The sequence below is a fragment of the Lynx rufus genome, unplaced genomic scaffold, assembly GCF_022079265.1.
Source record: "Lynx rufus isolate CCGP_SWC_20201006 ecotype Redwood Valley unplaced genomic scaffold, mLynRuf1.p SCAF_21, whole genome shotgun sequence".
NCBI classification, from domain to species: Eukaryota; Metazoa; Chordata; class Mammalia; order Carnivora; family Felidae; genus Lynx; species Lynx rufus.
In genome coordinates, this window is record NW_025814836.1 from 150,348 (window position 1) to 272,243 (window position 121,896).

Below are 121,896 nucleotides of genomic sequence, written 5' to 3' on the forward strand. Positions count from 1 at the left end.
ACTTGTTAGACTCAGGAAGAGTCTGGGATCAGGTGAACTGTGTCCAGAAAACCAGTGAGTAAGAGGGCAGAGGAATGAGCAACCTAATTGTTGTTAATAAAGACATTTTAAAATCAGAAAAAAAAGAATTTAAGAAACAAAACAAATGACCAAAGAGAGAAAGAGACATTCAAAAATGCTCAAACTCTTAAATACACAGTACAAACTGTGCTGACAGATACTTAATCTCTTCGTTTTTATTTTTTCAATTCTTAAATTTTATTTATTTATGTTTTTTTTAAATTTAAATCCAAGTTAGTTAACAGATAGTGTAATAATGGTTTCAAGAGTAGAATTTAATGGTTCATCACTTACATAAAAACACCCAGTGCTCCATTCCAACAAGTGCCCTCCTTAGTGCCCATCACCCATTTAGCCCATCCCCAACCCAACACCCCTCCAGCAAACCTCAGTTTCCTCTCTGCATTTGAGTCTCTTATGGTTTGCCTCTCTGATTTTATCTTATTTTTCCTTTCCTCCCCATGTTCATCTGTTGTGTTTCTCAAATTCCCTGTGAGTGAAATCATATGATATCATGATAATAGTTTTAAACTGAAAGCAGTTGTTAGTATTTTTTAAATCATCATTGTGTTTTGATCTTCTAAAACTGATCCATTATTTTATTATTATATTCTTATATATTTGGTAGTGGTCTGGATTTGTTGTTGTTTTTAAATAATACTACACTTAACAATACTAGTCACATGAAGTCCTGCAAAGATACTTAATGAGTTGATAGTAAAAATATCTAAGATTGTCACTATATTATGAGAAAATGTCAAACACACAAAATAGTCTCTTTTGAAAACAAGAAGTGTATTTTAAATACAGATAATTTGTCTTCATTTAAAGCCAAGAAAGTAAAATAATAAATTCTGATTTTGACATACTTGAAATATTGTATCATAAAGCGATGTCTTTTTTTGATGTGTTTTAATACACCTACTACTTACTTTTTCAATGTTATTTAAATACCTTCACGTTATAGGAAAAATTAACCATTAAAAATTAATGAAAGTAGGTGTATAAGTTTACACTTTTACCCTTAGGCCTGTGGATTCCGTATGTCTCTAACAGGTACATCCCATGTCCCCCAGTTCATTGGACTGGAAGGTCCTTATATCCTGTATATTCTTTTCATCATCATCCATGTGTTTATCTCTCTCTGAACTGTGCAGGGATTTCTTCCCATGAAACAACCCTGAGTCTGTAAACAACCCCAGAGCGTTATTTTGACCCACCAAGTCCTTTAAAGAACAGGTCCTGTTGTAAAGTAAGTAGTGTTAAAGCAGAGAATAATCCAAATATCCACATGGGAATAGTCCAAAAAAAAAAAAAAACAACAACAACAACAAGGCTCTGTGCCTCTGGGACAAGCTGCAGCACAGCCCCTTGCTGAGCCCTTGTGGCACCAAAAGGGAGTGTTTTCCTCACACTGACACCACCTATCCAGTCCTGAAGCCATGAACCTTGTTGGAAGTTCCTAAGGAAATTATCTCACCAAGGACATGCTGATGTACTCTAAAGGAACACTCACTCACGTGTTGCAAGATACTCAGGAAGGGTGACTTCTCGCTCCCCCTGCTGGCTATTGGGTGCAGTGCAGGATGCTGAGGACCCGCTTTGGGACGGCCACGCATGCTCTTTCTGCTGTCCAGGGCAGTGCAGGATGTTCTGGGATCACAAGGAGATGTGTACCTCCTCCCAGTGGGGATGCTAAATCATTTAAAAGCTCAATGTCCCAGTCTTTTTTGCTGATTGCACCATGAGTGATGCTTTGCTCTAGCCATGCTCTAGTCATGCTCTAGCCACACTCTTGCCTGGAACATGCCTCATTGCTTGAAGCCACGACCTGGAGAGAAAGCGAGTCATCAGGCTTTTGAGTCATCTCAAAAAAATTGCCTCTGTGCCATGACAAAATGGCAGTAATAATTTCAGCTCTCTGCAAAGAGCCAGCCATTTCCACCATCAGATTCTCCACTGGATTTTTAACCTATTAGACACAAAGAATTGCAGCTCTCCTTGGGAGCAAGGTCTTCCTTGATGAACACAATATGTAGACTTGATCATAATCACAAATAACTGAAGCAGAAGAAAGTGGAAAATCTTCGGCTTGTCCTAATTTTGAAATTGTGGTCTAGAGATACTTCCAAAAACTCAGTAGTTATCTAAGCAGTGGAACACAGTTGGTATACTTTGCAGCTTGTCAAGGAAGGAATAAAACTGTTTGTTTTTTTTTCTCATTTAGCAATTCCTCTGAAAAACTAATGAATAAGGTGGAATATTATACTCATGACCCTTTCTATTATGTTTTTATGCACAAGAAAGTAATCTGCACTCATACTATGTGAAATATATCTGAAAATGTAATAATGGTAAGATATTTAAAATGACACATCTTGGATAACCAAAAAATGATTAAGAGAGAACAGGATCTATGCTTTTTTTTTTTAACTTTTTTTTTTTTTTTTACTTTTGAGAGAGACAAAGACAGAGTGGGAGTGGGGAAGGGGCATAGAGAGAGGAAGACACAGAATCTGAAGCAGGCTCCAGACTCCAAGCTATCAGCACAGAGCCAGATGCGGGGCTCGAACTCACAAACCACAAGATCATGACCTGAGCCGAAATCAGACACTTAACCAACGGAGCCACCCAGGTGCCCCTGGGATCTATGCTTCTTAAATAAAGAACCTTATGAGTTATATTTTAAATTTATCCTTTCAAAATTCTGAGTGTTAAAACTCCTTGGGACTTTCTGGTAAGCTCAGAACAGCATCTGTTTTTCCCTCAGATTGTAAGCAAGTCAATATTTAAATTGGTAATTCTGTGTCCATGCATGTCCACAAATCAGCCTGGTGGCATTCCCATGATAGAATTCCCTACATCCGCCCCTCTCATGCCTCATCTTTCCAAGAAGAAAGGTTCCCACCCTCCCCCCATCCCGCCCACGAACTAACCAAAGCATTCAACAATGGCAAAGAATACAGCCATTCATGGGCTTGGGCCTAGCTACCCTAGCTACAAATCAGTAACAATAAAACTGTTTGTGCACACTTGTGACTGTCTGAGACCATGGACTTCAGAACCACATGGACCCAGAAGTCGTCTTGGCCAGCAAAGGAGAATGTGGGGGTTCTCACTGGCCATTTATATGGACCTTGATCTTGGCAAATAAGAAACCACCACAGATCCAAGTCCCAGCCAAGAAGGAGTGGGAGTGATGCAGGGAATTTTTGCCTTAAAAAGAATTGTATAAGGAAGTGTAGGAATGCTGAAAATCTTATTCATGAATGTTTACGGAAGGAGGCCCAGCTAGAGCTTTAAAACATGCATCACACTCTTTCCCCTGGATATAAGACAAGCAGAAAAAGGAATTTAAAGTACACGGATGAAGATCTTAGGTAGAGGGTGATCATGGAACCCCTATAGGGATACAGGATAGAAAGTTCTTACTGCACTTAGGCCATTCACAAATTATCTTTTCTCTTCATGCTTTACACATGCACAGTTTGATCTCTTTACGTTTTTTCCCTACTTAGTGCTGATGCAATTTCAGACATTGAACTAGAGAACTTAAAGTTTTTAATACTTTATTGCAATAAACCTCAACAAGAGAAGCCAAAAAATGTTTCCTTTCCTCCAAAGTGTGAAAACCACTGTCCTGGGGCAGGAAGTGGTCCTGGCAAGTGTTAGACTCCCAATTTCAGTGATGGTTGCTATGTCTGTGAAATTAGCTTCAACTTCTACATCCTGGTAGATTTGAGGACTCTTCTGCTTCTTACAAGAGAGCCACACTGAAGTGAACATATCCTCTGAGGAAGGGGAATTTGGGGCCCCTTCACTAGGAAGAGTGTGGCATGGACATTCTCCTTTCTCTCACATACAATAAGCTTGTAACTCCAAGATTTCTTTATTCAAGAGGAAATGTGAGCATCTCGTCATCATTTAAATTAGCATAGGAAGTAAAAGAACCAAATAACAACTCCTAGGCTGTAAAAGAAACATGACTTTAATGTAATATTTAAACTAAACTAGCACTTACTAAATATCACCCCTCCAAATAGGTAAATAGGCCTCAGAGAACTGAAGTCAGGGAGATGGATGGGATCATTTCTTCTTCCCCTGGCTTTCAAGAGACCCCAAGAAGAAGCTCCCAGTGTTCTCCTTCACCTCAGAGCAGGGGTACTGGTGCCCCCAAGCATCTCAGCTGTGTCTCCACAGCCGAGGAAGAGGTTACACTGCCAGCTTGGACACTCACTCACACCTGAACTTGATGATGGCCATTTCTTCTTGGCCTTGACAGATCTGCTGGCTCACTAAGATCAGGGCTCCAGCTGACAGGACAGGATGTAGCTATAAGACAGAGTGACACCTATGAGCCTATCAGGAATCACACTTAAGGAGTCCTTTCCAGTGTCTGACCAACAGCTAAAGTCCAGGTACTCCAAAGGTCACAATGCACCAAGGTCTAGGGCTGACCCAGGGAGCTATGGACACAGATTCTCTGGACTGGCCACCAGGGAGAGTCCAAGCTGCTCTCCACCATCTCCTGCTTGAGCTCATCTCACCTCTCATTCTCACTGAGTCTCTCTGTGTCTTGGAACCAGGCCCCAAATTCCTCCTTAGGGTTGAGGTTGTAATTATTTGCAGCCATCTGAAGCAGCAGGATCTCCCTCATTGCTTTGTATTCCTGGAGCCAGAAGAGAGAAAGACAGGATACAGACAGGACCTCATGGGGGATGCTATAAAGTCTTGTGGGGTGTGAAGAATGGGACAGTGGATAGGTCCTGGGTCTTTGCATACATGGGAACCCTCCTTTCCTCAATTCCATCTAGGCCATACCTATTCTCAGAGATAGGTGTAAATAGCGCCTCCTCAAGGAAGTTTGCCTTGATCCCACCCCTTCTCCCTTAACCCCAAATTTCAGTTGGATGGGTCTCTTCTGAATACACATAAAATATGGGATGGAGTCAGGGAGTAATCTGTTTGGGGTGGGGCCATGTCTCTGATTTCCACTCCCCAAACTCTCCCACAGGAAGTATCACAGCTGTTCACCTCATTCCTTTTCTTGAGGTTGATCTTTCCTCCCTGGAAAGCAGACAATCAAAACCCATCAGAAAGAGCCCAGTAGCCATTCTGAGCCCCCTATGCCAAATGCTTCTCATGTTGCACTACCACCAGGTCCCACAATGGGGCCAGGCACACACAGAAAACAGAACAAGGACTTAGGCCAGGTGCTGGGTCCAAAGAAGGGGGAACATGGGGACAGAGGCTCAGGGACCTTATAACCCAGCCCTTTCTGATGGTATACAAAGAGGCTGAGGCCTCAGGCAAGAAAAGACTGCTCATTCACTTAGGTGCTTCCTGACATGGATGGGCCAGATTTCAGTCTCCCCCAAGGTGCCTCATATGAGGAAGAGACTGACCCCAGCTCTGTCAAAAGCTTGTGCACTTTGCAGTCAGGCAGGTCTGCTGATTTACCAGCCTGGGGAACCCAAACCAATGTCTTATGCAGAGTCTCCCTTCACATCATTTAAGATGGGCATGATTTACCAGCTCACAGGAGTGGCTGTGAGGCTCTCAGGAGAGGAGCTTTGCCAAATTATGAGCTCAGGGCTCTCTGCTTCCAAGCTTCATTAATGGTTCCCTGCTTAGTCCCCAGGCTCACCCACCTCCAGATAATCCTCCATTGTCAGGGGCAGCATCACCAGGCTGATGAGGGATATTCGAAGGAAGGAGACAACACCCTGTGCCATTGTGGTAAGGGTGGGATGAGCCCCTGCCCTCAGGAAACCCCACAAACTTCCAAAGAAAAATCCTTACCCTCAGCCTCTTCACCTACCCCAGGGTTCCCACATGGACCAGACTTTGTCCCTTAGCAGCTGCCCCCCAACTCCCTTTCCCTCACCCTCCAAGAACACCAGACTCCTAGTCACAGGATATGTGGTCCTAGGCCCCTCCTTACCCCCAAATCCATCCTGCACCCAGCTTTACAGACCATCTTCCAGTTACTTCTAAAAGAGGATTTCAGGAACTGTGACAAAAGGAGTCAGAACTAAAGTGAGAAGCTGCTCCTCTCTTGATTTGCAGTCCTCCTGCTGGGAGGGGGAGCCCCTCCTCTCACCCTGAAGCCCCTGCCCCATGCTCCATGAGCACACTTACTTCCTGCTGCTGATTCCTCTCTTGGGCTTTCTGGGTGTTTATCTCTTGGGTGACAAGCCTGGAGGGTGCCTCCTGCCAGGGTTGAGGACAAGGTTAGTGAGGCCACACTTCCCCCTCACCCAAATTCTCCTCAGTACTGCTGTATTTGGCCACTTGACATGTGACCTGAGTCATCCGGTGCCAATGCTACTTTAACATCCCAGTGTGCCCTGATTCTAGATCAATCCCAGAACAAACACTCATTCTGTGTGTGAAGTATGGCCTGTGGCTGGGCCTCCCTGAACTTGCTTCTTCATCTGAAAAGTGTGAGAATTCCACCTACCTCACAAGGCCTACTGAGGACCCAATGCCATATTTTTTATCATCACTGGTCTTGCTCTTACACATCAGATGGAGCAGGACAGAAAGATCCATACATTCCTTTCCTCCCTTGAACCTCATCACCACTTGGTGAGGCCTGCACCACAGAATTGGCATCCCTCCATTTCCCAAATGAGGAAACAGAAGTCCAAATAGGGGAAATAAATTTTTCAGGGGTTCACAGATGAAAGGCCACTCTCTCCTTTTAGTCAGAGACCCTGTCTCAGCTGCTCTTCCCCAGTCTAAGACCACCACTGACCAGAAATCCTTTCTTCTGGGCTTTTGAAGTATGTCCAGGCCCCTGACTGGGCCAAGCCATTGATGGAGAAGAATAGGGTGTCTTGAAAGTCTGATTAAGCAGTAGCTGCCTGCCTTATCCCATTTGGAGTCTCTGTACCCAGATCAAAGCCAAAGTTTGATCCTCTCCAAGCAACAAGTCCTCAGGACATTCCTCAGCTGAGCAGTCTTCATTCACTCAGGAAGGAAACCCTTAAAGTGCTAACCTCTCATTGACAGAGAAGAGGATGACAAGACACTTTACTACCTTATTTACATGAAACTTCTCATACCCATTCAGGAAGGATCCACTGTGAATCCATCATTTCCCCAGACATTTCTCATTAGCCACTGAGGGCATATGTCAGTGTCAACTAAGCACTTAGGTGAGAATCCTATGATTGGATAGCAGTGACTGCTGTAGGGGTTTAGTGTGGCGTCAGAGAATGCATACATATCTGTCTCTGTCCAGCCATTTGAACACAAGCCTGGAAAGGCTTTTTTTCCACTGGATCCATGGGAATCCCCTTAGAGACGCCCTCTCCTTGGAGATGTGCAAACAGAAGAAAAAGCAGAGTCCAGCTTTCCTGAGAGCAGACTGGGCTGGTTTAGGAAAGAAAGGAATCCCTAGCTGTCTCATCCACTCAAGAGCCTAGAGGAAGATTAGTGCCAGCAGGATAGACCCTCATGGAAGCAAGAGACTAGCTAATGTTGCCAGCTAGACAGTCCTGTCAACACCATTATATCCTATGACCAGGGACTCCCGAACCTCAAACTGTCCCCCATTTGTCCATAGACCACACAGGTCCCTCCTCCTGTTAATTCAGAAAAAATATATAATTAAACAACAACAAAAACAAACATTAAATGAGAAACTAACGAAACCACATTGCACCCATTCCCCTTTCCCTCTCAGTCCTCCCTCTGTTTCCAGACTCCCAACTTCCACTCTACCTTGGTCATCATTTCCCTGCTCAGTGACTTGTCTTGACTACACAGCTCCTTAAATTTTTTGTAGCTCTCCCTGAGAGGAGAAAAAAGAAAAATTTAGGAATAGCATGGAGTATATGAGTGCCAATCCCTTTTATTTAAGAACCAAAAGCTTCAGCTGAGTGAGTGTTTTCACTAGGTTCCTCTGAGCACTAAGGTGTGTGTGATTGGGGAGGGGAGCTTTCCTGGTGGTCACCTGGGGCCTCAATTTCCATTTCTATTGAGCTTCTCTGTGTTGCCTAGTTTTTGGTTTTAATGGGCTTATAGTTCTGCTGCTACAAACACTGGAAAATCTCCAACTTAAATCAACCCAGTATCTGACCTGTAAGAGAACTGATTCCTGAAGCAGAACTGGTGGACTGAGGACCCAGAGAGTCTAAAGACCCCACATATCAGCCCAGTCTCTGCCCCCAGGGTTTGCTGCCTCCCAGGAGTTCCCAGATGACTGAGGGAACAATGGTAGAAATAGGAGGTCCCTAATCCATCCTGGTCCTCTTGTGGAGAGAGGTAGATACCTGGAAACCTTCCCCCATGTGTTCTTCGGAATGCAAATCAAGGTGCTCTGCAGAGCAGAGAGGATGGCATGCAATGAGTAGTTCCTCAGAATTTGGCACTCCTGGAGAGGAAAGAGGATATGCTGTGAGGTGGGGAGCTGGAGCCCTATTTCCTCTAGCTTTAGTCGCCTCAGTTTAAATCTCCCCTCCTGGATGAGACAGATGCTTGGGGAGTCCTGGAAATGCATATTTAAGGCCAAAAGAGTAACACTCATAGGGAGGACGATTTTGTTCCATTCAAGGAAGAAACCAGGTAGGAAGTCCACCACTGGGACATAGGAGTCAAATCCGGTGTGCTTCTGGCAGGAAAGGCCTAGGGACTGTGGAGGGGCTCAGACCATGGCAATGAAAAAGTGAAGAGGCAATTCCCAAGATTCCAGAGTAGGACTCCACTGGAACTCCCCCAGCATACCTGGGCCACCTGGATCCAATGCTCTGTCCTGAGCAGTCAAGCGTGGGTCCCTGAGGCAGGTGGTGATGACACAGTTGGTCACACTTTTGAATGGGTGATGGTGTCACAGACCATGGTTGCCAGATGCTCATTGCCAGGTTTATCCCTCTCGGACCAAGTGGAGCCCAGGCAATGACTGGGCACCACCTTCTTGAACAGCTCCTGGGGAGCAAGGAGAGTGTCATTGGGCACTGCCACAGCCTAGATCAGTGCCCGCAGTCCCAGGAAGTATTCACTGGTCAAACCTGGAGCTCAGACCTATTGGGAGTTCCTAGGTTTTGTTCTCTGATCACTGAGGGCATACAGCATGGAATGACTCATGACCCAGTACTGGTGGTGAAAAAGGGTTCTTTTGCATCCAGCCCCTCCTCACTAACTCTGAGATTCCAGAAAGTAGCTTAAGTTTGTTCTTCCCAAGGGGACATCTTCCAGCCATCCTGATCACCCTCTGCTCTTTCTATTGAGATGCACATCCTTCTGTGACAACTACAACCATGGCCTTCTTTGTCTTGCTTGTAATTTAGTACACACCAGGTGCCTAATAAGTGCTGAGGCTGCTGAGTTTCCTGGGCATGTGGGTGGCAACCCATGGACCTGGCTGCACACAGGGAGTGTTCCTCCCTCACCAATTGGGCTAGGCCTTACCCAACTTTCTATCTGTTCTACCACATTTAATCTGCACAGTCAATTTTTGCAGCAAGGTGCTATTAGTGTCCATCTCTACTGACCAAGGTGGACAGTAAAGGCTCAGACGTTTAAAAAGTTACACAAATCACACAAATGGCAAGCGGTGGAGCTGGGACTTGGACCCAGATAATGAGTCCAGATCAGGAAAAGGCAGGTCTGAGGCAGCTGATGGCAGAGGGAAGTCCTCCCTTGACAAAAAGAACCCAGCTGCTCACCACATCTATTACTGTTAATTGCTTGGCCACCAGCTGGGGAGGGAAGACCATGAGGTCAGACTTTTCCTCAACTGGACTGTTCTTACTTGTTATATGCCAGGAGCAGGAGGCCTCTGAAGCTGGAGGTGGCTCTGTATTTATTTTCATAGGTGGAGATGAAATTCTGAATATAGCTGAAGGTCCAGCTGACTCCAGTTCAGGACTTGGCACCTAGAGCTGATGTTTGCTCTTGCTCCAGCACTAGAGCTGTTGATGGTGTTGATGGTGGCTCCATCACTAAATGTGGTAGTAAAAATAAATCTGGAACAATCTCTAAATCCAGGGTTGGCTCTTGTTCTGACTTTGCAGTAGGCTGGGGAACTAGAGTTAGCAGTGGAGAGGATGAAGAGAAAAGTTCAACAATATAACAGACTTTCCATGTGTCTTTCCCAAAACAGGAAGGATCCCACTGTCTTTAAGGGAGTACCTAGCACATGAACCCTACCCTAGAATTTTGTCCCGGACTGAAGTCCCTCTTACCCTCTTGCTCTGCCTCAAAAGGCACTAGATGTTCCAAATGGACCATGAAAAGTGGGTCATGGCACTTCAGGTCTAAGCCAAATTGGCCTATATGTATGCCATCTTTAAGTTTAACCATAGCAGGGTCTGCCAGTCATCTGTAAGTATTTATCTGGCCAGGTGCCTGAGATGGGAGAGAGGCCGCTGGAGGAAGCATGTGTGGAACAGAGTCAGAGGCCTAGCCTTTTGCTCCACACCATGCTTCCACAACCTGCTTCTTTGGGGCTGAGGTCAGACTCCCAACCACTCTATGGCTCTTTTTAGCAATGGAAGTCATGGTCAAAAAGCAAATCTAAAAGAGATCCCGTGTGCACCTCATCTTCCCACTGACACTTGTCTCCCAAAGAGTCTGAGCATACTCCTATGCACATGAGCATCAGAACTGAGGTTTATGACATATTTGTGGGCAGGCTGTTCACCAAATCTACTATTCTGGACCCCAGCTGTAATGGCCAAGAGAGGTAGGTATGGACAGGCAGGGAGTGTAAGATGGAACTGTGGAAACGATGAGTCCTTCATGGGCTGATTCAACCCAGCCTCCCCTCTGATCCCAGGGGGCTTGAGGCCCCATCCAGAGTTCCCTAACTCATTTTCTCATGCCATGGAAGCCCTGAGATGCCAGCCCTCCATGGGAATCAAACATGTGTGAGATCAGGGTACTACCAGTCCCTCCCCAGGGGCTCCCTTACAATCCCATTTTGTTGTGTGCAGACAGTAGATCCTCTTTCTAAGCCCAAGACTATTCACAGTTTTAGTTGTTCTTGTGTTCCTTCATCAAAGTCTGAATATGGGAAGACGCATCTGTGTCTACAGAAGGTCAGGAGAGAGTCAACAGCTAATGTACTGAGAACATGACTGATTATAATATCTAGTATGACACTCTGATTCTCAGAATAGAATTGAGGTCCAAGGATTGAGTCTGCTTCATTGAGTTATCTAGTGTCTACAAAAATGCCTGCATTTAGTAGGTGTTTAATATATACTATTTAATGGATGGAGCCCAACCAGAACCTTCCCAGATATATGAGTGTGACTGGGGCTCCTCTGCCTGCCCCCAGAGAGGTCCAATCTGGCTACACCAAAGGCAAGTACCAGGAATAGTTAGAATCTCAAAACTTCTTTGCAATTGGGAAACCAGTTTGTTTTCCATGTTCCTTTCCAAACTTACAGAGGCCACAGGCCAGGGAGGGACAAGGCAGTGAGCTCCTTCACTGGGGACAGAGAAATAACAGACATGAAGATACCCAACATGTCTAGCAGCTCTTTGTGTAGCGTAGGGTACTAGGTAATCACCTGCCATGAGTTTATCCCATGATGTCCTACAATGATATTTATTCTTTTACCAACCTACTTTTCAGGAGAGCAAAGTGAAGTTGAGAGAAATACATTGACATTCCACAGACACATGATTCTATGGGGGGGGGGCAGGCACTCACCTATTAAATAGATGGTCCAGGATCTTTTGGGAGCTGGTGAAGACCTCATAGGGGTTGAGGAATGTGGTGATGTAAGTGATGTTTCCACTTGGGCGTGCTGGTACCAGAGACGTGCCTTCCATGAGTGTTTACATTGTGCAGGCCTCATCCAGGCACAATGTGGACTCTTTTTCACACTGGTGGACAAGAGGAAAATATAATCAGCAGCATCACCATGAGACACCAGGAAGATCAAGGACTGGAGCTCAGACCAGAAACTCCCATCACCTCATGAACTTGTGCAAGATGCAGGACCTGAGTGCCCACACCATAAACTGTTCTAAGCTTTAAAAGTACATCTTGATTTGAGGGGAATGATAAATAATTGATACCTTCAAGGCATTTTGTTAGGTGAAAACAGTAAAACCTCTATGTGTTAATATCCTGTTGTAAGAGAATTATCCCAGGGAGTCTTCAACAATATTGAAGGAGGATTAGGGATTTCCTGTGGTTTCTCAAGATTATGCACACCAGAACTGAGAAGCATCTAAAGAATAGGCTGCATGACATTCCCAATAAATAATCTGAGGCTTGGTCAGCTCCTGACAGGGATGGGAAGGATATGGAATAATCATATTCCTGGAAAGGCCTCAGGAGTTGCCAGATTTGAGTCAAGGATCTGGGCCCACCCCAGTTATCCTGGGGTCCTGGCTGTGGTGACCTCCTCTGTGCCTATACTTAAAGAAGACCAATTTTGGCCTTTGTTGCTGGCCTGATGCATCTGTCCCTTGTCTAGGGAGATGGAGTAGTTGAACCCATTTTCCAGCTCCTAAACAACTTCCTGGGTGGAGATCTGTAGAGACAGAGCCTATTACCAGGCCAGTAGGCGTTAGAGGACTTTCACCCACACTGCGGTTGTATATTATGGCACACCTAGCAAATCAATACAGACTATTAGGACACTGAAGATGTAACCTGTAGAATTGCTAAAGTGGCAATAAAATCGACACTTTTCAAGGTCCAAGAACATGGAAAATCTAAATCGGTGACAAATTATTTTCCTTATTATTATGAGATATTATGAAGATGCATAAGGCCAAAGTTTCTGACCTGGTGGGCCTATAATGATTTTACATGTTCTGTCACATAAATTGCAAAGAAATATACATACCGCATTAATCCACCCCTACCCTATCTTGTAGAAACCACCATACCAAGAGTGATAATTTATAAGACTTGGAAAAAGTCTGCAAGGACATTTGAGCTGACTGATACACTGGATATCTGGACAGGTAGTTAAAACAATCAAAGCAATAATAAAATGCAAAAACAATATACATTTTTTAACTCTTCTAACATGTATGTGAAGAGTGCATTTCTACTCTACCATGTGGCTGGTGGTTTACATGGGGAAGTTCAGATTGATTTGGGAATAGGCCTGTGGAGTGCTCATGTGGGAAAGCCCTGGGAGGGCCCCAGGGGAGTGCCCAGATTTGATTCTGGGTCTGGTCCCACCCCAGTCATCCCAGGGTCCTGGTTATGGAGGTCCCTCTACTCTTGTTCTCATCTCAGGTCAGTATTGGACAGTAATGGTGGCTTGATGTACCTGCCCCTTGTCTGGGAGGATGGAGATGTTGAACCCATCAGCCAGATCCTTGATGATCTCTCTGAGTTCTGCAAAGACTGTGCCTGGTAGCTTGGCCAAAAGGAATAAGGAACATGTCTGGACACTGCCACTGGGAGATACTTTCAAGAGAAAATCTGTTCCAAAATTGGGGCATAGTAGGGAATCTGCAAAGAACTCTAGTCAGGGAGGAAACAAGATAAAACTTGTAGGTCTCAGGACTAACATATGGGTAGAGGAACTAACCTCATGAACTAGCCATGATCTAAGGCATGAACAAGAAAGACCCACCAGGCTTCCAACATCTAACAACCATCTTCTTCCCAGGAAGGACCCAACCCTAATTCCTTGTCTTGTCGCTCCCCAACACACACATGTGATGAGGGACAAGAAGTGTGGAGCTGCTCAGGTAGAACCACGATTTTGTCCTGGTCTGAATTGGCCTGCCATGGTCTCTTCTGTTACCTTTCGGTGTCTTCTCCAAAATGACCAGATACGTTGGGACTCATGGCTGAACCAATATCTACAGTAACAAAGACAATTCTCATTCTGAGCTTTCCGAGCCCAGATCTGAAACCAGGGAGACAATATTGGAACATCTAACTATCCTCCACTCAAGTGTCTCCACTCAAGTGAGATGAATAGGGGGCTGTGTCTGGAATGTGGGTGATTGGTTATCACAGTTCTAAGTTCTGTTGAGGTCTAGGACCAAAGATGTGAGATCACTTTTTGAAAATTCTCTTACCAGGGCACCTTCTTTGAATCAGACTTACCCAAATCCCCCTATGGGTGTTTATTGCCACTTCTCATCCCCCATGCCAACTCCCTAGCCATAAAAAATTAGTCAAAACATCCCTCTTTACAGTTCCCTGAAGATGTAATGAAGATTCTAGCACTGAGAAGACAGAGCTAAATTTGGACCTCCTTTGTCTTACTAGTTCTTTCTCCTGAGAAAATCACTGTGCCTCTCAGGTCCTCCCCAGTCTCCAAACCTGAACAAAGGGGATGAGGATGAGTCTAGAACCTACTTTCTAGGGACCTCATCAGGTGTATCTGAGATACTATCTATTCCACCTGTGGGATGGTGTCATATGTGTCAAAGGCAAAATTTAGTGATTGAAGAATTACAAGAAAGAATTGGAATATGACTCAAAACAGACCTGGGTTCCAGCAGTATGATACTGGAATAGTCACTTCCATCATTTTTAGGTCATTAGGTCATTTTATGTCATTAGGTCATTCCCTCATTTTTAGGTCAGACCCATGAAGGCTTTGTAATTAATGGAAATTCAGATATTGTCATCCATGGGCTAAAACCGTTCAATTGTCTCATAATAGAATGAGACCCATGTACATCATCTCATCTTATGAGGTGGGCCACCTCCACAATGGCTTTCAGTGATCCCCACCTCTGATATACACATCCTTGGGTAACCACTAAGTATTTAGAAACTGGCTTCTGACCGAGAGAATACGGCCAAAGTGATAGGATGTCTGAATTTTAATTACAAAGAGCCTCTTACTTCCCTCTTGCCTCATCATTTGTGTCACCCCCCACCCAGCTCTTTCTCTCTCTCTCTCTGTCATTTTACAGAAGCATGGAATCAAGTCCTTGATTCCCCATTTCCAGAGGTAGAGGAGAAACAGAGGGAGAAAATGAGGACAGAGAGCAGAGAGACAAGGGAAGGATAAAAGACCGAGAGAGCGTGAGAGAGGAATAGAGAGACACAGAGAGAGATAGAACAAACACAGGACAAAGCAAATAAGAAGAAAAGGACAGAATTTGTGTCATGAAATTTTGAAACTGACCTCCTATTACTCCAACTATGTTCCAATGATTAGAAGTGAGTCACTAACAGCTGAGTAGTTTTACAAGGAGTGAAATTTTGATCACTGTCTGTGTACCCTGGGAATGTCCAGGAGAGTGTGTTCAGGCTTACCAGAACAGAGAACAGTGGCTACATTCTGGAAATGGCTGTAAGTGATGAATGTCCAGCCTCACTCATCAGAAAAGTGAAAATAGGACAATGAATTTGGTGCAATTTCTCATCCACCAAACCAGCAAAAATATTTCACCAAACTCCTGAAACTAGACCCCTTGTTGTGCATTAGAGATAAGGGCACTCATTCTTCACTAGTGAAAGCAGCCTCAACTCCTTTACTGGAGGGTGATTGTTGCCATGATTTCAGCTACCATCACCTTTGATTCTGGTGGGGACGGGTCTGCTTCTAGAAACCAAAGACAGTGATTAGAGATTTGCACAAATAATTCATGTAGGCATGTGTCATCTCTGCTTTGACACTAAGGGCCCTGAAAGGGAAACCTTATTATCAGACAGTAGAATTAAGTGATTCATCACTTACATATAACACCCAGTGCTCATCACAATACCCATCATTCATCTAGCCCATCCCTCACCCACCTCCCTCCATCAACCCTCAGTTTCTTCTCTGTTGTTAAACACCCCCTTTTCTTCTCTTCCCCACCATCTCATATGTTAAACTCCACATGGCAGTGAAATTCTATGATATTTGTCATTTCCAAATGGACTCATTTTGCTTCACATAATACATTCTAGTTCCAACCACATAGTTGCAAATGGCAAGACTCCATGCTTTTTGATGGTGGGGTAATAGTCTCATCAAAATCAAAAGGCCTACACAGTAAAGGAAACAATCAACAAAACTAAAAACAGCCTAAAGAATGGAAGAAGACACTTGCACGGGACATATCTGATAAAGGGTTAGGATGCAAAATTGAGACACAATTTATCAAACTCAACACCCAAAAAACAAACAGCCCAGTTATGAATTGGACATGAATAGACACTTTTCCAAAGAAGGCTTCCAGATGGCTAACAGAGTCATGGAAAGATGCTCAACATCAATCATCATAAGGGAATGCAAAACAAAACCATGATGATATACCACTTCACATCTGTTAGAATGGCTAAAATTAACAACACAAGAAACAACATCTGCTGGTGATGATATGGAGAAAGGGAAACACTCTAGCACTGCTGGTTGGAATGCAAACTGGTGCAGCCACTCTGTTATGATTTTTTTTTAAGGAGAGTGTTAGAAAGCACTCCTCCTCCTTTTTTTGAACATTTTATTTTTATATTTGAGACAGAGAGAGACAAAAATTGAAAGAAGGGGCGGAGAGAGAGGGAGACACAGAATCCCAAGCAGGCTCCAGGCTCTGAGCTGTCAGCATAGAGCCCAACATGGGGCTCAAACCCAAAACCCGTCATCATGACTTGAGCTGAAGTCAGACATTCAACCAACTGAGCCACCCATATGCAAGCATCCCCTTTCAACACATCTGTGCCAACATCTGTTACTGCCTGAGTTGTTCATTTTAGCCTTTCTGACAGGTGTGAGGAGGTCTGACATTGTGGTTTGATTTGCATTTCCCTGAGCATGAGTGATGTGGAACATCTTTTCATGTGTCTGTTAGCCATTGGATGTCTTCTGTTCTATTGATCTGTGTGTCTATTTTTGTGCCACCTATTTTTGTCACGCACCTAGCTTTGCTTTTCTCTTTAAGGAGTGTTTTGGCCCTTTGGAGTCTCTTAGGGTTCCACAGAAATTTTAGGATTGTCTGTTCTAGTTCTGTGAAAAATGATAGGGATTGCATTAAATGAGTAGATTGCTCTGGGTACAATAGACATTTCAAACATGTTTGTTTTGATCCATGAGCTCAGAATGTCTTTCTATTTCTTTGGGTCATCTTGAATTTCTTTCATCAGTGTTTTATCATTTTCAGGGTAAGGTCTTTCTTCTGTTTGGTTAGGTATATTCTTGGTATGTTATTATTTTGAGTGCAACTGTAAATGGGATTGTTTTCTTAATTTCTCTTTTGGTGGCTTCATTATTAGTCTATGGAAATGCAACAAATTTCTGTATATTGATTTATGGATCCTGAGACTTCACTGAATTCATTTATCAGTTCTAGCCATTTTTATTGTGGAGTTTTTAGGCTTTTCTATACATAGTATCCTGTCATCTGCCAATAGTGAGAGATTTACTTCTTCCACACTGATATGGACTTCTTTTATTTCTTTTTGTCTGATTGGTTTGGCTATGTCTTTCAGTACTATTTTGAGTGAACATGGTAAGAGTGGACATCCCTGTGTTGTACCTAAGGGGAAAAGACCTCAGTATTTTCTTATTAAGGATGATGTTAGCTGTGTTTTTCATAGATGGCCTTTATTATGAGGTATGTTCCCTCAAACCCTACTCTGTTGAAGTTTTTTCTTTTTTATCATGAGTGGGTGTTTTATGTTACCAAATGCTTTTCTGCATCTGTTGAAATGATCTTATGGCTTGTAACCTTTCTCTTATTGATGTGATATATCACAATAATTGGCATGTGAATATTGAAGAACAGTTGTGATCCAGGAATAAATCCCAGTTTATCGTGGTGACTGATTTTTTTTACGGATATTGAATTATGTTGGCTATTCTTGTACTGAGAGTTTTTGCATGTATGTCCATCAGAGATATTGGCCTGTACTTCTCTTTTGTAGTGGTGTCTTTACCTGGTTTTGGTATCAGGGTAATGCTTGCCTTATAGAATGAATCCAGAGTTTTCCTTCCATTTCTATTTTTGGGAATACTTTAAGAAGAATAGATATTAAATCTTCTTTAATGGTTTGGTAGAATTTGCCTGTGAAGCCATCCGTCCTGGATAGTGTGTTAGAAGTTTTTAATGACTGACTTGATTTTCTTACAGGATATCAGTCTGTTCAAATTTCCTCTTTCTATTTTTTTTTCCGTTTTGGTCGCTTATATGTTTCTAGGAATTTAAGCATTTCTTCTAGGTTTGCATTTTGCTGGCATGTATTTTTATATAGTATGCCCTTATGATTGTATTTCTATGGTATTAGTTGTTATTTCTCCTTTCTCATTGGTGATTTGATGTATTTTTGTCCATTCTTTTTTTCCGTGATAAATCTGGCTAGAGGTTTATCAATTTTATTGATTTTTTTCAAAGAGCCAGTTTTGGCTTTCATTGATCCTTTCTATTGTTTTTGTTTTCTTCCTTCCTTCCTTCCTTGCTTCCTCTCTCCTTCTCTCTCTGTGTCTTTCTCTTTCTCTCTCTTTCTTCTTTCTTTCTTTCTATGTAATTTGTATCTGCTCCAATCTTCATTATTCCTTCCTTCTGCTGGTTCTAAGTTTGTTTCTTGTTCTTTTTCTAGCTTCTTTAGATGGAAGACTAGGTGGTTTACTTGAGATTTCTCTTGCATCTTGTGGTAGGCCTGTATTGCTATAATTTCCCTCTTTGATTTGGTTTTGCTGCATTCAGAAGTCTTCCACCATTATGTTTCCACTCATTTTTTTCCATGCACTATTTAAAAATTTAAATCCAATTTACTTAACACATAGTATAGTAATGATTTCAGGAATAGAATTTAGTGACATCATTTATATATAACTCCCAGGGCTCGCCCCAACTAGTGTCCCCCTTAATCATCCATTTAACACATACCCCACCCACCTCCCCTCCAAACAACTTCAGTTTGTTCTTTTTTTTTTTAAAGATTTCCTATGGTTTGCCTCCTTCTCTGATTTTATCTTATTTTTTCTTCCCTTTCCATAGGTTCATCTGTTGTTTCTTTATTCCACATATGAGTAAAATAATATATTTGTCCTTCTCAGACTGACTTATTTTGCTTAGCATTATACTTCAGTTCCATCCACGTTGTTGCAAATGGCAATGTTTCATTCTTTTTCATCACTGAGTAATATTCCCTTGTACATATATAACACATCTTCTTTATCCCTTCATCAGTTGGACATTTGGGTTCATTCCATACTTTGGCTACTGTTGATAATGAAGCTAAAAATGTTGGGATGCATGTGCCCCTTCAAATCACCCCTCCTGTATCCTTTGGAGAAATACCTAGTACTGCAAATTCTGAGTCATAGGGTAGTTCCATTTTTAATTTTTTAAGGAACTGCCATATTGTTTTCCACAGTGGGTGCACCAGTTTGCATTCTGAACAGCAGTGCAAAAGGGTTTCTCTTTCTCTGCATCCTCACCAACATCTGTTGTTGCCTGAGTTGTTAATTTTAACCATTCTGACTGGTGTGAGGTGATATGTCATTATGGTTTTGGTGTGTATTTCCCTGAAGATGAGTGATGTGGAGCATCTTTTCATGTGTCTGTTAGCTTTGTGGAAGAATTTTTTGGAAAAGTGCCTATTCATGTCCTTTGCCCATTTATTCACTGGATTATTTGTTTTGGGGATGCTGAGTTTGATAAGTTCTTTATAGATTTTGGATTTTTCCATGCACTTTTAAAATTTCTCCTTCTCCTCCTCCTCTCTCTTCCTCTTCCTGTTATGCTTCCCTTTCTTCTTCCCTTTCTCCTTCTCCCTTTCCTTCTCCTTCTTCCTCTTTCTCTACCTCTTATCCTTCACCTCCCCCTTCCCTTTCTCCTCTCCTTCTTCCCCTCTCCTCCTGCTCCTTCTTCTCCTCCTCTTCCCTCTTCTTCTCATTCTCCTCTTCCTCCTCCTTCTTCTCCTCCTCCTCCACCTCATCCTTCTCCATCTATTTCTCTTCCTCTTCCTTCTCATTCTTCTTCCTCCTCCTTCCTCTCCTTCTTCTTTTATTTTTCTTCTTCTTCATCCTCTTTATCTTCTTCTTCTTCTTCTTCTACTGTGCATTCACTATTTAGCAGAGTGTTATTTAACTATCATGTGTTTGTTGTCTTTCCAGACTTTTTCTTGTAGTTGACTTCTAGTTTCATAGCACTGTGGTCAGAATAGTTGCATGGAATGACTTCAGTCTTTTTGTATTTGTGCAGATCTATTTTGTGACCTAACATGTGGTATGTTCTGAGAATGTCCCATGTTCACTTGTAAAGAATGTGTATTATGCTGTTTTAGGATGGAATGATCTCAATATATCTGTTGAGTCCATCAGGGCCAGTGTGTCATTCAAAGCCATGTTTCCTTGTTTATTTTCTTTTTAGATGATTTGTCCATTGCTAACTTCTTGAAAGTAGATGTTAGTTGAAAGATTGCTCACAGTGTTGTTTCACATAGTTGAGAATATGACACATTTCTTATGTTTCTAGTCCAGATTTCCAAACACTTCTCAATTAGTGAAACAAGGTATTAGTGGAAAGATGGGTTGTACACAGTGTTGTTTCACAGAGTTGAGTATATGGCACTTTCCTTATACTCTTGGCCTAGGTTTCCAAACAATTCTGAGTGAAAAAAATGTTACCTCTCAGATGGCTTTTCCAGGTTTGTTTCACACTATATAGAATATGGCACTTTCCTTATACATCTAGACCTACCTTTCTAAACATTTCTAACTTAGTGAAACAAGATGTTGGTTGAAAGATTATTTCTCTACAGTGTTGTATAACAGATTGAGTATATGGCACTTTCCTTAAATTTTTAGTGACCAGATATTAGTTGAACGATGGTTTGTCCAGAGTGTTGTATCACAGAGTTGACTATATGGCACGTTCCTTATACTTCTAAGCTTAGGTTTACACCAATCCCAACTGAGTGAAACCGGATGTTATTGAGAGATGTTGTCTCCACCGTGTTGTTTCACAGAATTGAGAATATGACACTTTTCTTATACTTCCAGCCTAGATTTTACAACACTTCTAACTTAATGAAACAAGATGTTAGTTCACAGATGGTTTCTTCAAAGTGCTGTCTCACAGAATTGAGTGTATGGAACTTTCTTTATATATGTAGGGCTACTTTCAAAACATTTCTAATTTAGTAAAAAGAGATGTTACTTGAAAGATGATTTTTCCACAGTGTTGTTTCAGCATTGAGTATATGGCACTTTCCTTATACTTGTAGGGCTAGTTTTTAAACACTTCAAACTTAGTGATATAAATTGTTCATGTCAAGATGATATCACCGCAGTGTTGCTTCACAGAGGTGAGTATATGGCACTTTCCTTATAATTGCATGCCTAGATTTGCACTTTCAACTTAGTGAGACAAGATGTTAGTTGAGAGATGGTTTCTTCACAGTGTTGTTTCAGAGTGTTGAGAATATGTCATTTTTTTATACTTCTAGGCCTGTGTTTCCAAACCCTTCTAACTTAATGAAACCCGGTGTTAGGTAAAAGATAATTTCTCCACAATGTTGTTTTTACAATATTGAGTATATGGCACTTTACTTATACTTCTAGTCCTGGATATCCAAACACTTCCAATTAATGAAACAAAATGTTACTTGAAAGATGTTATCTCCAGTTTCTTTCACAGATTTGAGTGTATAGCACTTTTCTTATACTTCCTGACCTCTCCAAACCCTTCTAAATCACTGAAAAAAGAGGTTAATTGAAAAGTGGTTTCTCCAAGAAAAATCCCAAATACAAAATCTAACAGCACACCTAAAGGAAATAGAAGCAGAACGAAGACACCCCAAACCCAGCAGAAGAAGAGAAATAATAAAGATCAGAGCAGAAATAAATAATATAGAATTTAAGAAACTGTAGAGCAGATCAATGAAACCAAGAGTTGGTTTTTTGAGAAAATAAACAAAATTGATAAACCTCTAGCCAAGCTTCTCAAAAAGAAAAGAGAGGACCCAAATAGGTAAAATCATGAATGAAAATGGAATTATTACAACCAATCCCTCAGAAAGACAAGCAATTATCAGGGAATACTATGAGAAATTATATGCCAACAAACTGGACAACCTGGAAGAAATGGACAAATTCCTAAACACCCACACACTTTCAAAAGTCAAACAGGAAGAAATAGGAAGCTTGAACAGACCCATAACCAGCGAAGAAATTGAATCAGTTATCAAAATCTCCCAATAAATAACAGTCCAGGACCAGATGGCTTCCCTGGGGAATTCTACCAGACATTTAAAGCAGAGTTAATACCTATCCTTCTCAAACTATTCCAAAAATAGAAATGGAAGGAAAACTTCCAGACTCATTCTATGAAGCCACATTTCTTTGATTCCTAAACCAGACAGAGACCCAGTAAAAAAAGAGAACTACAGGCCAATATCCCTGAAGAATATGGATGCAAAAATTCTCAATAAGATACTAGCAAATCAAATTCAACAGCATATAAAAAGAATTATTCACCATGATCAAGTGGGATTCATTCCTGGGATGCAGGGCTGGTTCAACATTTGCAAATCAATCAACGTGATACATCACATTAATAAAAGAAAAGATAAGAACCATATGACCCTGTCAGTCAATGCAGAAAAGGCCTTTGACAAAATTCAGCATCCTTGCTTAATAAAAACCCTCGAGAAATTCAGGATAGAAGGAACATACTTAAAGATCATAAAAGCCATTTATGAAAAGCACACAGCTATCATCATCCTCAATGAGGAAAAACTGAGAGCTTTTTCCCTGAGATCAGGAACACGACAGGGATGTCCACTCTCACCGCTGTTGTTTAACATAGTATTGGAAGTTCTAGCATCAGCAATCAGACAACAAAAGGAAATCAAAGGCATCAAAATTGGCAAAGATGAAGTCAAGCTTTCGCTTTTTGCAGATGACATGCTATTATACCTAGAAAATCCGACAGACTCCACCAAAAGTCTGCTAGAACTGAATCATGAATTCAGCAAAGTTGCAGGATACAAAATCAATGTACAGAAATCAGTTGCATTCATATACACTAATAATGAAGCAACAGAAAGACAAATAAAGAAACTGATCCCATTCACAATTGCACCAAGAAGCATAAAATACCTAGGAATAAATCTAACCAAAGATGTAAAAGATCTGTATGCTGAAAACTATAGAAAGCTTATGAAGGAAATCGAAGAAGATATAAAGAAATGGAAAAACGTTCCGTGCTCATGGGTTGGAAGAATAAATATTGTCAAAATGTCAATACTACCCAAAGCTATCTACACATTCAATGCAATCCCAATCAGAATTACACCAGCATTCTTCTCGAAGCTAGAACAAGCAATCCTAAAATTTGTATGGAACCACAAAAGACCCTGAATAGCCAAAGTGATATTGAAGAAGACCAAAGCAGGGGCATCACAATCCCAGATGTTAGCCTCTACTACAAAGTTGTATTCATCAAGACAGTATGGTATTGGCACAAAAACAGACACATAGACCAATGAATAGAATAGAGAACCCAAAATTGGACCCACAAATGTATGGCCAGCAGGAAAGAGTATCCAATGAATCAGTTTCTCTACAAATGGTGCTGGGAGAACTAGACAGCAACATGCAGAAGAATGAAATTAGACCACTTTTTTACACCATACACAAAAATAAATTCAAAATGGATAAAGGATCTGAATGTGAAACAGGAAACCATCAAAACCCTAGAGGAGAAAGCAGGAAAAAACCTCTCTGACCTCAGCCGCAGCAATTTCTTACTCAACACGTCTCTGGAGGCAAGGGAAACAAAAGCAAAAATGAACTACTGGGACCTCATCAAAATAAAAAGCTTCTCATGGTGAAGGAAACAACCTAACTGAAAGGCAACCGACGGAATGGGAAAAGATATTTGCAAATGACCTATCGGACAAAGGGCTAGTATCCAAAATCTATAAAGAACTCACCAAACTCCACACCTGAAAAACAATCCAGTGAAGAAATGGGCAGAACACATGAATAGACACTTTTCCAAAGAAGACATTCAGATAGCCGACACACACATGAAAAGATGCTCAACGTCACTCCTTATCAGGGAAATGCAAATGAAAACCACACTCAGATACCACCTCACGCTGGTCAGAGTCGCTAAAATGAACAAATCAGGAGACTATAGATGCTGGAGAGAATGTGGAGAAATGGGAACCCTCTTGCACTGTTGGTGGGAATGCAAACTGGTGCAGCTGCTCTAGAAAACAGTGGGGAGGGTAGTCAAAAAATTAAAAATAGAACTACCCTATGACCCAGCAATAGCACTGCCAGGAATTTACCCAAGGGATACAGGAGTGCTGATGCATAGGGGCACTTGTACCCCAATGCTTATAGCAGCACTTTCAACAATAGCCAAATTATGGAAAGAGCCTAAATATACATCAACTGATGAATGGATAACGAAGATGTGGTTCATATATACAATAGAATACTACTTGGCAATGAGAAAGAATGAGATCTGGCCATTTGCAGCAACATGGATGAAACTGGAGAGTGTTATGCTAAGTGAAATAAGTCAGAGAAAGACAGATACCATATATGTGAATCTTGAGAGACTTATTGAGGACCATGGGGGAGGGAAGGGGGAAAAAAGTTACAGAGAGGGAGGGAGGCAAACCATAAGAGACTCTTAAATACTGAGGCCAAATGAGAGTTGATGGGGGATGAGGGAGAGGGGAAAGTGGGTGATGGACATTGATTGAGGAGGGCTCTTGGGATGAGCACTGAGTGTTGTATGGTAACCAATTTGACAATGAATTGTAGTTTAAAAAAAATGAAAGTAATTAAGGGAGACACAAAAATATGGAATATTCCATGCTCATGTATTGGAAGAACTTTTTTTTTAATGTTGTTACTACCCAAAGGAATCTACATATTCGGTGCAATCTGTATCAAAATAACACCAAAATTCTCACATAGCTAGAACAAAAATCTTAAAATTTGTTTGGAACCAGAAAAACACTAAATAGTCAAAGTAATGTTGAAAAAAGAAAACCCAGCTTGGAGGCATCACAATTCCAGATGTTATGTTGTATTACAAAGTTGTAATCATTGAGACAGTATGGCCCTTGCCCAACAGACACATAGATCAATGGAACAGAATAGAGTACCCAGAAATGGACATACAAATGTCTGGCCAACTAATCTTCGACAAAGCAGGAAAGAGTATCCAATAGAAAGTAATCTGATGCAAATGGTGCTGGAAAACTGGACAGCAAGAAGAATAATGAACCTGGACCACTTTCTTACACCGTACACAAAAATAAATTCAAAATGGATGAAAGACCTAAATGCAAGACAGAAAAGCATCAAAATACTAGAGGAGAAAAGAGGCAGCAATTTCTTTGACCTCAGCCAGAGCAACTTCTTACTAGGCACGTCTCTGGAATCAAGGGAAATAAAAGCAAAAATGAACTATTGGGACCTGATCAAGATAAAAACTTCTGCATAGCCAAGGAAACAATCAACAAAACTAAAAAGGAAGAAGATATTTGCAAATGACATGTCAGATAAAGGATTAGTATCCAAAATCTATAAAGCACTTATCAAACTCAACACCCAAAAAACAAATAGTCCAGTGAAGAAATGGGCAGAAGGCATGAATAGACACTTTTCCAAAGAAGACATCCAAATGGCTAATAGGCACATGAAAAGATGCTCAATATCACTCATCATCAGAGAAATACAGAGCGAAATCACAATGAGATACCACCCCATACCAGTTGTAAGGAGGTTCCTCAAAAAATTTAAAATAGAACTACCCTACAACCCAGAGATTACTAGGTAATTCTTCAAAAGATACACCAGTGGTGATTTGAAGAGGCACCTGCACCCCCAAAATTTATAGCAGCAGTATTGACAGTAGCCAAAGTATGGAAAGAGCCCAAATGCCCATTGACTGGCAAATGGATAAAGATGAAGTGGTATATATACACATTGGAATACTGCTCTGCTTTCAAAAAGAATGAAATCTTGCCACTTGCAACAACATGGATGGAACTAGAGTGTATTATGCTACACGAAATAAGTTGATCAGAAAAAGACAAATATCCTATGATTTCACTCATATGTGGAATTTAAGAAACACAACAGGTGAACATAGGGGAAGGGAATGAAAAAAGGCAAACCATAATAGATTCTTAAAATCAGAGATAAACTAAGGGTTGCTGGAGGGGAGGTAGGGCAGCAGATGAATGAAATGAGTTATGAGCAGTAAGGAGGGCACTTGGGATGATCGCTGGATTTTATATGAAAGTGGTGAATCACTGGGTTCTATTCCTGAAACCAATACTACACTCTATGTTAACTAAGTTGAAGTGAAATGAATATTTTTAAAAAGAAAGTAATCAAGCTGAGCAAATAAGCAAAAAGGAAAAAAAATAGGCCAAATTAGAATAGACATAGGAAGCTCAGTCACTTCATCAAGCATAATAACATTCATATTATAGTGATGTCAGTAGAAGAAGAGAGAGAAAATAGGGCAGAAAACTTTTTTGAAGAAATAATAGCTGAAAACATCTCTAATCTGGGGAAGGCAACAGATATTCAGAAATAGGAGACACAAGGATCCCTCAACAAAATCAACCCAAAAACTTCCACGCTAAGACACATAGTAATAAAAATGGCTAAGTAGCAATAAACAATTTTAAAAGCAGCAAAAGAACAGTTTCACACAAGGGGAAACCCCATAAGGTGATCAGCAGATTTTTCAGCAGAAATTTTGCTGTCCAGAAGGGAGTGATATAAGACATTCAAACTGTTGTAAGGGAAAAATCTGTAGCCAAGAATATTGTATACACAGCAAGGCTATCATTCAGAGTAGGAGAGATAAAAAGCTTCTCAGAAAACAAAAACCAAAGGACCATTAAGTTGGCCCTTCAAGAAATATTAAAGGGGACTCTCTTAGTGGAAAGGAAAGACCATAAGTGAGAGTATATAAAGTAGAAAACATAAAAGCAGTATAAATATGTATATCTTCAAAAATCAGGCATAGGATGGGAATGCAAGCTGGTGCAGCCACTCTGGAAAACAGTATGGAGGTTCCTCAAAAAACTAAACATATAACTACCCTACAACCCAGCAGTTGCACTACTAGGCATTTATCCATGGGATACAGGTGTGCTGTTTTGAAGGGACACATGCACCCCCATGTTTATAGCAGCACTATCAACAATAGCCAAAGTATGGAAAGAGCCCAAATGCCCATCAATGGATGAATGGATAAAGAAGATGTGGTATATATATATACAATGGAGTATGACTTGGCAATCAAAAAGAATGAAATCTTGCCATTTTCAACTATGTGGATGGAACTGGAGGCTATTATGCTAAGTGAAATTAGCCAGTCAGAGAAAGACAAATATCATATGACTTCACTCATATGAGGACTTTAAGAGACAAAACAGATGAACATAAGGGAAGGGAAACAAAAATAATATAAAAACAGGGAGGGGGACAAAGCATAAGAGACTCATAAATATGGAGAACAAACAGAGGGTTACTGGAAGGGGGATGGGAGAGCAGATGGGCTAAATGGGTAAGGGGCATTAAGGAATCTACTTCTGAAATCATTGTTGCACTATACACTAACTAATTTGGATGTAAATTTAAAAAATAAAATCAATCAATCAATCAGGCATAGGAACACAAAATAAAATAAAATAAAATATGGATATAAAATATGACAGTAAAAAAAGTGGGGAGAAGAGTAAGGAATGGGTTCAAACTTAAGGGACCATCAATGTATTATAGACTACTGTATGCAGAAGATGTTATAAACAAACCTAATGGTAACCACAAATGAAAAGCCACTAATAAATATTCAAAGAACAAAGAAATCTAACAAACCATGAAAGAGAGCAAGAAAGAAAAAAGGATCAGGAAAACCTACAAAAATAACGCAAAACAACACAAGGGCAATAAATACATATCTATCAATAATTGCTTTGAATGTAAATGGACTTAAACTCTCCAATCAAAAGACATAGAGTGACAAAGCCAATAAAAACATGAGATTCATCTATATGCTGCCTACAAGAGACTCATTTCAGACTTAAAGACACCTGAAGCTTGAAAATGAGGGGATAGAGAAACATTTATCATGCAAATGAATGTCAAAAGAAAGCCAGGGTGGCAATACTTACATCTCACAAAATAGACTTTATTTTTTTGTTGTTCATTTATTTTGAGAGACAGAAACAGTGTGAGTTGGGGAGGGGCAGAGAGAGGGGGAGAGAGAGAGAATCCCAAGCACGCTCTGCACTGCCAACTGGAGGCTGACATGGGACTCAAACTCAGAAATTGCAAGATCAACCTGAACCAATACCAAGAGTCAGACACTTAACCAACTGAGCAACACAGGAGTCCCTCACAAAATAGACCTTAAAACAAAAGTCATAATTAGAGAGAAAGAAGGACTATATAATAATATAATAATGTATAATATAAATATTAATCGTAATAAATATATAAATATGGGACATATATAATATATAATAAAATAAATATATAACAATGTATAATTATATATAATAAGGGGGACTCTTATTGTCCTATATATAATATAATATAACATAATATAATATAATATACAATAATAATAAATGGGACAATCCAACAAGCAGCTCTTGAAACATATTTTACATCTTCTTTCATATTCACTATTCAAAAACATTGTATTTAATATGCAAAAATGTTATGCTAACAAGCTTTTTTGCATTTATTTTTTTACCTGGGAGGCTGAATAAATATTTTTAGGTTAGCCATTTACTTTTTCTATTGCAAATTTTTTCTTCAAGTTCTTTGCTTTTATGCACTGGGAGCTGAATGTTCTTATACTTGTTTTAGATTGAATTCTTTCAAACAAAAATTACATTTTCACCAAGTACTCTGCCATTTAATTCTTGAGTATATATTACATGTATTTGTGAGGTGGTATGAGACGTTATAATTTATTTGGTCAAATATATTAGTCAATCACATTGCATTCCCACATTCTTTTTTTTCTCCCCCCTTCTTCATTCCTTTCTAAACATAGGAAGTTTTGCACCATTTTTATGTGTATTGTCCCTGTATTATACATCTGTTTGTCCTAATTGTTACCTTTTTACATTTGTAATTAGACCTATTTTTTAAAAAAACAATCATTATCTTCCATCTTGTGGAACACATTCTTTGTCATTCAACTAAAGATCATCTATACAATTTTTTGCACGTATGAATACCCTTATGATTATATAAAGGGTGAAATTGTAACTTTGGATACTGCTTTCTACATATTTTTAAAAATGTAGATTTTCCAGGTCTTTTAACTCCAGTCTTTCATCCATTTAAACTTGAGTTAGAGATTCATGTTAATGTGATTATTTTATTGTTATATATACATATATATGTGTGTGTATATATATATATATATGTATATACACATATCTACATGTATATGTGTGTATATATATGTATACATATATCTACATGTATATGTGTATATACATGTAGATATGTGTATATACACATATATATGGCAGTTTCAAGATTTCAATTCCATTAGGGAGGATGAGTTAAGATGGCAGTGTGGTAGAGGGCCCCTTGGCTAGTCTCATTGCCTGAACATGGCTAGATCAACACCAAATCATTTTTGAACACCTAGGAAATCGAGTTGAGGATTCAAATTTTTTATTTATTTTTGAGAGAGTGAGAGAGACAGAGTGCAAGCAGAGGAGGGGCAGAGAGAGAGAAGGAGACACAGAATCTGAAGCAGGCTCCAGGCTCTGAGCTGTCAGCACAGAGCCCTACACGGGGCTTGAACTCACAAACCAAGAGAGATCATGACCTGAACCGAAGTCCGACGCTTAACCAGCTGAGCCACCCAGGCACCCCTCGATTTAAGGATTAAGAGAACATTCTGCATAATTTGAGGGTGAGAATGTGGCATATACATGGTGCAGAGAGGGAAACGGGGAGAGAAAAGCCACAGTGCTGCAGTGGAGTGGGAGCCCTTTTCATGGAAAGGAGGAGAGAAGGGGAGAGAGATAGCAGTGCATCAGGCTCGTGCAAGAAACTACTCCCCTAAAACCTTTGATGGGTAAATTGTGAGGACTATCACAAGTTTTTGCAAACAGTAGAGCTGAAATTCTGAGTTTTTGGAAGTCTGTGACATTCATTTGAGTATATTCAGGTGGGTGGTGGTGCTCCAGGGGAGAGGGAATTCGGGAAGCTGGGAGCGAACAGCAGACTGCATGGTACAAGGATCCCATGGGTCGCACTGGGACAGAAAGTTCCCCTTTTCCAAGTGCATTTGGAAGACAGTACACTGCTTCTCCAAGGACAAAAGATCTGGTTGGCACCTTTGAGTAACTCTGCAACAGCAGAAGACAGAAGCATGTGCAGAGGGCAGAAAAAGTGGTTGCAGCTTTTCACTGTGCTTCACTATAAACGCCAGGAAACTGCACAGCCCTGGGACTGCTTTTCTGGGTCAGAATGGTGCAGCAATGGCGAGGCTTTCCTCTGCAAGAGGAGAATGGGTCCATGCCTTGCCAAGTTCTTCAAGACTTGGAGTTTTGAATCCCAATCACACACCAGAGATAAAGCACAGGAGAGCTGTGGCACTCTGTGGGTCGATGGCCCAGGCACACAGGGTTAAGGGCAGGGATCTGACACAGGAAGCATAGGACACGGGAAAGGAGATCACTTATCTGTGAGAATGACCTGAACAGAGGTGAGCACCAGCTCCCCTACACCAGAAGAGAGAGTGGGGTGACCCCATCTTACCCTACCCACCAGAAATGCTGGACTTCAGCAAACAATACAGTACCCCAGGCAAGGCTGCAGCCACCTACACCAACCCCCCACCCCTGGGCCCTACAGCAACAACTTTATAAAGGTAGGTCTAATTGTGTGGCAGCACAGCAGGCCTATCCCCAACAAGACCAACACAGGCTTCCCCACATGCACCAAATCTACTGATCATAGAGCATTCCAAAACAGCAGTTTCGGTTCTGGTGGAAATACAACCACGCTTTTTTATTTTTATTTTTTGGAATCAGGCTTATACTCTTTTGTTCATTTGTTCTTCTTGCCTTTTCTCATTTTTTGGATCAGGCTCCTTTTTCTTGTTCTTTTCTTCTTATTCTCTTTTGCTTTCTTTCTTTCTTTTTTTTTTTTTTGGAATTAGGCTTATAGTTTTGTTTGTTTTTTAGGGTTTTTTGTTCCTTTTCCTTTTTTTATTTTTTTGGATCAGGCCTTTTCTTTTTTTCTTTTTTAATTTAAATCCAAGTTAGTTAACACATAGTGTGATAATGATTTCAGGAGTAGAATTTAGTAATCCATCACCTACATACAACACCCAGTGCTCATCCCAAGTGCCCTCCCTAATGCCCATCACCCATTTAGCCAATCCATCTACCCAGTATACCTCCAGCAACCCTCAGTTTGTTCTCTGTATTTAAGAGTCTCTTATGGTTTGCCTCCCTCTCTGTTTTTATCTTATTTTTTGCTTCCCTTCCCCTATGTTTATCTGTTGTGGTTCTTAAATTACACATATAAGTGAAATCATATGATTTTTGTCTTTCTCTGACTTATTTTCCTTAGCACAATATACACTAGTTCCATCCACATAGTTGCAAATGCCATGATTTCATTCATTTGAATGTCAGGTAATATTCCATTGTACCACATCTTCTTTATCCACTAGTCAGTCGATGGATATTTGGGCTCTCTCCTTAATTTAGCTATTGTCAATAGAGCTGCTATAGACATTGGGGTGCATGTGTTCTGTTGAAACAACACTCCTGTATCCTTTGGACAAATACCTAATAGTGGAAATACTGTGTTGTAGGGTAGTTCTATTTTTAATTTTTTGAGGAAACTGCATACTATTTTACAGAGTGGCTGCACCAGTTCACATTCCCACCAGCAGTGCAAAAGAGTTCTCCTTTCTCTGCATCCTCACTAAATCTGTTGATTCCTGAGTTGTTAATGTTAGCCATTCTGACAGGTGTGAGGTGGTATCTCATAGTGGTTTTGATTATTTCCCTGATGATGACTGATATTTAGCATCCTTTCGTGTGTTTGTTACCATTTTGATGTCTATATTAGAAAAGTGTCTATTCATGTCTTCTGCCCATTTCTTCACTGGATTATTTGTTTTGGGGGGTTGAGTTTGATAAGTTCCTCATAGATTTTGAATACTAATCCTTTATCTGATACGTCATTTGCAAATATCTTCTCCCATTCTGTTGTTTGCCTTTAGTTTTCCTGATTGCTTTCTTTGCTGTGCAGATGCTTCAACTTGATCAGGTCCCAATAGTTCATTTTTGCTTTTGTTTCCCTTGCCTCCAGGGACACATCTAGTAAGAAGATGCTCTGGCTGAGGTCAAAAAGGTTGCTGCCTATTTTCTCCTCTAGAATTTCGATGGTTTCCTGTCTTACATTTAGGTCTTTCATACATTTTGAGTTTATTTTTGTGTATGGTCCAGGTGCATTTTTCTGCATGTCACTATCCAGATTTCCCAACACCATTTGGTGAAGAGAGTCTTTTCCATTGGATATTCTTTCCTGCTTTGTCAAAGATGAGTTGATCATATAGTTGTGGGTCCATTTCTGGATTCTCTATTCTGTTCCATTGATCTATGTATCTGTTTATGTGCCAGTACCATACTGTCTTGAGGATTACAGTTTTTTTGTTTTTTTTTTTTAATTTTTTTTTCAACATTTATTTATTTTTGGGACAGAGAGAGAGAGAGACAGAGCATGAACGGGGGATGGGCAGAGAGAGGGAGACACAGAATCGGAAACAGGCTCCAGGCTCCGAGCCATCAGCCCAGAGCCTGACGCGGGGCTCGAACTCACGGACCGCGAGATCGTGACCTGGCTGAAGTCGGACGCTTAACCGACTGCGCCACCCAGGCGCCCCGAGGATTACAGTTTTGTAATTAAGCTTGAAATTTGGAATTGTGATGCCTCCAGCTTTGTTTTTCTCTTTCAACATTACTTTGGTTATTCAGGATCTTTTCTGGTTCCATACAACTTTGAGAATTGTTTGTTCTTGCTCTGTGAAGAATACTGGTGATATTTTGATAGGGATTGCACTGAATATGTAGATTGCTTTAGGTAGTATTGACCTCTTAACAATATTTATTCTTCCAATCAATCTTTGTGTCTTCTTCAATTTCTGTCATAAGCTTTTTATGGTTTTCAGTGTATAGATCTTTACATCTTTGGTTAGGTTTATTCCTAGGTATCTTATCATCTTCAGAGCAATTTTAATGGGATTGATTCCTTGATTTCTCTTTTTACTGCTTCATTATTGGTATATAGAAATGCAACTGATTTCTGTACATTGATTTTATATCCTGTGACTGCTGAATTCATGTATCAGTTCTAGTACTTTTTTGGTGGAGTCTGCTGGGTTTTCATGTAGAGTATCAAGTCATCTGCCAAAAGTGAAAGTTTGACTTCCTCCTTACTGATTTGGATGTGTTTTACTTCTTTGTGTTGTCTGATTGCTGAGGCTAGGCAACACTATGTTGAATAACAGTGGTTTGAGTAGACATTCCTGTCATGTCCCTGATCTTAAGGGGAAAGTTCTAAGTTTTTCCCCATTGAGGGTGATATTAGCTGTTCTTTTGTATACAGCTTTTATGATCTTGAGGTATGTTCCTTTACTCCCTACTTTCTTGAGGGTTTTTATTAGGAAAGGAAGCTGTATTTTGTCAAATGCTTTTTCTGCATCTATTGAGAGGATCATGTGGTTCTTATCCTTTCTTTTATTAATGTGATGTATCACATTGATTGATTTGCATTATTAAACCAGCCCTGCATTGCAGGAATAGATCCCACTTGATCCTGGTGAATAATTCTTTTAATACTTTGTTAGATTTGGTTTGCTAGTATCTTTAGAATTTTTGCATCCATGTTCATGGTGGAAATTGGTCTGTAGTTCTCATTTTTAGTGGGGTCTTTGATTTTGGAATCACTGTAATACTGGCCTTCCAGAGTGAGTTTGGAAGCTTTCCTTCCATTTCTATTTTTTGGAACAGCTTCAAAAGAAAAGGTATTAATTCTCCTTTAAATGTTTGGTAGAATTCCCCAGGGAAGCCATTGGTGTATAATTGCTCATAATATTCTTATTATTGTGTGTATTTCTGCTGTGTTGATTGTGATCTCTCCTCTTTCATTCTTGATTTTATTTATTTGGATCCTTCCCTTTTTCTTTTTGATCAAACTGGCTAGGGGGTTATCAATTTTGTTAACCAAGAACAAGCTCCTGGTTTTGTTGATCTGTTCTACTGTTTTTTTTTTTTTCATTCTGATATCATTGATTTTTGCTCTAATCTTTATTATTTCCCTTCTTCTGCTAGTTTTTGGCTTTATTTGTTGTTCTTTCAGCTCCTTTAGGGATAGGGTTAGGTTGTGTATTTGAGATCTTTCTTCCTTCTTTAGGAAGGCCTGGATTGCTATAAACTTCATACTTATAATGGCCTTTGCTGTATCCCATAGGTTTTGGGCTGTCGTGTTTTCATTTTCATGGGCTTCCATATACTTTTTAATTTCTTCTTTAATTTACTGGTTAACCCATTCATTCTTTAGTAGGATGTTCTTTTATCTCCAAGTATTCATGGTCTTTTCAACTTTTTCTTGTGGTTAGTTTCAGGTTTCACAGCGTTGTAGTCTGAAAATATCATGGTATGATCTGAATCTTTGTGTACCTGTTGAGGGCTGATTTGTGACCCAGTATGTGATCTATTCTGGAAAATGTTCCGTGTGCACTCAAGGAGAATATGCATTCTGCTTCTTTAGGTTGAATTTCTGAATATATCTGTTAAATCCATCTAGTCCAGTGTGTCATTCAAAGCCATTGTTTCCTTGTTGATTTTCTGCTTAGATGATCTGTGCATTGCTGTAAGCTGGCTGTTAAATTCACCTACTACTATGGTATTATTATTGATGAGTTTCTTTATGTTTATCATTAATTAATTTATATATTTGATGCTTTAAGTTGAGGCATAAAGAGTTACAATTGTTAGATATTTTTGTTGTTACAGTCTTTGTTTTAAAATCTAGTGTGTCTTATATAAGTATGGCTACTCCAGCTTTTTTTTTAATATCCATTAGCATGATAGGTGGTTCTCCATCCCTTCCCTTTCGATCTGCAGGTATCTTTAGGTCTAAAATGAGTCTCTTGCAGGCAGCATATATATGAGTCTTGTTTTCTCATCCATTATGATACCCTATGTCTTTTGATTAGAGCATTTAGTCCATTTACATTTAGAGTCATTATTGGAAGATACTAATTTAGTGCCATTGTATTGCCTGTAGAGTTAGTGTTCCTGGTGATGTTCACCAGTTCTTCCTATTCTCTGTTTCTTTTCAGGTTTTTTGTTTCGTTTTCTTTTCTCCACTGAAATATTCCACCTTAAAATTTCTTGAAGGGCTGGTTTAGTGGTCACAAACTCCTTTAGTTTCTGTTTGGGAAACTCTTCATGTCTCTTTCTATTTTGAATGACAACCTTGCTGGATAAAGAATTATTGGCTGCATATTTTTCCAATTCAGCACATTGAATATATCCTGCCACTCATTTCTGGACTGTCAAGTGTCTATGGACAGATCTGCTACAAACCTGGTTTGTCTTCCCTTGTAGGTTAAGGACTTTTTTTTCCCCTTGCTGCTTTCACAATTCTTTCCTTGTCTGTGTATTTTGTGAATCTGACTATGATATACGTTGGTGATGGTCATTTTTTGTTTAATCTAATGGGAGTTCTCTGTGCTTCTTGGATTTTGATGTCTGAGTCCTTTTCCGGATTCAGAAAGTTTTCCGCTACAATTTGCTCACATAAATCATCTGCCCCTTTTTCTCTCTCTTCATGTTTGGGATTCCTATGATTCAGATGATATTCCTTTTTAATAAGTCACTGAGTTCTCTAAGTTTTTGCCATGATCTTTTGCCTTGGTTTCCTTCTTTTTTTCTACTTCATTGTTCTCCATAATTTTATCTTCTATATTACTGATTCACTGTTCTGCTTAGTCAATCTTTGCCATTGCAACATCCATTCGAGATTTGCATCTTGGTGACAGGATTTTTAACTTTGGCTTGAATAGATTTTAGTTCTTTTATCTCGGTAAAAAGGGAATATTTTATCTCTGTAAAAAGGGAATGTCTTTTATGCTTTTTTCAACCCTATTCTTATACTCATGCTTTAAGTTTTAGTTCAGACATCTTACTTATATCCGTGTTAATTAAATCCCTGGCCTGCGTTTCTTCCTGTTCTTTCTTTTGTGGTGAATTCTCTCATTTTTCATTTTGGAGGAAGAAAAAAATTAACAAAATTAAAATTAAAAAGTTAAAAACAAAACAAATAAAATAAAGGAAGCTAGATCTTAGGTGTGTTTTGGTCTTCTTGTTGAAAGAAGCTTTATAGGGGCGCCTGGGTGGCGCAGTCGGTTAAGCGTCCGACTTCAGCCAGGTCACGATCTCGCGGTCCGTGAGTTCGAGCCCCGCGTCAGGCTCTGGGCTGATGGCTCGGAGCCTGGAGCCTGTTTCCGATTCTGTGTTTCCTTCTCTCTCTGCCCCTCCCCCATTCATGCTCTGTCTCTCTCTGTCCCAAAAATAAATAAACGTTGAAAAAAAAAATTTTTAAAAAAAAGAAACAAGCTTTATAGAATAGAGAAAAAAGGGAAAGGGAAGTGAAAAAAGTGAAGAAAAAGTTTTAAATTAAAACATGTAAATGATAAAATAGAATAAAATAAAGAAATAAAATGGAATATGAAATTTTTAATTAGAAAATTAAAAATTAAAAAATAATTTTCCCTTTCTGTATTCAAGAAAGAGGAAAAAAAAGAAAGAAAAACACAGTTAAAGCAAAAACAGGAGTGAAGAAAACAAACTGATAAATGAGCCAGCAAACGTAATGAAACCTGAATGAAGTTACATCAAGTTTCCCCTAGAACTGACACTTTGAAGCACATTATAGTCTGGTTAGCTAAGCTGGTGGAGGAATTTGTGCTGGTGTTCTGGGGGATGTGCCTGGAAGGTGCAGTTGGGTGGGGTTTGGTATAACAGCTCCCTTCTCCACTAGGTGGCACTTATTAGCATACTGGGGTGGATCCGTGTGATACACATGCCCATGCATGGTAGAGGTGAAAATGGTTTCACCCAACTACTTAGTCTATGATGCAGGAACTTCATGCTCTCACCAACTTGTGATCAAGCACACCTTTTTTGTCTCAGGCCTCTGTCAGCTCCCCACCTCTACCCTGTTTGTGTCCAAGCTGTCTGCCTACCAGACAGTACCTCCTGCCAGAGTTTTATCTTAGATGGGGTTGTGTTTCAAAACCCCACACTTCAGAGATCCCTGTGCCTTGGACCCATGCTGACTCTCTGGGGGAGGGTCTCACTGAGCAATGGCCAGACACCAGCTTTCCCCAGCAAACATTCATGTGATCACACAGGGGCAGAGGTTCAGAGATTTTGGCAAATCACAACACACAGCCAGCACAAGGTTTCACCACATTCTGGTGTCTTTCTCCCATTACCAGCAAATGTGGCTGCTCTACGGGATCTACCAGGACCTTTGCCCACACAGAAGCCATATGGCCTCTACCAAATGAACTCCAAGCAGAGGTACTGATATTCCCTGTGTGGCACATGGACCCCTCAGACCACACTGCCTGCTCCTGGGGATTCACCCTACTTCTTCACCAGAGCACTGCCAGGCAGTGAGCTCTGAACCTTCAGACTCTGAACTCCACTGTTTATAGAATCCAGGTGGTATTGAAACCCTCTCCTTTCTCCCCATCAATGGTTTTGGGGAACAGATTTCTTTTTCAGTCCCCTGCAAGTGTTTTCACTCTTTCTTTCAATCTTTCTCTCTAGCTACTTTCAGGGGGAAGGCTTTTCTTGTGCCATCCCAATGCACCACACTCCCCCATTCTCTTTCTTGCTCTGTCCTCTTTCTGTGAAAATGGCTCCCTACACTCTGCAGCTTTTCTCTCCCCCAATTCACCTCTCCACACTGTGTACCTGCCAAGTTCTGTGGCTCAACTTATGCATATTGTTGGGTTAATCCTCAGATCAATTTTGTAGGTGTTCAAAATGGTTTGGTGCTGGTCTAGCTGCGTTTCAAGGACAATACAAGATCAGGGTCCTCATACTTTCCACCATCTTAACTCCTCTCTCAGGACTTTTATTTAATCAGGCCCATTTTAACAAACAATCAAAGAACACCTAGTGAAAGGCCCAAACACTCCCCACTGTAAACAAGGAGTAACTCTGAAGAGGACTAACCTGGGGAAAAGACCAGCCAAATCACAATAGCAGAGTGCAACAGCATACACTAAAAACATTTCCTGAACTGCCAAGCCCTGGACAGTATAAACCCCTTCTTAATATAACATTACACTCAGAATCAGGAACTATAACATGCTTTCCTAACATGCAAAAAACAGAAACTTAGACAAAATTAAAACATGGAGGAATTCTCCCCCAAAGAAAGATCAAGAAGAAACCAGAGTCGAGATATGCTCAAAACAGGTATAAGTAATATATCTGAACAATAATTTAAAACAAGAGTCATGAGAATACTAGCTGGCTCGAAAAAAATCAAAGCATAAAAGACTCAAGGGAAGACCTTGCTGCAGATATAAAAGAACTAAAAACTAGTCAAGCCAAATAAAAAAATGTTATCACGGAGATGTAAAATCATCTGAATGTCATTGCAACCAGGATGGAAGAATCAGAGGATCAAATAAGTGATATAGAAGATAAAATTATGGAAAATAATGAAGCTGAAAAGTAGAGGGAAATAAAACTATTAGATCACAAGTATAGACTTTTTGAAATCAGCAATTCTTAAAGCACAATAATATCTGTGGCATAGGAGTCTCGGAGAAGAAGAATGGGATAAAAGGGACAGAAGGTTTCTTCAAACAAATTATAGCTGAGAACTTCTCAAATCTGGGGAAGGAAATAGGCATTCAAGTGCAACAGGCACAGAAAACTCCCCTTCCAAATTCACAAACAGGTCTACACCAAGACATACTATAGTAAAATTTGCAAAATATAAAGATAAAGAGAGAATTCTGAAAGTGGATAGGGACAAAAGGCCCTTAATCTACAGGAGTAGACACATAATGTTAGCAGAAGACCTCTCCACAGAAACTTGGTAGTTCAGAAGGGAGTTTCATGATGTATTCAATGTGCTAAACTGAAAAATACACAACCAAGAATACTTTATCCATCAAGTCTGTCATTCAGAATAGAAGGAGAGAAAAAGAATTTCCAAAACAAATAAAAACTAAAGTTCATTAACACTAACCCAGTTCTGCAGGAATTATTAAAGGGGACACTTTGAGTGGCAAAGAGACCAAAAGAAACAAAGACTAGAAAGTAACAGAGACGATCTACAGGAACAGCAAATTTAAAGGTAATACAATGACAGTAAATTCATACCTATTGATAATTACTCAGAATGTAAATGAACTAAATGCTCCAATCAAAAATATAGAGAAAGACAGATACCATATGTTTTCACTCTTATGTGGATCCTGAGAAACTTAACAGAAGGAGGAGGGGAAGGGAAAAAAAAGTTAGAGAGGGAGGGAGCCAAACCGTAAGAGACTCTTAAAAACTGAGAATAAACTGAAGGTTGATGGGGGGTGGGAGGGAGGGGAAAGTGGGTGATGGGCATTGAGGAGGGCACCTGTTGGGATGAGCACTGGGTGTTGTAAGGAAAACAATTTGACAATAAATTTCATATTAAAAGAAAAAAGAAAAATGTAGGAAATCAGAATGGATTAAAAAAAAAAACCAAGACTCATCAATATGCTGCTTATAGGACACTCACTTTAGATTCAAAAAACCCTCCAGATTGAAAATGAGGGGATAGAGAACAATTTCTCATGTTAATGGACATCAAAAGAAAGCTGGAGTACACATACTTATATCACGCAAACTAGATTTTAAACAAAAGACTGTAATGAGATGAAGAAGGGCACTATGTCATAATAAAGGGGTTTATCCATCAAGAAGATCTAACAATTATAAATATTTATGCCCCCAACTTGGAATACCCAAATATATAAATCAATTAATAACAAACATAAAGAAACTTGTTGATAATACAATAATAATAATAGAGGACTTTAACACCCCACTTATAGCAATGGACAGATCATCTAAGCAGAAAATCAAGAAGGAAACAATGGCCTTGAATGACACATCAGACCAGATGGACTTAACAAATGTACTCAGAGCATTTAACCCTAAAGCAGAAGAATACATGTTCTTTTCAAGTGCACATGGAACATTCTCCAGAATAAAGCACATACTGGTTCACAAATCAGCCCTCAATGAGTACAAAAAAATCCAGATCATACCATGCATAATTTCAGACTTAAAACCTATGAAACTTGAAGTCAACCACAAGAAAAAAAAATTGGAAATACCACCAATACATGGATGGTAAAAGAACATCCTACTAAAGAACAAATGGTTTAGGAGAACCTAGGTGGCTCAGGCAGTTAAGCATTTGACTCTTGATTTTGGTTCAGATCATGAACTCAGAGTCATGAGATTGAGTCCCATATCAAGCTCCATCCTGGGCATAGGGCCACTTAAGATTCTCTCTCTCTTCCTCTCCCTCTACATCTCTTCCACACACACACACTCTTTCTATCTCTCTATCTCTCTCTGAAAAAAAAAAGAATAAATGGGTTAAGCAGGAGATTAAAGAAGAAATTTTAAAAATACATGGTAGACAATGAAAATGAAACCACGGCAGTGCAAAACTTTTAGCATGTAGCAAAGACAGTCACAAGAAGGAAGTATATAGGAATGCAGGCCTTCCTCAAAAGGAATAAAAGTCTGAAATACACAACCTAATGTTACACCTAAAGGAGCTGGGAAAAGAACAGCAAATAAAGGTAAAAAACCAGCACAAGAAGGAAAATGATACATATTGGAGCAGAAATAAATGATAGAGAAACAAACAAAAGTAAACCACAGTAGAACAGATCAATGAAACTAAGGGCTCATTCTTTGAACAAATAAACAAAATAGATATACCCCTAGCTAGACATACAAAAAGAAAGGAGAAAGGACTCAAATAAATAGAATCATAAGTGAAAGAGGAGATATCACAACCAGCACTACAGAAATACAAACAATTATCAGAAAATATTATAAGCAATTATATGCCAACAAATTGAGCAATATGGGAAAAAATGGATAACTTCCTAGAAACACATAAACTACCAAAACAAGAAGAAATGCAAATTTTAAACAGACCCATAATCAGTAAAGAAATAGAATCAGTAATCAAAGGTCTTCAAATAAATAAGAATCTAGGGCTGGATGGCTTCCCAGTGGATTTCTACCAAATATTTAAAGAAGAGCTAATACTTATTCTTTTCAACTGTTGCAAAAAATAGAAATGGAAGAAAAACCTCCAACTCATTCTATAAGGCCAGCAATACCTTGATTCTAAAACCAGACAAAAACCCTACTAGAAAGGAGTATTACAGAGCAATAACCTTGATGAACATCAATGCAAAAATTCTTAACAAGATACTAGCAAATCAAATTCAACAATACATTAAAAGAAGTATTCACTGTGATCATGTGGAATTTATTCCTGGGATGCAGGGGTGGTTCAGTATTTGCAAATCAATCAACATGATACACCACATTAATAAAAAAAGAGAGAAGAACTATATGATCGTCTTGTAGATACAGAAAAAGCATTTGAAAAAATACAGCATCCTGTCTTGATAGAAACTCTCAAGAAAGAAGGGACAGAAGAAACATACCTGAACGTCATAATGGCCATATATGGAAGGCCCACAACTAATATCCTCAACGGGGAAAAACTGAGAGCATTACCTCTAAGGTGAAGAAGAGCACATCAGGGATGTTCACTCTCACCACCATTGTTCAACATAGTACTGGAAGTCCTAGCCTCGGCAGTCAGACAACAAAAAGAAATAAAAAGCATCCAAATCAGCAAGGAAGAAGTCAAACTTTTAGTCTTCACAGATGGCATGATACTCCACGAGGAAATCCCAAAAGACTCCACCAAAATACTGATAGAACTAATACATGAATTCAGCTAAGTCGCAGGATATAAAATCAATGTGCAGAAATCGGTTGCAATTCTATTCACCAATAATGAAGCAGGAGAAAGAGAAATCAAGGAATCAATCCCATGTACAATAGGACCCCAAACCATATAATACCTAGGAATAAATCTAACCAAAAAGGTAAAATACCTGTATCTTGAAAACTATAGAAAGCTTATGGAAGAAATTGAAGGAGACACAAAGAAATGGAAAAACATTTCATGCTCATGAATGTGAAGAACAAATACTGTTAAAATGTCGATACTACCCAAAGTAATCTACACATTCAATGCAATCCCTATCAAAATAACACCAGCATTCTTCACAGAATAAGAACAAAGAATCCTAAAATGTGTATGAAATCAGAAACGACCCTGAATAGCCAAAGCAACCTTTAAAAAAGAAAAGAAAATCTGGAGGTATCACAATACCAGACTTCACACTGTATTACAAAGCTATAGTCATCAAGACAATATGGTACTGACACAAAAACACATAGATCAGTGGAACAGAATAGAGAACCCAGAAATGGACCCACAACTGTATAGACAACTGGTTTTGACAAAGCAGGAAAGAATATTCAATTGGAAAAGGATAATCTCTTCAGCAAATGATGCTGGAAAACTAGACAGTGACATGCACAAAAATGAACCTGGACCACTTCTTACACCATAGACAAAAATAAATTCAAAATGGATGAAAGACCTAAATGCGAGACAGGAAACCATCAAAATCCTACAGGAGAAAACAGGCAGCAACCTCTCTGACCTCAGCCAGAACAACTTCTTACTAGACAAATCTCAGGAGGCAAGGGAAACAAAAGCAAAAATGAACTATTGGGACCCCATCAAGATAAAAATCTTCCTCAAGCAAAGGAAACAATCAGCAAAACTAAAAGGCAACTGACAGAATGGAAGAAGATATTTTCAAATGACTTTCAAGTAAAGGAGTATTACCTAAAAATCTATAATTAACTTATCACACTCAACACCCAAAAAAACAAATAATCCAGTGAAGAAATGGGAAGAAGATATATAGACACTTTTCCAATATAGACATCCAGATGGCTAACAGCTAAATGAAGAGATGCTCAACATCACTCATCATAGAGAAATACAAATCAAAACCAAAATGAAATATCACCTCACACCCATCAGAATGGCTAAAATTAACAACTCAGGAAGCAAAAGATGTTGGCAAGTATGAGGAGAAAGGGGAACACTTTAGCACTGTTGGTGGGAATGTAAACTGGTGCAGCCACTCTGGAAAATGGTATGAAGGTTCCCCAAGAAATTAAAAATTGAACTACCTTATGACCCAGAAATTACACTACTAGGTATTTATCCAAAGGATACAAAAATGCTGATTCAAAGGGGCACAGGCACCCCAATGTTTATAGCACCATTATCAGCAATAGCCAAATTATGGAAAGACCCCAAATGTCCATCGACTGATGAATGAAGATGATGTGGCATATATATACAATGGAATATTACTCAACATTCAAAAAGAATGAAATCTTGCCATTTGTAACAATGTGGATGGAACTTCTTTTGCTAACCAAAATAAGTCAAAGAAAGATAAATATCCCATGATTTCACTCATTTGTGGAATTTAAGAAACAAAACAGATTAACAGAGAAAGGAAAGGAAAAATAAGATACAAACAGAGAAGGAGCCAAACCATAAGAGATTCTAAAATACAAAAATAAACTGAGGGTGCCTGTAGAGGAGTTAAATGAGGCCAAAAACTAATGGGTGATGGGCATTAAGTAGGGCACTTACTGGGATGAGCACTGTGTATTATATGGATGTGTTGAATCACTGAGTTCTACTCCTGAAACCAATACTACAGTGTATGTTAACTCACTTGAATTTAAACAAAAAAATAAATAAACTAAAAACAAAAAAATTATTTTTCCTTTTTTCTTTTTGTACTTGTTCTTAAAATAGCCATTAATCTCAGTGTCAGGAATATAACAGGCTTTCCTAACAATCACACACAGACACAAAAACAGTGATCCAGACAAAATGACAAAATGGAGGAATTCACCCCAAAAGAAAGAACTAGTGTCATAGACTCTGGGTCTAAAGTTCTTTCTTGTCCAGCAAGAAAGCGGACGTGGGATTAAAATGTAAGAGATGGCTAATGTCCAGAAAAAGACAAGAGCCCCAAATAAGGGTCCTTGCTCTGTATTTATTAAGATCAGAAAGCCCACAAATGTGATAGGCATGCACAGACAATGAATCTGGAACATTAACTCATGGGCATGAGGGAAAGGAGGTTTTGAAGATATATGGTGTTAGGGATTTGGGTCAATATAAACCAAATTCCTGGCTACAGGCAGATTGGTGTTAATGGCAGACAAGAGGCACTGTGTTTGTTTAACTTAGTCAGCCTAGGGGATAGATAAGACAGATAGACTGTGCAACCTCAAGGTCAACAAGAAACCTTTCTTTTGCTAATTAGCTCCCCTCCGGGCAGCTTCACAGGCAGAGGTCTATAGCCCTATTTACCTGTTTACCTAATTTGGTCCTTCCTTCCTGTGAAAGCAGCTTTCTGCTATAGTGCTAAATTGGGGGATGTATCTGCACTGAATATTTAATCTTATTTACCTCATATACCTTTGTATTGGGGCCTTTGCCCTGCCCTCTCTATCCTAGGGGCCTTTGCCCTCCCTACTCTATCCTGGGGGATCCCCCCATACCTATTTAGCTAATCTTGCTTACCCAAACTTGGGTGTGAGCATCCTATGGCTTTGTAATTCTTTATGCCTTGTTAACCCATCAGTGCAGGCTCAGGGAATTCCTAAGCTTATTACCCACAAACTAGAAGTCACAGCCAATGATTTAATTAACACAGATATAGGTAAGATGTCTGAAAATAGAATTTTTAAAAATAATCATAAGGGTATGAGCTGAGCTTGAGAAAAGTGCAGGAGACACTAGAGAATTCCTTACTGCAGACATAAAAGAACTAAAAAGTAGTCGGGATTAAATTAAAAAAATACTATAACCAAGATGCAAAACCAAATGGATGCAATGAAAATGAGGAAGGAGTGATGCAGAGGAATTAATCAATAAGAAGATAAAATTATGGACCATAATGAATCAGATTAAAACAAGGAAAGAGGGGCGCCTGGGTGGCACAGTCGGTTGAGCGTCCGACTTCAGCCAGGTCACGATCTCGCGGTCTGTGAGTTCGAGCCCCGCGTCGGGCTCTGGGCTGATGGCTCGGAGCCTGGGGCCTGTTTCGGATTCTGTGTCTCCCTCTCTCTCTCTGCCCCTCCCCCGTTCATGCTCTGTCTCTCTCTGTCCCAAAAATAAATAAACGTTGAAAAAAAAAAACAAGGAAAGAAAGATATTGGATGATGAATGTAGACTTAGGGAACTCAGCGACTCCTTATAGCATAATAACATTTGTATCATAGGAGTCCCAGAAGAAGAAAAGAGAGAAAAAGGAACAGAAAGTTTATATAAGCAAATTATAGCTGAAAACTATGGCTATCCAAATCCAAGGGGCACAGAGAACCCTGATTAAATTCAACAAAAGCTGGCCATCATGAAAACATATCATAGTCAACTTCACAAAATATGCAGGCAAGGAAAGGATACTGAAAGCAGTATGGGGAAAAAAGACCTTAACCTACAAGGGAAGACAGACCATGTTCAGAGTAGATCTTTCCACAGAAACTTGACAGGCCAAAAGGAAGAGGCATGATATATTCACGTGCTGAATGGAAAAATATGTAGCTGAAAAAACTTTATCCAGCAAGGAATTCATTCAAAATAAAAGGAGAGATAAAGAATTTCCCAGACAACAAAAACTGAAGGAGTTCATGACCACTAAACCAGCCCTGCAGGAAATATTAAAAGGAACTCTTTGAGTGGGAAAAAAAGACCAAAAGCAACAAAAACCAGAAAGGAACTGAGAACATCACCAGAAACACCAACTTTACAGGTAACACAATGGCACTAAATCCATATCTTTCAATAATCACTCTGAATGTAAATGGACTAAATGCTCCAATGAAAGGAAATAGGGAATCAGAATGGATTTTAAAAAAAATAAGACTTATCTATATTTTGCCTGCAAAAAACACATTTTAGACTTGAGGACACCTGCAGATTGAAAGTGAGGGGATGGCGAACCATCTGTCATGAAAATAGATGCCAAAGATGGGGCGCCTGGGTGGCGCAGTCGGTTAAGCGTCCGACTTCAGCCAGGTCACGATCTCGCTGTCCGTGAGTTCGAGCCCCGCATCGGGCTCTGGGCTGACGGCTCAGAGCCTGGAGCCTGCTTCCGATTCTGTGTCTCCCTCTCTCTCTGCCCCTCCCCCGTTCATGCTCTGTCTCTCTCTGTCCCAAAAATAAATAAACGTTGAAAAAAAAAATTAAAAAAAAAAAAAGAAAATAGATGCCAAAGAGAAGCTGGAGAGGCCATACTTATATAAGACAAACTAAATTTTAAAACAAAGACTGTAACAAGAGATGAAGGGCATTATATCATAATTAAGGGGTGTATCCACCAAGAAGATCTAACAATTATAAATATTTATGCCCCAACTTGGAACACCCAAATAAGTCAATTAATAGCAAACATAAAAAAACTCATTGGGGGGCACGTGGGTGGCTCAATCGGTTGAGTGTCCAACTTCAGTTCAGATCACAATCTCGCGGTCTGTGGGTTCCAGCCCCAGGTTGGGCTCTGGGCTGTCAGCTCAGAGCCTGGAGCCTGCTTCGGATTCTGTGTCTCCCTCTCTCTCTGCCCCTCCCCTGCTCATGCTCTGTCTCTCTGTCAAAAATAAATAAATAAATAAACATTAAATAAATAAACAAACAAACATTAAAAAAATTAAAAAAAGAAAAGAAACTCACTGGTAATAATACAATAACAGTAGGGGACTTTAACACTTCACTTAGCAAGGGACAGATCATCTAAGCAGAAAATCAAAGAAAACAATGGCTTTGAATGACACATTGGATGGACTTAACAGATAAATTCAGAACATTCCACCCTAAAGCAACATAACCCACATTCTTCTTGAGTGCACACAGAACATTCTCCAGAATAGAATACATACTGGGTAACTATCAGGCATCAACCAGCACAAAATTATTGATTATATCATGCATATTTTCAGACCACAATGCTATGAAACTTGAGGACCACCACAAGAAAAAGATTGGAAATACCAAATATACATGGAGGTTAAAGAAAGAATTGGTTAACCAGTATAAAAGAAGAAATAAAGAAGTACATGGAAGTCAATGAAAATGAAAACACAACAGTCCAAAACCTATGCTATGCAACAAGTCAGTCTTAAGGAGGAAGTATACTGCAATATAGGCCTACATCAAGAAGCCAAGAAGCAAGAAAGGTAGATAATACATAACATAAACGAATACCTAAAGCAGCTAGAAAAGGAACAGCAAATAAAGCCTAAATCCAGCACAAAGTGGGAAATAATAAAGACTAGGGCAAAAATAAGTAGTGTAGAAACAAAAAAGAGCAGCACAGATCAATGAAACTAAGAGCTGGTTCTTCAAAAGAATTAATAAAATTGATAAACCTCTAGTCATACATCTCAAAAAGAGAAGAGAAAGGACCCAATAAATAAACCACGAATGAAAGGGGTGACATTACAACCAACATCACAGAAATATAAATAATTATAAGAGAATATTATGGAAAATTATATGCCAACAAACAGGACAATCTAAAATAAATGGATACATTCTTAGAAACATACAAACTACCAAACCTGAAGCAGAAGGAAATAGAAAATTTGAGCACACCCACAACAAGAAGTTGAAACTGTTATCAAAAAATTCCCCCCCAAAAAACAAAAGTCCAACACCAGATGGCTTCCTAGGGGAATTCCACCAAACATTTAAAGAAGCATTAATGCTTCTTCCTCTTAAACTGTTCCCCCCCCAAAAAATATATAGATAGATAGATAGATAGAGAGATAGAGAGGGAGAGAGAGAAATCGAAGGAAAACTGTCAAACTTAGCCTATGAGTCTGGCATTACTGGATTCCAAAACCAGACAAAGACCCCACTAAAAAAGAGAATTACAGGCCAATATCCCTGATGAATATGGATGCAAAAATTCTCAACAAGATACTAACAAAATGAATTGTGAGATTCATTCTCAAGTGAGATTTATTACTGAACTGCAGGACTGGTTCAATATTCACAAATCAGTTAAGGGGATATGCCACACTATTTAAAGAAAGTATAAGATCCATATGATCCTCTCAATAGATGCAGAAAAATATTTGACAAAATACAGCATCCATTCTTGATAAACACCCTCAACAAAGTAGGGATAATGGAATATACCTCAACGTCATAGAGGCCATATACGTAAGACTCACAGTTACTGTATTCTCAATGGGGAAAAACTGAGAGCCTTTCCTCTATGGTCAGGAACAAGACGTGGATAACCACTCTCACCATTGCTATGTAACATAGTACTGGAAGTCTTAACCTCAGCAATCAGACAATAAAAAGAAGTAAAGGACATAAAAATTGGCAAAGAAGAAGTCAAATGTTCACTATGTACAGATGACATAATATTCTACGTAGAAAAGCCAAAAGAGTCCACCAAAAAATTATTAGAACAAATACAGGAATTCAGCAAAGTCACAGGATACAAAATCAACATGCAGAAATCTGTTGAATTTCTATACACTCATAATGAAGTTGCAGAAAAAGAAATCAAGAAATCTATCCCATTTTCAATGGCACCAAAAATGGTAGGATACCTAGGAATAAACCTAACTACAAAGGTAAAAAAAACTGTACTCTTAAAATTATACAAGATTTATGAAGATATTGAAGAGGACACAAAGAAATGGAAAAGCATTCTATACTCATGGATTGGAAGAACAAACATTGTTAAAATGTCTATACTACCCAAGCAATCCTGAAAAAGAAAAACAAAACTGGAGGCATCACTATTCCAATTTTCAAGCTGAATTACAAAGCTGTAGTCACCATGAAATATGGTAATGGCACAAAAACAGACACCTAGATCAATGGAACAGAATAGAAAACCCAGAAATGGACCCACAACTAAATGGTCAACTCATCTTTGACAAAATCAGGAAAAAATATCCGATGGAAAAAAGATAGTCTCTTCAACAAATGTGTTGGGAAAACTGGATGGCAACATGCAGAAGAATGAAACTAGACCCCTTTCTTACACCATACACAAACTTAAACTCAAAATGGATGAAAGACCTAAATGTGAGACAGGAAACCATCAAAAGCCTAGAGGAGAATACAGGCAGCAATCTCTTCGACCTCAGCCATAGCAACCTCTTACTAGACATGTTGTTGGAGGCAAGGAAAACAAAGCAAACATGAACTATTGGGACTTCATCATGATAAAAAGCTTCTGAACAGCAAAGAAAAAAATCAACAAAACTAAAAGGCAGCCTACAGAATGAGAGAAGATATTTGCAAGGGTTAGTATCCAAAAATATAAGGAACTTCTCAAACTCAAAACCCAAAAAAACAAACAACCCAGTTAAGACATGAGCAGAAGACATGAATAGACACTTTCCCAAAGAAGACATCCAAATGGCTAAGAGACACATGAAAAGATGTCAACATCACTCATCATCAAGGAAATACACATCAAAACCATGATGAGATATTACCTCACACCTGTCAGAATGGCTAAAATTAGCAACAAAAGAAACAGCAGATGTTGGTGAAGATGTGGAGAAAAGGGAACCTTCTTACCCTGCTGGTGGAAATGCAAACTGGTGCAGCCACTTTGGAAAACAGTATGGAGGTTCCTCAAAAAACTAAAATTAGAATTACCCTACTATCCAGAAATTGCACTATTAGGTATTTACCTAAAGGGTACAAAAATACAGATTTGAAGAGATACAAATTTTCAGCCATAGCCAGACTATGGAAAGAACTCCAATGTCCATTGACTGATGAATGGATACAGAAGATGTGGTATATATTCACAATGGAATACTACTCAGCCATCAAAAAGAATGAAATCTTGACATTAGTAATGGTGTGGATGGAGCTAGAATGTATTATGCTAAGCAAAATAAGTCAATCAGAGAAAGACTAATATATGATTTCACTTATATGTAGAATTTAAGAAAAAAACAGGTAAGGGGTGCCTGGGTGGCGCAGTCGGTTAAGCGTCCGACTTCAGCCAGGTCGCGATCTCGCGGTCCGTGAGTTCGAGCCCCGCGTCGGGCTCTGGGCTCATGGCTCAGAGCCTGGAGCCTGTTTCCGATTCTGTGTCTCCCTCTCTCTCTGCCCCTCCCCCGTTCATGCTCTGTCTCTCTCTGTCCCAAAAATAAATAAACGTTGAAAAAAAATTAAAAAAAAAAAAAAAAGAAAAAAACAGGTAAACACATGGGAAGGGGGTGGGAATTGAGAATAGAGGGAGACAAACCACAAGAGACTCTTAACAATAGAGAACAAACTGAGGGTTAATGGAGGGAGCTGGTGGGAGATTGGCTAGATAGGTGATGGGTATTAAGGAGGGCACTTGTTGTGATGAGCACTGGGTGTTGTATGTAAGTAATGAATAAGTGAATTCTAGTCCTGAAACCAATATTGCATTATATGTTAACTACCTGAAATTTAAATTTTAAAAATAATACATTATATAATATATATAAGATACAAAGTATGCATTAATCAACTATTTGTGTTATTTGGTAAGGCTTCTGGTCAATAGTAGCTATTAGAAGCTGTTGAGCAGTCAAAAGTTTTACTGGGATTTTCAACTGTATGGGGCCAGGCACCCTGTACCTCCATATTGTTCAAGGGTCAACTGTATATACTATTGGCATAATTTTATAGTATAGTTTTGCTGTGCAATACATATAAGCTGAACAGCATTGGAAAATGAATGAAACCCACTGGATGTGCAAGGGTCAAATTGAATAGCACATGTTGTGCACACCAGGAGTGATAGTCAAATGATACAGAGTGGTTTGGCATAGAGTGGTTGAATCACAAACAAGTTTGAGGGGTATGGTATTTGGTTGGGAAATTGCTGATGAGCAGGAATTTGAAATCAATGGCACAACCCGGGTTGAAAATGTGATGACTCGCAATGGGTATGAGGCATATAGACTGGACAACACAATTGGTTTGCAAATTATTAGGTGCATAGAACATCTAAATGTATAAGAAGTCAAGTTAGAATGATGTAGAATGGGTAAGCAAGAAGTTGTTATTTCTCTATAAGTTATAGTTAAATGGCACAGTGTGTATGCAAAGTACAGAAATGGAGAAAACAGCCTGGTTATGCATCAGATGCCAGGTGAATTCTACAGAGGGAGCTCAGGCAGGTGGCTTTTGGGGGGTGGATGGGACTGGGACCATCCTAGGGACACAGCCATAAGGCTGCTAGAAGCCATGCTAGCATTTGGTCAAATCTCTTAGTGCAGTGGTTTAGATGGAGTTGTTATATGCCAAGATTTCTACAATCCTCACCCCCAGGGCCTCCCAGGATGCCCTGTTTCCACCAGCACAGGGGTGGGTGGGTCCCACGCAGGGGTACGGGTGGGCTTGAACAAATCCCATGGTCATCCCTCTCCAGCCAGATCGTTCCAGTCCTCTAGGAAACATTTTTTGAGGTGCTGCCAACCCTAGAAGTAAGAAGCCAGTCCCAGGAACCTTTTCCAGGCCTCCCTACATGGTCCAAATGGACCTGGAAACATTTTCTAGAGGGTCATGTGATGACAAGGGCCCATGTGGGACTATGGTCAGACCACTGACTCCTCCACAGACGTCTCTGACTGGACACTCCAGAGACATGAAAAATATTTAAAAGGCACATCTGACCACCTAACCACACCCAGGACTGTGGCCAAAACCATGTTATCACTGGGCCTCCCTTTCCATCCCAAGCTTTTCACTGCCTTCAAGTGGGACTAAGAAAAAATTTCAAGAGGCCTATCTGGTAGCCAGGCCTCTCATAGGACTATGTTTGGGCCCCAGCACCATCCCATGCCATAGACAGGACTTAGAAACGTTTTCCACAGGCACATCAAGTGATGAGGGCCCACAGATGACCATGGTCAGGATACCTCCACAGAGCTTCCTAGACACCCAAGCTGTGCTTGTCACCAAAAAGAGCTTAGGAAATTTGTTGGGTGGTGCTTTCAATGACTGGCCCTACACAAGACCTCAATGAGCGTGGAGTGCAATCTCAGAGTGTAGCTGACCTGCCTGCAGTGTTCCTTTCTCTGGTGAGGGATATGAAAATGTTCAGAGGGCTGAGACAAGCAGGCCCACATAGGAAACCGCCAGGCGTGGGCAACCCCTTTTTGGTTCTTACTGGCCCCCATCATTGGAGTGGGCCTTGGGAATGTTTGGGGAGTGCCTTATGTGACTGGGTCCCATGCAGGGCCACAGCTGGGTTATAGACACCCACCTAAGACCTCTCTGGCCAGCTTGGACCAATCCCCGTTTGCCAGAGGCATCTGACAACCATGGCCAAGACCAAGGTGCCCTGCTGAGTTCCCCATGTCAGTCACAGGCTGATGTCCACCTCCAGAGAGGAACATAGAAGAAGTTTCTCGGGGCACATCAAAACCTAGACCTCATGAAGCACCCTCCCTGGGCAGCCCTTACTGGCCACCAGTACCCACATTCTCCAGAGGGCATATCCAGCGGCCATTCAATGACCAGATCCACACAAGACCAGGGCCTGATCCTTAGTGCCCTCACAGGCCTCTGTGGCAGGATGTTTCTATCTCAGCCACTGGAGGTGGGTTGAGAAACATTTTGGGGAGGCACCTCTTTACTTAGGAATCAAGTATCAGCTCAGGTCAACAGGAAGGCACAACAGGTCACCCCAGTTCTAGTATGATCCCACTTGGGAGACTAGAAGCTGAATGCACATTCTGAAAATGTTTATGCCTCCCTCCAAAGGGGAAACCACCAGAGAAGTCCTGGTATAGAAGGGCACCATGGGTCTGGCTGTGGCCTTTCCTGGGAACTTTGGAGGCACCCCCAAAACATTTCTAAGTCTCTAGCATGGAAAGGCTTGAGAAGGCCAGCAAGTCCTCAAGAAGGAGCTCTGATGGGTCATGGTATTAGGAACCCCACCTGAAAAGTTTCTAATTCCCCCTTCACAGACCAGGACCAGTCCACTTAGTACAGACAGGTCTGGGGAGTGCACTCTGGGCTGGCCACAAGTCCCACATGAGTCCTGGTCATTGACTGTATCTCCCAAGAACATTTCCAGTTTCTCCTCCAGAGGTGAGCATTGCCTCAGGTTGGCCATGGATGAAGAGAAGGGCATTGCAACTCCTCCAAATTTTTGTAAGTTCCCTCCAGAAGCCACTACAGACTTGGGTGGGCATGCAGGTCTGCAATAGGCATCCCCGGATTGGCATAGTCCCATGTGTGGAACATTTGACAGAGATAATCCTTAAATATTTCTAAGTCCCTCCAAGTGGCGGGAGGGGGTCATGGGACAAGATGGACAAGTGGGATAAGGATGGTGCCTTTGGCCAGGCTGTAGTCATGCATGGAGCCCAGTCTTTGCATGCACTTCCAGAAAATTTATCTAAGCACCATACTGGAGGGCAGCACTGATCCAGGTCAGCAAGGGACAGATGGCAGTATTCCTGGCCTGTTTGCTGTCCTATCTTTCATATGTACTTCCCAAAAACTGTTTCCATGTCCATTGCCAAAGGGGTGACCAGCTAGGGCCAGACTTAGAGGTCTACAGAAGATGTCTGGAGGATTATGGTGTTTTGAATGGGACTCAGTCATCTAAGGCACCTTGGGAAAATTATTTCAACTCCCCTTTCAGAAAAGAGACGCTAACCCAGGCCAATCAGAGAAGCCCAGGAAGAGTGGCTCAATCTTTAAGAAGTCCAAGTCACTGGGAGTGACCTGTGGAAAGTTTTCTAAGTCTCCCTCCAAAGGTCAAGACCAACTGGCTGGACAAAGAAATAGAGACACATGTAAGCATATGGATATACTTTGATTTTTAGAGATGTACAGAAAGCAATTAGATTATAGGTTTGGGGTCCTGAGAAAAACGTGAACTACTTACAAAGATTTGAGAGTGATAAATGTACAGACGACAGGTGAAACTGGAGTAGAAAAGACTGCCCAAGAATAGAGTAAAAATTCCCTTTCATAGAACCATCTAATACTATGATTTTCTCCTTCTTGTAAGATTTGTGTAATCATGTGCAGTCTATGTTTTAGGTAGTTGCTATGGTGTCTGAATGGTCTGCCCAAAATTTATATGTTGAAATCTATTAAGTTGAAATCTATTAATCTATTAAATCTATTAATCTATCCAGTGATGATGGTATTAGGAAGTTGGGCCTTTGAGAGGTAATCAGGTCATAAGGACAAAGCCGTTATGAATGGGATTAGTGCCCTTATAAAAGAGACCCTAATGAACTCCCTTGCCCCTTTCACCATGTGAGGACACCTTCACCCAACCCCATGCTGGCACCCTCATTTTGAATTTCAGCCTCCAGAATTGTGAGAAATAAATTCCGTTGTTTATAAGCTACCCAGTCTATAAGTATTTTGTAACAACAGCCCAAATGGACTGACAGTGGTATATCAACTATCTATTACTACAGTAAAACAATGTGATAAATCACATGAAACCCTACCAGATCCCTAAAAGAAAACATAAAGAAGTCCACGTAACAGGTTTTGGAATAGTTAGATGCAATATTGAACAGAAACCGTTCAGGGGCACCTGGATGGGTCAGTTGAGCTTCGGACTGTGGCTCAGGTCATGATCTCACAGTTCCTGGGTTCCAGCGACACATCAGGCTCTGTGCTGACAACTCAGAGCCTGGAGCCTGCTTCAGATTCTGACTCCCTCTCTCTCTGCCCCTCCTCCCCCCTCAAAAATAAATAAAAACTTTTTTTTTTAAATGAACAGAAACAGTTCACAGGTACAGTTTTAACTACTGAACTGTATTTTAGTAATTTAATTAGTGAACTGTATTTCAGTAATTTAATTACTGAATTTTAAGTACTGAACAACAAAGACATACTCCATCTTTAATCAACAGGAATTATAAAGTCCTTTGGCAGCTCCCAATCACAAGCCAGAGAGAGCAGAAGGAGCAGCGCTCAGCCTGTCTGCCTCTGCCAGACAAGCCACTTTGCTGACACTTGCTGTAGTGAGGACCATGTAGTGTGTCCTGTGTAGACAGAGGGAAACTGAGAGATTAGAGATCACCTCTAGAAGGAGAAACTGAAGGTTGGATAAGAATGGACAATTAACTGGTCACGGTACCTGAAAAGGTAGGTGCGAATGAGAACTAATGGCTGTTCTCCAAACATCGTAAATTAAACCACCAACCAAGGTTAGCCAGAGATTATTATTAATCTGACTAACAGTAACGGCTATTTCTTTGAGGACGCTCCTAAATGTACTCAAGGTGAAACTGGAAAACGCACGCAAGAGCGTCCTACAAGAATCAGCACGGACACAACCGGGCAGGAGCTGGAATTCGAACTCTCGCGACAGCGGCCGGAACCTCTCCGAGGAGCAAAGCGGTGGGAGCGTGAACTCTCGCGAGAGCAGGAACAACCTCACGGAAGGGCGTCGTTGTGGAAGTTAGAGCAGTATGTTCCGGCCCGCGCCGTCTTGGAGCCAACTGGACCCACAGCAGGAGCGCGACGTTCGCGAGCTCATTCGCCATGTGGCTGGCCTTCAGGATGAGGCGGACCCCAACTTCCAGCTCGCCCTGCACTTTGCCTGGTCCAACTTCAGGTGTGGGGTGCGGCTCCGAGGCCGAGGCTGGGAACAGGAATGGGTCAAGGGGTATCCGGGAGCGCGGCCGGGTTTCCGACCGTCGTGCGCGCTGCCTCTCCAGCAGCTTGGTGCTCTAGTGTCCTTTGGATCCCTGTCGCGTGTGACAAACGCATAATGAAACAGTGGGTTTTGGCTTGTTATGGGTCGGCCTTACCCTTAGAAGCGCACTTTTGGGGAAGGGGTTTGTGTCTCTCATGTTCCTTCTTCCACTCACTGCGCTTAGCGCGGTGCACTGCGCAGCAAACAGTTTTTGAATGAGTAGGTAAATGAAGTTTTAGAGCAAAATAATGGTCAGACCCTACTTAACACTGTATTCTTACTCCCTAGCCCTTATTGAGCCTCTCCAGATCTCTCTTACCTTGGTCTTGTGTTTTTTTTTCTCTTTTCGAAACGCACAGCATAGTACACTGGATAACTTGTATGTTGTTTACTGTTTGTCTCCTCCACCCCTCCTTCCAGCTAAAATGTAAGTTCCATGAGGGTAGGGATAATGGTTTGTTTTGTTCATTTCTTATCCCAACACTTGGAATAGTTCCTGGCACATAGTACACTAAGCCACCATATAATACAATTTCTAATACAGTGTCTCATGTAATTTCTTGAGATTTATGAAGTCAGAGCTCCTATTTTTATTTATGGAAGATGTAAATTAGACAGTACTGTTATGATCATTACCTATAATAGAATTATTACTAAAAGGATGTCCATCCATGTTAATATTTGCCTGTTTAATTTCAATAGAAATGGTTTTTCAGTTTCTGTATTCTTGATCATCAACCTTAATCATACATACAGTGCCTGCTTGGTTTATAATGAGAACAGACAATGAGTCTAAAAGCCTGCCAAGTTTCTGAAATAATGAGTTCAGTTCTTAAGTGTAACCTATAAATATAACAATGTCTGAATAGGTCATATAAGAGAGAAATTTAAGTGCTGTACCCCAAATAATTTCTCTATTAGTTAATATGTCAATGGCAGTAGGTAGCTGGACATCATTTTAGACTTAAGAGAGACATTAGAAGTTACTGTCTCACATTGAGAAACTAAGTGATAAAGGGATGTTCTCTATTCAGCCATTTACTGGAATAGAATTAGATATATATTTTTAGTGGTGTAAATTATTTCTTTTAAATACAGATTGTTGTCTTTGATACTAAAAATTAGAAAGTGAGTTGAATGAGCTATATGATGCTTTAATCCATGAGAAAAATGAACAATACATGTTTGCTTTTTTAAAAGTCTGTTTATTTTTGAGAAAGAGAAAAAGAATGAGTGGGGGAGGGGCAGCGAGGGGATGGGGGTGGTAACAGAGGATCTGAAGTGGCCTCTGGACTGACAGCAGAGAGCCCCATGCAGGGCTCAAACTCATGAACCGTGAGATGGAAGTCAGATACTTGACTGACTGAGCCACCCAGGTGTCCCATGTTTGCTTTTTTTTTTTTTTCTTTTTTAAATTGTGGCCATGTTCTAGGCCCTAGAAATTCAGAGATGAGTGAAATATAGCCTCTATCCTAAAGGAAGACAGGTCTACATATGATATAGAATTGGAATTTTTAATCTGAGAGCCTGTAGAATTCAGGTGTTAAGAACTTGGACAAGAAAAAATTACACTAACCTCTAACTAAAAACTGGCATTTCCTCAAATTACAAATAAAAGCAACAAGCAATAATAATTTACCTAGGACTGTGTCACAGGTAGAAATCACATAGTTCACATCATAAAGTTGTGGCAGATATTTTCAAATATTTTTTGCTGTTGCTTTACTGATAATTGTGGATCCATTGCTAGATCTCGTTATTTAATGCTTTAATAAATGTCTCTTATTATATCACAAACTTTAAAAGGTACTTCACAACCATATTTCAGTAGGCTTGGGTTTTTTTGTATTTCATCTCACTGGTACCTGGGTGGCTGAGTTGGTTAAGCATCCAACTTTGGCTCAGGCCATGATCTTGCAGTTTGTGAGTTCAAGCCCCGTGTCAGGCTCTGTGCTGACAGCTCAGGGCCTGGAGCCTGCTTCAAATTCTGTCTCTCCCCCCACTCCCCGCCCCTCCCCCTCTTGTGCTGTCTCCCTCTCTCTCTCTCTCTCTCTCTCTCTCTCAAGAATAAACAAACATTAAAAAATTTTTTTAAACATTACTTTGAGAAGTAATGTTTCATAAATTCATAAAGCCTAAGCTTCACTGGGCTTCACTATGGCATAAAAAGATTAGGAACCCCTGCTATAGAATGTGCTATACTGACTTAGATACAAGGCATTATGGGAAGATGAAGGAATCAGAGGACAAAGGAGGCTAAGGATGACCTGTGCTTGAGGAGTTTCTGAGATGCAGTGGCTGTTTGCCTGGATGGTAGAGGTGATACAGGGAGAGAGGTGCACTCCTGGAAATATATTGCCGAATATAGGGTGACTATGGGGATATAGAGGGCTCTGAGACTGGTCTACTTAGCTATATGACAAGGTTCACCTAAAAATTACATTTTCTCTTTTAGATTTCATCATTTCTTGGATGTTAACAGCCACAAAGTAGAAAAAACAATAGAAGGGTAAGTTAGTTTCATATATATGTACATATTAAAAAATATATGCATTTTCTTATAAATCTTTCTATTAATGTAAGTTTATAACTATCAGTTTACTTTTAAATATATTTTAGAATTTATGAAAAATTCATCATTCATTCTGATCTCAGCAAAGCTGCTAGTTGGAAGAGATTAACTGAGGAATTTCTAAATGCATCTCTTCTGAGCATAAAGGAAATAAAGGTATGCATTATATTGTGAGATCTCTTTTATATTTTACCATTTCTAATCTGTTATCATCAACTTGTTTCTGTTACTATTTAAACATTTATTTTACAATTATGATTGGAGCAGAGTCTTCTGGAAATTGACTTAAGCATTGTCATCAAACCCAGTGTGCCTCAGGCTTGTGATCCAGGAAAAAGCATGTTCTTGTGTAATCATCTTCTTAGCCCAACCTACTGTGGAGATTGAGATCAGAGATTGGCACAAATAATAACACTGTCTGGCTGTCTTAAAATTTTAAATGGCTTTTCAGCACTTGGTAATAATAACTACCTATGTAATGCCTACTAGATGCCAGGTGCTGTCCTCAGCACATTCACATTCAATCGTGGGTTCCTAAGATCACCCTTAGACTTGGTGATTCACTGGAAGGATTCACAAAACTTTAAAAACGCTGTTATCCTCACTGGTAACAGTTTATTACAGTAAGAGAATACAGATTTAAACTGAGCAAAGAAAAAAGATACATAGGATAAAGTCCAGAAGAAACCAAGAATAAGCTTCTAGGTATGCCTTCCCATAAGAGTTGTATGAGGATGCACTTAATTCTCCCAGTGATAATGTATGACAGCACATGCAAAGTGTTGCAAACGAAGGAAGCCCATCTGAGCCTTGGTGTCTAGCATTTTTGTTGAGGGTCAGTCACGTGGATGTGCAATGCACATGTGGCTGATCTTAGTTCCTCAGTCTCCAGCCTCCCCCAGACTTCAAATCAAGGACCTCAAGCATAAGAAAATACATTCACAGGGGCGCCCGGGTGGCTCAGACAGTTGAGCATCCATCTTCGGCTCAGGTCATGATCTCACAGCTCATGAGTTCGAGCCCCACATCAGGCTCTGTGCTGACAGCTCAGACCCTGGAGCCTGTTTCAGATTCTGTATCTCCCTCTCTTTCTGTCCCACTCATGCTCTCAGGAGCTAGTCAAGGGCGAGTTGTCCTGAGACCTTTGAGATATTCAGAGTTTGGGCAACTCAGGCTTCCTGAGTAAACCCTTTATTATGCAAATACATTAACTCATCTTCACAATAATTTCTGTGAGATATTCTGTAATTGTTAGGTTTTACCTTTGTCTACACTGTGGGAAGTGGTAAGGAAGAGAGCTTTCTTCTTTGTAAGGAAGAGAGCTTTAAAAAATTTTTGAAACTATCGGTTTAAGGAAAGGCTATAAAAGTATTTCTGGAAAAAATTGCTGCAGTGTTCTGAATCCATGCCCTGAGAGTTAGGAACACTTGTGTGTAGGGAAATACAAATCAAAACCACAATGAGATACCACCTTACACCTGTCAGAATGGCTAACATTAACAACTCAGGCAACAACAGATGTTGGCAAGGATGCAGAGAAAGAGGATCTCTTTTGCGTTGTTGGTGGGAATGCAAGCTGGTGCAGCCACTCTGGAAAACAGTATGGAGGTTCCTCAAAAAACTAAACATATAACTACCCTGCAACCCAGCAGTTGCACTACTAGGCATTTATCCATGGGATACAGGTGTGCTGTTTTGAAGGGACACATGCACCCCCATGTTTATAGCAGCACTATCAACAATAGCCAAAGTATGGAAAGAGCCCAAATGCCCATCAATGGATGAATGGATAAAGATGTGGTATATATATACAATGGAGTATTACTCAGCAATCAAAAAGAATGAAATCTTGCCATTTGCAACTACATGGATGGAACTGGAGGGTATTATGCTCATTGAAATTAGCCAGCCAGAGAAAGACAAAAATCATATGACTTCACTCATATGAGGACTTTAAGAGACAAAACAGATGAACATAAGGGAAGGGAAACAAAAATAATATAAAAACAGGGAGGGGGACAAAACAGAAAAGGCTCATAAGTATGGAGAACAAACTGAGGGTTACTGGAGGGGTTGTGGGAGGAGGGATGGGCTAAATGGGTAAGGGGCACTAAGGAATCTACTCCTGAAATCATTGTTGCACTATATGCTAACTAATTTGGATGTAAATTTTAAAAAATAAAATTTAAAAAAAAGAAAATATTTTTTAAATAATTGGCATAATTTTCCAAATAGATGTCAATGAATTAAATCCTCTGAAAATAAAAAAGGAGCAATTCCAAAAAACAAAAACAAAACAAAAAAAGGAACACTTGTGGGTATTGTGTGGAATACACTCGTGTGTATTATTTCTGCAAGGACCATTTTGAAAGAGGAGGCGGCAAATCTTTTCTCGATTTATTTATACAACTTTCTGGTTAGACTATAGAATTTAATAATTTAGACCTTATGACAGCATAGTACTAATAAAAAAAAAATGGCAAGCATTATTACAGCACTTACTGCATGCCAGGCCCTGTTAGTTCCATAAAGACCATGTTCAGTAGGTACTATTACTATACTCATTTTGGCAAGACAAATGCCTTAATCTCAGTCTCCTTTGAACCAGTGAAAACTTGTGTTGTACAAAACAATTAAATAAAACAGTGAGTGTCACTTCTGATTCCTGCTTTGACCTTTTCATTGTCATATCCTGTGATTTTTCTGTACATTCCTTGAGCACAGGGGGACCACATTCCCTTTGCTTTGCTGTGGCACGTCCTATGTCCTGTACTTGAACTGCCCTTCCCCTTCTCTCCTGCCTGAGAAATTTCATCCTTTAATATTAAATCCAAGTGTTGTCTCTATTGATACTATGTATTGCAGTATGTTATTACGTTCGTTATTGTTTCTTTCATATTTCCCCCTTTCCCATGTGAGTTTTACAAGTTTAGGGTTCTGTATCTGATTTATTCTCAGTCACCTGGAACAGTGTAGACAATAAATATGTGTGGAAGAAAGAAATCTGTACAATCCTATCCTCTCCCTGTCTGTCCTCGACTCTTGTGCCACCTACATCCAGAATTGGTTGCCATTTTCCCCCTTGCTGTGGCATCTTCCACACACCTGTTATAGTGTAGCAATGTTGTAGACTCTTGAGTCTGTAATTAAGAGTCTCTTATGGTTTGCCTCCCTTTCTGTTTTTATCTTATTTATGCTTCCCTTCCCCTGTGCTCATCTGTTTTGTTTTTTAAATTCCACATATGAGTGAAATCATTTATCTGTCTTTCTCTGACTTATTTCACTTAGCATAATACCCTCTTCTAGTTCCATCCATGTTGTTGCAGTTGACAAGATTTCATTCTTTTTGATCGCTGAGTAATAATTCCATTGTATATATATATACCACATCATCTGTATTATCTGTTGATGGATATTTGGGCTTTTTCCATAATTTGGCTATTGTAGATAGCAATGCTATAAACATTGGGGTGCATGTGCCCCTTTGAGTCAGCATTTTTGTATCCTTTTAATAAATACCTAGTAGTGCAATTGCTGGGCTGTATGGAAGTTCTATGTTTAATTGTTTGAGGCACTTCCATACTGTTTTCTAGAGTGGCTGCACCAGTTTGCATTCCTACCAGCAGTGCAAAAGCGTTCCCCTTTCTCCACATCCTCACCAACATCTGTTGTGTGTGTTGTTAATTTTAGCCATTCTGACAGGTGTGAGGTTTTGATTTGTGATTTTTTTTGATATGTGTCTTTTCATTGTGGTTTTGATTTGTATTTCCCTATGATGAGTGATGCTAGGCATCTTTTCATGTGTCTATTAGCCATCTGGATGTCTTCTTTGGAAGTGTTTATTCATGTCTTCTGCCCATTTCTTCACAGGATTGTTTTTTGGATACTGAGTTTGATAAGTTCCTTATAGACTTTGGATATTAACCCTTTCTCCAGTATGTCATTTGCAAATATCTTCTCCCTTTCCGTCAGTTGCCTTTCAGCTTTGTTGATAGCTTCACTGTGCAGAAGCTTTTTATCTTCGTAAGATTCCAATAGTTCATTTTTGCTTGTTTCCCTTGTCTACAGAGACCTGTCTAGTAAGTTGCCATAGCTGAAGGCACAGAGTTTGCTGCCTGTTTCTCCTGTAGGATTTTGATGGTTTCCTGTCTTACATTTAGGTCTTTAATCCATTTTGCATTTATTTTTTATGTATCCCATTTATAAGTTACCCATTTACAATTGCACCAAAACCCATAAGATACCTAGGAATAAACCTAACCAAAGAGGTGAAAGATCTATATGAAATCTGTAGAACACTTCTGAAAGAAACTGAAGAAGACTCAAAGAAATGAAAAAACATTTAATGCCCATGTATTGGAAGAACACATACTGTATTGTTAAAATGTCTATACTGCCCAACACCATTCAATGCAATTCCTGTCAAAACAATACCAGCATTCTTCACAGAGCTAGAAAAACAATTCTAAAATTTGTATGGAACCACAAAAGACCCCAAATAGCCAAAGTAATGTTGAAAAAGAAAAAAGAGAGAGAAAAGGAAATGAAAAAAATAAATAAGAAACTATGACCTTGATTCCAAAACAAAAAAAGAAGAAAGAAAAATATTAAGCCTGGCCCTGTTTCCACCGGAACTGCAGTTGTCATTTTGAAGCATTCAGTTTTCAGTATACTTGGTGCATGCAGGGTCCTGGCTGTGCTGTTCTTCTAGAGGAGAGCCTGAGCCACTGCCTTGGTTCAGAGTTAGTCTTGCCTGAGTAAATAAGCAGTTGCCAGGCACAGGGGGGGCGAGGTTTGTTGTAGGTATGGCCCGCCTCCACTGGAGGCTGCTGTGTTGCTCTCCAAAGTCATACTGTGTTGGTATGTGGGGAAAATGGCACTACCCCAATCCTTCATCACTGGACAGAGAATTGCACACCCCACACTGGTCAGGCAACCCTCACAGAACAGTGAGTGAGGGCAGTCAGCTTGCCCTGTACCACAACTCTCCTGCATCTTTTCTTTGGGAGTTCAAACTTATGCAGCTGGGATTCAAAACTTGAAGTCTTAAAGGACATGCAACCATGCTGACCCATGCCCTCCCTGGAGTAGTGCCCCTCTACTCTGTCTAAACTCTTTTGTCTCTGAAAAACAGTCCCAGGCCTGCACAGTGTGTGGAATCTATGGTGTAGCACCACTAAAAGCAGCAAAGGTTATTCTCTCTGGGTGCATCTCTGTCCCCTGCTGATTAAAGACCTTTTGCTGGCACCTGCAGGGTCTTTTGTCTTTGGGGAGGCAATGTACCCTCTTCCAAAAGTACTCTAGGAAGGAGAATGTTCTCTATCAGTATGCCCCTGAGATCCCTACACTACGCTATGCACTCCAGCACCAGTGTCCTCCTTCTCCCCAGTAGCTCATGCCACAGCTCCACTCTGGAGTAAGTTGCACACTTCCAAAACCTCAGAGTTTAAGCTCCAAACACCGTTTGCAAAAAAACCTGCTACACTCAGTACTTCTTATTCCCCGGCCCATGGTCCAGAGAGGCTTTTCTCCTGTGCAAATGAGTGCCACACTCTCTCATCCCCTTTTTCTTGCCCTTTTGTCTCTCCACAGAAAGGGTTCCCTCCCCTCCATGGCACCACTGTTTTTGTCTCACCCAGTTCACTTCATGTACCTTGCACCTGCCTCGCTGTCTCCCTCCAACAATGGAGATCGTTTTGCCACTCCACAGATTAATTTCCTAGGTGTTTCAGAAAGTGATCTGATCTCAGTACAGCTGTGTTTGAGGGACTAGGAAAGCCCAGGGTCGATTTACTTCTCCACCATCTTAATTTCCGAACTTCATACTTTTTTTTTTTAGTTTTATCAGTATATAACAACATACCATAAAATCTATCTACTGTGGATATACATTTCACCAGTTTTAGTAAATATGTAGTTGTGCAACTACAATCCAGTTTTAGAACATTTCCATTACCCCAAAAGTTTCCCTCAAGCCCATTTGCAGTCAGTGCCTGCTCCCACCCCAACTCCAGGCAGCTGCTAATCTGTTTGCTCTATTTATAAAGTTGCCTTTCTTGGATATTTCATATAAATGAGTTCACAAAGTATATAATTTTTGTGTGCTTCTTTCATGATGTTTTGAAGTTTCATCCATGTTGTAGCATGTGTTCATCTTCTATTTTAATTGCTAAATAGTATTCATTGTATGGATAAGCCACATTTTACTTATGTACCAGTGGATGACATTTAGATTGTTGCCAGTTTTTGGTTAGCATGAATAGTGAACTGCTATGAACATTCTTATAGAAGCTGTGTGTGAACATAAGTCTTCACTCTTTTTGGACACATTTCTAGGAGTAGAATTGCTGGGTTATATGGTAAGCTTAGGTTTAACCAAATTATTTCCCAAAGTGGCTATATCATTTATATTCCCCCAAGCAATGTATAAGGGTTCCAGTTTCTCCACATTCTTGCCAACACTTGTTTTTATCTATCTTTTATAGTATAGACATCATACAAAATATGTAGTAATACACTGTTCTGGTTTTGATTTACATTTCCCTAATGACTAAAGGTTGAGCATTTTTATGTCTTCTGTAATGTCTGTTAAAGTTTTTTTCTGTTTTTAAATGATTGTCTTCTTACTGAGTCATCATTGTTTCTTTCCTACACAAGTTCTTCATCAGAAAAATGGTTTACAAATATTCTAGTTCCTAGCTTGTCTTGTCATTTTTTTAGTGGTGTTTTTTTGAAGTTTAAAAAGTTTTTTCGGGGCGCCTGGGTGGCACAGTCGGTTAAGCGTCCAACTTCAGCCAGGTCACGATCTTGCGGTCCGGGAGTTCGAGCCCTGCGTCAGGCTCTGGGCTGATGGCTCAGAGCCTGGAGCCTGTTTCCAATTCTGTGTCTCCCTCTCTCTCTGCCCCTCCCCCGTTCATGCTCTGTCTCTCTCTGTCCCAAAAATAAATAAACGTTGAAAAAAAAATTTAAAAAGTTTTTTGTTTTAATGAAGTTCATTTTATCTATTTTTTTCTTTTATAACCTGTGCTTTTGGTGTCATGTCTAAGAACTCTTTGCCTATCCCAAAGCTAAAGGCTTTTCTCCTCTGTTTTTTTCTAGCAGTTTAAGCACTTGTATTTCGATTTATAATCCCTTATGAGTTAATTGTTGTATATATTGCGAGGAAAGGATCTAAGTTAAACGTTTTTTTTTGTTTTTGTTTTTTTACCTTCAGATATTCAATTGTCCCTTCACCATTTGTTGAAAAGACTATTTACCTATTGAATTGTCTTGGCAACTTTGTCAAAAACAAATTGAACATAAATGTAAGGATTTATTTCTAGACTCTGAATTGTTTCATTAATTTATATGCCTATCCTTACACAAATACCATAATGTGTTTATTACCGTAGCTTTATAGGAGTTTCAGAATCAGGTAATATAAGTACTACAACTTTTTTCTTTTTCAAAACTGTTTTGTATATTCTAGACCCTTTGAATTTCCATGCACATTTCAGGACCAGCTAAATTTCTACAGAACACCTTCTAGGATTTTGGCAGGGATTGCATTGAATCAGTAGATCATTTTGGGAAGTAGTGCCATCATTGGTTGAATTACATCCCCAGAAAAGATAGTCCAAGTTCTATCCAGGGAAAAATTCTTCCCTCAAGCATTCAGATTGAGCGTGGCTTTGCTGACAGCTTTATTTTAGACTTCTAGCTCCCAGAACTGAGAGAAAATAAATTCCGTTTGTTTCAAGCCATGCAGTTTGTGGTATTTTCTTATGGCAGCCTTTAGAAAGGCTACCATAAGACTACTACATGGTCTTATCAATACTAAGTCTTCTAATCCATGAACATGAACTCTCCATTTATTCATATCATCTTTCATTTTTATCAGCAGTTTTTTTCCATGTACAAATCCTTCATTTCTTTTACATTTATTCTAAATATTTTCTTCTATTTGATGGTGTTATGAATGGAATTGTCGTCTTAATTTCATTTGCAGTTTGCTTATTGCTAGCATATTAAAATGTTAATTCACTTTTATATTTTTTTGTGTATTTAGACTTGCTAAACTCATTTATTCCAGTAATTGTCGTCTGGATTCCTTAGTATTTTCTATGTTAGGGTCATGTCGTTTCCAAAAACAGTTTAACTTCTTCCTTTCCAATGTGAAGTGTTTTTTGGCTTTTTGCACTGGCTGGAAGCTCCAATACAGTGATAAATAGAATGGATATCTTTGCCTTGTTCCCAGTCTTAGAGGAAAAGCTTCAGTTTTAACCCTTAATTATGATGTTAATTGTAGGTTTTTCACAGATACCCTTTATCATTTCAGAGATGTTCTTTTTTATTCTTAGTCTGTTGAGAGTTTTTATCATGATTAAGCTTTGGATATTGTCAAATTTCTTTCTGCACCTTTCAGATAATCTTATGTTTTTGGCTTTGTGTTATATTAACATGAGGTCTTAGCTCAGTCTGCCATAACAAAATGCCACAGACTGGGTGGCTTAAAAAACAAAAAAATTATTTTCTCATGGTTCTGGAGTCTGGGAGGACTAAGAATAAGGTGCTGACTGATTGATTTGCTCATTATGACTCTCTTCCTGGCTCATAGATGGCCACCTTCTCCCTGTGTCCTCACATGGCAGAGAGAGCTCTCTGACATCTCTTCTTATCCCATTAGACCAGGTCTTCTTATGAACTAATTACCTCCCGAAAGCCCCATCTGCAAATATCATCACACCAGGGGTTAGAGTTTCAACATACGAATTTGAGGGGGACAAACTTTTAGTTCATAACATATGATGTGTTATATTAAATGATCTTTGGGTGTTAGTCTGATTTATTTGTGTGTGGTCTGAGAAGTACACTCATACTTAAGGCCTGGCTTATATTTTGTGTTAGTTGTCTCTCATCTCGTTGCATGAATTCGTGCTCCATCAGCCAAGAATGTATAGGTGGTTTGGGTCCACTCCAGTCTCTGCTATGTACAGCACAACCTGTAGTCAACCCAAGACATGAAGAGCTTAACATGCCCCTTTGTCTGTCTTGCCTCAGGATTTCCCTAATAAACCCTCAACTGTTCTGCTGGTTGGCTACTCGCCCCACAGAGGCCTACAACCACTGACTCCCCACTTCACTTGCTACTGCATTTAGCACTTTAGCTGACAGCTCTTTGATTCCAGTTAGACTTTTCCATTAACAACAGCAAAGCTGCTGGTTTTCACTTCCTGTCTATCCTGGTTAAACTACAACTGTGATAGAACTAGAAGGAGTGAAATAGCAAATATGCCACAAACTCACATAGTTCTTCCCTGAGATCATTTTCATGGATTAATTCCTCTCAGCATTTGTATTCCCATAGTCCATTGAGAGCACTGAAATGGTTGTCTGGCAATTTTGTCTAGCTTTTAGTTACTTTTAGAGGAGAGGATTTGAAGACCATGTGCCTCCAGTCATGCCAGAAGTGAATCTCTAACTTCACTATCTATTATAAATAGAGATATATAGTATTCATGGGAGTTACTCAGTAAATGGCAGTTTACCATCCTCCAGGCTCTTGATATTTGGCAAAAGAGAATTTGGAATTAGTTATTGTTGGAAAAATAAGCAAAGACTTTGACCTACTTTTAAAACCCCACTGGAACTATAAATTCTTAATTCTTCGTAGCTTTGAGTTTCAAAGAATGTGAAAGTAGAGTATATGTTATTCCTAAATTTGAGATTCAGGACCACCTCTGATATAATGTACAACACATTGGATTGCTTCTTTCATCGTATATGTAAATGTGTTCATTGACTTTCTACAGAGTAGTGGGGACCGGGCATGGCTTCAGAAAACAGAGACTAGGGGCATGTGGCTGATGGAGTTCCAACTCTTTATCTTCATCTCTTATGTAAAGAGATGGCATAAAAGAACAAGTTAACTTATATTTTTAAACTTCAGTAAAATTGGGGCACCTGGGTGGCTCAGTCGGTTAAACGTCTGACTTTGGCTCAGATCATGATCTCATGGTCCATGAGTTCAAGCCCTGCACCGGGCTCTGTGCTGACAGCTCAAAGCCTGGAGCCTGTTTCAGATTCTGTGTCTTCCTGTCTCTCTGACCCTCCCCTGTTCACGCTGTGTCTCTCTCTGTCCCAAAAATAAGTAAACGTTAAAAAAAAATTCTTTTTAAGTAAAATAGTTCATATCTTCTAAATGTAAGTGCCAGAGTCCTCACTCTTAGCAGTCTTCTTTTTCTTTATTACAATTAGTAATTGTGGTCAAAGCATGGTATACAGCTGGTTGATAGGCTACGTTTTGGCCATTAGTGCTAATTGCTAATTTATTGTTCAGTGATAAACTCAATTAATTGAGTTCTCTCAGGGAAAGTTCCTTTATAGATGTTACTCAGAAAATGAACAAGGAGTAGGGAAATGGCATCATTCAGGTCCTCTTCCCATGACCAAGAGCTGCTTTTGTGCATCCTTACACCACAACAGGTCAATGCTCCGATCCTTAGCAAAGTAGGGAGATCCACAGGGGTTTGATGTGTACCATTTTACTGCATACACTTCTTTCCTCTGCCACTGGTAACTTTCACCTTATTCAGGTGCACAAAAAAAAAAAAAAAAATCTGATGTTAACAATTATTACTAAGTAACAGATTTATATAGTGAGAGGTATTTCTTTTTCAAGTAATTTATATTTTAGACCACTTTTCTCTGTGGAATAAAAATTCTTTTCCTCGGTAAAGGAATTCAGGCCTTTCCAGGCAGGTGAAAAATTATCAGAAAAAGGGCAGCTCTTTGCAGTCTTATTAGTGATATATTGCCTAAGCATTCCTAGGAAAGTTCAGCAAATGTTTACTGTGTCCCTGGCATCATACTAGGTGGTAGGAACACAGAATAAACAAGACATGATCATCACTGCCCAGATAGTTTAAGTTATTTAATTATAATTATAATAAACACTCTGAAGACATATATAAGGTACTACAAATGGTCCCTGACTTACAAAAAAGCAATTGGCATTCAGTGGAGATTCATATTTTGAGGGGCACCTGGGTGGCTCAGTTGGTTAAGCATCCAACTCTTGGTTTCAGCTCTGGTCATGATCTTGCAGTTTGTGAGTTCAGGCCCCACATCAGGCTCTACACTGACAGTGTGGAAGCTGCTTGGGATTCTCTCTCTCTCCCCCCCTCTCTCTGCCCTTCCCTGCCTCTCTCTTCCTCTCTCTCTCTCTCTCTCTCTCAAAATAAATAAATAAACTTTAAAAATTTTAAAGATTCAGATTTTGAACTTTTTCTTTTCCCAGATTAGTGATGTGCAGTAGGATACTGGTGATGCTGGGCAATGACATTGAGCCACAGCTCCCAGTCAGATAGGTGCTCATGAGGGTAAACAACCAGTACACTTACATACACTTACTTGTTGGGTTGTATCCATACAACCATTCTGGTTTTTGCCTTCAGTTCAGTATTCAATAAATTACATGAGATATTCAGCACTTTATTATGTTAAGTAGGCTTCACATCCAGCATGGAGCCCACTGCAGGGGCCTGAACTCATGACTCCGAAATCAAGACCTGAGCCAAGATCAAGAGTCAGACACCCAACCGACTGAGCCACCCAGGCACCCCAGCACTTTATTATTAAGTAGGCTTTGTGTAAAATGATTAAGTGTTCTGAGCATGTTTAAGATAGGGTAGGCATGGGGTGTGTAACTGGCTCAGTCAGTAGAGCATGGGATCTTGATCTTGGGGTCCTGAGTTCAAGCTTCATGTTGGGTGTAGAGATTACTTAAAAAAAAGGAGGGATATAGCCAATCTATGATGTTCAGTAGGTTAGGTGAATGTATTAAATGCATTTTCAACTTACAGTCTTTTCAACTTAAAATGGCTTTATTTGGATGTAACCCCATTAAGTTGTGGAAGATTTATGTAGAATATACAATAGGAAGAGCTCACCTGGTCTTTAGACATCAGAGACTTACCTTCCTTGAGTTCAACCCATCTTTTCTCTCCTTTCCAGCACAGTTTATGACTTTTAACATATTTGGGGGTATTTTTATTTTTTGGTAACTTTTTAAATACTTTTTTAAAAATAATTTGTTTTAAAAAAACTTAAAATTTGAAGAAAGTAAAGGAGATCCAGTGTACCCCTTGCTCAGGTTCACTAATCAGTATCCTTTGATCTAGAATAGTTCCTCAGCCTTTCTTTATCTTGACCCTGACATTTTTGAAGAACACAGGCCAGTTATTTAGTAGCATTTCCCTCAGTTTAGGTTTTTCTGACAATTCCTTGTTAGCATTCAGGTAATGCATTTTTGACAGATTCTTTTTATGTACACATTTGAACTATAAAAAAGATATAGAGATTAGGATTTATTTAGATATAATTCATGTTTTCTCCAACTAGGAACAATATTGGGGACACAACTGACATGGGGTTAACTTTTCTTAAACTAGTTTTGAAAGCTCTTTACAACCTCAGTGATTTATATTCTTTATTTTTTGTTTTAAAGACAGATGTGCATTATTCAATACTGTCACTTCTTCTGTGTCTGTCTGATTCTCCTTCAAACAGCAATTATGTGGAAACACCAAGAGATAAAGAAGTGGGTATGTTACCAAATGCTTTAATATATAACAAAAGTGAAATTGGTTTTATTGTCAGGCATTGAGATTTTATAAAAAGTTGTAAAAATCTATGAAACTAAAATATTCTATTACTTTGGATACAATTGCAATTGCAAATCCTCATTTAAAATATAAATTTAAAAAATAAATAAATAAATAAAATATAAACTTTGACTGTCAGTTAAACTACTTTCAATTATATAAAGAGAAAAATCACTTTTGAAGATGAAGTTAAAATTTAAAATGTATTAGAATATCAATTTATTGAGTATTTTGATATTTTTGAACTTTTGTTTTCTGAGTGTATTTTATTTGAGTTTTATTAGACTTTTTTCCTATAGCTTTGGGAGTTTTTTCCCCTACATATTTTTTATAAAACTAATGAGTTTCTTCTGTTACATTATAGAAAAGAAAGATGATTTTGACTGGGGAAAATACTTGATGGAAGGTGAAGAAATTGCCCTTGGTCCGAATGTAGACACACCAGTAAGTAGCAATAGGTTAGCTATCGTAAATACAAATATATGCCAAGTGATATATTATTTTTATGGTTCCTTCCACCCTAGAGCAACTTAACTAAAACAGGAATACTCTTCATTAAATTAGTTTATTATTAAAGATTTATTAAGATTTTGCACTGAATTAATAGTACTAGAAAGTTGAATGGAATGAATGTAAGTATCCCTTAAGGAGCTGTGACTCTAGGGGCGCCTGGGTGGCTCAGTTGGTTGAGCGTCCGACTTCGGCTCAAGTCATTATCTCACAGTTCTTGGGTTTGAGCCCCGCATCAGGCTCTGTGCTGACTGCTTGCTCAGAGCCTGGAGCCTGCTTCAGATTCTGTGTCTCCTTCTCTCTCTGCCCCTCCCCCGCTGACACTTTGTCTCACTCTGTTTCTCAAAAATAAATAAATGTAATAAAAAAAAGAAGCTGTGACTCTTGGGGGCTTTGCCACCAAAAATAATTCCATGCTATAATAGTAACTTTCAAGACATTTAGAAAAAAGTGTCATTTGGTTTAGTTTTGCTTTTCTTCTGAAATTTTCTTAATCTTATCATCTAGACAGCTCTAGTCACTACACACTCTAAGGGTAGGTGTATTTCCCTTTTTAATCAGAACTGGTCTGAAGAAAGTGAAGACGAAGATGATCAACAGCCCTTAAGTAGAGAAGACTCTGGGATTCAAGTGGACAGGACACCATTAGAAGAACAAGATCAAAACAGAAAATTGGGGCCTCGTGTCAGCTGGAAAGGTACCATGTGTTCTCAGATGCTGGCATCATTTTCTCATACAAGAATTCTCTGGAAGGACAGGCAATCTTTGGGGATCAGTTCTGTGTGATTTAAGATATTGGTAAGCTCTGCCGTCCTCATAAATGTTTTTAAACCATTAGTAGATCTTTCTTCTATAGTGTCTAAGAAGTGGCACTACAAAATTAATGTTGAAAAGGGATTTAGAGTGAAATTCTGTTCCTTTTTTATAGTTCTGAGAACTTAGATAGTCCTAAATGTTTTTTTATTAGAGAAGGGTTGACTTTGCTAGTTAGTAACTAAATAAAAGGAGAAAAGATCTATACAATTTAATTTTAAATTGGAATGTCTGCTTTTTGAGTTTTAGTGAGGAACTATGAATTGGTAGAATCTAGAAAGAAGTGGAAGCAACCTCAGAGTTGTATTACTTCTCTAAGTTGTATTACTTCTTCTCATTACTTCTCATTTTGTAGGTAAGGAAAACAAAGTCCTGGTTACATTGTTTTTTTTTGTGGTCATGTAACTGTGAAACTAACCCCTTCACTAACCATGAAGCTTGGGATATGTAACCAGACTCTGTTCACTGTACTTGAACCTTGCCACATGGACAAAGAAGTTAAAGCTGATTTGGCATCCTAATGATTTTCTGGCTTATTTTTTCTTTTTAACTTGTGTATTAGACCTTTATCAGAGCACATCATCATCCCTAGTCCATGGAGGAACTTTTAGTTTGGTTTATATCATCTCTTCTGCTATTTCTGATTCTCACTTCCCTTTCCCTTTTTCTGCTAGCCCAGTTGTAGGCACTGTTCTAATGTATTTGATACCTGTGTTATCGCATATGTTGGGTTCCTATAAAACATATTCTGTTGATTGGTATATTCTGTTTTGAAATTATGTACTGGTATTATCCCATGTGCAAAGCTTTGTTCTATTCCTCTTTTCATTTACCTCTAATTTAAATCTGTCCATGTCACTCTTGAACCTCTCTTCTGTCGCTCCTAACTGCTACATAGATTTCTGCAGTTTGCAATACCACATTTCTATTATCACTTCCCTGTGGACTGTCTTGAGCTGCCTTTGCCCCCTCTACCTAGTGCCATGTGCATTATGGACCTGGCCCCCACAATCTCCTCCCTGCTTGATAAGATCCACCTCTCTGGTTTGGGGTACTTTTGTTTCCATTTGCATTTGACTGCTTGGGATAAGTACTTGTGGCTCCTCAGCTCCTTCAGTTTTTTGTTTGTTTGTTTGTTTTATCCATGTTAGTTAACATATACTGTAGTAATAATTTCAGGAGTAGAATTTAGTGTTCCATCAATTACATACAACAGCCAGTGTGCATCTCAAGTGCCCTCCCTAATGTGCATTACCCATTTAGCCCATCCCCCCCCCCGCCACCTGCTGCCCCTGCAGCAACCCTCAGTGTGTCCTTTGTATTTTAAGAGTGTCTTATGGTTTGTCTCCCTCTGTTTTTATCTTATTTTTGCTTAGCATAATACACTCTGGTTCCATCCATGTTGTTGCAAATGGCAGATTTAATTCTTTTTGATGGCTGAGTAATTGTGTGTGCGCATGTGTGTACACACACACATGCGTGCACACACACACACATACACACACACACATCTTCTGTATCCATTCATCAGTCAATGGACATTTGGGTTCTTTCCCTAATTTGGCTGTTGTCAGTAGTGCAGCTATAAACATTGGGGTACATGTGCCCCTTCAGATCAGCATTTTTGTATCCTTTGGATAAATTCCTTGTAGTGCAAATTACCGCGTAGGTCTATTTTTAATTTTTTGAGAAAACTCCATACTGTTTTCCAGAGTGGCTGCACCAGTTTACATTCCAACAGCAATGCAAAAAAAAAAAAAAATCCCCTTTCTGTGCATCCTTGCCAACATCTGTTGTTTCCTGAGTTGTTAATTTTAGCCATTCTGACAGGTGTGAGGTGATATGTCATTGTGGTTTTGGTTTGTATTTCCCTGATGATGAGTGACGTAGAGCATCTTTTCATGTGTCTGTTAGCTTTGTGGATGACTTTTTTGGAAAAGTGTCTATTCATGTTTTGCCCATTTCTTAAATGGATTATTTGTTTTTTGGGTGTTGAGTTTGATAAAAGCTAGAACAATTCTAAAATTTGTATGGAACCAGAAAAGACCTTGAATAGCCAAAGTAATGTTGAAATAGAAAAACAAAACTGGACGCATCACAATTCTGGACTACAAGCTGTATTACAAAGCTGTAATCATCAAGACAGTATGCTACTGGCACAAAAACAGGCACACTGACCAGTGGAACAGAATATAGAACCCAGAAATGGACTCACAAAGGTATCGCCAACTAATGTTTGACAAAGCAGGAAAGAATATCCAGTAGCAAAAAAAAGACAGTCTCTTCAGCAAATGGGGTTGGAAAGCCTGGACAGTGACATGCAGAAGAATGAGCCTGGACCACTTTCTTGCACCATACACAAAAATGAACTCGAAATGTAAGGCAGGAAGCCATCAAATTCTGCTAGAGAAAACAGGCAACAACCTCTTTGACTGCAGCCGCAGCAACTTCTTACTTGACATGTCTCTGGAGGCAAGGGAAACAAAAGCAAAAATGAACTATTGGGACCTCATCAAGATGAAAACATCCTTGGGTCGCCTGGGTGACTCAGTTAAGAATCCGACTTCAGCTCAGATCATGATCTCACAGTTCATGGATGTGAGCCCCACGTCGGGCCCAGTGCTAACCACATTATGAACAATTTACAGGTCTGAGTACAACAAAATTGAAAAAAAGAATCAGATTCTGTTTGAAGTATCCCATGAAAAACATTAACTAGACAACAACTGCAATGTTAAATCTAGGAATTAGTATCTAGACATACAAAGGACTCTGAAGGGTCGGTTGGGAAGGAAAGACATGAAACTCGAAAGAAAACAAGAGGGATATCAGTGGCCACTTCACAGAGGGGGCAAGACTGAAGGAGCTTTTTATCTTTTTTTTTTTTTAATGTTTATTTTTGAGAGAGAGAAAGAGAGGTGCAGTGTGTGATCGGAGGAAGAGCAGAGAGAGAGGGAGACACAGAATCCAAAACAGGCTCTAGGCTCTGAACTGTCAGCACACAACCTGATGTGGGGCTCAAACCCACAAGCCATGAGGTCATACCCTGAGCTGAAGTCGGATGCTTATCAGACTATAAGCCACCCAGCCACCCCTTCCATAAGCATTTTAGAAGCAGTAGCAGTTCTTTTTAAAAATCCAGCTGGAGGGGCACCTGGGTGGCTCAGTCGGTTAAGCGTCCGACTTTGGCTCAGGTCATGATCTCACAGTTCATGAGTTCGAGCCCTGTGTTGGGCTCTGTGCTGACAGCTCAGAGCTGGAGCCTGCTTCAGACTCTGTGTCTCCCTCTCTCTCTGCTCCTCCCCTGCACATTCTCTCTCTCTCTCTCTCTCTCTCTCCTTCAAAAATAAATAAAAACCATTTAAAAAAATTACAAAAAAAAAATCCAGCTGGAATTTTTATTGGGATTGCATTGAATTTATATTTTTAGCTTGGAGAGATTTAATATCTTTACTTTGAAAATACCTACATTAATTGTAATTTTTTGTCCGACAGTTTGGGAATTCTCTTTATAAAGATTATCACTATTAATTTTTACATGTGTTAATCATTTTTGCTGTGAATGATGTCTTTTTTGTTTTATCACTGGTGTGTGGGAACACTTGGTTTTTGTAAATTGTTCTTACATCCAGCATTTGGTGAACTTACGTATTAGTTGTAATAGTTTGTTGACTCCACTGGGTTTTTCTTTCTTTTTTTCTTTTTTTCTTTTTTTTTTGAGACTGAAGTGTTTAGGAAAGATGAAGTTTTGGGTTTTTTTAATGTTCTTCAGAGAGAGAGAGAGAGAGAGAGCGTGAGTGGGAGAAGGGTAGAGAGAGGGAGACACAGAATCTGAAGCAGGCTCCAGGCTCCGAGCTGTCAGCACAGAGCCTAACTTGTGGCTCAGACTCACAGATGGGGAGATCATGACCTGAGCTGAAGTCAGAGGCTTAACCGACTGAGCCACTGAGGCGCCCCAGGAAAGCTTAAGTTTTAAAGGTGTTCCCAGAATTTTAAAAAATTCTATTTTCCCCAGCTCCCAAATTGTAACTGAATATTGGACAGATTAATTGATGGTAATTTTATAGTATTTGGAATTGGGAATTATAAGGTTTTTCATCATGGGCACAAGTGAAAGGCACATGCTCTTTTTAGAACTGTGATGTTTCAAATGTGCATTTAACTAAATTCATTGAGCTCTTGCTATTCATCATATATTGTCAGACTAAAAATACAAAAAAAACAAGAAATATTATTCCTTCATATGAAGAACTCACAGTATAGTGTGGGAAACTATATTGTTAACAGATAAACTGTGATTCAGTGTGATAACTGCTATAAATAAAGTGTAATGCTTTAGAGAACCTAAAAGATGGAACAACTTTGAGAGAGGCAGGAAAGGTTCATACAGTCAGAACAATTTAGAATTTATATTTGTGGTCTTGAAAATAGTTATTTCCAAAACTATTATGCAGAAGGAGCCATCTGGGGAAACTGTTTAAAAATACTGATTATAGGAGAGGAGCCAAGATGGCAGAACAGCATGGAAGCTTTTTGTGTGTCTCGCATCCGTAAAATAACAGCCAGACCAACGCTAAATCATCCTACACACCTAGAAAACCAATTGGAAGACTAACACAACAATCTGCACAACCTGAACCACAGAATTCAGCAGGTATGTAACACAAAGAACTGAACTTGAGGAGCAAGATAGGGAACCCCTTTTGCGGGTGGAGAGAGGACAGAGACTGGGGAGAGGGGGAGCATACAGGAAAATCACCCCTCCCCAAAAGCAGCTGGAGAGAAAGTGGAAAATTGGAAATGGCCGCAGGGACTAAACTAAAAAGGGAGAAAGGAGAAAGGAGAGGGTTTAAATTCCATTAGGACTGTAAACAAGGGGAGCGCAAAGGCTGCAACTGCACAGCTTGATACCTGACAGTGCTCTGGTGGGAAAGGTGAATCCCCAGGAACAGAGTGGGGTCCGGGAGGTTCTTGGGCCACACGGGGAAAGCGGTTTGACTGCTGGAAGGACATTTGGTAGAGACTGTTGAAGCCACCTGGTCCCAGCAGACCCCGGAAGGCAGACACATTCACTGGTGCTGGGACAAGGTTGTTGAGGGTGAAGCCTAGTGTCAGATATGTGTTGTGATTTTCCATGGTCCCTGAAACACTGAGGCTACACCGTCTCGCGATTTTTTGGGGGGGCAGGCTGGCAGCTGGCTGCAGTCTCGGGTCACCGTCAATAGCAGGATCCAGCGGGCCATAGCTCATTCGGCCATCGCTTGGTGAGACCCTCCCACAGAGGGGCGGAGCGGGTCAAAGCCACAGTCCTTCAGAAGTAAGGGACCCAGAGAAAACAACCACATCTGAGACAAAACTTGGGAGAGAGGTACTCCCCGGGGCCTGGTCACAGAGAGTGGAAAAGTGGGGAGTGGATGAGAGCTGAAGACGGATAACTGGTGCGTGATGGTGATCTGGGAGAACAGACTGGGTGGCACCATTTTTCACCGCTCCCGCGCATGCGCACTGATGAGCATTACAGCAATCCACCCCAGTAGGCTAGCAGCACCATCTAGTGGAGAGCGGATCTGTTGCACTGAGCCCCACCCAACTGGGCCAATTTTGCTCTTCAGGAACACAAACCTCACTGCCGGCTTAATCTATGGACTATAAAGAGCTACTTTGACCTACCTCTAAAGGAAAACAAAGCAATTTCAGTCCTACTTCAATCTGTTAGCAGGTTCATCTACTCAGTTTTTTTTCTCTCTCTTTTTCCTTTTTCTCTTTTACAATTCTTTTCTTTTTCTTGACTACAGAAAGAGAAAAAACTCATTTTTATTTTCAATTTTTATTAAAAATATCTGTTTAATTTTTATTACTGTATTTTTTACTTTTGTGTAAATTTTCTCAAATTATACTTTACTTCCATCATTTTATTTTAGTCTACTTCAGTGTACTCACCTTTTCAAATTTTCAATTTCCTTTTTTTAATTTCTTTTTCTTTTTTCTTTTAAAAATATTTTTATTTAATTGTTACTACTATATTTTTTGCTTTTATGTAAATTTTTTCAAATTCTATCTTACTCCCATCATTTGATTTCAGTGTACTATAGTGTATTCACTTTTTCAAATTTTCAAGCGATTTCTTTTTTTTGCCTTTTCCTTTTTTCTTTTTTATCTTTTTTCTCTTTTTCATTTCTTTTCTTTTTTCTTAAATACATAAAATGAAAAAATTCGTATTTCTTTTTAATTTTTATTAAAAATATTTTTCTATACTTTTTCTACTATTCTCTATTTTCTACTATTCTCTATACTGTTCTCTACTTTTGTGTGTTTTAGTCTACTTTAGTGTATTCATTTTTTCAAATTCCCAAACGATTTCCTTTTTTTTCTTTCCTTCCCCCCTTTTTTATTTGTTTTGGTTTTTTTTTGTTTGTTTCTCTAATCTGTCAAACCACTTTCTACACCCAGACCAAAACACACCTAGAATCTAGCATCATCTATTAGACTTTTGTGTGGGTGTGTTTTTGATTTTTAATTTTAATATTTTTTTAACTTTAATTTTTTTAATTCCAATTTTTCTACCTCATTAAGTCCTTTTATCCCTTCAAAATGACCAAATGAAGGAATTCATCCCAAAAGAAAGAGCGTGAAGAAACAACAGCCAGAGATTTAACTAACACAGACACGAAGCAAGATGTCTGAGCCAGAATTCAGAATCATGATAATAAGAATACTAGCTGCAGTCAAAAATAAATTAGAATCCCTTTCTGCAGAGATAAAAGAAGTAAAAAATAGCCAGAATGAAATTAAAAATGTTGTAACTGAGCTGCAATCACAGATGGATGCAGAAGCGGCAAGGATGGATGAGGCGGAACAGAGAATCAGCAATATAGAGATAAACTTATAGAGAATAACGAAGCAGAGAAAAAGAGGGAGATTAAGGCAAAAGAGCACGATTTGGGAATTAGAGAAATCAGTGACCTATTAAAAAGGAACATCAGAATCATAGGGGTCCCAGAGGAGGGAGGGAGAGAAAAAGGGGTAGAAGGGTTATGTGAGCAAATCATAGCAGAAAACTTTCCTAACCTGGGGAAAGACACAGACATCAAAATTCAGAAAGCACAGAGGACTCCCATTAGATTCAACAAAAACCAACGATCAACAAGGCATATCATAGTCAAATTCACAAAATACTCAGGCAAGGAGAGAATCATGAAAGCAGCAGGGTAAAAAAAAGTCCCTAACCTACAAGGGAAGACAGATCACGTTTGCAGCAGACCTATCCACAGAAACCTGACAGGCCAGAAACGAGTGGTGGGATATATTCAGTGTGCTGAATCAGAAAAGTATGCAGCCAAGAATTATTCCTGTATTATTTCATTTGATTTTCATAACAATCTAATAGGTACTTTCCCCATGACTCCAAAGAAGGAAAATGAGTCAAGGCAGGCCAACCAATGTGCCCACCTGGGCTCATGTAATGATATTGGAGCAGACATCAACAACTCAAAGCAGCAGACTTGCCAGGACCCAGCTTGATCTCACCTGCTCAAGTCTGTCTTTCCTACCACTGGGTAGCTGGGTGGTCCCAGACACTGAGCTGACCTCTCTATAAGGTGATGCTAGTGAAACACAAATCAAAAGCCAGGACACAATCACACAGTGAGAGGGACAAAGGGAACACTGGCCCATCTGAGGAGTGGGAAGGCAAGTGCTCCTGGAGTGCTGAGTAAGCATATTGCCTTAAAAGAATCATAAGCGAGTGATTCAGTAAGTGTGTGTGAGGGTCAGGTCCTAGGATCTAACATTTTGGGGAAGGTATTTGGGGCAGCTTCTTTCTCATTTTCAACTTGATGTATGCAGTCAGATGCTGGCTCTGCTACTTACCAGGCACATAACCTTGGACACATACTTCATTTCTCTTTGTCAATTTTCTCATCCATAAAGTGGGCCTAATAACTGCACCTACATTTGAGGGCTGCAAGGATACGTAGTATGTAAAGTACCCAGAACTAGAGTTAGCCACACTGGTGTTTCTGTAATTAAACTTTTATTGAAACACAGCCACACTCTCATTATATACTGTCTATGCCGCTTTGATGTTACAACAGTGGAATGAGGTAGTTGTGATAAATATTCACTCTCTGGACCTTTATAGGAAAAATAACCCTGGCTTAGAACATTGCTGGAGCATAGGTACTCAAGGTATTATTTAAACCCAAACTCACTTCCAGAATGATAAGCCTGAGTATGTGCACAAAGATAGAAACAAAAGTATTGACTATGGTGGTGACAAATGTGAAACAACAATGTCAATTAATAAGCTGATTATATAAATTATAATATGTCCATGTTATGGAACACTATACAGATATTAAAAAGGAATGAAGGAAAATTTGTGTATATACACTGTGTATGCCAACATATAAATATCTCCAAGATCTTTAAATGAGCCAAAATCATCAAATGGATAGGTACAGTGATATATGCAATATAATCTCATTATGTTACCAAAAGAACACACACAAAAAAACGAAAACTATGTGTATGTACAGAAAAGGCTATATAGTACCACAGAAGTACTGAGGAAATTTCACTTTTAATATATATAGTTCTGGGGGTGCCTGGGTCGCTCAGTCAGTTAAGTGTCCGACTCTTGGTTTTGGCTTAGGTCATGAACTCATGGTTCATGGGATCAAGCCCCGCATTGGGCTCTGCACTGATAGCACAAAGCCTGCTTGGGATTCTCTCTCTCCCTCTCTCTCTGCCCCTTCCCTGCTTGCACACTCTCTCTCTCTCAAAATAAATAAGTAAACTTAAAATATATGTATTATATATGTTATGTATAATATATATATATATTTATATATATACACACACACACAGAGTTCTGTATGGTTTCAATTTTTTAATAACTGGAAGTTTTATCATTCTTTTCATGACTTAAAAATATTACTCAAGATTATACCGTGCATATTTTCAGACCACAACGTTATGAAACTCGAAATCAACCACAAGAAAAAATTTGGAAAGGTAACAAATACTTGGAGACTAAAGAACACCCTACTGAAGAATGAATGGGCCAACCAAGAAGTTAAAGAGGAAATTAAAAAGTTCATGGAAGCCAATGAAAATGATAACACCACAACCCAAAACCTCTGGAACGCAGCAAAGGCGGTCATAAGAGGAAAGTATATAGCAATCCAGGCTCTCCTAAAGAAGGAAGAAAGATCTCAGATACATGACCTAACCTTATGCCTTAAAGAGCTGGAAAAAGAACAGCAAATAAAACCCAAGATCAGCAGAAGACAGCAAATAATAAAGATTAGAGCAGAAATTAATGCTATTGAAACCAAAAAAAAACCCAGTAGAACAGATCAATGAAACCAGAAGCTGGTTCTTTGAAAGAATTAGCAAAATTGATAAACCACTAGCCAGTTTGATCAAGTTAGAAAAAGGAAAGGACCCAAATAAGTAAAATCAAGAATGAAAGAGGAGAAATCACAACCAACACAACAGAAATAAAAACAATGAGAGAATATTATGAGCAGTTATATGCCAACAAAATGGGCAATCTGGAAGAAATGGACAAATTCGTAGAAACATATACACTACCAAAACTGAAACAGGAAGAAATAGAAAATTTGAAAAGACCCATAACCAGTTAAGGAAATCAAATTAGTAATAAAAAATCTGCCAAAAAACAAGACTCCAGGGCCAGATGGCTTTCCAGGGGAATTCTACCAAACATTTAAGGAAGAGTTAACACCTATTCTCTTGAAACTTCTCCAAAAAATAGAAATGGAAGGAAAACTTCCAAACTCTGTCTCTGAAGCCAGCATTACCCTGATTCCAAAACCAGACAGAGACCCCACTAAAACGGAGAACTATAGACAAATTTCCCTGGTGAACATGGATGCAAAAATCCTCCACAAGATATTAGCCAACCGGATCCAACAATACATTAAAAATATTCACCTCGACCAAGTGGGATTTATACCTGGGATGCAGGGCTGGTTCAATATCGACAAAACAATTAACGTGATTCATCACATCAGTAAAAGACGTGAGTCATCACATCAATAAAAGAAAGGATAAGAACCATATGATCTTCTCAACAGATGCAGAGAAAGCATTTGACAAAATACAGCATCGTTTCTTGATGAAAACCCTCAAGAAAGTAGGGATAGAAGAATCATACCTCAAGATCATAAAAGCCATATATGAGCAACCCAATGCTAATATCCTCAATGGGGAAAAACTGAGAGCTTTCCCCCTAAGGTCAGGAACAAGACAGGATGTCCACTCTCGCCACTGTTATTCAACACAGTACTGGAAGTCTTAGCCTCTGCAATCAGACAACACAAAGAAATAAAAGGCATCCAAATAGGCTAGGAGGAGGTCAAACTTTCACTCTTAGCAGATGACATGATACTCTATATGGAAAACCCAAAAGATTCCACCCAAAAACTGCTAGAACTGATTCATGAATTCAGGAAAGCTGCAGGATAGAAAATCAATGCACAGAAATCGGTTGCATTCCTATATGCCAACAATGAAGCGACAGAAAGAGAAATCAAGGAATCGATCCCATTTACAGTTACACCAAAAACCATACAATACCTAAGAATAAATCTTACCAAAGAGGTGAAAAATCTATACAATGAGAACTATAGAGAGCTTATGAAAGAAATTGAAGAAGACACACACACAAAAAAAAAAAAAAAAATGGAGAAAGATTCCATGCTCCTGGATAGAAAGAATAAATATTGTTAAAATGTCGATACTACCCAAAGCAATCTACATATTCAATGCAATCCCTATCAAAGTAACACCAGCATTCTTCACAGAGCTAGAACAGATAATCCTAAAATTTGTATGGAACCAGAAAAGACCCTGAATAGCCAAAGCAATCTTGAAAAAGAAAACCAAAGCAGTAGGCATCACAATCCCAGACTTAAAGCTATACTACAAAGCTGTAATCATCAAGACAGTATGGTACTGGCACAAGAACAGACACTCAGATCAATGGAATAGAATAGAGAACCCAGAAATAGACCCACAAACATATGGGCAACTAATCTTTGACAAAGCAAGAAAGAATATTCAATGGAATAAAGACAGTTTCTTCAGCAAGTGGTGCTGGGAAAACTGGACAAAGACATGCAGAAGAATGAACCTGGACTACTTTCTTACACCATACACAAAAGTAAACTCAAAGTGGATGAAAGACCTCAATGTAAGACAGGAAGCCATCAAAATCCTCAAGGAGAAAGAAGGCAAAAACCTCTTTGATCTTGACCACAGCAGTGTTTTACTCAACACGTCTCTGGAGGCAAGGGAAACAAAAGCAAAAATGAACTGTTGGGACCTCATCAAAATAAAAAGCTTCTGCACAGCTAAGGAAACAATCAGCAAAACTAAAAGGCAACTGAGATTTTCCTGGTAGGGAGGGGGAAGATGGCGGTGTAGGAGGAGGCTGGGCTCACCGCATCCTGCTGATCACTTAGATTCCACCTACACCTGCCTAAATAACCCAGAAAACCGCCAGAAGACTAGCAGAACGGAGTCTCCGGAGCCAAGTGCAGACGAGAGGCCCACGGAAGAGGGTAGGAAGGGTGGCAAGGCGGTGCACGCTACACGGACTGGCGGGAGGGAGCTGGGGCAGAGGGGTGGCCCGCTGGCCAAGCAGAGACCCCGAGTCTGGCTTGCAAAAGCGGAGGGGCCGGACGGAGTGTGTTCAGACAGTGAGCGGGACTTAAAATCTGGAAGGTTGTAAGTTAACAGCTCTGCTCAGAGAGCGGGAAGGCTGGAGGACAACGGGAGGGAGAGTTGATGAGTCCTGGGAGGACAGAGCTCAGTTTGGTGGCGAACAAAGGCGCTAGCCAGCGCCATCTCCCTCATCCATCCCTCAGCCAAAATCCCAAAGGGAACCAGTTCCTGCCAGGGAACTTGCTTACACCTCGGAAACACCCAACGCTGTGCTTCTGCAGACCCACACCTCCGGCGGCAGGCCTGACTCCCTCCCGCTTCCGCAGGGCCCCTCCTGAAGTGGATCACCAAAGGAGAAGCGAGCTAAGCCTGCCCCTCCCGCCCCGTGCACCTTGCCTATCTACCCCAGCTAATATGCCAGATCCCCAGCACCACAAGCCTGGCAGGGTGCAAGTAGCCCAGACGGGCCACGCCACCCCACAGTGAATCCCGCCCCTAGGAGAGGAAAAGAGAAGGCACACACCAGTCTGACTGTGGCCCCAGCAGTGGGCTGGGGGCAGACATCAGGTCTGACTGAGGCCTGGCCCACCAACGTGAGTTATGCAAGACAGCACAGGGGAACTGCCCTGCAGTTCCACACCACTCCAGGAACTATCCAAAATGACCAAACGGAAGAATTCTCCTCAAAAGAATCTCCCAAGAAATAACAACAGCTAACGAACTGATCAAAAAGGATTTGAACAATATAACAGAAAGTGAATTTAGAATAATAGTCATAAAATTAATCTCTGGGCTTGAAAACAGTATAGAGGACAGCAGAGAATCTTGCTAAAGAGATCAAGGGACTAAGGCACAGTCAGGAGGAGCTGAAAAACGCTTTAAACGAAATGCAAAATAAAATGGAAACGACGACGGCTCGGATTGAAGAGGCAGAGGAGAGAATAGGTGAACTAGAAAATAAAATTATGGAAAAAGAAGAAGCTGAGAAAAAGAGAGATAAAAAAATCCAGGAGTATGAGGGGAAATTTAGAGAAATAAGTGATGCACTAAAGAGAAATAATCTATGCATAATTGGTATTCCAGAGGAGGAAGAGAGAGGGAAAGGTGCTGAAGGGGTACTTGAAGAAATCATAGCTGAGAACTTCCCTGAACTGGGGAAGGAAAAAGGCATTGAAATCCAAGAGGCACAGAAACTCCCTTCAGACGTAACTTGAATCGATCTTCTGCATGACATACCATACTGAAACTGGCAAAATTAAGGATAAAGTGAAAATTCTGAAAGCAGCGAGGGATAAACGTGCTCTAACATATAAAGGGAGACCTGTAAGACTCCTGACCGATCTCTCTTCTGAAACTTGGCAGGCCAGAAATGAATGGCAGGAGATCTTCAATGTGATGAACAAGAAAAATATGCAGCCGAGAATCCTTTACCAGCAAGTCTGTCATTTAGAATAGAAGGAGAGATAAAGGTCTTCCCAAACAAACAAAAACTGAAGGAATTTGTCACCACTAGACCAGCCCTACAAGAGATCCTAAAGGGGATCCTGTGAGACATTGCTACAAGCATAAAACCTACAGACATCACAATGACTCTAAACCCATATCTTTCTATAATAACACCGAATGTAAATGGACTAAATGCGCCAACCAAAAGACATAGGGTATCAGAATGGATAAAAAAAATAAGACCCATCTATTTGCTCTCTACAAGAGACTCATTTTAGGCCTGAGGACACCTTCAGATTGAGAGTGCAGGGATGGAGAACTATTTATCATGCTACTGGAAGCCAAAAGAAAGCTGGAGTAGCCATACTTATATCAGACAAACTAGACTTTAAATTAAAGGCTGTAACAAGAGATGAAGAAGGGCACTATATAATAATTACAGGGTCTATCCATCAGGAAGAGCTAACAATTATAAATACCTATGTGCCAAATACGGGAGCCCCCAAATATATGAAACAATTACTCATAAACATAAGCAACCTTATTGATAAGAATGTGGTAATTGCAGGGGACTTTAATACTCCAATTACAAGAAAGGATAGATCATCTAGACACAGGATCAATAAAGGGCCCTGAGTGATATATTTGATCAGATGGACTTGACAGATGTATTTAGAACTCTGCATCCCAAAGCAACAGAATATACTTTCTTCTCGAGTGCACATGGAACATTCTCCAAGATAGATCACTTACTGGGTCACAAAACAGCCCTTCATAAGTTCACAAGAATTGAAATTATACCATGCATACTTTCAGACCACAATGCTATGAAGCTTGAAATCAACCACAGGAAAAAGTCTGGAAAACCTCCAAAAGCATGGAGGTTAAAGAACACCCTACTAAAGAATGAGTGGGTCAACCAGGCAATTAGAGAAGAAATTAAAAAATATATGGAAACAAACGAAAATGAAAATACAACAATCCAAATGCTTTGGGATGCAGGGAAGGCAGTCCTGAGAGGAAAATACATTGCAATCCAGGCCTATCTCAAGAAACAAGAAAATCCCAAATACAAAATCTAACAGCACACCTAAAGGAAATAGAAGCAGAAGAGCAAAGACACCCCAAACCCAGCAGAAGAAGAGAAATAATAAAGATCAGAGCAGAAATAAACAATATAGAATCTACAAAAACTGTAGAGCAGATCAACGAAACCAAGAGTTGGTTTTTTGAAAAAATAAACAAAATTGACAAACCTCTAGCCAGGCTTCTCAAAAAGAAAAGGGGGATGACCCAAATAGATAAAATCATGAATGAAAATGGAATTATTACAACCAATCCCTCAGAGATACAAGCAATTATCAGGGAATACTATGAGAAATTATATGCCAACAAACTGGACAACCTGGAAGAAATGGACAAATTCCTAAACACCCACACGCTTCCAAAACTTAATCAGGAGGAAATAGAAAGTTTTTGAACAGACCCATAACCAGTGAAGAAATTGAATCAGTTATCAAAAATCTCCCAACAAATAAGAGTCCAGGACCAGATGGTTCTCAGGGGAGTTCTACCAGATGTTTAAAGCAGAAATAATACCTATCTTTCTCAAGCTATTCCAAAAAATAGAAAGGGAAGGAAAACTTCCAGACTCATTCTATGAAGCCAGTATTACTTTGATTCCTAAACCAGACAGAGACCCAGTAAAAAAAGAGAACTACAGGCCAATATCCCTGATGAATATGGATGCAAAAATTCTCAATAAGATGCGAGCAAATCAAATTCAACAGCATATAAAAAGAATTATTCACCATGATCAAGTGGGATTCATTCCTGGGATGCAGGGCTGGTTCAACATTTGCAAATCAATCAGTGTGATACCTCACATTAATAAAGGAAAAGATAAGAACCATATGATCCTGTCAGTCGATGCAGAAAAGGCCTTTGACAAAATTCAGCATCCTTGCTTAATAAAAACCCTTGAGAAATTCAGGATAGAAGGAACATACTTAAAGATCATAAAAGCCATTTATGAAAAGCACACAGCTATCATCATCCTCAATGAGGAAAAACTGAGAGCTTTTTCCCTGAGATCAGGAACACGACAGGGATGTCCACTCTCACCGCTGTTGTTTAACATAGTGTTGGAAGTTCTAGCATCAGCAATCAGACAACAAAAGGAAATCAAAGGCATCAAAATTGGCAAAGATGAAGTCAAGCTTTCACTTTTTGTAGATGACATGCTATTATACCTGGAAAATCCGACAGACTCCACCAAAAGTCTGCTAGAACTGAATCATGAATTCAGCAAAGTTGCAGGATACAAAATCAATGTACAGAAATCAGTTGCATTCTTATACACTAACAATGAAGCAACAGAAAGACAAATAAAGAAACTGATCCCATTCACAATTGCACCAAGAAGCATAAAATACCTAGGAATAAATCTAACCAAAGATGTAAAAGATCTGTATGCTGAAAACTATAGAAAGCTTATGAAGGAAATCGAAGAAGATATAAAGAAATGGAAAAACGTTCCGTGCTCATGGGTTGGAAGAATAAATATTGTCAAAATGTCAATACTACCCAAAGCTATCTACACATTCAATGCAATCCCAATCAAAATTGCACCAGCATTCTTCTTGAAACTAAAACAAGCAATCCTAAAATTTGTATGGAACCACAAAAGGCCCCGAATAGCCAAAGTAATTTTAAAGAAGACCAAAGCAGGAGGCATCACAATCCCAGACTTAGCCTCTACTACAAAGCTATAATCATCAAGACAGCATGGTATTGGCACAAAAACAGACACATAGACCAATGGAATAGAACAGAAACCCCAGAACTAGACCCACAAACGTATGGCCAACTAATCTTTGGCAAAGCAGGAAAGAACATCCAATGGAAAAAAGACAGTCTCTTTAACAAATGGTGCTGGGAGAACGGGACAGCAACATGCAGAAGAATGAAACTAGACCACTTTCTCACACCATTCACAGAAATAAACTCAAAATGGATAAAGGACCTGAATGTGAGACAGGAAACCATCAAAACCCTAGAGGAGAAAGCAGGAAAAGACCTCTCTGACCTCAGTCGTAGCAATTTCTTACTTGACACATCCCCAAAGGCAAGGGAATTAAAAGCAAAAATGAACTACTGGGACCTTATGAAGATAAAAAGCTTCTGCACAGCAAAGGAAACAACCAACAAAACTAAAAGGCAACCAACGGAATGGGAAAAGATATTTGCAAATGACATATCGGACAAAGGGCTAGTATCCAGAATCTATAAAGAGCTCACCAAAATCCACACCCGAAAAACAAATAACTCGGTGAATAAATGGGCAGAAAACATGAATGGACACTTCTCTAAAGAAGACATCCGGATGGCCAACAGGCACATGAAAAGATGCTCAACGTCGCTCCTTATCAGGGAAATACAAATCAAAACCACACTCAGATATCACCTCACACCAGTCAGAGCGGCTAAAATGAACAAATCAGGAGACTATAGATGCTGGCGAGGATGTGGAGAAACGGGAACCCTCTCGCACTGTTGGTGGGAATGCAAAGTGGTGCAGCCACTCTGGAAAACAGTGTGGAGGTTCCTCAGAAAATTAAAAATAGACCTACCCTATGACCCAGCAATAGCACTGCTAGGAATTTACCCAAGGGATAGAGGAGTACTGATACATAGGGGCACTTGTACCCCAATGTTTATAGCAGCACTCTCAACAATAGCCAAATTATGGAAAGAGCCTAAATGTCCATCAACCGATGAATGGGTAAAGAAATTGTGGTTTATATACACAATGGAGTACTACGTGGCAATGAGAAAGAACAAAATATGGCCCTTTGTAGCAACATGGATGGAACTGGAGAGTGTTATGCTAAGTGAAATAAGCCATACAGAGAAAGACAGATACCATATGTTTTCACTCTTATGTGGATCCTGAGAAACTTAACAGAAACCCATGGGGGAGGGGAAGGGAAAGAAAAAAAAGGTTAGAGTGGGAGAGAGCCAAAGCATAATAGACTCTTAAAAACTGAGAACAAACTGAGGGTTGGTGGGGGGTGGGAGGGAGGGGAGGGTGGATGATGGGTATTGAGGAGGGCACCTTTTGGGATGAGCACTGGGTGTTGTATGGAAACCAACTTGTCAATAAATTTCATATATTGAAAAATAAATAAAAGGTGATTTATAGAACAAAAAAAAAGGCAACTGATGGAATGGGAGAAGATATTTGCAAATGACATATCAGATAAAGGGTTAGTATCCAAAATCTACAAAGAAGTTGTCAAACAATGCCCAAAAAAGAAATAATCCAGTGAAGAAATGGGAAAAGACATGAATAGACACTTCTCCAAAGAAGACATCCAGGTGGCCAACAGACACATGAAAAAATGCTCAACATCACTCATCGTCAGGGAAATACAAATCAAAACCACAATGAGGTACCACCTTACACCTGTCAGAATGGCTAACATTAACAACTCAGGCAACAACAGATGTTGGCAAGGATGCAGATAAGGAGGATCTCTTTTGCATTGTTGGTGGGAATGCAAGCTGATGCAGCCACTCTGGAAAACAGTATGGAGGTTCCTCAAAAAACTAAAAATAAAACTACCCTACGACCCAGCAATTGCACTACTAGGCATTTATCCAGGGATACAGGTGTGCTGTTTCGAAGGGACACATGCACCATATTTATAGCAGCACTATCAACAATAGCCAAAATATGGAAAGAGCCCAAATGTCCATCGATGGATGAATGGATAAAGAAGTGGTATATATATACAATGGAGTATTATTCAGCAATCAAAAAGAATGAAATCTTGCCATTTGCAACTACATGGATGGAACTGGAGGGTATTTTGCTCAGTGAAATTAGTCAGAGAAAGACAAAACTCATATGACTTCACTCATATGAGGACTTTAAGAGACAAAACAGATGAACATAGGGAAGCAAAACAAAAATAATATAAAAACAGGGAGGGGGACAAAACAAAACAGACTCATAAATGTGGAGAACAAATAGGGTTGCTGGAGGGGTTGTGGGAGGGGGGATGGGCTAAATGGGTAGGGGCATTAAGGAATCTACTGAAATCATTGCTTTAATATATAGTAACTAGTTTGGATGTAAATTTTAAATAATAAAAAATAAAGTTAAAAAAAATACTGATTATAGGCACCTCACTCGGGTAGTCTGATTTTTAGTAGGTTAGCATTTCAGGTGATTCTGCAATGGGTCATAGATCTCACTTTGGAAAACATTGAGATAAATATTTACGAATTGGAATCCTACTTGAGATCCCAGAACTGTTATATCATTTAACTAAATGATTTTAAATATTTTTGAAAGAAGTATGGTTATCAAAAGGGCATTTTGATACGTTAATAGCATTTAATGACTATACATTAAATTTTTGACTCATTGAAATTTTGTTATTTGTGGGAGTATCTGTTAAAAGTCACTGGTTTGGGGTAATATTTAAATTTTTTTGCAACAAAATTCAGTTTCACAGAAAGCCAACAAAATACAAAATGATATATTAAAGAATGGGTTTGGATAGATAATTTTTTGCCTTATAGGAGCTGATGAAAATCATTAACAAAAGTTTCTGAACATGTATATCAACATAAGCAAATATATGTAAACAAAAATGTAGTTTGAGTTGCAAGATTTTGGAAACAGGCAAATCACAATTGTGGATTGCCTTGTTCTTCATCAGTCTTTTTTTTCTTTTGAATTTTTTTTTTTAGTTGAAGTATAATGACACAATTTTTTATTAGTTTCAGGTGTACAGCATAGTGACTTGAAATTGTATACGTTATAAAATGCTCACCACCCATAAATGTAGCTATTATCTGTCACCATACAAAGTTATTACAATATTATTGACTGTATTCCCTATGCTGTACTCTTCATCCCAGTAACTTATTTTATGACTGAAAGTTTTTACCTCTAAATCTCCTTCTAGTTCCACCCATCCCCCCCATCCCTCTTCCCTCTGGCAAACACTAGTTCTCTGTGTTTACAAGTCTTTTTCTATTGTTTTGTAGATTCCACATATAAGTGAAATCGTATTTGTCTTTCTCTGACTTATTTTATTTATTTATTTTTCAATGTTTATTTATTTTTTGGGACAGAGAGAGACAGAGCATGAACGGGGGAGGGGCAGAGAGAGAGGGAGACACAGAATCGGAAACAGGCTCCAGGCTCCGAGCCATCAGCCCAGAGCCTGATGCGGGGCTCGAACTCACGGACCGCGAGATCGTGACCTGGCTGAAGTCGGACGCTTAACTGACTGCGCCACCCAGGCGCCCCACTCTGACTTATTTTAATAGCCTCTTGGTCAATCCATGTTGTCATGAATAGCAAGATTTCATTATTTTTTGTTGCAGAATAGTAGTTCAACCTCTATATACACCACGTTTTTTTTTTTTTTAATCCATTCATCTATTGATGGATTTAGGTTGGCTATTGTAAATAATGCTGTAATAAACATACAAGTCCATATATTGTCTCAAATTAGTGTTTTCATTTTCTTTGGGTAAGTACCCAGAATTGTAATTACTGGGTCAGTGGTATTTCTATTTTAATTTTTTGAAGAAATTCCGTACCATTTTCTACAGTGGTCACACCAATTTATTTTCCCACCAGGAATGCACAAAGGATCCCTTTATTCCACATCCTTCTCAAAACTTCTTATTGTTACTTCTTGTCTTTTTGATTAGCCATCCTAGATAATGTAAGATTATATCTCATTGTGGTTTTGATTTACATTTCCTTGATAGTAATGCTGAGCATCTTCTCATGTGTGTCTTTTTGCCATCTGTACATCATCTTTGGAGAACTATTCAGGACCTCTGCCCATTTTTTAATCAGAGTATTGGGGAGTTTTGGTGTTGGGTTGTATAAGCTGTTTATATATTTTGAATGTTAACCATTTGTTGGGTATATCATTTGCACAGATCTTCTCCATTCAGTAGATTGCCTTTTCATTTTGTTGATGGTTTCCTTTGCTGCGCAAAACCTTTTTATTTTTATTTGGTCCCAATAATTTATTTTTGCTTTTGTTTTCTTTGCCTTGGGAGACATATGTAGAGAAATATTGCTAATATTGATGTCCAAGAGATTACTGTCTGTGTTTTTGTTGTTTTTGTTTTTAGGAGTTTTGTAGTTTCAGGTCTTCCATTAGATCTTTAATCCATTTTGAGTTTACCTTTGTATATGGCATAACATAGTCATCTAGTGTCATTATTTTGCATGTAGCTGTCCAGGTTTTTCAATATCATTCTTAGAAGAGACTCTCCTTTCCCCATTGTATATTCTTACCTCCTTTGTCATAGACTAATTGAGCATATAAACATGGATTTATTTCTGGTCTCTCATTTCTATTCCATTGATCTATGTGTCTGTTTTTGTGTCCGTACCATACTGTTTTGATTACTGTAACTTTGTAGTATAGTTTGAAAACTGGGATTGTGATACCTCCAGCTTTGTTCTTTCTCAAGGTTATTCTGGCTATGGGGCGAATTTTGTGGTTCCGTACAAATTTTAGGATTGTTTGTTCTGGTTCTGTGAAAAATCCTCTTGGTATTTTGAAAGAGATAGCATTGAATTTATAGACTGCTTTGGATGGCATTATGGACATTTTAACAGTATTCTTCCAATCCGTGATAAGGGTATATGTTTACATATATTTGTGTTGTCTTCAATTTCTTTCATCAGTGTCTTATAGTTTTCAGAGTACAGGTCTTTCAGCTCTTTGGTTAGTTTTATTCCTAAGTATTTTATTATTTTTGGTGTGATTATAAATGGGATTTTTTTTCTTAATTTCTTTTTCTGCTACTTTGTTGTTAGTATATAGAAACACAACAGTTTTCCTTATATTTAAAAAAAATTTTTTTTAATGTTTGTTTATTTTTGCGGCCGAGAGAGAGAGGGATACACAGGATTGGTAGCAAGATCCAGGCTCTGAGCTGTCAGCACAGAGCTCAACGCAGGGCTCAAACCCACAAACCATGAGATCGTGACCTGAGCCGAAGTTTGACGCTTATCCAAGTGAGCCACCCAGGCGCCCCAACACTCTTCCTTATATTAATTTCTGTATCCTATAATGTAACTGAATTCATTTATTAGTTCTAATAGGCTTTTTTGGTAGAGCCTTTAGGGTTTTCAATACATAGTATCATATCATCTGCAAATAGTGACAGTTTTCTTTCTTACCCAATTTGGATGCTTTTTAGTTCTTTCTTTTATCTGTTTGCTATGGCTAGGACTTCCAGTATTATGTTGACTAAAAGTGGTGAGAGACTTGTTTCTATTCTGATCTTAGAGGAGAATTTTCAGGTTTTCACCATTGAGTATGATGTTACCTGTGGGTTTTTTATATGTGGCCTTTATTATGTTGAGTTATATTTCCTCCACATCCACTTTGCCGAGAGTTTTTGTCATGAACGGATGTTGAATTTTGTCAGATGCTTTTTCTGCTTCTACTGAGGTGATATTTTATCCTTCATTTTGTTAATGTGGTTGTATCATGTTGATTGATTTGCAAATATTGATCCATTCTTACATTTCTGGGGAAAATTGTAGTTGATCATCATGGTTGGTGATACTCTTAATGTATGTTGAAATCAGTTTGCTAATATTTGTTGATGATTTTTGCATCTGTGTTCATCAAGGATATTGGCCTATCAAATTTTTTGTGATGTCTTTATCTGGTTTTGGTATCAGAGTAATGCTGGCCTAATGAAATGAATTTGGATTTTTTTTTTCTATTTTGAAATAGTTTGAGAAGAATAGTTATTAACTCTTTTTTTAATAATTTGGTGAAATTCACCTAGGAAGTCATCTGGTCCTAGACCTCTGTTTATTGGGAGTTTTTTGATTGCTGATTCAATTTTGTTACTAGTAATTAGTCTGTTTGGATTTTCTATTTCTTCCTTATTCAAGGTTAGAAAATTGTATGTTTCTAGAAATTTATCCATTTCTTCTAGGTTGTCCAATTGGTGGCATATAATTTTTCATAGTAGTCTCTTTCAAAATTCTTTTTGTTTCTATGCTATTGGTTGTAACTTCTCTTTCATTTATGATTTTGTTATTTTGAATCCTTTTGATGAGTCTGTCTAAAGGTTTATCAATTCTTTTTTATCTTTTCAAAAACCAGCTCTTAATTTCATTGATCTTTTCTACTTTTCTATCTCTATTTCATTTATTTCTGTTCTATTTTGTCTGAGTTACTTTCTTCTACTAACTTTGGGTTTGGTTTCTTCTTGTTTTTCTAGTTCCTTTAGGTATAAGATAGGATGGCTTATTTGAGAATTTTCTTGATTCTTTTAAAAAAAAAAATTTTTTTTAACGTTTATTTTTATCTTTGAGACGGAGAGAGACAGAGCATGAACGGGGGAGGGTCACAGAGAGAAGGAGACACAGAATCTGAAACAGGCTTCAGGCTCTGAGCTGTCAGCACAGAGCCCAACACGGGGCTCGAACTCACGGACCGCGAGATCATGACCTGGGCCAAAGTCGGACGCTTAACCGACTGAGCCACCCAGATGCCCCAAATTTTCTTGATTCTTAAGAAAAGCCTGTATCACTATAAACTTCCCTCATAGAACTGCTTTTATGACTCCCAAAGATTTTCAACTTTATGTTACCATTTTCCTTTGTCTGCATATATTTTTTAATTTTCTCCTTGTTTTCTTCATTGACCCATTGGTTGTTTAATATTATTTTGTTTAGTTTGCACATGTTTTGGGGTTTTTTCCCCAGCTTTCTTAATTTCTAATTTCATACCACTGTGCTCAGAAAAGATACTTGATGTGATTTCCATCTTAAATCTATTGAGACTTATTTTATGGCCTAACATGTGATCTGTCCTGGAGAGTGTTCCATGTGCCCTCAAAAAGTACATATATTCTGCTGATTTGGGAAGAAATATTCTGCATCTATTAAATTCATCTGATCTGTTGTGTGGTTCAAAGCCACTGAAGTCTGTTTTCTCTGATGTAAGTATTGCTGCACCAGGTTTTGGGGGGTATGGGGGAGTGGGGAACTGATATTTGCATGGAATATCTTTTTTCATTCTCTCACTTTTCAGTAGGCTGTATGTGTCTTGGGTCTGAAGTGAATCTCTTGTAGGCAGCATGTAGATGGACTTAGCTTTTTTATCCATTCAGTCATTCTATGTCTTTTCATTGGAGCATTGAGTTCATTTACATTTGAAGTAATTATCGATAGGTATGTAAGTATTGTTTTTTGGTAATTGTTTTCTATTTTTGTGGTTCTTCCCTGTTCTTCTCTTGCTCTCTTCCATAATGATTGATGACTTTTTTTAGTGCTCTGCTTGTATTCTTTTCTCTTTTTTGTGTATCTTCTATATTTTTTTGGTTTTTGGTTGTTATGAGGTTCATGTATAACATCCCAGATATATAACACATTTGAAAGGCACATTTTCACCCTACCTCCCCACATTAAAGTTTCATACTAGGTTTATAAGTGATTGATCTACCAACTTTATTATGTGTTTACCAGTAAAATTTTTCCCTTTCATAATTTTCTTCTACTCATAGCCTTTTCTTTTCTGCTTAAAGAAATCCCAATTAAAAAAATAAATTAAAAAAAAAAGAAATCCCTTTAACATTTCTTATAGGCCAGTTTAGTGATGATGAACTCCTTTAGCTTTTTTTTTTTTTTTTTAATATCTCTCCATAAATTCTGAATAACAGTCTTGCTGGGTAGAGTATTCTTGGTTGTAGGTTTTTTTTCTTTCAGCACTTTATATATATCATTGCCACTCCCTTCTTACCTACAAAGTTTCTGCTGAAAAGTTAGCTGATAGCCTTATGGAGTTCCCTTGTATAAAAATAGTTGCTTTTTCTCTTTCTTCTTTTAAGTCTCTCTCTTTATCTTTAATTTTTGACATTCTATGTGTTATATGTCTTGATGTGAACCTCCTTGGTTCATCTTTTTTCAGGCTTTCTGTACTTGGACCTGGATATCCAACACCCTTGAACCTGGATGTCCATTTCCTTCCCCAGGTTAAAGAAGTTTTCAGCTATCGTATTTTCAGATAATTCTTTTGCCCCTTTCGCTCTCTCTTCTCCTTCTTGGATCACTATAATGTAAATGTTAGTATGCTTATTGCTGTCTCAGAGGTATAACCTAACCTTGTTGTTATTGTTTTTAATTCTTTTTTTCTTTTTGCTGTTCCATTATTTTGCTTTCTGTTATTCTGTCTTAGCTACTGCTATCTAGCTGCTTCTAGATAGCTTCTAGACATCCTCTAATCTGCTGTTAATTCCTTCTAGTGTTTATTTTATTTCAGTCATTGTATTCTTAAGCTCTGATTGGTTCTTTTTATATTTTCCATCCCTTTGTTGAAGTTCTAAGTTCATCCACTCTTTTCTCAAGTCCCGTGAGGATCTCTATGATTATTACTTTCAACTCTTTATCAGCTAGATTACATTTCTCTGTTTCACTTAGTTCAAAAGTTGTTTTGTCTTATTATTTCATTTGGAATATATTCCCTGGCCTTCTCATTTTGTTTCACTTTCTGTGTTTGTTTCTATGAATTAGGTGGAACACCTACGTCTTCCAGTCTTGAAGGTATGGCCATGTATAGGAACATCCCCTGCATAGACTGTATGTCTGGAAACGTAGGCTGGCTGGCTGGAGATATAGCAGGTGCGGGATGAAGATCTGGGAGCAGTCTGTGTCAGGGGTACCCTGATGGTCCAGTTGAACAGCCACAAATCTGGCTGCTTCATGCAGGGGGCCCTGTCATAACAGCTGGCGCTGGAGCAAGCACAGGCCAGGGTGTCCCCAGGGTACTCCACATCAGGGCCATTTTGGCAAGAGGGCTGAAGCTATAGTCAGTGCAGGCTAGGGGTGTCCCACTACCTGCTACACTGGGGTAGCTTTGTTGGGAGGGCTAGAGCTGGGATGTTTGGAGGCAGTGGTGCCATCTTAGGTATGTAACTGCAACTGGTGTTGGCTAGGGGCCCAGGACTCACCAAGGTAGCAGGCCACCTAGAGTGCCCAGACCCTGCTTCCCTCTATACTATCAAGGTTGAGGAGAAACATAAACAGTGGTGTTCACCAGCACCTCTGGCAACTCAGAGAGTTCTAGCTATTCCTTCACTGTTTGGTGGACACTCTAGGGTAGTAAATGGGTTTCCTTCAATTCTAGTCTAGTTTCCCTTTAATCCACAGCTTTTTCCTGTGTCCTAGGGTGGGCAAATCTTCTGGTCCCTCAGTACTGTCCCTCACCACTGCATTTCACAGCATTGGGGGTCATGTTCCTGTCATTACCATGTTTCTGTCTCTCCTACCCCTCTCTATGTGGTACCTCTGTCTTTTATACAGAAACTGTTCAGTCAGCCCTCAGTTCTTTGGGCAAAATTGGTCCATATGTAGGTATAGATTTGGTATGTTGATGGGTGGAGGGGAATTCAGAGTCTTCCTACACCACCATCTTGGACCTCCCTCCCCATTAGGTTTTTTCTTTTTTTAACGTAAGCTCTACACCAAACATGGGGCTTGAACTCTTGACTCCAAGATCAAGAGTCGCATGCTCCACTGAGCCATCTAGGCCCCCCTCCCATTTGGTTTTTTACATAGATGACCATTATCATCTGCAAGTATTGACAATGTTGTCTCCTGTCCATTCTTATATCTTGTATTTTCTTTGTGACACATTAATGGTGTCTGTTTTGGCCGGGCCTCTAGTCTGCAGAGGAAGCATCAGCAGTGAGAGCAGGTTTCCTGGAGTGGGTCTCAGTCTAAGAGGGATGCACCTGAAATTCCTTCATTAAGTGTGATTTTGTGTTAGTGAATCATCCTTGAATTCCTGAACTCCCATGATGGTTCTGTTATTTTTTACTACTATTTTTTTTTTTTAAATAAGCTCTACACCCAACATGGTGCTCAAACTAAAGACCCTGAGATGAAGAGTTGCATGCCCCACCAACTGAGCCAACCCCTGGGTTAGCTATTTTTTAATTTAGAATTTTTCATTTTTATTCTTTGATGAACTTTTTTTATGTCTTTATCTGGTTTTAGAAGCAAGGTTATATTAGCTTATAACCCAAATAACATATCTAATTCTTTTTTTTAAGTTTTATTTCTTTATTCTGAGAGAGAACGAGTGGAGGGGTGGATAGACAGGGAGAAAGACAGTCCCAAGCAGGCTCCGCAGTGGCAGCACTGACCAGGGGTTCGAACTCATGAACCATGAGAGATCATGACCTGAGCTGAAACCAAGAGTTGGATGCTTAACCGACTGAGCCACCCAGGTGCCCCAGATATCTAATTCTTTAAAGCTTAGCACCAGCCCTCAGGGTTTGAGGGTTCTTGAGAGCATCTTTGGTTACCATTTCAATTTCTTTCATGACTATTGAACTATTATTCATGGGGTTATTTAAAATTGAGTACTTTTTTATTTTATAGCCAGTGATACTTAATTAAATTTTGTATATATGTTCCTGTATGTATATTCTAAAGAGCCTTTTTCAGTTGAATGTTTGAACAAGGCCATAAGTCCAAAATTGTGGCATAGTTGATCAGGTGTTTCTTTGTTAATGCTCATAACTTAAACTTACTAAATATCCTTCCAGTAGATGAGCCAAATGGCCGAAGCTGGCTGGAGCAGCATGTTGTTCATCAGTACTGGACAGCCAGATCCTCAAGGTTTCCTCATAGTTTACATTTGCACTCCAATTTAGCCTCTGTCTGGTAAGAAGCTAAGTTTTTCATTTAATGTGTTAATAGAATAAACTTTGATATTTTAATATTTGCTTTAAATTTGTGGTTTAAATCGAGTACTTCCCTAAAATTTAAACTTGTTTTTTTTTAAACAATTCTAATTGAACATAGTTTTAAATTATTTAATTATCTTTAAAATGAGATTAATTATTTAATTATAATCTGTCTTTTGACTTATTTTCGAAGTGAGTGGATTGGTTAAATTAGGCCATTTATTTGATTTCTGTTTTAATGCACTTATTACAAAATTACAATTACTATTTGCCCAAACAATACACAGTTTTAAGCATTTGACTCAGTCAGATGTAATATAATATATATATTATTATATATATATAATATAATAATTGGAATTATTCTCAAAGTACTTCTCTTAGAGTATTACAGTTAACATGTAGAAATGAGTATGGGAGGGCATTTAAAGCATATTATGTTTATTTGCCTTATTAATTACTTGTTAAATTACCACTAAATGCATATATATTTTTTTAATGTTTATTTATCTTGAGGGAGAGGAAGACAGCACACAAGGGCGGGGGGGGGGGGAGGTGTCAGAAAGAGGGAGAGAGAATCCGAAGCAGGCTCCACACTGTCAGCACAGATGTCAAGAGTCAGACACTTAACCAGCTGAGCCACTCAGTCTCCCCTAAATGCATATATTCCTTAAGGCATGTAATTTTACTTCATGAGAAACCTTTTCATTGACATTTGTTATTTACTGTCTAATAGGGACCAACACTTGTATAGCAGTGACCCATTATATGTTCCTGATGACAGAGTTTTTGTTACTGAGACACAGGTTATTCGGGAAACCTTATGGTAAGATCTATTAACCTAAGTATTAGTGTAGAAGATTTTATTAGTGAGAAGCCAGAATTTTAGTTTATAAGGAAAAGTATTCACAGTTTCTTTACATGCTTTCTAAAAATAGGCCCTTGGGTTTAACCCAAAACTGTTTCTAGTGCTCCCCTACAGGTAGCCTGGGGTCCTCAGTAAACCCATATTTCAGAATTGATTGTGGAGATTATGAGAATTTGGTATGTTTGCTTCTTTCCCATTTTAAATAATTTAGTATATGATTTAATTATATTAAACCATTACTTTTTTAATATCTGAGTTCAAAGAAAGGTTCCTGGTTTGCTAACTGCTCTTAATAGGCAAGAGTTTATCAATGAGAGCCTGTGTCCTATAACTGGAAACCAGGAATCTAAGATTTTAGATTGTGTTCACACAAAAATGAAAATGAGAAATGCAACATGTAGTGCTGGTATTACTGAGATTTCTAGGTTATGGTCCTCTCTACCAAAAAGTATATTGACTTTCTTAAAAATGGGAAATCTGGGCCATCACAAAGAGGAGGAAATACTTTAACAACACTATTTCAACTTCTCTGTAAGATAATATTGAAATACCCTTGAGTCTTAAGTTAATCAGATAAAAAGATTGATGTCTCTTATTTTCTAATTCTCTGACCTGTTTGCCCCCAACACCCAATTTTGAATCTTTTGTTAAAACTTCTTAGGCATTACTGTAATGAACATTTTTATAGATTTAAAGTACATTCATCTTTTTTATTTCATTTCAGGTTACTTTCAGGGGTAAAAAAGCTCTTTATATATCAGTTGATAGATGGGAAGGTAACTGTGAGAAACAGTATTATAGTAACTCATTTGACACATGTAAGTTATTTGTAATTTTTCTAATTAAAATTAAATAAAAGGATTTATGTAAACCCTGCTTATATAACTTTAGAACATTTTGCAATATTAAAATTAGTTATCAAATCTACTTAACGTCCCAAAGACCAAATTAAGTTATGCATCTTTACAATGCTAGAGAATTCTTTAATAGTGTGTGTTATATTCACATTTAGTTTCAATTTACATGTTCTGCTTTTTGTCAGTTCTATATTGGAAAGCTGTATACTATAAATTTTTTGCTTGTAGCATATTTATTTACCTTATAGGTGTTTTTAAAAAGTATAAGCCACAATTCTATATTCTGTAGAAATTAATGCTTGTATTCCTTTGAGTATAAAACTAAATATTCATTTTGTTCTCTACTAAGCATAGTGTTTAAAACAGTCACAAAATAAATATTTTAGTGAAAGAATATGAATTTGAATGTTTATAGAAGACTCCACATGTTTGCGGTTTGCTTCTATTGTAGAGCTGTTTACGATCAGTGCTAGAACAAATAGCAGCATATGGCCAAGTTGTGTTTCGACTCCAGGAATTCATCGATGAAGTCATGGGGCACAGCTCCGAAAGCATGTTACCTGGAAATGGTTCTCTTCCCAAGAAGTTGACTGAAGCTCCCTTTAGGACATACCAGGCTTTCATGTGGGCCCTGTACAAATACTTTATTAGTTTCAAAAAGGAACTTACAGACATTGAGAAGTACATCATCAATAATGGTATTTAAATGTCCTTCCCTTCTACTCATAAGACATAAGTCATATTTTGAATGCCATCTAGGTTATTAACTGATAAAAGGTTTGAAAATTCTATTGTAAGTAAGTAATAATCATGATAATTTTTAAATCATTTTAAATTTGTATTTTAAGCCATTCCATTCCCTAAAAATCCAAATACTATAGAAAGTTTACAGTGAAATTATTCTTTCTGTGCTATTTCTCCAGTCAAGTACTCAGTTCCCCTCCCCAGAGGCAACCAAGTCATAAGTTTCTTGTGCATCCTTCCAGAAATAATTTAAACATATGCAAGCAATGCATATTCATATATACATACCTTGTAGTCTGTTAACTACTCTCTTCAAATTATTTTCTAATTTAAATTTTGAGGATTATATCATACAAAAATGTAAAGAGCCTCCTCATTCTTTTCTACAAATTCTCTTTTACAAAGATGTATGAATGTATAATAGGCTTATCGCCTTTTGTTTGTTGTGGACTTTTTTATTTTATTTTAGAGAGAGAGAACGCAAGCAGTGGGGAGAGGGGCAGAGAGGGAGAGAGAGAATCCCAAGCAGGCTCCATGCTTGGTGTAGAGCCTGATGCGGGGCTCAATCATATGACCCTGGAATCATGACCTCAGCCAAAATCAAGAGTTGGATGCTCAATTGACTGAGCTACCCAGGCACCCCCAACCACCCAACCAATCCCCTTTTGATGAACACTTAGGCTATTTCTGATCTTTTGCTATTGCCAACAGTGCTGTAGTGATAACCACTAACATGTAATTGTACACACGAGCTCCAAGTTATAGCGTACATTGTTAATGGAATTGCTAAAGTTAAAGAGTATGTGATAGCATGTGTGATGTTGATACACATCACCACATGGTTTTCCACAGAGAACAGTTGCCAGCAATGTATATGAATACCTGTTTCCTTACACTCTTACCAACAGTGTGCTGTCAAACCTTTTGATCACCAGTATGACAGCTACAAAATGGTAACCAGTGTCAGCTCCCCTCCACCACTTTTATTTTCAACTACTACAAAAAATAGTACCCAGAAGACCTGTATTCTCATCACCCAACTTCCCCAATAACTTCCACCCTTGCATATAGTATGTTATCAAAACTAGGAAATTGACATTGGCACAATACATGTAATTGCTCTGCAGACCTGACATGAGTTTTACCACTTTTGCAGGTACTTGATATTTTGTGGGGAGAGGAGTAATATCTTTGTGTATAGTTTTGTGACACTTTGTCACATGTATATATTTGTATATCCACTTTCATCTTCAGGATACGGAGCTCTGCCAATCCCATGAAAAAACTGGCTCTTGCTCCCCTTTGTAATAACCATCCCCTCACTAAAACAGTAGTCAACTGTTATCTGTTTATTTGCCCAGTGTAGTTTTAATTTGTATTATTATGTTAAGAATTGAAGTCGAGTTTAAGAATCACTTTTATTTCCTTTTCCCTGAAATTCAGTTACTTTATACATTATTTTTCTTCAGAGTTGTTTTTTCTTTAGGGAAATTAGCTCCTTATGAAATGAGATTAAAACCCACCACCGTCCAGTTCGCCATATCTTTCTATGACTTAGCTTTTATATCACATTCTGAATGCAGATATGCTTCCTTGCTAGTGAGTTTGATTCCTTGATATTTTGCAGACACTACAATAACTCTTGCAATAGTGGTGGACAAGTTGTCACCTCGACTGGCTCAGCTCAAAGTTCTCCACAAAGTATTTAGTACTGGAGTAGCAGAAGTTCCACCTGACACTCGTAATGTTGTTCGGGCATCTCATCTGCTCAACACACTGTACAAGGCCATTCTTGAATATGACATTGTTGGAGAAGCCTCTGAGCAAACTGTATGTAAGAATTTTGTCCTCTCTAAGTTGTATGACTCCATTCTGTTCAGCCAAAGGAGTGGTGGGTAGACTGTCATATAGTTCTTTGTAAAAATGGTACTTAAATCGTGTGTCAGACAGCTGTTCAGAGGGTGTTTTTGTTTTTAAAGAGAGAGTGTGTGAGTGGGGGAGAGTGGCAGAGGGAGGGAGAGAGAATCTTAAGCAGGCTCCTCGCTCAGCACAAGCCTGACACTGGCCTCAATCCCATGACCCTGAGATCATGACTGGAGCTGAAATCAAGAGTTGGGTACTCAACTGACTGAGCCACCTCAGGCATCCTTTTGTTTTGGTTTTGGTTTTGGTTTTGTTTTTTTCAGAGTTTTAAAATTGGCTTCTAAATTCAAGGCTACAGGAAACTAGCTTCTTACCTTTAATCGCCAAGGTCACCAGAAGGATGAAGCGATAACAAAGCAAAGCATAAAAGCAAGATGTGAAAAATGCCTAGCTGACTTATTATAGATATTTGCAGCAACTCTTCCTTGAATAAAAATACAAATCTATTGGGGCGCCTGGGTGGCGCAGTCGGTTAAGCGTCCGACTTCAGCCAGGTCACGATCTCGCGGTCCGTGAGTTCGAGCCCCGCGTCGGGCTCTGTGCTGACTGCTCAGAGCCTGGAGCCTGTTTCTGATTCTGCGTCTCCCTCTCTCTCTGCCCCTCCCCCGTTCATGCTCTGTCTCTCTCTGTCCCAAAAATAAATAAACGTTGAAAAAAAAAAATTAAAAAAAAAATACAAATCTATTATATAAGGTATCTAGAGTAGTCAAATTCATAGAAACAGAAAGTAGAATGGTGGCTGCCAGGGACTGGGGAGAGGAGAAAAGAGAAGATATTTAATAGGTACAGAGTTCCAATTTTGCAACATGCCAGAGATCTGTTTTCACAACAATATGAATATACTTAACACTACTGAATTGTACACTTTAAAGTGCTTAAGATAGTATATTTTTGTGTTACCTGTTTTTTGTCACAATTTTTAAAAATACAAATCTAACTGGAGATTTATAATCTAGAAAACTGCAGGTTTGTTTGGTCAGATACACGTTTTGTTTGGATGTTTGGATACACATGCACTAGGTATATTTCCTAGTTTGGTGATGTAACTTTTCTCACCATTTTGATACTGCAGTTCAGTATAAAACAGGTTGATTTCTTTCAGCTATGCAGTTTTTTTTACTACTTGGAACTATAGTAGAATGAAATCATTTCCTCATTCCAAATGGACATTTTGCTAATAGTGTGCTTTAGATAGGATAAGCGTGCCTCAGTTTGGACTATCCTACTTAGAACTGTTGTTCCTCTTTAACTTTCACTCTCAAGAGAGTCCTGGTATGGACTACAGACAATATGGTCATCTCATATTTAGGTGAGTTTTCATAAGGATTTTATAGAGTATGTTTTGGATTTTTAATTTCTTTTTGTCAAAAAACAATTACTTTTGAAAAGGTGTTTCAGAAATGTTTAAACTTCATTTTATCCAGAGACAAGGGGGTTCTGATAGTTGATTGTGCACACTCTGTCCTCAGGTCTCCCTGCTGTTCTCTCTCTGGGTGGAAACAGTAAGACCCTACCTGCAGATTGTGGACGAGTGGATCGTGCATGGGCACCTATGTGACTGCGCTAGGGAGTTCATCATCCAGAGGTTGGGTCCTACACACAGCTCGGGAGACCTGGGGTGCTGCTCATACCTTTTTTCTCTCACAGGAAAATAATGCACTTTTGTAGTTCAGGTGATACTGAGGGAGACCAGTGCAGTGACAGACTATGTTTTTACCATAAACAAATTGTATTGAATTTTTATAGAAGATGTCAGGAATCAGCCAAAAATATGTCTCCCAAGTTTTATGTCAGTTCACAGCTTTCCTTAGCAAATTCTGCTTTTTAAATGATAGTGTGTTTATGGTTGGCTGGTATGGTAAAAGGCATATTGCTTCCTAAAGAGGGAATTTAGGTGATAATAAGTGGCTTCAACTAATTGCTGTTATAAATTAATCAGTAGGATAAAAGATTTGAAAGTATTATGGAATATGCCTCGAATACATTTATTTTTCCAAATTAGCTGGCTTTTTTAACCTTCTTAATAAAATATTTAGGAAAACAATTAAGGAAAATCATAATTCACTTATGATTTCCCCTTCAGTTAATTGATGTTTCTGAGCAGAATCATACAAACTGCAAATGTAGAACTCTCTTAACTCACTTTTAAGTTATGCACTCTGTTTAGATGTGTGATTTTTATGGATAGCTATCCATTTAACTCATCAGAAAGGAGACTGTTAAGTCCTTACAACTCTGAAAAGGTAACCCTGCTTATACACTGCAGATGTAAATTAGCTAGCCTCCTTTAACTGAATCTCATGTCTGTTATTATATCGTTTTTCATCGATCTTACATGATAATTTTTGTGAAAATGGGATTCTGACTGTTATTAAAGGGTGGTGAGTGACCATCATTTGATTGTTAAAAGCATTTCAGTTAAGAATCTGTACGGGACGAAAAAATGTAGAAGTGTAGAGATTACTTTTATAGGAAATGGCAAAATCGGTAAACTTTTATTCTACTTCTAAAGAGAATCAAAGTAATCATATTTTGTTTAATTCTAATTCAAGAAACTTTTTGTCATAGACTCTAAGTCTGAAGTTCTCTTTTGGCCAGCAAAAGAGCAGGACGCAGGATGAAAAGCAAGAGATGGCTAATATCCTGGAAGACAGGAGCCCCAAATAAGGGTCCTTGCCCGTTTTTATTAAGATCAGAAGGCTTACAAACATGGCGATGGACATGCACAAAGAGAGACTGAATCTGTGAACATTAACTTGTAGACGTGAGGGAAAGGGAGTCTTGAAGATATTTGGGGTTAGGGGTGTGGGTTAATACAAAGCAAAATCCTGACACCAGGGCAGTCAGGCAGGAGGTTGTTTACAGCAGACATGAAGCACCACCTTTGTTTATCTTAGCTAGCCTAGGGGATGAGACTGGTAGGGGAAATAACCTCAGAGTTAACGAGGCACCTTTCTTTTGTTAATCATCTCCTCTCCGGGCTGCTTCAGCTGCAGCCCAACAGTCTGTAGCCCAATTTATCTGTTTACCTAACTTGTTCCTTTCCTCCTGTGAAAGCAGCTTTCTGCTATACTACTAAACTGGGGGGTGCTTCCACCCTGAATATCTAATCTTGTTTATTTCATATGTTCTATATTGGGGCTTCTGCCCCACCTTCTCTATACTTATTTACCTAATCTTGTTTACCCAAACCAAGGTGTGATTATCCTATGGCTTTGTAATTCTTTATGCCTTGTTAACCCATTGGTATAAGCCCAGGAAATTTCTAAGCTTATTCCCTACAACTTTTTACTTAAATTTTACCTGTGTCATTCAGAGTATTTATCCACTTTTCTGTTAAACTGAAGTCAGATAAAACCTCTGCCCCATTTTGCCTGAAGATTGCTTCATATTACTAATAATTGATATTATTGTGTTTTAGAATGTCTGGACAACATGCCTAAGCTAAAACAGATACACTGTTGTTTTTAAGGAAGTAAAGTTGAAGTTTAAAATTCTTTTGAATCTTTATAGAAACAAAAATGTTCCAGTAAATCACAGAGACTTTTGGTATGCAACTTACACACTATACAGCGTATCGGAAAAGACAGAAAATGAAGAAAAAATGAGTGATAATGCTAGTGCAAGTTCTGGCAGTGACCAGGGGCCCTCCAGCAGGCAGCATACCATGGTGTCCTTCCTCAAACCTGTCCTTAAGCAGATAATTATGGCTGGCAAGTCAATGCAGCTGCTGAAGAACCTGCAATGTGCAAAGAGCACCACGTGCCAGGACACAGCCAGAGGTAGAAGGTTCCTTTTCCATGTATCCCTCAGCATTCGGGCAATTACTCTGTCTTCATTTTTGTCATCCTGAAATATGTAATTATTTTGTAGTTTGAAAATTATCAAAGCCTTTTACTTTCATGGAAATTATCACCTTGTTACTGTTCCTAATTGAAAAGATTATCCTCAGTGGAAACTTTTAGCACTGTTTCAAAGGCAGTGATTGCAGTGATGATAAATTCCACATGCTTTTTCCTTAGTCTGGATTCCTTAGAACTGGTCATTTAAAAAATAAATCTCTAGCATTTCTTAATGCAGTGCAGCATTTAGCTGTTGAGGACATAAATGTAAACCCTGGCAGATATGAATTTGTTGGTTAGCAGTTTAGACTTGATCATAGATTTCAAGAAAATCTTGATATAATTTATGGCCTTTTTTGATACAATTTAAGCAATATACTTCAACTTTTAACAAGTGACTAAAAAGATTTGAAAGGTGTATATATAGCCTTAATTGTTTTTAAATCACCTTAATGTTACATTACTTTGAATTGTTGTATTTACTTTAAATAATATTTTCATTTTGTGGAATATTTCCTTTTTGACTGAATAATAAAATGTAATGAGCTTTCGGGACCACTGTCAAAAGTGTTTTCCCCAATGAAATTATGACTCCTATAAATATTATAGTGCTGTCCAGTATGGTGGTAACTTAACTTTTAAGCACCCTACTTAGGGTGTTACTCTGTTCAGAAAAAATTAGCTCATACTTTGAATGTTTATGAACTTTGCAATTATCTAACAGGGTATAAAAGTATTTAGTTGTACTGTACTGTGGAAGTAAAGAAACAGGGATAAACTCTCATAGGCCAGCCAAAGGAAAAATACCAGACTATATTAGGATAAAACTACCTAATGCTACCTAATATTATTTACAGGAATATAGTTCACCAAACATATTTCTTTGTTTCAGATGCAGAGAGAAAAAGCTTGTATACCCTGTTTCTGGAATCTGTACAGTCGCGTCTTCGACATGGAGAAGATTCCACTGCACAGGTCCTCACTGAGCAGCAGGCTACCAAAGAGAACCTAATTAAGATGCAGTCCATTGCTGAAAGGCATCTTGAACTGGATGATGTTCACGATCCCCTGCTGGCAATTAACTTTGCAAGGTGATACATACCTGCAAGATTTTAGATAATTGAAATGGCAGAATCTGTGCAGTATTTAGTAACTGTTAATTTCTGCTAGTTAGGGCTTTCCAGCCTTAAAAATAAAAACCTTTGTAGCTTATCCTTTCTAATGAATGGAATGCAAGAGGGCACTGTGTTCAATTTGGCCTCCTTGTTTGTGAAAGTCCATAGACTACCTTGTGTCCTACATCCATGGGGAGTTGCTGTTACTCATACAGAAGATACTTCTGAAAGTCTAGGTCTTGTGCAAGCATGTCGCACATACACACACACACACACACACACACACACTCTACTTAAAATGTATCTTGGCCCTTAGGTGGTTTTAGGCGTACCATGCCTTACTGTCTAATGCATTGCCCTTATTCACCTCATATACTGCCTGAGACGCAGTGGCTAAAAAGACCTACTCAGTACTTGACCCTTAAGGCAGAAGTGGTTGAAAAACTGTTTCACTTAAAGGATATTTGGGGTGGGCGGGGGGAGTTTCTTTCTGTAATAGTTGGTAATTTTAAGACTAAAAGTAAAAATGGGACTCTGGAGTTTTGCTTTTAAGGGAATTCTGTTGATAGCAGCTCATAAAAAAAAAAAAAAAAAAGACTCACGTTTTTATCCTAAAGGTTGTATTTGGAACAGAGTGACTTTCATGAGAAGTTTGCTGGTGAAGATATATGTGTGGATAGATCATCAGAATCTGTGACATGCCAGACTTTTGAGTTAACACTGAGATCTTGCCTCTATCCTCATATTGATAAGCAGTATCTCGAGTGCTGTGGAAACCTCATGCAAACTCTGAAAAAAGACTACAGGTATAAAGGAGTAGTTTAATTTTGGAAGTAGTCAGTAGTTTATTGCACTTTAAGAACAATTGAAATTATTTTAAAACCTATGTTTCAAGTTAATTTTTAATAAAGTAGGAAATGAGTATGCAATGAATAATTTTGAGAGAATCAACTAGCCATCTGTGTTTCACAAACATTATGTTGTGAAATTTAATCCTTTATTTCTGAGACTCTACCCCGAAAGAAATACAGAAAAAGCTTGTTGCACAAAAATGCCCATCTGAAAGTTTGCTGTCAGAGGGAAGAACATGAAATTACTTAGTAATAGATGACCAGTTCTTTAAATTATGGCATATCCATAAAAATGGCATATCCATATAAGCTTTGGCAAATCTGTCATGTATGAACTTTATAAAGTTTATGTTTCTCCAGAGTTTTAAATAATGTAAAATGTTCTTAAAGCTTAAAAAGGATATATAATATAGTGGGAATTATATTTTTTCAAATGCATAGAAAAAAAAGACTAGAAAGAAATATCCCAAATATTAACAGTAGAAATTCACTATGAATAGCAGGATTTGGACTGACTAGTTTGTTACACTCTTTTTTTTTACACTTTTTTTTTTTTAAGTTTATTTTATTTATTTTGAGAGAGAGTGCACGTGTGCGCAAGTAAGCAGGGGAGGGGCAGAGAGAGAGGGAGAGAAAATCCCAAGCAGGCTCTGCACTGTCAGCACAGAGCCTGATGTGGGACTCGAACCTATGAACCGTGAGATCATGACCTGAGCTGAAACCAAGTGTTGGACACTTAACTGACTGAGCCACACAGGAGCCCCTAGATGGTTACACTTTTTTTACTTTGGCCATCTTTCTACAGTGTTATAGAAAAGTAACATTTCTTTCTATTAAAGGCAAACATATACTATTTTTATTATTTTAAAAGTCTCTAAGAGGTGTTAGTATTTTGGGATTTCTTTTTGTTTGTTGTATTTCTGTTTTTAGTAAATGTAGAATGTAAAACTCTTTCAAAATTAGTAGTGTACAAAATCTGCTACTGATCTAAAATTCTGTCTCATGAGTGTAAGATCTTTCTGTAGCTTTTTTTCTCTCCATTTAGATTGGTTGAGTACTTGCAGGCCATGAGAAATTTTTTCTTAATGGAAGGTGGAGATACCATGTATGACTTCTACACATCAATTTTTGATAAAATAAGAGAAAAGGAAACCTGGCAGAATGTGTCTTTTCTTAATGTTCAGCTTCAGGAAGCAGTAGGACAACGTTATCCTGAAGATAGTTCACGGTAAAATATATCACCTTTTTATTTTAAATAATATAAAACAATCCATGTGTAATAACTCCTCTGTGAATTCTTACATATATCATTTATTCCTCACACTAACCCTATGAATTTTAACATTTTTCATATTAGAAAACTGAGGCCGAAGGTAGCTACATGACTTAACCTACTAAGCAAGAAGTGATGATGAGCTGGTGCCATGTAGGCTGTCAGGGTCTGATGTCCTCCCTCATAGGACAGTGTTAGCCACTGGGTGTGGAATTTCTCTGCCCACTGGCCTCACCCTCCAGCCAAATGCACTGGCCTTCTTACATATGAGTCTTAGGCAGTGTTTTGAAACAAGAGCAAAATTCTCAGGGCCTGCTGAGGCCTGAGCTCCAGGCCTCATAGACCTTCACTTCTACCACATGCTGTTGGTCAAACCATGTCATAGGCCAGCTAGGTTCAGTGGTGGGAAATAGATTCCACCACTTAATGGGCAGAGTTGCATGTTTTCAAACTGTTAGGTGCGCTTATCCCCAACTATGGAGCTAATCAACCCTTTCTCCCTGTCAGTATGCCTGCTGAACAACTCACCCAGGTCTGTGGGTTGGTGCCATCAAATCTTTGTGAAGCAAAGACTCATCTTGTACACTGCTTGGCAATCCTTTTTCCTGTTCCATGTCCCTGTTCAGCTCTCTTTCTCAGCTCCCTCAATGGTCCTTCAAAAGTAATAGTCATAATAATTAACATTACATCCCAGACAAAGCATTCTTTCTCTCACAACCACACCCAAGTTCCCAACCTACTACTTAGTAGATTATTTTTATTTTTAATTTCTTTTATTTTTGTCACTCTTATTACCTTTAATTCTTCTATAAAAGCAGAATTTTCATCAGTTATGTGGTTAGTAAAAGCAGGGTGTAACAGCTGGATTCTTTCCATAAGAAGTAATTGGTACCCAGCAATCCCCAGAGGGAGCTAGAGAAAGTTGTTTTTCACTATCAGCAGAAACTCATGAACTTGTTGTATTTAATATGTTGCAGTCTATTACAGTTATTTTTGTTGCTCAGACTGTCTCATTTTCACCCAGAGGGAGACCCTTCATTCAGCCCTAGTAATCTCAGAGAGCATTCTTACTTTCAGGACTAGATGTCCAGGCTTGTCTTGTGCACCTCCTGCTAGGAGCAGTAGTCCCATTTAATTGATGGCTTAAAAAGCCCTTGATCTGGTGCCAGAGTGTTCATCAGTATTGGATTGTCAGTACTTCTCGGCTTTCTCAGTTGACAGAGCTGGGAAATATGTAGGAAGAAAAAATCATAAGCTCATATTGATATTTCCAATTTATATTAAAGATTCATTTTTCACTTCTTTGATTTTCCTTTGTATTTCTTCCCTTGAGTGCTTACTAATACATTGATATAATTAATGGTTTTATTCTCTAAGTAACAGTTCCAAAGTGACAATAATAGCAACAAGCCCACTGAGAGTTTAAATTAATGCTTGTGATTGTTTTCTCTTCCTCTATCAAGCCATCAGAATACTGTATTTCAAGGTCACTTGGAATAATTCTCCATGTGATTATGCTACCAACTTAATGTAGGGTCAAGTTCATTTGTTTTAGTTTACTTTCTACTTTTAGGAATTTCTATTTCTGTTTCTTAAGTTAAAGTCATTGGTACAAAAGGAGATCTGTCTAGGGAGCTGCTTCTCATGAGAGGGCAAGCTTTTACTGTCTGGTTCATTTCTCAGCCTCATTTCTAGTATGTGTACACATATAGACACATCATGTTCTCTCTCCTACCACACTTTACATTTCAGGGATTCAGAATATTTCTGGTTTGCCCAAGAGCTATACTTTCCCTGCTTCATAGCTTCCTCTAGTTATGTGCACTTCCATTTGCATGGCCTGGCAATGGTCTGCTTTCCTACAAAGTCCTGCCTGGCCTGGATTGGTGTAGCACCCTATATCTGCTTTGTGATTTGCTCTGGGCTCTGAGGAGAGGGATTGACTTTCTTTCACCTGCTTGGCATGGTGATGACAAATAACGTATTCAGTTAGTGCCTTCTGAGTACTTAGTGGATACACATGTAACAAATTTATGGGCTAAAAAAATTCTGACTAGTGCCTGTGACATGGAATGAATTGGTTAATTTATAAGTCACATGCTATGTTTTCCATCTCTAGTTGTAAGGCTGCCTCCCCACCTCCATGGTACACTTAAACCTTCCATGGTCTGCATTCCAGTTTCATCACTTGGTGCCCCTATAATTGTGGGAGAGTTACATCATTTCCTAGTCTTCTGACAGGACTACTCTGAGGATTAAATGAGTAAGGGCACTTAAGTGCCCACGTAGTGCCTGGTGCAAGGACATTTCCTTGCATATTTGTTGATTATTTCTAGTGAGGGTTACTTTCAAAGCATCATTAGGAAAGAATGCATGAAGCAGTGTGCAACACCTTTGCTTTGGAAGCAGACCCCGTTCTTGTTGACACACTTGCATACACACTCTTCAAGGCAAGGAGAGCAACCTCCCCCCCACTATCTTCAACAGAGGGTCCATCTTCTGAGCCTGTAGCCTGAATTTTGTCCCAATTAAGCACCCAACCTATTACCATTATATTTTCTTCCCCAACTTCATCTTTTTTCCTAATTAACTTACTACACTTAAGAGTCTCTTTTTCATAGCTAAACCCATTGTTTAAAAACTTTGCCCCTCTTCTAAAACCAAATTCTTATTCTGGAATATAGGCTAGAAAATAGCACTTTATTTAAATATTTGCATTCCTTTTATGAAATATGTCTTCTTTGAAATATGTAAATAAAATAAATGGTAAAATGCTAGTGGTTTTTTAGAGTTTTTTTTTATGTGAGCATAGAATTTTCAAACTAAAACTGAAATTTCTTTATCTAGTCTGTCTATATCTTATGAAAATGTTGACACAACTAAGAAGAAACTCCCTGTTCATATCTTAGATGGTCTAACCTTGAGCTACAAGGTATGTGCTAATACATTTAGTAAGAACATTGTTTTCTATTAAAATTGTAATGTGCAAGTAATAGGTTACTTTCTACTCTAATTTCCTGTTTTTGTTTTCATAGATCCCATGGCCTGTGGATATTGTTATAAGTTTGGAATGTCAGAAAATTTATAATCAGGTGTTCCTTCTCTTATTGCAGATAAAATGGGCAAAATATAGTCTGGATGTTTTACTATTCGGTGGTAAGATTTGTTTGCAACAGATAAATTATAATTTAATTTTAGCCCTGAAAAAAAGAAGTAGGTGATCTTTGGTCATATTTTATGTATATACAAGTGCCCAGATGACAAGTATTTATAGTAACAGTTTTACAGATGGCAGAATTAACTTCCCTGAATGAAATACCAGGGAATTAGTACTGCAGTCAACCTGAAATATAGCAACTTGATTAGGAATTTAGCCAGAATAAATATTCTTAAATTATGCAAAAATTTTTAATGACAAGTTATTGGGACTTTGCATTTAAATTTAAATGACAGTGATAATCAAGGTGATAAGGAGGAACTTTTCACTGCTTTACCTTCCAGAGACACTGAAGGCATGGTCCCTGATGTGACTCCTGTAGAGTGCCCTTTGCGGGTTGATGATGACACCAGAAGTCCCACCCCTGTGCAGTGGTATGGGTGGGGCCTGAGTAGATGTTCTTCCCACCTACTCTGATTTTGCATCTTATGCAGAGCTGACTAGTACTGCTGGAAAACCACAGTTCAGAGAAGGACTTTTATGTGAAGAAGACACAACTGTTCAATTTGGACCACAGAAGGAAACAGTAAGACAACAGATTCATCGTATGTTCCTCTTGAGAGTGAAGCTCATGCACTTTGTGAACAGCTTACACAACTACATCATGACCAGGGTTTGTGTCTGGATTACTTGTGATATATTTATAGGTAAAAAGCCCACAAAATACTTGTAGACTGTAAGTGTGAAAATAGCACATATGAAATATTTGATCATAAAATAACATGGCAGTGGAGGGAAATATTTTTTTAAGCATTCCACAGAATGTGTATCTTGAGACTCCTGTCCCTCCTGTCCAGCAGCCTCTTGGAAGAGGCATACCCAGAGCTCCTCTTTTGGAATCGCCTTTAGAACTTGTAGTATAGCCCTCTAAACTTTATTAGTGGTTAACAGATCTGCCCCTGGAAAATGGCTTCAAATTTTAATAACAGCCAAAAAATCTGTCAGGCTAGTGTGGTATATAAGGAGATAGATGCAGCCAGATTATTTTTTTTCTTAAAAACAAGAGGCAACTCATTACAAAGTAAGTGAAACTACTCTCTTACACATCTTAAAACCAGATCTAGAGGAAGTCTGGAAGAAGAGTTCAGATACTTGAATAGTGGCAGTGTTGTTGGAAGACAGTACTCATTTGGGATTTTTTTTTTTTAATTTTTTTTTAACGTTTATTTTTGCGACAGAAAGAGACAGAGCATGAACGGGGGAGGGTCAGATAGAGGGAGACACAGAATCTGAAACAGGCTCTAGGCTCTGAGCTGTCAGCACAGAGCCTGACGCAGGGCTCAAACTCACGGACTGCGAGATCATGACCTGAGCCGAAGTCGGCCGCTTAACCAACTGAGCCATCCAGGCGCCCCCTCATTTGGGATTTTAAATGGTTGCTTTAAAAAACTAATTTGTAGTCATTCTGGTATAGAAGCTCTGAAACTCATTTTATTTGAAAGAATTGAAACTTTGAAGCCTGTGTTTTAGACATGATGCATATGGCAGAGGTACTCTCTGTTTACCATGCATTAGTGGCCTTCAGAGGGCCAGCCTTAAGCCCTTAATTATTGAGAGTAATTGGTAGTTTAATTTTTTGCTTAATTTGTTTCTTGTTTTCTAGTTGAAGAACATCTGTGCTCCTTTTAAAGAAAGACCAGTATATAAACATTGGGACTTAAAAAAAAAAAAAGAAACATATAAATTCAATTTACCTGATAATTGTTGTTGTTGTTATTGTTGTTGTTTTTTTAATCAGTGCATTTGTCCCTCCCCACCAGAAACAGTCTGCTAGTCCAAAGTAAGGCATTCATTTACCATGCAAATGGATTTCCTAAAGGACTGGCATCTACCATTATTCTAGGATAAGAATTTCAACCTTTAAAGAAGGTACTTTGTGAGTTTTACAGTTGTAATTATTGAAGAAAGAATTTGAGAGGAGTAGAAGAGGTTGGTAATAAGTTTTGTGTCTGGCATACAAGTCCTCAAAGAAGTCTGCTGATTAAACTTTTCATCTTTCTCTTCCAAGATTCTTCACAGTACAGGACTAGAGTTTCAACATCAAGTCGAGGAAGCCAAGGATTTAGATCAGTTGATTAAAATTCACTATAGATATTTGTCCACCATCCATGATCGATGCTTGCTGAGAGAAAAGGTACATGAGATGTCACCTGCAGATTTGGCCAGTTGAGGCAGGAAGGAAGCTGGTCAAGGGAGGATGTCTCTGTATTTTGGAATTTTAAGGATATTCGTTACGAAATGACCAGGTCAAATGAAGTATGTATACTATACTACTAGAAATTATACCTGAGAGAAACAAATGAGAACTGTATTGTGATCATCTGCACCCTGCTCTGTGCTTGGATTCAATTGGAAAATTGTGTCTGCAGTTGTGGAATAATAGTGTTTTAGTCAGGAAGTACATCCAGCTTAGTGAGAATATATGGGATTAAGTCAATTTATAGCCATTGGAATTACTTACTCCCTTTCATTGGTGAACTTAAATGGCCATCCCAGGAAATGGTCACTTGCTTTGTTGGTCAGACTCTGCTGGTAATACTCCCGGTATCATAGGTGCATTAGATGTGTGACCTGATAACATATCTGATTCCAAGTGCACTTATTCAGAGCCTAGTACCCTTCTTTATTTGATTCAAGGCAGTCTTTTAAAGTGTTGGTGTCAGTATCCAAACATAGTTACAGAGCCTGTGTTCTCTCTGTGGCTTTGATCTCCAGGTCAGTTTTGTGAAAGAAGCCATCATGAAGGTACTGAATTTGGCTCTCATGTTTGCGGATGGTTGGCAAGCAGGCCTAGGGGCATGGCAGTAAGTATGTAGCTTGTGACCATTTCAGCTTCCCTTTTAACTGGCTTCTTTCTGGAAGCCTTTTTTTTTTTTTTTTAAAGTAAGCTCTTTGCCCAACATGGGGCTTGAACTCATGACCCTGAGATCAAGAGTCACATGCTCTACCAACTGAGCCAGTGAGCCACCCCACTAATGAGAGGAAGAAGAAATGCCTTTTTTTAAAAAATACATTCTGGGAGCCTTTTTTCTCAATCTTGGCAATATATCATATATCACTTATATTTAAGGGAAGAATTGAATGTGTTCACCTTAACTAGGCAGCATCAAGAAAGTGCAGTTTTTTAAGAACGGTAAAACCAGAAAAATATGAAAATTTAAATTAGAACAAATAAATATTCTTAGGTTGCATTCATGTATTCTTGTATAGGTTTTATTAATTATGAATTTCAAACATATACAGAAGTAGAGAGAACTGCGTAACAAACCCTGGTTGCCCATCACCCCATTTCAGCAGTTACCAGCAATGACCAGTTCTGTTTTGTGTTTACCGCACACCCCTGTTCATACTTGCTGAATCATTTTAAAGCAAATTCTGGATGTTACGGTAGATTATAGTCCAGAGTCCCATAGAAAGACAGATGCCCTGAAGTCAGAGTACAGTTGTGGAGCTCAGAGCTTGTTGCTCTTCCTATGTAGAGTGCCATCCTCTACTGTTAACCTGAATGTACAGTTCAGTAGCTTGTCCTTGTCTTGTTCATAAAATTAATGTAATGATGATGCCTCTGTTACTTCTCAGAAATAAAAATACAAGTCTGGTTGACTGGGCTGTTGAAATAATAGCTTGTACTAGTCAGTAAAAAGGGGAGAGTTTATGATCTAATTTAAAATCTTAGTCTATGGCTGTATCAGTCTATGGCTGTGTCTACAGTCTTTGTCTGTATGAAGAAACTAAGAGTGTAGGTAAAATCCATAATTGAAATATTATGAAAAAGGATGAAAATAAAAGTCTTATTTGTTTTATTATGGGTGTCTCAAAGTGTGTAAAGAACATTTTTCTTTCCATATCACTGTGAGATGGAGGAGAAAATAATAACACTCCTGCATATGCTTGGCTAAAATTGAACTGTTTCAGTTTCTTCAATAAGTAAATTGTGAAGACAAAAACAGGGAGTGAGGAGGACTTAAGCATATCAGCCATTACAGTTTATGGAAATTAATTGATCCTGATTCAGACTTGAAGCAGAAGAGTGAAAAATTGCAAAAGCGATGTGAAATCCAAAAGCTGACTGGTTATTTGATGATATTAAAAAATAATTAAGTATTTTCAAGAAAATGGTATTGTGGCTGTTTTATTTTTTTATTTTTTATTTTTTTTTTCAACGTTTATTTATTTTTTGGGACAGAGAGAGACAGAGTACGAACGGGGGAGGGGCAGAGAGAGAGGGAGACACAGAATCGGAAACATGCTCCAGGCTCTGAGCCATCAGCCCAGAGCCCGACGCGGGGCTCGAACTCACGGACCGCGAGATCGTGACCTGGCTGAAGTCGGACGCTTAACCGACTGCGCCACCCAGGCGCCCCAATTGTGGCTGTTTTAAAAGGAGTCTTTATCTTTACTATATACACACTGAAATATTTATGACTGAAGGGCTGTGATGTTTCAAATGTGCTTCACAGTATGGCAGGGCTGGGCTGTGCTGAAGCTGGATGTGGGCATGTGAGTGTCCTCTGCGTTCTCTCCTAATGTATGTTCTAAATAGGGTTTTGTATCTTTAATGTATTCTTTGTTTCAAAAAGAAGATATGCTTGTGAAAAGTGAAGATACAGAAATGTGTAATGGAAAAGGGAACACCCCCAGTCATCCCAACTCCAGAATTCAATGCGACCCCACAACAGCACAGTTTTATGTGTTAATAACTCTTTCCTTCAAACATTTGGAAAGCTTTTATTTTGAAGTGGGGCAGGAAATTTTCTATTTTATAATCTTTAGACTTAGGAAATTTAGCGAAAGTACATTTGAAATTATCCCAAAGATATTTTGTAGCCTATGTATTAACACTTTATGCACTTATTTAAGTTAAAATTTACTTTCTTTCCTAGAATGGAATCTATAGAGAAAATGGAGTCTGATTTTAAAAACTGCCATATGTTTATTGTAACCATTTTAAACAAAGCTGTCTGTAGAGGATCCTTTCCCCATCGTGAGTATACCATGTTAAAATAATTTTTACTGCTTTTATATTTTCTTGTAGCTAAGTCTGCATGTTCTTGCTTTGGTACTAATCTCATGAAAAATTATAACTTTTCACCATTTCAAACCTGGAAAGTCCCTCAGCAGTTGTGCCATGCTTTGACTTGTTTTTTCAGAATTACAGTTGGTGAGTGAATATGAGATGTAAAACACTGAGACTAAAGATACTGCTTTTTACTATATGATTTGGTATACCAGTGGATTTCTAGAACCATTATTAGGTAAAGCAGAAGGCAAAATAGATCTCAGTCATACTTTACAATTATATGTAGCCTTTGTAACTATTCCTTTCAAAAGATAGGCATTTTTTTAGCAATTTGAAAAATTCCCATGGCTGCCTCTTACACAGGAAAGTGCAAGCATGACAGTTCAGAATGTAGTGTGAAGCACAGAGATTGTGTCACAGGGAGAAGAGAGCTGTTTCATCTGTAGAACAAAGGCAAACTAGATATTTGTATTTGTAGAACAAATATCTAAACTAAAAGCTCTTTGCACAGTCTTTTTTTTCAAGTGGATAAAACAATGCATTTTATTTTAATAAAAAATATTTTTTAAATGTAGTTATATAAAAAATTTTTGAGTTAAATGAAGCCAGAATTTATCTTGACCATGAAAAATTGTTCTGTGGACTAGATAAACCAAATAACGTACTTTGTTTTCTTTCTAATACATTTTCCCCCCAGAATTGCCTTTACTCAATTGCTTAGTTTTCTGTGAAACTTTGTTGTAGTTTTTAACATGTTCAAAATCTGTCACATATCAAACAGTATTTTCTCAGTGCTTCAATATAGCTTATCTGTCTGGTTTTTAATTTACATCCAAGTTAGCATATAGTGCAACAGTGATTTCAGGAGCAGATTCCTTAATGGCTCTTACCCTTTTAGCCCATCCCCCCCTCCTAAAACCCCTCCAGCAACTCTCTGTTCTCCATATTTATGAGTCTCTTTTGTTTTGTTCCCCTCTCTGTTTTTATATTATTTTTGCTTCCCTTATAGTCCTCTGTTTTGTATCTTAAAGTCCTCATATGAGTGAAGTCATATGATATTTGTCTTTCTCTAATTTCGCTTAGTATAATGACCTCTAGTTCCATCCACATAGTTGCAAATGGCAAGATTTCATTCTTTTTGATTGCCGGGTAATACTCCATTGTACATATACACCACATCTTCTTTATCCATTCATCTGTCTGTGGACATTTGGGCTCTTTCCATACTTTGGCTATTGTCAATAGTGCTGCTATAAACATGGGGGTGCATGTGCCCCTTTGAAACAGCATACCTGTATCCCTTGGATAAAACCTAGTAGTGCAATTGCTGGGTTACAGGGTAGTTCCGTTTTTAATGTTTTGAGGAAACTCCATACCGTTTTCCAGAGTGGCTGCACCAGTTTGCATTCCCGTCTTTACACAGCCTTTTTATTTTTTTTTGGAAAAGTACACAGGGTTAATCTCTTCCTTTTTTCTACGTATTCCAATTATAATGTACTAATTAAGAGTAGCTGAACATTTTAAAAAATACTGTTAGAAATGTGTTAGAGGAAACATTGATGCATTTGTCCATTTTTGCATTGGGTGATTGTTATGCAAGTTTGTTATGAACTGACTCCAAATTCTGTGACATAGCAGACAAGAGTGATTTGTTGAGTGAAATGCCCAGACTTTTTGTCTTCAAAATTAAAATGATCTGAAATAGAAATAAATCATACTCTTTCAATTTGTATTTAATAATTATTTTATTGTACATTTAAAGTAATCAATATATTAATTAAAAGTAGAAAAGTCTAAATACTTTCAATTCTGAAATCATTGAGACCTTATTCAGACATTTTCAAATATTTAAACCTATTTTTTTAACCTTATTTTTATTCTTTCCACAGTGGAATCTCTAGCACTGTCACTCATGGCTGGCATGGAACAAAGTTAAATATCTTTATTGTATTATATACCTCAGATTTGATCTTCATACATATAATTCCACTATATGCAGCTGAGGAGTGGAAATCTCTATTTTGATTTATTTTGAAAACTGTTGTCTACTGTCTAAACAAGTACGTTTGTAGGTATTTTCTTTGGAGATTATTGGATAGTATATAAATTTATGTGTATAAAATTGTATCAATAAAGTGTATATAGGCTGTTTACACTTATATTTCCTACCATAAGCTATAGATTTATGGTGAATTATGTGAATTATGTCATTTTGAAATGCAATTATTGCTATTAAAAATAAAGCATTTTAAATTCTTCTATTCTCCTTTTACTCAGTCACAGAAGTATTTTTTTGTTTTGTTTTGATTTGAAAGTAAGAAAATGTGTGTATATGGGGGAGAGGCAAAGGGAAAGGGAGAGAGAGAATCTTTTAAAGTGTATTTACTCATTTTTAGAGAGTGCAAGCCAGGGAAGAGGCAGAGAACAGAGCCTGGTGTGGGACTTGATCTCACAACCCTAGGATCATGACCTGGGCCAAAATCAACAAGCTCAACAGACTGAGCCACCCAGGTGCCCCCAGAAGTTTTTTTTGTTTCTGTTTTTAATTTTTTTAATGTTTATTATTTTGAGAGAGAGAGACAAAGCATGAACAGGGGAGGGACAGAGAGAGGGAGACACAGAATCTGAAGCAGGCTCCAGGCTCTGAGATGTCAGCACAGAGCCCAACATGGTGCTCGAACTCACGGGCGGAGAGATCATGACCTGAGCCCAAGTCGGATGCTTAACTGACTGAGCCACCCAGGTGCCCCTGGAAGTGTTTCATATAGAGTTTTACATGCTGTCTTCCGTAAGTTTGTCCTGTATTTGGCTGTCAGA

General features: G+C 38.9%; 1 protein-coding gene and 1 pseudogene across 11 annotated transcripts; both read left to right on the forward strand.

The window, feature by feature from the left end:
- Positions 1-116, forward strand: part of LOC124517417 (splicing factor, proline- and glutamine-rich-like) — a 2,133-nt pseudogene extending 2,017 nt beyond the window's left edge.
- A 55,570-nt stretch (positions 117-55,686) lies between these two features.
- TUBGCP5 (tubulin gamma complex associated protein 5) lies at positions 55,687-121,351 on the forward strand. 11 transcript variants are annotated; one of them, XM_047086592.1, is made up of 24 exons: positions 55,687-55,842; positions 58,379-58,432; positions 58,543-58,651; positions 70,983-71,079; positions 71,504-71,583; positions 72,211-72,346; positions 97,190-97,297; positions 99,229-99,346; positions 100,106-100,195; positions 100,962-101,055; positions 101,546-101,792; positions 103,466-103,668; positions 105,231-105,346; positions 107,275-107,543; positions 108,496-108,694; positions 109,336-109,524; positions 110,615-110,797; positions 113,690-113,774; positions 113,878-113,998; positions 114,494-114,672; positions 116,068-116,193; positions 116,775-116,863; positions 118,943-119,043; positions 120,969-121,351. In XM_047086592.1, exons 1-24 carry the CDS (start codon positions 55,697-55,699, stop codon positions 121,013-121,015), a joined length of 3,186 nt encoding a protein of 1,061 aa, XP_046942548.1. In that variant the 5' UTR covers positions 55,687-55,696; the 3' UTR covers positions 121,016-121,351. The 11 variants fall into 11 exon arrangements, 10 of the variants coding, with proteins under 10 accessions (XP_046942548.1, XP_046942554.1, XP_046942551.1 ...); XM_047086598.1 differs by having other exon boundaries at positions 114,494-114,585; XM_047086595.1 differs by having other exon boundaries at positions 113,956-113,998.
- Positions 121,352-121,896: the final 545 nt, after the last annotated feature.

What these genes read in the sequence shown, in the direction of transcription:
- TUBGCP5 (XM_047086592.1), top strand. Translation starts at nt 55,697, where the DNA reads ATGTTCCGGCCCGCGCCGTCTTGGAGCCAACTGGACCCACAGCAGGAG. An exon ending in TAGTAACTCATTTGACACAT is followed by an intron (nt 101,056 to 101,545) that starts GTAAGTTATTTG and finishes CTTCTATTGTAG; the next exon opens with AGCTGTTTACGATCAGTGCT. An exon ending in GGATGTTTTACTATTCGGTG is followed by an intron (nt 113,999 to 114,493) that starts GTAAGATTTGTT and finishes CATCTTATGCAG; the next exon opens with AGCTGACTAGTACTGCTGGA.